This window comes from Rattus rattus, chromosome 1 (assembly GCF_011064425.1).
Source record: "Rattus rattus isolate New Zealand chromosome 1, Rrattus_CSIRO_v1, whole genome shotgun sequence".
In the NCBI taxonomy this organism is placed as follows: Eukaryota; Metazoa; Chordata; class Mammalia; order Rodentia; family Muridae; genus Rattus; species Rattus rattus.
The window spans coordinates 259,549,594-259,690,325 of record NC_046154.1 but is presented as its reverse complement, the minus strand read 5'-3'; the positions used below and the strand labels follow the sequence as shown (position 1 = coordinate 259,690,325).

General features: G+C 44.5%; 5 protein-coding genes across 7 annotated transcripts; 2 read left to right on the top strand and 3 right to left on the bottom strand.

Moving 5' to 3' along the window:
* Positions 1-10,237: 10,237 nt before the first annotated feature.
* On the bottom strand, positions 10,238-28,188 carry Gtsf1 (gametocyte specific factor 1). 2 transcript variants are annotated; one of them, XM_032890917.1, is made up of 9 exons: positions 28,169-28,188; positions 27,032-27,076; positions 24,354-24,454; positions 18,436-18,562; positions 17,704-17,787; positions 17,168-17,231; positions 14,678-14,772; positions 12,228-12,263; positions 10,238-10,338 (listed from the first exon to the last, which is right to left on the bottom strand). In XM_032890917.1, exons 2-8 carry the CDS (start codon positions 27,045-27,047, stop codon positions 12,247-12,249), a joined length of 504 nt encoding a protein of 167 aa, XP_032746808.1. In that variant the 5' UTR covers positions 27,048-27,076; positions 28,169-28,188; the 3' UTR covers positions 10,238-10,338; positions 12,228-12,246. The 2 variants fall into 2 exon arrangements, with proteins under 2 accessions (XP_032746808.1, XP_032746809.1); XM_032890918.1 differs by lacking the exon at positions 28,169-28,188 and having other exon boundaries at positions 27,032-27,193.
* Positions 28,189-36,854: 8,666 nt separating this feature from the next.
* LOC116890181 (gametocyte-specific factor 1-like) lies at positions 36,855-43,105 on the bottom strand. The gene is made up of 7 exons (XM_032890916.1): positions 42,993-43,105; positions 41,302-41,399; positions 40,972-41,092; positions 40,618-40,719; positions 38,788-38,854; positions 37,485-37,552; positions 36,855-37,004 (listed from the first exon to the last, which is right to left on the bottom strand). The coding sequence occupies exons 2-7, from the start codon at positions 41,392-41,394 to the stop codon at positions 36,991-36,993; spliced, it is 465 nt and encodes a 154-aa protein (XP_032746807.1). The 5' UTR covers positions 41,395-41,399; positions 42,993-43,105; the 3' UTR covers positions 36,855-36,990.
* A 5,441-nt stretch (positions 43,106-48,546) lies between these two features.
* Nckap1l (NCK associated protein 1 like) lies at positions 48,547-100,530 on the top strand. Its single transcript, XM_032884225.1, has 31 exons — positions 48,547-48,698; positions 49,702-49,812; positions 50,549-50,641; positions 62,934-62,990; positions 64,168-64,310; positions 65,152-65,242; positions 65,329-65,466; positions 67,135-67,183; positions 67,273-67,429; positions 73,938-73,994; positions 74,271-74,367; positions 75,472-75,581; positions 75,698-75,830; positions 76,168-76,249; positions 76,435-76,493; positions 76,673-76,818; positions 78,134-78,266; positions 78,530-78,649; positions 80,925-81,070; positions 81,367-81,498; positions 84,229-84,447; positions 85,775-85,905; positions 88,565-88,662; positions 88,773-88,866; positions 89,030-89,112; positions 89,346-89,426; positions 91,889-91,982; positions 92,823-92,939; positions 93,323-93,432; positions 95,022-95,111; positions 99,144-100,530. Exons 1-31 carry the CDS (start codon positions 48,597-48,599, stop codon positions 99,273-99,275), a joined length of 3,405 nt encoding a protein of 1,134 aa, XP_032740116.1. The 5' UTR covers positions 48,547-48,596; the 3' UTR covers positions 99,276-100,530.
* Positions 100,531-104,836: 4,306 nt separating this feature from the next.
* On the top strand, positions 104,837-131,945 carry Pde1b (phosphodiesterase 1B). The gene is made up of 16 exons (XM_032884191.1): positions 104,837-104,992; positions 105,081-105,203; positions 121,724-121,837; positions 123,235-123,417; positions 123,581-123,647; positions 123,968-124,084; positions 126,228-126,368; positions 126,705-126,805; positions 126,896-127,021; positions 127,136-127,237; positions 128,163-128,283; positions 128,509-128,590; positions 128,892-129,000; positions 129,536-129,666; positions 130,159-130,281; positions 130,709-131,945. Exons 2-15 carry the CDS (start codon positions 105,094-105,096, stop codon positions 130,260-130,262), a joined length of 1,608 nt encoding a protein of 535 aa, XP_032740082.1. The 5' UTR covers positions 104,837-104,992; positions 105,081-105,093; the 3' UTR covers positions 130,263-130,281; positions 130,709-131,945.
* Positions 131,946-132,174: 229 nt separating this feature from the next.
* Ppp1r1a (protein phosphatase 1 regulatory inhibitor subunit 1A) lies at positions 132,175-139,531 on the bottom strand. 2 transcript variants are annotated; one of them, XM_032884205.1, is made up of 7 exons: positions 139,318-139,531; positions 136,118-136,178; positions 135,266-135,303; positions 134,828-134,891; positions 134,120-134,275; positions 133,251-133,357; positions 132,175-132,853 (listed from the first exon to the last, which is right to left on the bottom strand). In XM_032884205.1, exons 1-7 carry the CDS (start codon positions 139,399-139,401, stop codon positions 132,848-132,850), a joined length of 516 nt encoding a protein of 171 aa, XP_032740096.1. In that variant the 5' UTR covers positions 139,402-139,531; the 3' UTR covers positions 132,175-132,847. The 2 variants fall into 2 exon arrangements, with proteins under 2 accessions (XP_032740096.1, XP_032740101.1); XM_032884210.1 differs by having other exon boundaries at positions 132,745-132,853; positions 135,266-135,300; positions 139,318-139,525.
* Positions 139,532-140,732: the final 1,201 nt, after the last annotated feature.

The following is a 140,732-nucleotide window of genomic DNA, read 5'->3' as shown; positions in this document are numbered from 1 at the left end:
AAACCAGTGATGGTTCTTTGAAGAATCACTACCCCACAACTCCTGGAACAGAGTAACAAGAGTCCCAGGTTGGGAATATCAGGGAACACGGAGGCTGCTCTGTGACTTAAAGTCTGATTCTGATTTGACATGTGAGAGGTTACTTCTTCCTCTGCCTCTCTCATCTGAAGGTCTCAGAGAATGATTTAAGGATAGGAAAATTTTATACAGTAATCAAAACCCTAGAATGGATACATAATTAACTTTTTATTTTTATTTATTTATTTTTTTTCTTTTCTTTTCGGAGCTGGGGACCAAACCCAAGGCCTTGCGCTTGCTAGGCAAGCGCTCTACCACTGAGCTAAATCCCCAACCCCCCCTTTTTTTTATATACTGTTATAAATTATTTTTCCCAGATAAATAAAGCCACCAAAATGTTAGTGGTAGGCAAACCTTAGAGCATTTACTTCTTATGTTTCTTCATAAAGGAGGTAACTGAGCACAGAAGGACTGCTGGCATTTCCAAGCTTCTGGTGTGTTTTCTGACACAGGGTTCACTAGGTAGCTCTGGCTGTTCTGGAACACGCCATGTACATCAGGCTGACTAGATGCCTCCTGCGTACTGGCTAAAGGTGTGCGTCATTGCATCCCATGACGGGGCTGCTCTTCAGTCTGTGTCACCTCGTCCGTCACTGTTTGCATAACACCCTTTCCTTTAATTCCAACTGCGTACTCAGTCCTCAGGCACTACAGCAGCACAATTTGTGTGGTTTTCTGAAGGATGGGAACAATGTAGGGGAGAATATGCTAGCAGCTGGTACTTATCCCTCTGGGCTTTGAGAGGATAGGGGAAGGGAGAGATGAAAGTTCAGGAAGAGACGAGAAGGGAGGAAAAGTAAGGAGGTGGGAAACAGGACCAGGGGAGATGAAAGGGAGACAAACCCATAGTTATTTTTAAATTCTTAAAAAATAATTCTAGTCAGGTGGTGGTGGTGCATGCCTTTAGTCCTAGCACTTAGTGGGCAGAGGCCAGCCTGGTCTACAGAGTAAATTCTAGGAGAAACTCTGTCTTGGAAAACAAAAAAAAAAAACAAAAAAAAATGTTTTTAGGGTATGGGTATTTGCATGCATACATGCCTGTGGAAGTCAAGGGAGGGCACTGGATCTCCTGGGACTGGAATTACAGTCATGGGCTATCACATGGATGCTTGGAGATAAATCTAGGTCCTTTAGAAGATCAGTCACTGCTCTTAACTGCTGAGTCACTGATCCAGCCCCAGATTCCATTCTCTCTCCTTCCTTCCTTCCTTCCTTCCTTCCTCCCTCCCTTGCCTTCCCCTCCCTCCCATCCATCCATCCATCCATCCATCCATCCATCCATCCATCCATCCATCCATCCATCCATCCATCCATCCATCCAAGACAGGTTGTCCTAGATCTTGCTATGTAGACCAGGCTAGCCTCAAAATCAAAAGATGTACTAGGCTCTGCCTCTGGAGTGCTGTATTAAAGGCATGCACTACCCTATTTGACACACTAGACTATTTAATCTTACAACAGAAAACACTGAAAACCTCATATATTTGAGAGTAAACTTGAGTGCCCAATACACTGAATACCAAGCTTTCTTTTACCTACCCTCATCAGATGACCAGCTCTCAGATGTCTGTCTGTCAGTAACTCTATTAAAAAACATGATCTCAAGAATACTGTGAGGTTTTAGCTATGTTGTCATTTCCTAAGCTTAGTAATGTTCAGGAACCACCAGAGGCTACCAGGCCCAATGACGGCTTAGTCTGGCGGTGTTCTGAGAGTTCCTAAGAGGCCTGCAGCTAGCTATTCAGATGACTTCATCAAACACCTTTATGCTTAACCTGTCGAGTGTGGTTTCTGTTTCCTTTTAAACTCTGACTGATTTGGGCATTTAGGTGAATTCTAGAGGTTGGAGAGATGGCTCAGCAGTTAGGAGCACCGACTGCTCTTCCAGAGGTCCTGAGTTCAATTCCCAGCAACCACATGGTGGCTTATAACCAGATCTTATGCCTTTTTATGGTGTGTATGAAGACAGCTACAGTGTATGCATATATATAAAAAAAAAAATCAAAAAAAAAAAAAAAAAAAAAAAAGAGGAAGTGAGTTCCACAAACTCAATGTTACTAAAGGAAGTCTGAGGAGCCAGATATGGTGTTGCGGACCTCTAATCCCAGCACTTGGGAAGCAGAGGCAGATGGAGCTCTGCGAGTTCCAGGCCAGCCAAGAGCTACATTTAAAAAAAAAAAAAAAAAAAAAGAACAGAGAAGAGCGTAAAGAATGAGGAGACAACATTTGAGTTGGAATTTGAAGACATTACACCAGGCTGAAAGCATCAGGAACAGAAAGCAAGGCTTGTGGATGGTGTGGTTATTAAGTTTTATTATTTTATGTCTAAGACAGTAATATCTGTACACATGCCTGGCTCCCTAGGACATGGTGAGCCTCCATGTGGGTGCTGGGAATCAAACTCAGGTCCTCTGTAACAAGTACTCCTAACCACTGAGCCAACTTCTCCAGCTCCCAACAATATGGTCACTAAAGAGCACTTCAGAGACAGTGAGTTGTCCCTGGCCAGACTATGACCAGGGTGGGGCAACTGTAAAATGCACTGGGGGTCAAGAGGACTGCTCTGGAGCTGAATTTTGTTTCTTCCACAGTAACCAAACAACAACTGTCAATCATGTAAACTCTGTGATCCTCATTTTTCTTATCTGAGAGTATTCAGATTGTGTGGAATTAAATGTGATGTAATAAATCTACTAAGTATATGGAATTTTGTGCAGTTTGCTACACATCAAATACTCAAAAAGCTTTTGCTGGTGGGCAAAGTAAAAATGAACAAAAAATTATTTTTTTTCAAGATAGGGTTTCTCTATTTAGGCTTGGCTGTCCTGAAACTCCCTCTGTGGACCAGGCTGGCCTTGAACTCAAGAGATCTGCCTGCCTCTGCCTCCCAAATGCCAGATTTAAAATTATGTGCCACCACCACCAGACTGGAATTAATTTATTTTTCTTCTACTATATGGGTCCTAGAGATCTAACTCTGGTTACTCTCCCCCCCCTTTTTTAAGATTTGTTTATTATGTATATGAGTGCTTGCCTGCATAATGTGTGTACACCATATACATACATATCGTGGCCTGAAGGAGGCATGGATATGTCAGTTTACACAATCTCAGTAGTCAGGCTGAGGCAGGAAGACTGCCCTTAAATTCCAAGACTACACAGTGAGACTATACGAAACAAAATACAATATAATACAGGTTACAATAGTAACCAGACAAATCAGAAATGAGTCTGAGATTAGAAATCACGTTTCAGTGGTGGTGTCAGGTGAATATCAGTATTTTCTATGCCAATCCTACCAGGAATAGATTAGAAGAGCCAGGGCCTCTCTTGACTTGGGGATTAGTGAGGCAGACAGTAGAGGTACAGGGGGAGGGGGTCAAGGGAATTAAGGAGTAACTGATAATGGAATTCAAGCAGACAGATATGGAAATGAGCTCAGAGGGAAACAGTTTGAGAAATTGAGTGCAGAATCAAAAATTAAGGAAGCTGGATGCAGTTAGTAACCAGAAATATGAAATTCTGATCACAACTTATTACTAAGAAACTGTTATAGTCTTAGCAAAGGTCAAATTTCAGAAGTTTTTCACCTAGGTGACATTTGCCTGCAGCAAATATTTAACATTTAAAAAACACATCTGTAGGGCTCAGTGGTTAAGAGCACTGACTGCTCTTCCAGAGGTCCTGAGTTCAATTCCAGTAACCACACGGTGGCTCATAACCATCTATCTGTAATGGGACCTGATGCCCTCTTCTGGTGTGTCTGAAGACAGTGTCAGTGTACTTCCATAAAACAAATAAATAAATCTTTAAAATAACTTTAAAAACCCCACATCTGTGTACTTAGTACATCCCCATGACACAATAAACACTGCAAAGGGCTGGGACAGCAGACTCAAGCTCTGGCCCTAAGAAAACATCCAAACCCTAAAACTCCGCACTGGAATTTATCACACAGATAGTGATAATAACCATTTGTGTTTGTCTTAATCCCATCATGCTGGGTCCTCAGAACCACTATCCAGACCTGTTTATCATTCTCTTTGCTTCTAAAAACACGTTTCACATTGCACACACTATTTCCACTAAAGTTACATACCAGCAACACATTTTTCAGAAGCCTTGGAAAGCTAAAACAACTCTTGCCACAAAAACCTCCCATCAATAAAAGGGCATCCCAACCTAACTTCTAACCTCCATCAAGGCTTTCCTTCCTTTTCAATGTACACCTCTGTTATGAAGATCTGGAGAGGAGCTATCCAAGAACAGCCTCCAATCCACGCCTGAGCAAACAGAACCACAACAGATGAACTATAAAAAGCATACTCTAAGTGACTATTTAGACAGAGTCTCAGCTGGTGTGGTGGGACGGGGGCTATTAATAGGGGGATGTTGGCAGAGATAGGCCAACTCTGTGAGTTCCAGACTAGTCTGGTCTACATAGCAAGTTCCCAGTCAGAAATACTTACCACGTAGCCAAGAAAGAACTTGAGCTTCTGACTCTCCTGACGGCTCTGACAAATGTTTTTCCTTACTAAAGACCACAATTTCAGGACGTTTTACTTGTGATAAAACATGAAAAACTGAGAGTAGAGAAGTACTGTGATTATGGGCACCACCATGAGTTGCTGAGAACTGAAGCCAGGGTTTAGTGCATAATGGGCAAGCTGAGCTACTTTTCACTTTAGAGCTATTTTACTTTTTTTTTTTCTTCTTTTTTTTGGAGCTGGGGACCGAACCCAGGGCCTTCCGCTTGCTAGGCAAGCGCTCTACCACTGAGCTAAATCCCCAACCCCAGAGCTATTTTACTTTAGAAGTACTTATTTCATAGCAAGTTCCAGGACAGCCAGGCTACATATGGAGATCCTGTCTCTGCCCCTTCCTTCAAATTAAAATTATCACCCGCCAAGTGCTGAGACTGTAATGTGGACCACACCCAGCTTAAAACAGCCTTTAAATAAGGAAAACACAAACAAGTTTGTTGACCAATCTGTATTTTCTACGGTTGTGGCTGAGAGTGATGTTCTTGCAATGTGAGAGTTGCTGTGTAAAAGGAAAACACTGTGTTCATATACAGTTTGCCTGATCTCAGTATGGGGCTGGGTGTGGTTATGCATACCAGTAAGGTCGGGATTCCAGAAGCTAGATAAAAAAGGTTCAAAAAAGTTCTAGGTCAGCTTGGGATATACAGTTTTTAGGCTAGTCTGGATCTATACTAAGGTACAGTTTAAAATCTGAACTGAAACAAATAGCATACAGGAGATGATGGTGGACATCTCCCACATCTGGGAGAGATTGACTCAGAAGTTGGAGAATTTGAGGCTTACACAGAAGGCCCAACTAAAGAAACAAAATCCCAAGCCAGCCAACTAGTCCTTCCCTCAATAACTAGTAAGCAAAGGAATAAGAAGTACATAGGGTGGGGGTCGCACGCAGTGGTAGACTGCTTGCCTAGCGTGCTGAAAGCCTGAGGTCTGATCCTTCTTATCCTTATACAGTTAAGCACTGCTACAATCACGATTTACTGTCTTATGAATGGGAGAAGTAGTGGATAGCAGTGGCGCATGCCTTTAGTCCCAGCACTCAGGAGGCAGAGGCAGGTGGATGGATCTCTGAGTTCGAGGCTGGCCTGGTCTAGAGCGAAGTTCAGGACAGCCAGGGCTACACAAAGATACTGTTTGGAAAAAAACAACAAAACAAAGCAATGGTAGAAGTAGCTGGTGACGCACTTGAGAGGCAAAGGCAGGAGGAAGACCATTAAATTCAAGGTCGTCCCTGGCTATCACTGAACTTGAGGCTAGCCTTAGACACTCGAGACCCTGCCTCTAAAACAAAACACATACGTAAAAGTAAAATGACCTCCCTTCAGCTTGTTTCTGATGAAGACGACAACTAAACGATCTAAGAATGCCAGTGTGGTAGAACTGCAGCTGCTTGTCTGCCTCTCCAGTGAGAAGATACTACAGCAGGGAATTATTTCAAGTGAAATTTAAATATTTTTCCTCTTCAGCTCAGGTATAGCTACCAGGGGAGCTGAGTATCTTTTATCACCCATACATGTTCATTCCTAGAGAGAACATTTGCAAATCACAATGGCACTTTTAGAATCCTTGAGAGAAAGTCAATTTTTGAGAAAAAAAAAAAAAAAAAAAAAAAAAAGCAAATGCTCTGACTGGAGCAGAGCACAAAAACCCTGCATAAGTTCAAAGTGCAAAACTCAGAGTCTAGCTCTTTAGGTAAGTTGCTAAAATATTCCTAACTTTTATAATTTTAAACAGCTATGAATTTTTAAAAGCAATTTATTTAAAAATGTTTTATGTGTATAGTTGTTCCACTTGCATGTCTGTCTGTGTACCGTGTGTATTTAGTGCCTAAGGCAGGTAGAAGAGGGCCTCTGATTTCCTGAGACTGCCATGTCGGTCTTTGAACCCAGGTCCTCTGCAAGAGCAGCTGGTGCTCTTAGCCTCCAAGCCATCTCATTAGCCCCACTTTAATTTAAAATCATAACACGTGTTTTTAGTGGAAAATGAGACAAATATTTAACTATTTACCTCTTTTCCATTCTTTGCATTAACCGCTGACAAGAATGTTCTGAGGCAACAAGGTCCCAGAGATACACTGACTCTCCAAGTTCTTGATAAGCAGTAAAGTTTAGAGCCAATTCTTTTTTTTTTAAAGATTTATTTATTATATGTAAGTACACTGTAGCTGTCTTAAGACCCACCAGAAGAAGACATCAGATCTTATTACAGATAGTTGTGAGCCACCATGTGGTTGCTGGGATTTGAACTCAGGACCTCTGGAAGAGCAGCCTGTGCTCTTTCACTGAGCCATCTCTCCAGCCCAAGCCAATTCTTTAAAATAGGTTTTGGGACCTCCAAACATTTCCGCCAAACAAAACCAGATATATGAGTTCTAGGCCCAATAAAAACTAAGTAGTCTGTTAAAGCTTGTGAACCAGACAGGAAGGTAGTTTTAATTAGTAGTTTGCTACAGAAAAGATCATCAGAAGCTACACCTGGAAAGTCTCACAAATATGACTTTGAAAACATGAACTGAAAAAGGAGAACACCAATGAACACACCAAACCATACAGGGAAAAAGCCCAGAAGCCTCAACCTTACATAAAGGATTGCAGCCAACTAATAAAGCCGAGTTGTCCTTCAGTGAGGAGCACACCGATTGGTTGTCTACTGCCAAACAATCAGCCCTGAAAACATGAAAGTAACATAAAAGGACCCTACTCAACATATATACAAATACATACATATATATATGCATGTAATAAAAGATGAAATGCCATACATATGAAGAAGAGGGTTTTTAACCCTCTCTTGAAAAACCAAAATAAGTGAAACAAAATTGCTATGCACATATCCCAAGGCAATGACAAGGGCCCTCACACATTTGTACTCAGTTCAAATCAAATGAGAGGAGTATATGGGAGAGTTTGGAGGGAGAACAGGGAAGGGAGAAACATAATTAAAATACAATCTCAAAAATGACAACAAAAAAGATAAAATGTAGACTATTGCTATCCTAAACCCAAACAATAAACCTATTTTGTGAGCTACCCAATTAACATATGTGAGTAAGGATTCGTCTACATCAAGTGCTATGCACACTTCAGAAGCCAAATGTTTTATAAATAAGTCCTAAGGAAGGAAGAAATGTTCTAAAACAGCAAACTCCAGGGCTGGTGAGACAGTTCTTGTAGTTCTTGCAGAAGACCTGAGTCCACTGGACCCCACCATCCATATTGGGTGGCTTATAACCACCTGCAACTCCACTTTCAGGGGATCCTATGTAGTTTTCTGGTCTCCTTGGGTATTTGCACACATGTGCAAATACATGTAGACACATAAGGATCAATACAAATCTAAAAAAAATAAAAATTTCCCTCTTGTTGAGGTAGGGTCAAATATATCATGTGATACATGTACTAAGTATTGAGATACTAGATCAAAAAACCAAACCAAACCAGTACACAGGGGCTAATGGTGGTATTTCTGCCAGCCATTATAATCTTATACCTGGGAGGGTTGACACAGAAATGGAGTTTGAGGCTTATACAGCAAGGCCCCAATCAAAAAGACAAAACACAAGTATACAGTGCTGGGAAACAAACTAGGGTTCAGGCATGCTAAGCAAGCGCTCCACCGTACAAGCCTTGCACCCAGCCCAGAGGGTTTTTTCATGAATGATGGATGGCATTACCTTATTTTAAAAAATTAGACAGAAAATTAGTTTCTCCCCTTTTTCTTTCCTTCCTTCCCTCCTGTTTTTGTTTTAGAACTCACTATGTAGCCCAGGTTGTCCTTAAACATGGGGACAATCTTCTTGCCTCAGCCTGCCAAGGCTGGTTACACAAGCCACCATACCTGGAACTAGTTTCTTTTGAGTTCCTTTGCTCAACTATATGGCAATTAAACTCATATCTATTATTTTCCAAAACTAGTTCAGAGTTCCTGGCTGAAGTGCAGCATACAGTTTTGTTTTGTCTTTACCAAAACAACCAATCAGAAGAGTTACTTATCTCCAGACTCTGGGGCACATAGGTGATTCCCATTTTCTCAATGCATTAACATCCTTTCCAGAATACATATTATAGTTATTCATTTAAGTTTACAGAGTGACAGGAAGAAATACTACTATGCTGATGCTGCTCCTAAAGCAATTTTCAGAGCTTGGAAATAAAGTAGAACACAACTTTGCTCATTAGGAGAGAAATATGCTTTGGGTAAAAGTCTTGGAAACATCAAGTCCACACACAGGAGCCACTCACCGTCCCTGTCCACCACCTGCACACAAGCCTACAAGAGTACTTGGAATTATTTGTCAGTGTGCTTCTTCCAAGTCCTTCTTTATGTATGGTTTTAAAACAAGCTAAATCTGTCCCGATACAACTAGAGCTGGCCTAGAAGGGCCAGGAATGCACTCAGTGGTACAGTTTAGCATGTGTGAATTCCTGGGTTCAATCTTCATCATGGGAACAAAAAACTAAACAAACTGCTACAAAGCCTGCTCCAGGGCCAGGCATGGTGGCTTCTGTTTGTAAACCAGCCTAGGCTAAGTAAGATGGGGCTGGGGAGCTGCCATGAGTTCCTGACAAGCATGGGCTAGAGAGTGAAACTGTCTTCTTTTTTGTTTTTTCAAGACAGAGCTTCTCTGTGTAGCTGTCCTAGAACTCTCTTTGTAGACCAGAGCAAGCCTTGAACAAAGCAGGCTTAAAAAAATCGGTCAAGTGGTGGTGGCACATGCCTTTAATTCCTGCATTTGGAGGCAGAGGCAGGCATATCTTCAGTTCAAGGTCAAGTTCTGATCTACAGAGTGAGTTCCAGGACAGCCAGAGTCACACAGAGAAACCCTCTCTTGAAAAACCAAAATAAGTGAAACAAAATTGCTATGCACACATCCCAAGGCAATGACAAGGGCCCCTCACACATCTGTGACAGGTGGGAAGCCTATGATTTCTTCAACTATCCATTTGAGCCTGCCTTTGTTCCTACAGAATCCACACCTAGCTTGATAGTACATTCTCTAGCTAGAACACAGGGAGAAAACAACAACAACAACAATAACAACAACAACAACACCCAAAAACACATAACCCCTGTTGGAAATATTCAAGCAGCAAGATGTCTTAATGAGAATGGTAAGTTTTGCTGTACATAAGCTACTGGCATCTCAGAGACAATGGATGAACAGTTGCATTGTTCAGGTAAAGCCCAGGTTTTTATTTTTTGTTTTTGTTTTTCTGAGACATGGTTTCTCTGTGCAGTGCTGGCTTTCCTGTAGACCAGCTGACCTTAACTCAAAGAGGCTATCCTGCCTCTGCCTCCCAAGTATTGGGATTAAAGGTATAAAAAGTCCAGTTTTTTAAATTCTTCAAAGAATTTGGTCCATGTATGCCAGAAACATGAACACATACTTACTTTTTAACCCAAGTTCTCTATCTACGTTAGCTGGACTCTGTGTGACATCTTCACATCACTGTTTTGTTAACTAGAATGGGCAGTCATTTTTTTTTTCTTAATTTGACGTTAGTAGGTTTTTAACCAAATTATCAAGTTGTCTTTTTCAGCAATATATAAAAGGTTCTGGCATCAAATAATTGAGGAGTAAAGTCTCAGCAGTTAAAAAAAAAAGTACTTGCCAGTTTGAAAGTCACAGACAGTTTACTGTTCTATAATTAGATAAAGAGAAAAAAGAAGAACCCTTGGTAGCAGGAATAAGCAAGAGTCTTCCACAGTCTGGCATCTGCAAGGAAATGAGAAAAAAGTTTTTACTTCCTTTCAGTGACAGAAGTACCAACTACATCTGACAACAGTTGACAGAACTGTAACCCCAGGAATTCACTGTTGTCAATGGCAGGACACTGAGGACCTGCTGACCCTATTTAGTACCTTTGTGTACATGAAAACTTGCTAAGTGAATTACAAACATTCTTCACAGTCATTAATGTACAGTGATTCTCTAGACAACTACTTAGAACAATTCTTGAATAAATTCTAATTAACTTAATGTTAGTATTTTTCTTCTCAAATGCTCTATTACTCATTAATTTATAAACACTGATGTTTATGTATCTGTGTGTATAAAGACTTTTAAATTAAATTAAAAATTAAATTCATTCAGGGCTGCAAAGATGGCTAAGTAGTTAAGAGCATTTGTTGCTTTTGTAGAGGACCCAGGTTTGATTCCCAACTCTCACAAGGTGGTTCACAACCATCTATAACTCCGTTACTGGGGAATCTGATGCCCTCTTCTGACCTCCACAGGCAACAAGCATGCATGTGTAACAGTGAAGTTAAAAAGCCAAATGTGTGGTACCACAGGCCTTTAATTCTAGCACTCAAGAGACAGAGACATGAGTTGGAGGTCAGCCTGGTTTAGTTCCAGGACAGCTAGGGTTACATAATCAAGAAACCTTGTCTCAAAAAGGGGGTGAGGGTGAGTGGGAGGAAGCAGTTGGTTTTTATCTTATAAGAAGCTTCTCCTAAGTTTTCAGTATACAGTTGCCTTTCTTATTTACTAAACAGCTATATACTGTATTGTCCATTAGATATTTTGTGCAATATACTAAGAGAACAATTCAGAGTTCACCGTATTTATCCAATCTGTTCAATGTATTCTTTCTGATACACCTCAGTGTACCTTTCTTCTGTGGTGAAATTTCATTTTCTTGTTTCCAGACACATTTAACAATTTAAAGTCAAAATCTACCAAGCTGATATTTCCTTTTATTATTTAACACTTTCTTATAAACTTTTTTTGAGACAGGGTCTCATAGCTCCGGCAGTCCTGGAACTCTGTAGACCAGGCTTTAAATTGAGAGATCCTCCTGCTTCTGACTCTCTTGAGTTCTAGGATTAAAGACTGAGACACCATTCCTGGCTAGGTGTTCCACTTAGCTTTTCCACATCTTATTACAAAATGGACTCTAGCACAGATTCATCTGCTTCAATGTGTAGACGGGGACTGGATAGCAACAGACCAATTACTCATTTGATAAATCTTCGCTGAAGGACTATTATCTGCAAGACAGCTGAAATAGAATCCTATCCCAGCCTTCCTAAAGTCTCTACCCATGAGCAGTAGGGCCGGGCAATCTTAGGCAAGGCAGCCAAGCTTAGCTCTACCACACATAGGGAAGACCTTCAGGTTTTATCTGGGAAAAGGAGATTTTTGTGAGGTTTTGCACAAAAAAATTACTAAATATCAATAGTGTAAGACTCTAAAGAAATCCCAAAAATTTAAATGCCCATTAAGAATATGTTTTTTTTAAAAAGATTAAACTGTACTCCACTGAGAAAGAGCTGCAGAGCAGTGAAGCACAGCTGTTTGATTAATCTCACTCCACTACAAAAGGCAGGACAGACCTAGAACACAACTGTGATGTTAAAGGAAAGCAGTGTGCACTGACACCAGGGAAAAGAGCTTAGCATGGTAACAGAATTCTAATTTAAGTAGTAAATGCTTATTTATTACTGTGTAAAGCCATTATAGAGGCTACATATATAAAAAGTACATGCGCACCCACAGCTTTAATTTGGTATCATAATCTGAAAGAAAATTGGACTCAAACTGCTTTATGTCCAGTTAAATCTTGCTACCTGAAGAGAAAGTGGAATGAAATAAATACTTACTTGAAAAAGATGTTCACAGTTACTGTGCATTTCCATCTATAAGAATAAACATTTCAAAATAAATATATCATGTTGACTGAAATTCATTCTACCCTCAGTGCTTACTAAACACAAATTACCTTTGTTTCTTTTGTCTCCAAGCCAGTGTTTCTCTGTGTGGCCCTGGCTGTTCTGGAACTCACTCTGTAGCCCAGGCTGGCTTCTAACTCAGAGACGCACCTGCCTCTGCCTCTCAAGTGCTATAAATCTATGCCACCACTGCCTGGCATAAATACAAATTACTCATTTCTAGAATATATGGAGTAGTAATCTTAAAGCAGAATTCAAAACTAGTGATGGGATTCCAGTGAGAATCACGGAAAAGAAAACAGTCTTCTACCTACTTTTTCTTTTTCTCAGTCACAGTCTCACAGGCTAAAATCCTGATTCTTTAGTCTCTACCTCTCAAGTGCTGGGAATTACAAGTATATGCTACTGTGGCTGGCTTATCAAGCCTTTTGATAAATTATTTAGTGATCTCACTTTTGGGAAATGCAAATATTTAAATAAATGTTTTATTATTTCTTTAAAGATTTTTTTTTTGTGTGTATGCAGTGCCCATGGAAGTCAGGGCACTTGGTCTCCTGGAACTGGAATTATGGGCAAGTGTGAGCTGCTTGATATAGGTGCTGGGAACCCAAACACCCTCGCCAGAGCAGCAGGTGCTCCTGACTGCTGAGCCGTCTCTCTAGCTTCTTTAAAGGGAATCCTTTCTACTCATTCAAAACCTAAACAGTAACAAAGACTGAAATCAAGGGAATTCAAGTGAATTTTGATTTGGGAATAATACCAGAAAGTCTGGCCTAAATAAAGAACATAAGATCTTAGGTATTTTGTTCTTTTTAAAAATCTTTTAAACAACTGTATGTGTACATATGTTGTATACGTATGTGTATGATGTAGGAGGAGCTTTCCCCCTCCTTCTACCATGTGTTCAAGGATCAAAGCAGATTGTCAGCTTTGCATGGTAAATGCTTGTACCTGACGAACCATCTCCTGGGCCCTACCCTGGGTCTTCTGAATGTAGCGATTTTTTTCCCCCCCCCCCCCCCTCCCTCCCCCCCTCCCTCCCTTTCCCTCCCTCCCTTCCCTTCCTTCCTTCCTTCCTTCCTTCTTTCTTTCCTTTCTGTATGTATGTGAGTATACTCTACTCTTTTCAGACATTTCAGAAGGGCATTGGATCCCATTACAAATGGTTGTGAGCCACCAATGGTTGCTGGGAATTGAACTCAGGACCTCTAGAAGAGCAGTTAAGTGTTTTTAACTGCTGAGGCATCTCTCCAGCCCATCTATCCCTTTTTTGATTCCAAAAATATGTGTGATGTGTATATACATATGGCACCACATGTGTGTCTGGTGTCTGTGGAGGCCAAAAGAAGTTGTTTGGCCCCTGGAACTGGAGTTACAGATAACTGTGAGCTGCTGTGTGGGTGCTGGGAACCAAACTTGGGTTCTCTGCAAGAGCATCAACTACCCTTTTTAAAAAAATTATTTATTTATTATATATAAGTACACTGTTGCTGTCTTCAGACACACCAGAAGAGGGCATTACACATTACAGATAGTTGTGAGCCACCATGTGGTTGCTGGGAATTGAACTCAGGACCTTTGGAAGAGCAGTCAGTGCTCTTAAACACCAAGCTATCTCTCCAGCCCACAGCAACTACTCTTAACCGAGCCTTTTCTCCGGCCCCAAAATGTGCATTTTTTTAAAAATCAGGGTAGAATGGTGTGAATTTCATACCTGTTTACTGGGTATAGGCTTAGATGTTTAGGGACGATACCTGAACTCCATTTCCTCTGCTGTTTCTTAGCACTTTCCTTCTTCCCTATCCACTGTCTTTAGGTTACTGAAATAGCATTTTTATTCCTGATCTTACCTTTTAAATTAATGCCTTGACAACAATAAGAGATGACTTCTTCTTAACCAAAATTAAAAGCTCCTCTAATGGTCTCTACATCTACTTAGTGCACCGACATTAGCGATTACTGCACTGCAGGAAAACACCTTTCTGGCTTTTGTGCTCTTGCACTTTATCTTTTAAAATACTCTTCTCATTGTTATTTATTTATATGCATGTGTGTGTTACTGTGGAGGTATGTATATATGAGAACAGGTGCCAGAGAAGTTGGATTACTTGTAAACAGAGTTTATGGGAGGTTGTGAGTCACTTGACATGGATGCTGGAAACCAAACCCAGATTCTCTAGAAGGGCAGCAGTTGCAAGTTATTCTTAATTTCCTGTTTGTAACCAGGCCTAGAAGTAGCATGAGGTAAGTGAGGTGCTTTGAACACAACATGTAGAGTCACACTTATTTTCTGCATCAGGCTTAGCAGACCTAAATAATCAAGTCAACTGCTTTTGTCACTATGAAAAGTATAAGAACACTTTGACCTCTGTTTTACTTACTGTTTTTCCATGGTAGAACATAGGGCAGAGACTTGGGAACTCGCATGCCTGAAGCAAGGTTACTCTTATGTTCCATAACTATGTTGTTTGCAGGACTGAAAGAAAAAGGAATAATTTGATGTCATCGTATCAGCATTCTTCAGGCACACGACAAGACAATCAAAATGTGTATTTGAGTGGAGGAAACAACAACTCATCTGAAATGTGAACATAGTTCTATCAAAACATTCTCGCAATCAGAATGATTACCATTTCTCGGGAGTGTTCCATATGTCTATTAAGATGGTACGATGGCACACGCCTTTAATCCCAACACGCTGGAGGCAAGGCAGGAAGATCTTTGAGTTTAAGGCCAGTCTGGTCTAACAGAGCCAGTTACAGAATAGTCAGGGCTATATAAAGAATCCATCTCAAAAAGCAAAGCAAAACAAAAATAACAAAAGATAGAGTTTTACATTTACATTTTTCAAAAAAAATTTAAAATTTTTTTATGTGTATTTGTACTTTACCTGCATGTATCTGTGTGAGGGTGTTGGATGTCATGGAACTGGAGTTACAGTCAGCTGTGAACTGCCATGTGGGTGCGGGGATTAGAATCTGGGTCCTCTAGAAGAGCAGGCAGTACTTTTAGCTGCTGAGCCATTTCTTCAGCCCCTTACATTTGAATTTTATAGAAATTGAGATTAACACCAATGGCATCAGTAGTATGACAAAAATCCCAGCCCTGCAAACAAGACAGGGTTTGTCTGTTCTTGGCTGGAACTCACTATATAGGCCAGGCTGCTGTCAAGCTCAAAGTGATTTGCCAGCCTTTGCCTCCTGAGTGTGAGTGTTGAGATTAAAGGTATGTGCCACCATACTTAGCCATAACCAATCTCTTCATAAATTATTGTTATGTGTATGGGTGTTTTGCCTACATGTAGGTCTATACACCATCTGTGTGCTTAGTGACTACAGAAGGCAGTGGAGATTGTTAGACTCTCATAGTGACATTTTTAAGAATTTCTGGAATTTTGGTTTCTTTAAAACACAGAAGTATTATAAGAATGCACTTTCATTTTAATCACAGGTGTGAGGTACAGGGCTGCTTCAGACTGTCCACAGCATCTGACTATGATTTGTTTCATGCTCTAGCAGAAGTGTGGTTTTGCTAGCTGAAGATACATTTCTGCATTTATGTGACGTTTGGAATTCTGGGAACTTTTCAGAGGGTATATAAATGTTAGAGCCTGGGCAGGTAGGGTTGGTGACTGCTGGTCATTTAGAGGGGTTGGTTTTGGTTTGTTAGAAGTCATGCTCAAAAAAGAAACAAAAGGAAAGAAATTAGATTCAGGGATCTCCCCCCTCCTGTCTCCCCTCTATTCTTTTCTCTTTCCTATCTAGTGATGGGGTGAAACTGGGACATAAAGGGTGGGAAACAAAGAGCCCACAAAGAAGCAAATACCAGCTACAGGTTCCCTTGGAGCTGGAGTTAGAAAGTTGGGAGCCAGTATGTGGGTTCTGAGAATTGAACCTGAGTACTCCAGAAAATTAACCACTGAGTTATCTTTCCAGCCCCTAAAATTTATCTCTTAAGAACTGAAGCAAGTTAAAGTTGCCACCAATAAAACTATTCTAAGTTTTTCTATGTTTTCTGACTCAAAATAGTATGCATTTAAATTTAGCTGACTTCAGTAACTAAGAAAAAAAGTTAAGCATTTTATGAGTGCTGGAGAGCTAGCTCAGCAGTTAAGAGCATGCACTGCTCTTCCAAAAGACCTGAGTTTGATTCCCAGGCCCTGCATGTGCACAGCCACCTGTAGTTCTGCCTCCATGGAATCTGACCCCTCTGGCCTCTGTGGCACCTCTACTCGTCCTCATTATCTCTATACACATAACTAAAAAATAAAAAATTAAGCATTTAAGGAAAAATAAAGTATAGCATTTTATTCCTTTATTCTGGAACCCTGAAATAGTCTCATTTGTATTTGAAATTTGGTCTTCTAAGGTTTGAGTGTGAGTACAACGAGAAATCTTACAGTTGTAAATGGAATAGAGAACATTAGTAGTAAAAAGAGATAATTTCTTTTGTTCTCATTAAGATGCTCTGGATTTCCAAACTCAAAGAACTTTCAAGATTTTAAAAAAGATTTACATGTGTATATGCATGTCCACAGAGCCTAGAAGAAGGTATGGATTCCATAGAGCTGGAGTGATAAGCAGTTGTGGGTGCTGGGAACCAAACTTAGTTGCTTTCAAGAGCAACAAGTGTCCTTAACTCCCGAAGTCATCCTGTCAGTCCATCCCCACTCCCCGGACAGGAGGTTTCTCTGTGTAGCTCTGGCTGTCTTGGAACTTGCTCTGTAGCTCAGGCTGAACTAGAACTTAAGAGAGAGATCTGATGCCTCTGCCCAGGGTACACACCACCACACGCAATTCTATTTTATTTATTTTTTTGTCACACACCTAGATTTGGGGAGGTAGTGATGAGAATAAGACCTTTTAATTTACCTGTTGTTGCCACAGAAACTGGCTGTGCCCCAGACAAAAGGGGTGCTAGTCTGTTCCCACAAGTCTGCCAAAGGAAGCAAAACGGTTTGTCACACTGTTAGATAAAACACCAATCTATGTGAGTTAAATTTGACAAATGAGAAACAATACAGCTAAGTTTTGAGGGGTGTAAGTAAAAATTGATTGAGTGCCCTGCTCAAGTGATACAGAACCAAGAACTTAACAACGAAGGATATAAATGCAAGAGCCATAAATAATAGTAAATGTGCCCAGGAACAATCAAGCACAGATGGTTCAACCCAATTTATGGGGAAAACAGATGTAAAGAAGTGCTTCTTCCAATCAAGGCGGAATAGGCTGCTCTAAGTGTCTGCGTAGTGATACAAATGTGCTCATTTGGGGGCCCAATAAAAATAAGGCGTTCTGAACAATATATATGTTCATAAAAAAAAAAAAAGAAAATCTTTTGTCTCAAGCAAATGATTTGAGATGTGAAGAAGAAGAAAAAAAAAAAGGAAACGGTAGAGGCATCTCACCTTTATCCCAGTCTTCATCACAAGGAGGGCACTGCCATGTGCTCTCAGCCAGAGTCTCTTGTCCAAGGTTCCTGGTTTGGTTGACTGCAAGACAACAGAGATTTGATATATAAAGGCAGGGCATGTGGTATCTGTTAGGTTATTCTGCTTAAGGGATTTAAGGGCTTTAAAGGCTGCAAGGTAGCCTATTGAATCTTTGTTTCTAAATATGGGTAGAGTGAAAGCTGACAGGAACAAGAAGCAGAAACAAAGACTGTTACCATATTTATGGCAGTAACAGGATTATTTATTTATTGCGACAGGGTCTTGTGTTCCTGGCTGGCTTCAGACTGAAAGATGACCTTGAACTCCAGAACCTTCTGCTTTCTAACTCTGAGTACCAGGATTATAAGTCAGCACCACCATGCCCATTTTTGTGGTACAGGAGCTGGAACCCAGGGCTTTATCTATGGGAGGCAAGTGCTCGACCCACTGAGCTCCATCTCCAGCCTCAAGGACTTTATTTTTAGGTGATTTATTATAATAGTAAATGAATCAGGCTGTTCAGAAGAGAAAGCAGTCTGACCTATATAGACGCTAACAACACACTGCTACAATGATATAATCATTTCAAAGGCAGAAAAGTATTCTTTTGAAATGGTAAAAGCCAGAAAGCAAGCCAATGGTGTAGTGTAACTCCAAACTGGCCAGCTGACCCTGGAATCCTGGGGCATTTCAGCTAGTCTGGCTTACCCACATCCTGCTCAATACAGCTCTTGTCATCACAGCTCGAGATGTGATGACTGATCTCAGCCCGGGGAACCTGGTGCCGAGCATTGAAGGGACAAGTAGCCAATTTGTTTGCGACATCAGGATGATTCTGTGGAATCAAAATTAAGAGAGCTATCAATTCTTTGGACTTCTTAAAATTCTTAAAATTCAAAGAAACTAGCTCAGCTTTTTTTCCCTATAAATGGCTCCCTGAAATCCCCTAACAAGTTTGTATCTCGGGTGTGGTGGGTACACTCCGACATGTAGATGCACTCATCGCAGAAAACTGAGAGGGAATTACCATTTACACAGACCACGTAGCTCCTATCTCAGTATCATCAAAATGCAAACCTTTTGGTTATGACTGCAGGGATAATAACGCACACACTGAGATTTTAGTGGCTCTTAAAGAACGAAACAGTTAGTTTTAACCATCTCTTCACTCTGCTTATCAGACAGCACAGCCTGCAGAGCTGGAGTTCCCTGGATGTCTTTGAAAGCTAACATTCAGGATCAACAGTAACAATGAGGGAGTCTGCACTGTAGCAGTGCTCTGCTATTGCAATTTGACAAGGCTGGGAAATGGCTGTCGTAAGGGAGCTGCAGAGACAAGCTAAGGATTTTTCATACCAATACAGAGACACTTAAAGCAATGATCCCCCAGAATGAGGAACCGAACAACCTTTTTGTTGTTGCTTTTTGCTTTTGGGTTTGTTTTGTTCTGTTTTGTTTTTTGAGACAGGGTTTCTCTGTGTAGCTCTGCGCTATCCTGGACCTCTGCTCTGTAGATCAGACTGGCTCTGAACTTGGGGACCTGTGTGCCTCTGCCCCCAAGTGCTGGGATCAAAGGTGTGCTATCACCACTGCCTGGTGAACAATTTCACTTAGGAAAAGCCCAAATGATATACATGTGTGGGCCAGTATCTTTAAAAAAGAAGATTTATTTATTTAATGTATAGATGCTCTATCTGCAAGTAGACTTGCATGCCAAAGAGGGCATCAGCATCAGATCCCATTACAGATGGTTGTGAGCCACCACGTGGTTGTTGGGAATTGAACTCAGGACCTATGGAAGAGCAGCCAGTGCTCTTAACAGCTGAGTCACCTCTCCAGCTCCATTTATTCATTTATTTATTTAGTTATACAGTATCTTGTTTTAAACCCAAACTAAGATTTATTATCACCAAAATGTCATGGCAAATGTACTAGCAATTAAGAGATTAAGAAAGGAGGGGAGTTGGGGATTTAGCTCAGTGGTAGAGCACTTGCCTAGCAAACGCAAGGCCCTGGGTTCGGTCCCCAGCTCCAGGGGAAGAAAAAAAAGAAAAAAAAAAAAAAGAAAGGAGGGCTTGGAGAGATGGCTCAGGAGTTAAGAGTAGAGTAGCAGTCAGACTGGAGGCCTGACAACTGCCTGTAACTCTAGCTCCAGGCAATCTGACAGTCTTCTTGTCTCTGTGGGTATTCATACACACAAATTAAAAAAAAAAAAAAAAAAAAAAAAAAGAGGGGCAAGGATGTGGCTCAGTGGGTAAAGGCACTGGCCACCATGTCTGACAACCTGAGTTTGCTATCTTTGATATCCAGGACCTACATGGTAGGTGGAGAGGGCTGATTCTCTTTCACACATACACTGTGGTCCACACATACTTGCAAACACATAAACATTAAGATGTTTTGTTATTGTTTTAAAGAGAAAAAGAACATAAAATTGGGTAGGTAGGGAGTTAGGGAGGACCTGAAAGGAAGTGGGGGAGGGAACATGATCAAAATATTTTATATTTTATATGAGAAAATTTTTTTCAATAAAAAAGGTTTTAAAGATGTTTTACAACTCAAAGTGTAAAACTAGTGTGAAACAGGCTGGAAAAACATAGGACTAAGGAACTTGCATGGATCTGGGGAGATGGCTCAGTGGTTAAGGCTGCTTGTTGAGTAATCCTGAGGACTTTAGTTTGAACTTCTGCACCCACTAAATAAGCTGGGTACATGGAAATGGTCATGCACACCTGTAATGCCAGCACTGGTAGACAGCAAAGACAGGCGATAGCTAGCTGGCTGCCAGCCTAGTTGCAAAAAACTTAAGCAGGGAGAGACTCAGTCTCAAAGGAACAAGATAGAGTGAAAGAACATGCTAACCCTTTTGTAGCCCTCTGTGCATACAAGTGCACACACTATATACACCATATTCACACAAAGGAAACTGAAGCAGGTATAGTGGCACGGACCTTTGATCCTAGCTCTTGGGAAGTGGAGGTAGGTAGATCTGCAGATAAAGGTCCTCCTTTGCTAGTGAGGTGAGGCCAACCTCGGCTGTAAGAAGCTTAAAATAGAGATGACTTAGAAGTTAAGAGCACTGCTGCTCTAACACAGGACCTGGATTCAGTCCCAGTGCCCACATGGTAGATTACAACCATATGTAACTTCAATTCCATATAGTTCCTCAGTTAGCTAGTTTTGTGTGTCAACTTGACACAAGCTGAAGTTATCACAGAGAAAGGAGCCTCAGTTGAAGAAATGCCTCCATGAGACCCAGCTGTAAGCATTTTCTCAACAGTGATCAAGGGGGAGGGCCCAGCCCATTGTGGGTGGTGGCATCCTGGGCTGGTGGTCTTAGGTTCTATAAGAGAGCAAGCTGAGCAAGCCAGGGGAAGTAAGCCAGTAAGTAACATCCCTCCAAGGTCTCTGTATCAACTCCTGCTTCCTGACCTGTGTGAGTTCCAGTCCTGACTTGCTTTGGTGATGAACAGCAATGTGGAAGTGTAAGCTGAATAAACCCTTTCCTCCCCAACCTGCTTCTTGGTCATGGTGTTTGTGCAGGAATAGAAACCCTAAGACAAATTGGTACTAGGAGTGGATCCTGTTACAAACTGACCATGTTTTGGGGAGGACTGTGGAAGGATTTTGGAACTTTGAGCTAGAAGAGTCATTGGGATGTTAAGAGCTCTGTGGGGTGTTCTGTAGGAGCTTGGAAGATAATGTTGAGAACAGTGCAGAAGATGGAGGCCTGGCTTGTGAAATTTCAGAGGGAAGATTAAAAAGATTAAAGACTCTATCAGGGCTGTTGCTAGTTTGATTGTGATGATTCTGTGGTTTTGGTCAGCTGGGGGCTGAAGAATCAGCTGTGATTAACAAGATACCAGAACTGCAAATCAAAACCTTTGCATTACTGAGACTATTGATGCTGGTCAGTTGGAGCTAAGAAATTGGTGTTAAGAAGAGACCAGCATCACTGAGGTGAAATCTTCTGGGAAGTGTTTTCTGAGAGCACAAAGAGGCTGTGTTCCAGAGATAGCCAAGGTTGTACCTTGTGTGGTGGCTGGACTTGGTAGTGTATAAGAGTCACCCAGGTGGTACTGGTTTTGAAGGCATGAAGAGCAGCTGAGGCTGGGCACTGTGAGAGGCCAGGGAAGGCTATTGGTGATGGTGCAGCCTCAGTTGCAATTGATGGCCCAGGACTGAAGTGGTCATGCAAAGGAGTTGAGGTTTGGCACCATGAAGAGAGCCTGTGAGAGGCTATTGGTGAAGCCTAGTTGTAGCAGATGACAGCAGTGTTTTGGAGATGCCAGTACCGTGAGATGAGCACCAAGAACAGCAGCAGCAGTGGAGTACAGCAGCTGGAGCCTAGAAGACAAGGTGTGTCTACAAAGGGCAGAGCTGGAGAAGTGACCCAAGCCCTTGGAGGAGCCTAGAAGATCGTGAGTGGATCCCAGATGTTGGACAGTTAAGAGTTTGATTTTGCTTTTGATTGTGACTGTGCCCTGTTATTTTTCCCTCTTGAAGGAAGAAAGTATTTTAGTGGAGCCCACAGTTAAGAGATGTTGAACTGTAAAAAGACTTTGAATTTTAAAAGAGATTGGATATTTTAAAGGGATTGAAATTTTACTATGTAAGAATTTGTAAAGGCTGTGGGACTCTTAAAAGTTATTTAGATCTTGGGGATAAATAAGAAAGTAAGGGTTGAAGCTTAATAGCGGTGTGTTTGTTTGTCAAGTTGACACAAGCTGGAATTATCACAGAGAAAGGAGCTTCAAATGAGAAAAATGCCTCCATGAGACCCGGATGTAAGCATTTTCTCCATTAGTGATCAAGAGGGGTGGACCCAGCACATTGTGGGTGGTGGCGTCCCTGGGCTGGAGGTCCTGGGTTCTATAAGAGAGCAAGCTGAGCAAGCCAGGGGAAGTAAGCCAGTAAGTAACATCCCTCCATGGTCTGCATCAGCTCCTGCTTCCTGACCTATTTAAGTTCCAGTCCTGACTTCCTTTGGTGATGAACAGCAATGTGGAAGTGTAAGCTGAATAAACCCTTTCCTCCCCAACTTGCTTCTTGGTCATGATGATTGTGCAGGAATAGAAACCCTGACTAAGACAGTTTCCTTCAGTTACAAAGTTTCCTCAGGCACCAGGTACACATCTGATGTATATGCAGGCAAAACACACATACATAAAATCCAAATATTAAAAAATCTTGTTTTAAAAAATCTTACACTTTAATTGCTGTGTATTGTTTTTGTGTATCTACACATGAGTACAGGTGCCTGTGGAAGGCCAGAGGAGGACACTGGGTTTGTATATTTGGAGTTATAGGCAGTTTTCAGTTGACCGACATGGGTTGCTGAAACTGAATCTGTGACCTCTGGAAGAGTAGCAAGTACTCTAACCACTGAGCCATCTCTATGGCCCTGACATCAGTAATCGAACAACCCTATGCAAGTGCTTTTTATTTAACAAAGGACCTGAGTAGGTTACATTAGCTAAGTCTATAAGGAAGTAACCAGAGAGAAATGCTATAGAGATAGCGCAGTGTTTACTGCTCTTGCAGAGGACCCAACTGCCTACTTGGCTCAGAACTGCCTATTAACTCCAGTTCCAAGAGATCTAACGCCCTCTTCTGGCGTTACACAGACATGCACACGTGGACAGAGTTCTTCACTGTGGGACACACTGTGACACACTACAGCTCCCATGAGGAAATGTTTTGAATGATTTGTTACTTGTGTGTTTTTTATTTGGTGGGGGTAGGATGTAAGAGCGAGGGACAGATGCAAGGGGTAGATGAGTGGGACAGGGATATATGATGTGAAACAAAGAATAAAGTTTAAAAAAGGTAAAAAAGGTGTTGAAATTTGGGGAGCTATTTTTAGAACAATATTTTCTTGGGCTAACAATTTTAAACAAAAAAATCAGAAGAAATGTAATAGAAGGACTGGAGAGATGGCCTAGTGCCACACGTGCTGCATCCTCAGAGGACCCAGATTTGTTGCACAGCACCCACATGGTAACTATCCTTTAACTCTTCCAGAAGATCCAATACCCTCTCTTCAGACCTCCACAGGCACTAGGCTCACACATAGCACACATATACTTAATTAAAATGCCCAAACACATACACTAAATCTAAAACTATTTTTAAAATAATGAACACATCAAATTTAATAGGGGGAGTTTCTCATTACTAGGAAAAATTAGTGATTTGTTTTTCTGAAAACCAGGCTAAATAAATTTGTGTCTAATTTTTTAATACCAATGTCAGATATAGATACCAAAAATTTAGTATTTAATTCAAACTATATATAATTCACATTTAATATCTTAAAACAATAGGTTCTACCCTTAGTACCACAAAAGCCATGTGTGATTGTACAGGTCTAGATACTCTAGAGACACTGTCTTCAAACAATGCTTTACTGGTCACTAGGAAGAAGAAAATAAAAGACTGAAATTTTATATACTTCAAAGAATAAAACACACATCTGTAAATACTGAAACTTAACAAAGGGAGACTTGCCAAACAATCTGGCATTAAATTAAAATATTTGTTAAATGATTTGTTGCTTACCAAGCTTGGCTCTTCAAAGAACTCAAGAGGAATTAAAAGGGCACATTATAAAAATAATACCCTACCTTTCTGCACTTGATAAGATGATAAGGAAACCTGCAGGCCCTGATCTGGTGGTTTTTATCATAGGGGCACTGTAATAACTTTTCAGGGTCCAGGGAGTCGACTGAAAAGAGAAAAATACATTAAGTATACAGTTTAATAGGACTGTGTAAAACTAGAGCACATTAGTGTTTTCAATAAATCCATAGTAAAAGAATAAGGCAGTCTAAGAAAAGTTAGATTGAAGTAAAGTGTGACTGTCCTGGTAGGGGCACACGCCTTTAATCCCAGCACTCAGGAAGCAGAGGCAGGAGGATCTCTGAGTTCCAGGCCAGCCTGGACTACAGAGAGTCCAGGACAGCCAGAACTATATAAAGAAACCCTACCTTGAAGAAACCAAACCAAACCAAAGCAAAAGTGTGATTAAATGATTAAAAGCGAAATGGAAGTATGAGACAATAAAACTATCACTGGCTCTTAAATACAGTATCAAGAATGGTGTACTGAGGTTTCATTCACAGTTAACTGAATAGTTTTCATTCTTACAAAAAAAATGACATTCACACTAACTTTTCTCTTTTCCATTTTTTTCTTAAGATTTATTTATTTTAAGTGAGTATACTGCTGCTCTCTTCAGAAGAGGGCATCAGATCCTGTTACAGATGGTTGTGAGCCGTCATGTGGTTGCTGGGAATTGAACTCAGAACCTCTGGAAGAGCAGTCAGTGCTCTTAACCACTGAGCCACCTCTCCAGCCCTCCCTTTTCTCTCTTAAAAGTAACAATTTGCATTCATTTCCATTCTTTAGATATTCCAACCAGTTTCCTAACTAGCACACTAAAGTTGGAATGGACTGCTGGATATAATCAGTGTGGCACACTGAACTTTTGAACACTCTCTTAGTCTAGCTGGCCGTAGGTCAAGTTGAAAGTAGTCAATCTCCTCGTTAGCATCCTTGTCTATTTCTTGTTAAGAAGTTGATAGGCATGGTGCTTCAACTGAGTGTTCTATGAAGTATTAATAACTAGAGTTCCCAATCTGTTCTCTGTTTTGCTCCTGTATGCTGTATTGGCCACTCTCGTTCCCTTGACAATGATCTTATTACTTTTGTCAGGTAGGTGATTTTACTTTTCATGTTTTGGAACATAGATGGGAAAAAGGTTTCTTAATCTAGTGACTACCAAACTGGCCAGCTAAAATAAAAATAAACTGCAAAGACAGAACCTCCTACAGCTAAGACAATTGTAGACACAGACTGCTTTGCCAAGAAACCCTGAACCTATACCATGCTATTCAAAGCTGCCCCAAGGCTATCCAAGCTGCCCAGGCTGTGCCCCAAATCTCAACAAGCCTGGTTAGGGAAAGGAAATTAAACAGTCCATTCTGAGAGCAAAAGGCACCTATAAACCACTCCTGCCACCCCAGAAAGGTAAGGATAAAAGCAAGACAAACAATTCACCTTTGTTAAGAAGCTTATAAACCAGGAGACTGCAATGAAAATCAGAAACCAGAGGGGAATTGAAACTGACAGTTTCACTGGAAGAGTGGTAAACATGGAATAAATTGCTAACCATGGTCATGATGCAAATCAGCCTGAAAGGTGATCTGAAGGACAGAACGAGTAGGGAGGCAAGGTCCCAGAGGACAGACATGCTTATTATGCCACTGAGCTCTTAGCCAGCAGTCTCTTATTTCTGAAGCTTCAGAACATCCAGGGAGCATTCACAGATGAAATTCTTATTAGTTTTCCTTCATTTAATCCATTTCATCACTAGCAAATGTCAGCAGTTGACAGAATGGAGGTACCCCACCATTCACACATATTACTGCCCATATAGAGCATGTCTCAAAGTTGATGAGAACTACCATAAATATTTTACTTCTTAGTCTGGCAATTTAGGTCAGCTCTAATTTACTGTTCTACATTGAAAAGAATCTGTCTGTCTATAAATGACCCATCTATTTAGTGCATCTATCTTCCATCTATTTACCAGTCATCCATCCATTCATCCATCTATTTTGGTCATTAATCCATCCACAGATCAAACCACCAATCAATCATCCATCCATCCATCCATCCATCCATCCATCCATCCATCCATCCATCGATTATCTATCTGGGTACTAAAATATGGGTCTCGAGAATGCTATACAAATGCTCTACCACTGAGTTACATCCTCAGGACTGTAAAAAATTTGTACTTATTATTGTGTGATGTGTGTGTGTAGCTCAGAGGACAACTTTACAGAGTCACTTTTCTCTCCTACTTTTACAAGAGTTCTAAAACTCAAACTAAGGCTGTCAGGCTTGTATGGTATAGACTATACCCTTCAGCTGTCTCACTGGGCTATTGGTTTGTCTTTTGATGGTCTTTCTGAGAAGCCCATGATGGCCTAGAAATTGTGATCCTCATGATTCAGCTTCTTTTGAGTTGGGATGACAGCTATGTATCATTACAGTTGGTTCTCATAAGTCTTTAATTAAATTTAAAGTGTTTCGGACCTTCTTTTCAGGGTAATGTGTCTGTAGACTTAAGTGCCCTACTTAAAATTTGAGCATCTGTATATCTAGATACCACATGGACCTTTCTTTCTCAGCATTTCACAGAGGAATATGAGTTTTTCACAACATACAGTCTAGCCAGGCATCAAACGATACATAAATGATGTATTATTTTCTAAAAGCAGCAAATAGTACATACTGTAAGTGTCTTCCATGCTGATGGCAAAGGAGTCCTGTTCAAGTGCTAGAGGGAAAAGCATGGTTCAGAGAATCAGAAATGAAATGCATCAAAAGTAGCCCTAAGATGTGGAGTCACTCCTGGAACTGAGGTTGCCCCAGGTTCAGTAAAATAAACCTTTCGCACACAACCTTCTCCCCAAACAGTTTCCTTTCTTTAAGGCATTCTTTACTTCTATGACTTAAGTATAGCATCGTTGCATAATTCACAATCTTGGAACGAACAGCTAGGTCAAATATGACAACTGTCATAAACTACATTCAGGTGACAACATAGCGATTTATTCTAAGTGATATTACAACACTTGACACTGTTCACATGCGATTAGGGTTTGACACTAACATTAGTAATGGGGGCAAGTCAAGGTCATAAAAACACCAGTATTTAAACTTCTGGATAAACTACTTTAAAGCTCATCTTTCCAGCTGGAAAGATGATCAAGTGGTTAAGAGCTCTGGGTGCTCTTAGAGACATCTGGGTTTCATTCCCAGCACCCACATGGCTTACAACTGCTTATAACTCATTTGGGGGTGGGGGGGTCCGGTCAGATGCCCTCTTGTGGCTTCTGTGGGCATTACAAGCTCATGGTGTACTTACATAAATGCACACAAACAAATGTAAAATAAAAAGTAAATCTCATTTAATGACCTTTCCTTTTCTTTTTTTGAGAGACAGGGTTTCTCTGTGTAGCCCTGGCTGACCTTGAACTCAAGAGATCCACCTACCTCTGACTTCTGAGTGCTGGGATTAAAGACATTTTCAACCATACCTGGCTTAGTAACTTTTCTTAATCATGATCAGAAAATGTCACACTGATGTTCTCCCTTTCTAGCCATGCTTCATTCTGTTCCTCTCATTTCCTATATAATGGCACGATAAATACTGTTTCAGTCAGTACTGATTATCTAAGTGCACTGACGAACACATGTGAATGTTAAAAAAATTAAGAGCTCATAGAGAACACCTAAGAACAAATATAACAAGCATGAAAAAAATTAAAAGTGAAAGTGTCTCAGAGCTTGAATTCTCTTTTACTGGAATCTTTACTGAACACCGATTTAATTCACTTCTTATGGGAAAATTAATTTTGTATATAACCTCTCTCACAGGAATCTTCTGAAAATTGGATGCACATACAGCTGTTGTCTCTAGGTAAGCTTTCCTTTGGCCTCTCACACAAATTCCACAACCCTTCCCCCCCATTCTATGACATAAGCAGCATTAGAACCTTTGTTAGGAAATACAGGTGATCAGCTAAACTCTAGTTTAGTACTTTGCTCCAGAGCCCGTTTATTAATGGCAATCATTGGGGAAACTATCTGAGAATTACTCTTCATGTTTGGGTTAAACTATCCTAACCCTTATAGAACTTCTACTACAGTTGTCATACATTGTTAAAAAAAAAAAAAAACCCAAACAAACCAAGAATTATTAAAAAAAAAAAGGTATAAAAAAAGAACGATGAGTAAGATATTCAGTGACTTAAAGAGAGCTGACCTATTCCTTTCTAGCAAACGGACTGATTCCAAGTAGGTCAAGGACACTGGAACTCAACACTATCATTCAGCAGCTGTCTCTTATCTTCCCCATCAAATTGTTAACAGGTGATTTGATTCCTTCCTCCCACTACTAGGCTGTCAGTTAATTGGACAAAGTGGGAATTTGAATCTACTGTTTAAACTCTGAAAAAGTTGCAGGTCTCAGTAAAGTAATTTTCTTCCCTTTACAAAAAAAAGCGCCCCCAATCCCTCACCCACCACCCCAGATTCAAGAAGATTCAAACAACAAGAACTAGGGGGAAGTTATCTAGAAAACAAGGCAGGAAAAGGTACCAGGCAGTCCGTCGAGCAGACGATGGCCGATGCAGCCGGTGTTCAGGGCTTAAGGCTGAGGAGTGAGGGAGGACACTACCTCGAAAGTATCTCATACACAAACTGCTTACAGGGGCTGACCCAAGCCAAGACCCTACCGCCTTGCCTCTTTCCTACCTCAGTCCAGAAGCTCTCCCCACCGCCGACTTCGCCTCACAGCCAGGCCCCGGCAACGCCCACTTCCGGCCTGATGCCAGGGCGGGGCCGCACTTCCTGTGATTGTGTCTTGCGCAGGCCCAGTGCAGCAAGGCCAACGCTTGCGCTGCCCTCTTTGGCTACCCGTCCTGCCACTAAGGCTACTTCTTGGGGGTCTCCGGTTTCTTTGCTTTTAGCTACCAACCTTCCTCTACTCCCTGGCCTAAGTGGTCCTACGTGGGTGGAGAACTTCCTTTGTTGACTTTTGAGCGGCCATCTTAGAAAAATCAGGGAAAGAATGGGACTGGTCAGTATAGGGTGCTGTTTATAAGGAAGCCTTGTTCGTAGGAGTTGTTGAGACAAATGTAATTTAGATTTTGAGAGCTCAAAAGAAGAATGATGGAGACAGGTACAACAGTTTAAGAAAAATCAAAAAGGGCAGGGATTTTGTGTCGGTGTAGTGCATCTAGGCTCCCAGTCGAAAAGGCAACGGTAGTCTCAGAATAGTTGGAGGATGATACAGTGTTGATGGGATTGAAGGGAGTTTTAGGCTAGAGAGGACAGATGGGTCAAAGAACTCAAAGCAGGAAACTCAAAACATTGTGAGCTTTATTTAGAAAACACCCCATTCCAAAACTGTTTACCCACCTTAATATAAATACTTGTCCCCAACCTACTTAGGAAAACAGGTACTAAATTGGACTGATGGTCAAATGGGAGCACAACATATGCCAGGAAGTGGTAGAGAAACTATAAATTGCTATAAGGAGGAAATTAATAGGGCCTGAGATAACCTGGGGAAGCACTAGGGGGAAAAGGATTTAAACTGTAAACTTTATACTCTAAATTTAGGCTATAAATTTTATAGCCTTTGAAAAGGTGTTGACACTGTGGGTAGATCTGGCGACACTATTTTAAAAACATTGAGTTGTAAAATACATTGATAGAAAATTTTGTACTGTCCAAAGGTAGCAGGCAGTCTAGAAGTTGGCTGACTGCTGAAATAGTGAGACTTTTGACCCACTAAAGTGGGTAAGAGCCTAAATACACAAAGGATCATCAGAATAGCAAAAACGAAGTATCTTAGGTAAATGGGATCTTGGGAGTGTGACATTTTATTTTTACGTGAATAATCCGTAAATAAATTACCAGCTTTGACCCTCTTCAGTCAGCAGGCTAAAAAGTGTACCCTTCATTGTTTTCAGTACAGAATAAGACCCTAAAAAGAGCTGTGGGATAGAGGCAACAAGCCTGTCATCTCAGCACTTGGGAGGCCGAGGTAAGAGGATTGCCATGGATCCCGGACCAGGACAAACTGGTCAATCAACTGACCAACCAAAACTCTAAAAAGAGTTTGTGGCTAGGAGATGGGCGTAAGACTTTCTTGTTGCAGGATAATAGTTCTTAGTCATATCTGCATATTAGAATCATCTGGGGGAGTGCTTAAGAGACACCATGAGGCTCAAGGCCCTGGGTTGGTCCCCAGCTCCGGAAAAAAAAAAAAAAAAAAAAAAAAAAAAAAGAGACACCATGAGGCCAGGTGATGACACAGCTTTTAATCCCAGCACTCAGGAGGCAGAGGTAGGTGATCTCTGAGTTCAAGGTCCGCCAGGTCTACAAAGAGAGTTCCAGGACATCCAGGGCTACATACACAGAGAAACCCTGTCTTAAAAAAAAACAAGGGGTTGGGGATTTAGCTCAGTGGTAGAGCGCAAGGCCCTGGGTTCGGTCCCCAGCTCCGAAAAAAAGAAAAATGAAAAAAAAAAACAAACAAACCAAACCAAACCAACCAACCAAACAAACAAAAACCCAGCCCTTCCTCACCCAAGACAGACCATGTAAATTCCCCTCCTTGACCAATTAATCACAAGAGAGCCAGGCCTAGTTATTTTTAAAGCTTACCCAGATGATTCTAATGTGCATCCAGACTAAGAACCACTGATTTAGGCACTCTTGAATTTACAAAAGCATTTCTTTTACCTGCATGGCCTGGATGATTCATTAGAGCAAGCTGTTGAGTGCTTTTTTTTTTTTTTTTTTTTTTCAGAGAAAAATTGCTTCATTGAAAACAGCATAACGCACTTCAGGAAAAGCTGGTTTCTTTATTTTTTCTTTTTTTCTTTCTGGCAACTTCACTTCAGATGGTTAGCAAGCAGCTTAAAACAATTCTTAGGAGATCCCGAATTTTGAACTTATCACAATATCATTCATGCAGAATTAGTGGGGTCAGAGTGGTTTGAACTTAACTACTTTTTTTTTTTTTTTGGCTTTAATTAACAGAACTCTGGTGCAATTTTTGTCACTGTTGCTATGACCCATAAGTATTTTTCATTTAGATATTTATATTAAAATTTTTGAGGAAGAAAGAGCTAAGGACTTGAGAGATTGGGGAGAGGGAGCTGGTCTAAAACCAGAACCCTTAATAGACCTCACTGTAGTCCCTGATGCCCTGTCAGGGTGGCAAGATGCTCAACTGGTGGAGCTGCTCCATTTAGCACCAGCAGAGAAGCCCACATTAACTTATAGACAAAAGCCAAAGCTGCCTTTCAGTGGTGATTTGGAAATAAAGATGTGCCACATGTCTGTTCCTTCTATTCTTAAATGCTTTGTTCACTTTCTTTCAAGTAAAAAAAAATCATGCTCTATCTGAGATCCCTGCTGAGTTTTCTTTTAGACTGTTTTTTTTTCTTGCCCAGGTTGATAATATTTGAAAATGGAAAAACAATAAGGCCAAGTAATTTACACAAGGTTCATTCAAGGAGCTAGCTATGGTTACTATCCAAAACTGAATCTGGTCCTTGTTGGTTCTGTGTATATACTATTACATATATATATATATATATATATATATATATATATATATAGTTATAAATAAAGCCAATGATCTAATGATGAAGAAAATCATGTTTCTTCAGGAACATTCAGATTTCAATAAATTAATGAAGTGGCTCAGTGGGTAAGTGACTTGCCACAGAGCCTGATGACCTAAGTTCAATCCCTGGGATAAACTCCTGGAAGTTGTCCTCTGATATCCACATGTGCACATGATATACATGTGAACACATCCAGATAATTAAGAGTAATAATATTAATAAACAGAACCTTTCAGTGTTTCAGAAATCCGAATATGCTTCTATCCAGCAGAAGACTAGGCATATTTTTTTTTGTTTCTGGCTTGAATTAATAATTATTGAGTCTTGTTCTCTCATCTGATTATGACATTTAAGTGTATAGTTAAACATAAAAAGTATTCCATAGATGCAGTTGCAAAATCTGTCGAAATTAGGGCATATGGGGCTGGGGGAGACAGTTTTGTAAGTAAGGTCAGCATGAAGACCTGAATTCATATCCTCACTACTCACGTAGAAAACTTATTTGGTGATAAATCTAAGCCAGGGTATACACACACACACACACACACACACACACACACACACACACACACATTTGTGTGTGTAACACAAGATTTGCTAAGCATTGATTTTAACTGTAACTGCCAAACTTTACAATAAGATCTTTAGAACTAATTGATAATCTAGCTGATTACTTGTAGGCTTCTACCAATATCTCCTTACTTCTCTCCACCAGGCTGGCCTTGAACTCACAGAGGTCTGCCTGACTCTGCCTCCCAAGTGCTGGGATTAAAAGTGTGCCTGGCTCCCCAAACAGTTCTCAGTGTCTCAGAGTATGTTTTATCTGATTTGAGAATGTGGGTGTGCTTTACTAGTGTTGCAATGTCTGTAAGAAATCATCTGCTTTGTAAATGAGTGTGAGGCAAGAAGAGACTACAATACTTGAAGCCATTTCTCTCCTTATTTTATATCGCAGCTGCTTGGGAAGCCTGCGTAGGAATCTGGATAGACAACAGGGAGATGATGTTGGACCAGTGGGTTATGTTTCAGAGCAATAAGACATGTGGAATGTACTCTTCCCCATTTATATTGTGAATGGAGAGCCACAAGCTGATAACCTGACTGCAGGCAAGAAACTTTGTAATTAGAAAGTCTTGTCATTATTCCATTGATATAACTTGACTTGGTAGGAGTTTTTGAAAAAAAAAAAGAAACCAGTCACCTAGAGTTTTGAAAGATCAATTGATTGTGATGGAAATATTTAGCCCAGAGTACTGAGCCTTTCTCCCTCTTTTATTTATTTTCACCTCTTGTCTATAAAGGCTCTTCACATTCAGCAGTTTTAACTATGGGCTCAGGATCAGGCCTGTCTTAAAATATCGCACAATTTAATGATAGTAAAGTAGAAACAAAGTTATATAGAGACACGTACTATTTGTTTTGAGAGCATATGGGAATAGCTAGAACATTGGGGGATTTGGGAAGTATTTGAAGTAATTATATGTATTTATTTTTGAATCAAATTTCTTTGTGTAGCCCTGGATTTCCTGGAACTTGTTGTGTAGACCAGGTTGGCTTAGAACTCAGATATCCAATAGCCTTTACTTCCTGAGTACTGGGATTAAAATTGTGTACCCCCATTCCCAACTTGAGGTATGTTAAAACTACCACTGGGCCGGAGAGATGGTTTAGTGGAGAAGAGCTCTTGTTCATGCAGAAAGGCTGGGTATGGTTTCCACATAGCAGCTTACAACAGTCTATAACTTCGTAACCTTCTGACTTCTGTAGTCAGTAGACATTCAAATGCAAGCAAAACACTCCTGCACATAAAATAAGTAAATATAAAAAGGAATTTAAAATTTATTTCTTTTTTCATCTCAGAATAAATACTCCTCACCTATGTAAGTTTGTCTGTGTTTTATTAAAGCTTGACAAAGTCTTATGTTAGAGTCTAACAAATAGTGCAGCAGTGGTGTCATGTGCCTTTAGTCCCAGTACGAGGGAGGTAGAGGCAGGCAGATCTCTAAGTTTGTAGCTCTGGCTGTTTAGGAACTCAGGACATAGATCAGGGCAACCTCGAATTTACATCTTTCTGCCTATTAGGGGATGATTCCATATAGGAAAATATAATAAAGGTCTAAGCTGATCATGATACTTGGCCATATTCTTAGGGAACATTCTTTTGTCTTTACAGGCTGTTTAAAAGTCAAAGTGTATTTTAAGAACTAGAATGTGGGGGTTGGGGATTTAGCTCAGTGGTAGAGCGCTTGCCTAGGAAGCGAAAGGCCCTGGGTTCAGTCCCAAGCTAAAAAAAAAAAACAAAAAAAAAAAAAAAAAAAAAAAAAAAAAAAAAACTAGAATGTGGGGCCAGGTATGGTGGAAGATTCTAGCACTTGAAAGGTGGACACAGAAAGATTAGGAATTGAAGTTCATTCTCAGTTATATAGTGAATTTGAGGCTAGCCTGAGCTACGTGAGATCCTGTGTAGCTGTCCTTTGCTGCTGTGTGGGTTCTTCTTTCTTCCACCCCTTTGACCCCCCCCAACACTACATAGGAGAAAAAAAAGGATAGCGGGGGGGGGGGAAGGAAAGAGATCCTTGAGTAAAGTCAGGGGTCAGAAAGGGGGCGATGTTATCATTAGATTACATCCTGCTGATTGGGGCATCAATTTCTTTGGGGGGGGTAAGTTTGATCTTCTCTGTCAGGATATGTAAATTTCTTCTTGTTTCTTCTTTGTGCATGACTACTTAACAAACCTTAACCAATAGCAACCAACAATCAACCAACAAACCACCACCAACAGATCCCACCCCCTGGGACCCTAGCATTTAGTTACCTCCTGAAAAGTCCCCAGAATTCAAAATGTCACATGAATGCTGCAAAACCTCTCTGCCACTGGCAGAATCACACCTCTCCTAGAGCATGAGGCCAACCAGAGTTAGCGGCGGCAGGTAATCCTAAGAAACCCCATATCCCACACCTGGGATTAAAACAAAAACATATTTTACAATATTCTGTTTTTCAAAGAAACCGAAACTCCAAAATTGTCACTGTAAACCTGTATGTGCATGTATCTGTGATCTATGCATGTATACGCAATCATGTATATATGCACATGTGTGTAGGGATGGGTATGTACATGTGTAGATGCAGGTGAAGGCTAGAGACTAATGTCAGGTATCTTTAGTGTTCTCTACTTATTTTAACTTTTAGGTCACATTTATTTTTATTTATTTATTTATTTATTGTATGTTTTTGTATGGGTGTGTGCATGCCACAATATGTGGATGGATGTTGGAGAAGCACTTTCAGGGTCAGGTCTCTACGTCCTAGAGATTGAATTTAGATAGTGAACCTTGGCAGCAAGCACCTTTACCCACTGAACCATCTTGTTGGCCCCTTTTACTTCAAAGCAGACATTTATTGATTGATTGTGTGTGTGTATGTGTGTGTGTTATGCTTCCTACAGTTTGCTCTTTCCTATGGAGGTTCCAGGGATGGAACTTAGGTTGTCAGGCTTGGTAGCAAGAGCCCTTGCCAGCTGAGCCACATCACCATATGCTTTGACGGTGTCTCTCACTGAACCTGGAGTTTACTGACTTGGCAAGGTTAGCTGGCTAGTGAGATCCAGGAATCCTGTCTCCAGTGCCGGGAGTACAGCTGTGTGCAGCCATGCCTGGCTTTCTTTGTGGGTGCCGCTGTTGCAAACTCAAACCCCAAACCACAACACACTGAAATAGGCAATGAAAATGAAAACGTTTAGGAAATGAAAGCAAACTGGGTACTGCCCAGAATGTTTGTAGTCCCAAGTCCTCACTTGGAAGTGAGGAGGCTCACTTCAGGAGTTCAAGATAAGCTTGGGTAACAAAACAAACAGGACAAAGTGGTAAGCACTTGTAACTCTAATTTTCAGGAAGCCAAGGAAAGAATTTTGAGTTTGCGGCTAGCTTGGATTATGTATTGAGAAACTCAAAAACAAATAAAAATGCTTATGTACATTTAAGAACATTGGTCTTTGTGTGATGTGTGTAGTAGAAACAAAGTTCAGTTTCCTTTTGTTTCTGCCATAATTAGAGATAAAAAGATTATTAGAAAAGACTAGTAAGTTTGTGTAGGGATGAACCCCAAAAAGGCAGTAAATGTTTGGCTATGAGAATATTTTTATAACAGTAAGTCTAACAAGATAACTGTAACACACTAACTCAACAAACTAGAGAAACAAAACTAAAGCCCCCACTCCTTAGTGTCATTATTTTAAAAGGTAAATTCAATGAAGAGATACAGCTTAAAAGAGGTTGATGCTGTCTGCCAACCGGGACTACAGTGGGATCCTATCTCAGTAGAAAGTATGCATCATTTGGTATGTTTTACATATACAGTGCTAGGTTGGTTATGTGGGAAACACACAATTCTGACCTCTCTTGAGATTGGTGGAGTGGTAGAAGGGTGAAAATTGTCTATTTAAATACCATGTTTGAAATCACTAAAAGAGACAGGAAAGGTTTTAGTGTGGCAAAAGAGTTGAATTTCAAAACGCTCGAATGGGTATTTGAAGGCTGAAGGGTGAAGGATGACATTTAAAAAGGAACATAGTGAAAAAAGCAAGGTGTAATCAGACGGGAGCAAACTGAACCGACAGAGTTAGGAAAGTAGGTCTAGGGTTACGTTCCCAACTCAGTTTGTCATAAAAACTATATCGTTTAAAAGCTGGGAAGATTCGTATAGCAGATTGAAGAAGGGTGATTGGAAGATCACACAGTAAGCGACAGTAAGTGTCTATGGGGAATAATCTATGGAATAATTTCACAGCACACAGAATGATTAACTCCCTTTCTAATATTAGGAATAGGCAAATAAGCTTTGTAGCCTTCGGGTAACGCACAAGGATTTGAAAACAAGTAGGAATAAGAAATCAAGTAAGTTTGTCCAAGGAAAATATTCTTTATTTAAATAAAAACATGTTAAGATGACAATGTTAAAAGTTATTTAAAAAGTTAAGATTTCCCTAAGGTTTAAAATGACTTCTGTTCGTCTGCCCGCACTTTAATTGGCAATGTCTCCATCAGTTTTTCTGACCTGCGGGGAGAAAGAAAAAGAGGGAAGTAGTGTCGTTTTCACAGCCTGAGGCATGCCAGCAGCATTTAAAAACAGCCTTTCCCTCAGTCTGACCAGAAGTTCCTAGGACTTTCCCTGTGGGTCAAGGAGGAGCAGAATAATTTTTTCCCCCAGGGCACTGAACCAGAATCATTTGCATATGAGGTAAGGGTGTTATTACTGAGCTGAATCCCCAGACCAAAGTTATTATTATTGTTATTATTATTATTGTTATTTTGACTCGGGATCTTATTCTGTATCCCTGACTGTACTGGAACTCACTATGTAGATCAGGCTGGACTTGAACTCAGAGATCTGCCTGCCTCTGCCTTCTGAGTTTGGGGATTAAAGGTGTGCACTACCACACTCCATAGCTTTAGAAAAAGGGCTTGTCTAAAAATCTTTTCAAGGTTAGAACACAATGTTAATAGTTTGATGTTAACCCAAAAAAGGTTACTTTACCTCTTCCCCAAGACTTGGAGCTGTTAGGATGCTTATCAGACATAGCCTCTTGTAGGTCTCTTGAGTCACTGTAGAGAGAACCACAAAAAAGTTAATAGGGAATCAGTTGATATACCCAGTTCTAGGCAGTCAGGGTTACATTATCCAACATAATCCATATTACTTTAGTAATTAACCTTAGTAGGGTTATAGTAGGAAATCATTTGCTGGCTGTCTTTTGTTTTATATAGTTCCTCTATGCCTTCCATTCTCATGTGATAGGTGACTCCATCAGTGGCCCCTGTGTGTACTCTCCCAGCTTGTTTGGCTAGGGATCCTGAGCTGTTTGTATAGAGATGGTCTCCTTAAGTCTGAGAAGTTGGTCTTTTGTTCTTTACAGAATTATGACTGCTGTATATACAAGGTCTTGATGGAATACAGCCCCAAGTGAACTGTTGAGAAGGAAATTACCCAGAGCCATACACATTGCTTGTGTGTGTGTGTGTGTGTGTGTGTGTGTGTGTGTGTGTGCCTGTATGCTAGAGGTCAGTGTTGTATGTGTCTTCAATTGTTTTCCACTTTTTAAGAGAGAGAGAGAGTGTGTGTGTGTAGGTCAGTGGACAATTTGGGAGTAGTTCAATCTACCATCTGGGTCTGGGGATGAACTTAGGGTGCCAGCCTTGGCAACAAGCACCTTTTAACCCTCTGGAACATCTCACCAGACTTCCACATTATGATGTTACAATGATGGTGATGATGTTGACGACAACAATGATGGTGGTGGTGGTGGTGGTGGTATGAGGTTTCCTACTGAACCTGGAGCTTGCTGATTTGGTTAGACTACTTGGCCAAGTTCTGGGGAACCTCCTTTCTCAGTCCCTGCTTTCTCAGTGCTATGATTATAGGTGCACACCACCATATCTTACTGTTTCTTATTTTTTTTTTTGACCTGGGATCTGAATTCAGGTCCTCATGTTTGTACAGCAAGCATTTACCAGCTGAGCTACACCACCTGATCACAAACCTTTAAGTTAGTGACTGAAGCGTATACATTTTGAGCCTATGGCCTAAAGGCCATCTTCCCTTTAAAAGTCTAACTTTAGGACTGGTGAGGTGGCTGAATGAGCAAAAGTACAAGTGCCAAGCTTTACAACCTGAGTTTGAAACCCGGAATCCACAGAGACACTGGTGACAGCAGGTTGTCCTCTGACCTGCCCACATATGCCTTGGCCACTCTAAACAAGCAAGCAGGCAAGCAAGCAAACATTTAAAAAGTCAAACTTGTTGACTTGAACGATGGTGATGAGCATATAGTTTATCTTACCTTTCACAAACCAGCGTTTTTGGAGCAAAAGTCTCAAGAACAAATGAAGGAAAATGATTCATGTGATCTAAAAAGTAGAGAGCAAGGAAGAAGAAAAACAATTCCTGAGCATTTTCAGGAATTTGTCACAGAGAAGGCTAGCTGTTGCTGGGAAGGGGTTTCTCTGCCAGGAACCACACATGTCCACCCCCTTACATTTAGGGATGAACATACAACTGTTTAACTAGGGGAATATGAATGCAAGCAAATGCATCTTTTCAAATCAGGTACCTTTCCAGTCTCCTTTTGTGTCACCGTCGGAAGCTAAATGTGGAAGGTTGACAGCCACAAGCTGAGACAAGCTTGTATCCTCATTCAATCAGTTATTACTGACTGAATCTGTCTTAGGGTCTTTAATACTATGACAATGAACAAAGCACCTTGGGGAGGAGAGGGTTTATTTCACTTACAGTTCTAGGTAACAGTTGACTAGTGAGGGAAGTCAGGACAGGATCCTGGAGACAGGAACTAAGGAGGGGGCTTGCTGGCTTGCTCAGCCTGCTTCATAGGACACAACCACCAATCCAGGGGTGGAACGGCCACAACGGGCTGGAGCCTCCAACATCAATCATTCATCAAGAACATGACCTCCAAGTTCACCTACACTCTGGTCTTGTGGAGGCATTTTCTCAGTTGAGGTTCTCTCTCAGATTACTCTAGCTTATGTCAAGTTGACACAGAGCTAGTCAGCACAATACTCTTACTGACATTTTAAATTATAACATTAACATAATTTAGAGCTTATATTATGGGGAGAAGTCGTGTTCTAACACGTATATTTAATTATTTTTATTGTTTTGCAGCGCTGGAGTTAGGACCTAGGACCCTGTGCATGCTCGGCAAGGGCTATGCCTCTGGCCACGGCCCTTTCCTATATTCAATATTGATTATAAGGCAGACTTTTATAGATGAGCATTTTAAAGATGTGTTTCAGAAGTAACTTCCTTAATAGCCGGACTTAATTCAGACTGAAAGCTGGTGAGGTCTTTTGTTTTTTTTCAATTAATTGATTTATTTTTGAGACAGGGTTTCCTCTATGTGGTCCTGGTTGTCTTGGAGCTTTCTGTATAGACCAAGGTGGCCTTGAACTCACAGAGATCCTCCTGCCTCTGCTTCTTGAGTGCTGAGATTATAGGTAAGTCACCATGCCTGGCAAGATGGTTTTATATGTGAATTCAGATTTTAGCTAGATTACTTTTTTTTTAAAAAAAGGAATAGCTATTGAATACACTTTTGTTTAAGGAATAATTGATTCTTGAGTAATTGGAAAAGGGGAGAGGGGCTGGGCAGTAACAAAAATACCCCTGCAGCACAAGGCTGTGGGGTACATGGAGGTGCCAGTGGGGGTGTCTCCAGTAGGGGGATGTACTCGTTTGTTTACAGCCAGTTTTTGGTAGTTTCCTAGCGTGTAACTTGCACTGTGTAAATAAGGCACTTCAGATCTGCCAGTGTACGACACTAGGACCTTAGTGTGAGCTGCTGAGTCTGAATTTTCAGTTGCACAGTCTTTACCACACAAATCAGGGTGAGTTGGCCACTTTGGCTGGTCAAGGTTCCTTCCTGGTCAAGGGCTGTGACAATGGCGTGCTGGCCTATAGCTCAGTTAGACTATGTTTTTAACTGGGCCATCCCTCTAGAGGCAGGTGACATCCTTAGACCTAGTGATTTGTAGGGGATGGTTTTTGAGAGCAGAGTGTAAGTACTTATTACTTAGGCTGTGCTTACTATTATCTGCTGGTTCTAAAGCACACACATCTGCTCACAGTTCTGTTTCGTTTCACCCTTGCTTACCCACGTTCCAGACATCAGGGTCAGTAAACTGACTCCCAGCGCTGCAGAGGTTTTCATTTTCTTCAAAGCTTGGCTGAGTAATCTTTTGAAGATTAAGTGGCTCTGAAACAAAATGGAAAGGTCCTTAGTAGAATATAAAAATCCAACTTTTGGGGGTTGGGGATTTGGCTCAGTGGTAGAGCGCTTGCCTAGGAAGCGCAAGGTCCTGGGTTCGGTCCCCAACCCCGGGGGGGAAAAAAAATCCAACTTTTATCTGCTCCATTTGGCTAAGGCTTCGAAAGCACCCCGAGATGTGGGGATGTTGGAAGCCATATAATTTGGTCTTAGCTACCTGTTCTCAAGTGAGGAGCTTACCATCATCGACTGCAGTCCTGTTGATACAGTTGGCCTCGTGTTCCTTCAGCCTTTTGATTGGGACCACATGACAGGCATTGTATTTGCAGTTAGCCATCTTTTTCGCTATCTTTGGATTTTTCTAGAAGGAATAATTCTTGTTAGGTTTCGCCTGTGTTCCATCCTCCACTCATTTCTGAAAACCTCTGAAGCGATATTGTATCTCAACTTTAAGAACAGTTAGTTTCTAACTGTGATCAGAAGCAAAGAGCAAAACCAAAGAACTATCGTTTTATACTCTGAAAAAATTTCCCTCTCTTGTAATTTACAGTTATTGTTGGGGAAACTTACCTTTTTGCATGATGCCAGATGGTACTGTAACCTGCTGGCAGGTATCCTGTGGTTTGGATCATAAGGACAGAGCTCTATAGATTCCAACTCCATTAGTCCTAAAAGGCAGGAATCATAGGTTAGAAAAGGAAAGATTACCACTTAAGATCAGTCTTGACATAGGCCTATTTTCTATTCTTAAAGGCAATGTGGTATTAGGGCTGGAGAGAGATGGCCCAGCAATTAAGATTGGTTTCTGCTCAATCTTGACACCTGGTGTTCAGAAGATCCCAGCACATACATTGGATGACTGACAGATGCCAGTAACATCCACTCCTAGGGATCCCACACCTTCTTCTTACCATCTAGGGACATCCACACTCAAGTGTGTGAGCGCACACATACATACATACATACACACACACACACACACACACACACACACACACACACCCACCCCACTCACAATAGCTTAGCTGGTTAGACCATAGGGGAAAGTCCCTGTTCTTTGTTTTAGGAATTTAACATTATACATACTCGTTCGTTGCTTTAAATAGAGTGCTTTCTTCTCAAATAGACTATTACACAGGCAAGAATTCCTGGAAAAATCACAGACCTGGATATGAGTAAATTCTACATTTGTGTACTAGAGAAAGCAAGACTCTGGAAGCTGCCTCCGTTAGGGTCCATCATTCTCCATTTCTAATTTTTCTAAAACTGAGCTACTAATTGTCAGATAAGTCCGCATAACCGCTGAGAAGAATCAGAAGAACCACAATATAGTGTCTGAGTCTAGGCTACTTATATCTACCTAAGAATACTAGCCTGAAATCTCTAAACTTGCGGATATCAACATATGAAGACTCCTAAAAGTGAGCTGAGAATAAACCATCTCCAAGTTGCTTGCATTTAACTGCCAATAGGAAGCACACTCTCCCCCATGGCTAGCTGTCTTTAGCTATCCAAGCAGACATTCATTTCAAGGACTTCCAAGTTTCCAAGCAACAGCTATAGCTGAGATTTCTGCAAAGCAGTGATGTATAGTTTGGAGGTGGTAGTGCGTGTCAGAAAAGATCAAGTACAGGTGGCACAAGTGATAGGCTTAGAAAAGTGCCCTAGAACAGCCCATTTCAACTTGGCTGTGCACCATTCCTAAGGCATAGACAGAGGGCATGGAGTGAGACTATTAAATGTCAGGTTTCCCCAGGGCATTTTGGTGATTAAATCTAGGGATTTAGACGGAGGTAGTTTTTGGGAACACAAGACAGGGCAGTTCTTTATGCTTTCACTGCATATTAATGAATATATTAGAATCATGGATACTTACAATGCATTGAATTGACTTTCTGGAAAAACTAAAGCTTGTAAAACCTACTGTTATAAATGATTATTTTTAGATTCAAAAACAATAATGGAAAAGGTGTTTTAATATTCGTATATAGTTTTCAGAAAATCTGTTATTTCAGCCAATGGCCTAGGAAAGCATGGATTTTTGGCTACACCTATAAGTCTGATTTTAATAAGCCAAGTAAATAAACCAAATAAAAAAGATTGTTGGAGGATACAGTGACAATAAGTGATATTGGTTTGTTCATTAATCAACAACTACTTTTTTCATGGAGGGAGGCCATGACTCACTAGAGGCCATTTGATCTACTATGTTAGAATCCCTTCATCATACTAAAACCTAGCATAAGGATGGTGAGATTTACCTTATTGTCGAAGCACTGTGTCAACACAGAAGTTTAAGAAGACACAGAGCACAGCACCCTCCAGTTAACAAAGGGAATCAGCTTGCTGTCCAAGCTTTCTGTTCAGTCTCTCTCCTGTCACCATGGGTGCCACCTTTCTCAGAAGTTTGGAAAGTTTTGATGTCATAGTAAAGTCTCAGAGAACTGATTCTCATTCTGGCTGCATGTGGGAATCACCAGGAAGTTTTAAAGTGACAGATCCTTTAGTTCTACTCCAGAACTATTGGGTCAGAATCTTTGGGATGCAGGCTGGCTGAGTATGCCTTTAAGAGTTTCTCCGGAGATTCTGGTTGGTAGTTACCAGGTTACTAAGTTACCACCACCATTACTAGGCTTTGCTCTTGGGTAATTAAATGTTTTTTAGAATGGTTCTTCAAGTTCACAGAAGGAACTACAGCACAGTCTTCTCAGTAAATCCCTAAAGGCAACCGATTGCCACAAAAAGCCCCACCTTTCAGTCTGCTCCTTTTCTTTATGGGGAACCAAATACAGAATTCCATAGAGAGTGATAGGATGAGCTCACTACATATTCAAAAATAAAAAGTTTAGTTTATTTTTGGTATACCATATCCAATATACCAGGCCCTGAGCTAAATAATAATAACTCATTTAACCACTTCCATAGCTGTATAAGGAATTATCATTTAATAGATGAGGAAAACCAACTCATTGAGGGCAGCTTAAAAGGCTTGCACATATCTTAGCAGCCTTATTAATATTGTTGAGGTAACACATGTAGAACACTGAGAGATCTGAAATGTAGCAAGCAGCTAGGTTACCACTTTACATAAATTAATCAATGTAATGCAGCTGTCCTGTGAGATACAAATTACTTTCAACACAGTACCATTTAAACTGGATCAGCTGGTTAACTGGTAGAGTTGAGATCAAATTCAAGCTACCTGGGTCCAGAACCTGGGCTCTTAGACTTTAATAGTTTGATTCTGACTGGTATCAAAGTGTAGGTTTCCCCCATACCAGCGGTAGCTGGTGTTGCCAGGCTCCAGCAATATTTCACTGAAGGCGGGGAGGGAATATAACATGAAATGGGGCTCCTTTCTCCCACCACCACCCAGGATTTTGGGCTCATGTGAAAACTCTGATGTGGAAAAAATGGGATTAATAGACAGTAGAGAAAAGGCTGTGGGAAGATGCAAAGACATCTCTGACTTAGCACTTCCCTGGGATCTTTACTTTCTGCCTTGAAGGAAAGTTGAAAGTTTATTTAGGTAGAGGGCTCAGGCTTGGTTGGAATATAAGATTTATCTTTTTTTTTTTCTTTTTTTCCGGAGCTGGGGACCGAACCCAGGGTCTTGCGCTTGCTAGGCAAGCGCTCTACCACTGAGCCAAATCCCCAACAAGATTTATCTTAATGCTAAAATTTATTCCAACATCTAAGGTTCAAAAATCATTAATGTTCTCTTGAGGAAATTCTATCTGGTTCTCCCTACCAGCCCCATTCTCCCAGAAATAAGACTCAGACTCAAAATAGATTTACAGATACCTTGGCCATATATCTAGACTCTTTTCTAACTAGATCATAACTAAAATAACCCATTAATTTTAACCGATAATCTGCCATGTAGCTGGTTACCTGTGCTCAGGAACTATGCGGGCGTCCGTCTTCTCGTATCTTCTTGGTTGGATCTTCCCACACCTGGCTCTATCCCAAAATTTTATCTCCTCTCAGATGTCCCACCTTCCATTTCCTGCCTAAGCCATAGGCTAGTCTTTTTGATTGACAGGTGATACATCCATACAATACATAAGCTATTCTCCCTACATTTTCTTGCTGATTAATCTGACTCTTCATCATGGGGCTTATTTTTTTTTTTTGTCAATTTGCTCTTAGTAATTCAGTAAGTTATTAGTATTATATCTTTGATTTTTCAAAACAGGTTCCCATGAGCTTCTGATTCTTCTGCTTTTACCGCCTGAATACTGGTATTGAAAGGACAACATAAACCCCATTTGTCTCCATTTAAGGACCAGGTCTGACTTTGAAAAAAGGCTGTAAGGCACCAGCTCCAGGAACAGACCATAAGTCCTAGAAACTAGTCCATAAGAAATCAGCTCTAGGAACAGACTTTAAAGTCCAGAGTAAGATCATAAAACTCCCTCCCAAAGAACAGCCTGGGGATAACCACAAAAATGGGGAAATATCTTATCTCAGAATGAGCCATCTGTGCTGGGCGGTCCTATCTCATTCTACGAGTAATCATTCATGACATAAGAGTGCAGACCACTGAGCACCTGTGACCCCCTAGCACCCATCAGTGAAATTTTAGATTACCTAACCCTTCTAGAGTTTCCCTCAGTTCCTTAAAAGCAGACCTGCGAGCCTTCTCTGGGGTTGCCATTTTGGAGAATGGTTGACCCCCCACATGGTGGATGTTTCTGCAAAGTAAACACTCTTTGTCTTTTTTTTGTTGTTGTTGTTCTTTTTTTTCCCCGGAGCTGGGGACTGAACCCAGGGCTTTGCGCTTCCTAGGCAACTCTTTGTCTTTTGAAGTGGAAACCTATAGTTTCTTTGGAAAGTTAGTTACTTCAAATGATGCTTTGCTGGAGCACACAGGTGAAAGGGCGTCTTGCTAAAGCAGACACAGGAAAAAATGTTTTCCTGAGGCAGACACAAGTGAAAGGATGTTTTGAGATAGCAAACACGTGAAAGGACCTGTGATGAAGGAATATAAATATCACCCCACAGCACTGAGCATTGGTTTGGTTTGCTCCGTCTCCGTAGTTTTCACTAACAACCGGCATGTATTGGTTCACCTTACATAGCATTGTTGAGCTCAACTTGCGATAAGGACACTGTTGAGAGAAACTCGCCCATAACTGCCCCTGAAGTGCCTGTAAGCAGCTTTCCACTTCTGTGGCCTCACTTCAGGCTGGTTGGCGACACCGGCGGCTTCTTCAGGATTGAACTACAGCTGCTGGTTCATGCCTGGTGTCTGCCTGCCTAGGACTGGTCTGCAGCTGCTGAGTTGTATTTTGTGTTTGCTATGGGACTGAATTGCTGCCCAAGAAGATGAAGTTTACCACCAAAAAGCTATTGCCGAACAAGTCCACTTCCCCCATATTCTAATAACTTTTCTCTTCCACCATCTCTGCTGGGTGGTAGGCTAAAGGAAAGGTTGAAGTAGGCTGCAAAAAATTATGCCTGCAGTCTTTGCATACTATCTGAGTTTGAGGGTCCTCCTTCACAGTGTGCACCACCATGCCTGGTTTTATGTGGTGCTGGGGATCAAGTCTAGGACTTCATACATGTTGGTCCAGCATTCTGTCAACCAAGCCATAGCCCTAGCCCTCAATAAGTTATTATGATCAGTATATTTGCTGAGTGGTTGCTGTATTCAAGAGGGGTGGTTGTAGATGGGTATTTCTCAGATGTGTTCCCTGGGACATTTGCACCAAGACCTCCTTGGATACCTAGAAATTCAGGTACTACTATAGGTTATCAACCCATATCTTGGAGAGTAGGAACTGACCTTAATTCGTTGTGTAATAGCTTCCTCTGAGATTTTTTTTCTTTCTTTTTTTTTTTTTTTTTTACATTCCGCCCTGTAGGGAAGCTCTTTAACCAGGAAGATAAACAACTGAAAAGAGCTTTGGGAAGTCCCCGAAACTGACTAGATTCACTAGGCCCCTCTCTTCCAGAATAAGCAATAAAAACTGAGCGTGCTTCTCAGAAGAGAGTGCCGAGTTGCCAAGAAAGACTCTGATACTACTGTCTGGAAGAAGCAGAAACTGGCTGAATTGCCTGGAAGATGTTTAGACCACCTGAAGCACCTGGAAAGAACACTCTCCAACCAGTTGCGCTGCCCGCAGGCTGTGCAGTATTCTCCAGATTCCCATCTTCATCAGCTGTCATCCATGCTTGGACGGACTTTGGTGAAGCAGCTGTCCTTGAGTCATTTCTTGTATTTTTATAAGTAACCCCTCATTCATACTCCTGTAAATAACCCTAATAAAGCTCATTGTTCATTGGACTTTGGTGGAATCTGTACCTTGGTAGGTCGTGGGTTCCCTATATTGAAGAAGAGTAGACATGTGTTAACAACACTGTTTTGTTGTTTGCTTTTTTTTTTTTTTTTAGCATCTTTTTTACCATTGTTAAATAGGATTATTTTTAGACTTGAGGGCACATTGGAGTCACCTAGAGAACTTGTTGTAGGACAGTGTGTGTGTTGGGGCTGGAGAGATGGCTCAGGGTTGAGTACTTGATGCTCTTCTTGAGAACCTAAGCTAGGTTCCAGCACCACCCACCTTAACTCCAGGGTATCTGTTACTGTTTTCTGGTGCTCCCTTGTCCCATGTTTGAGTGTACACACACACACACACACACACACACACACACACACACACACACACACACACACCTCCCTTAAAAACAACAAACAAAACTAAAGCATGCCTGCTCTGCCTTGAGATTTTGGGTAGGGGATTGGAGAGATGGCTCAATGGTTAAGAGCTCTGGTCACTCTTCCAGAGGTCCTGAGTTCAATTCCAAGCAACCACATGGTGGCTCACAACCATCTATAATTTATCTATAATTCTGACATGCAGGTATACATGCAGATAGAGCACTCAGACAGATTTTGTGTTCAGAAGGTCTAGAGTGAAGTCAAAGAATTTGCACGTCTAGTAAGTTTCTTTTTAAAACATTTTGTTTTATTGTTGTAGTATCTAACAAGTTTCCAAGTACTAGTGCTTCTGTTGGGTCATGCTCACAGATCGATACGTTCAATACTACTAAGGATATCAATATTAGATATCATACCTGTCATTAGGAAGTAGAAATGATATGGATGGGGGAGAGAGAAGGCATATGCTTAAAAATGTAACAAGGAAGGTAATCCCAGCATTCTGGAGGTAAAAGTAGGAGATCAGAGGTTCAAGTTTATCCCCAACTACATAAGGAGATCAAGTATAGCCTGGGGTTTACAAGACTCTTTTTCAACCCTCACAACCGTGTGTGTGTGTGTGTGTGTGTGTGTGTGTGTAATAAATATACACATATATACACATAAATATGTTTACATTTTATGTTTATACATAAAATAGAGTGAATATGTCACTGAATGGGATAGTTAGAAAGAGATGAGGGTTCTAAAGGATGCTGGGGCCCAAGGGTCAGTAGAGAATAACAGATATTCTTGATTGGTATATAAAGGAAAGTGTAGAGGTCGGGGGCGGGGCTGGTAGTAGATATTCGTTTGTTGTGTGCTTTGTCTGGGACATTTGGGGAGGGGGAAGGCCAGAACGGTTGGTGCTGCATTGTGAGGAGGCTTGAAAGCCTGCTCCTTTCCTCGGCTTCCGCCCACTTCTTACCAAAGTACTGTACAACCAGAAAGAGGAAGTCTCCTCTGCTGAGGGTGCAAGAGGAAGCACAAGAGGGCTCTGAAGGCCTGTGAGCCCTCAGCCAATAACAGAAGCAACCGGAAGCCTGGTGCACCAACCAGGCTGGGCCCTTCTACACAGAGGGTGTTGTCAGCCAGGCTGAGAATATTTGGGGCAATTGGGTCTTGCTATCCGGATGGTCTTTTTTTCTCGGTGGCCATCATGTCTTTGACCTCTGCTTACCAGCATAAGTTAGCAGAAAAGCTCACGATCCTGAATGACCGGGGTCAAGGAGTTCTCATTCGCATGTACAACATCAAGAAGGTAAGCAAGAAGGTCATTCTAGCGAGTGAGTCATGGCAGGAGCCTGGAGGCCTACGGGCCCAATAGTCAAGCCCCGTCTTTTCTCCATTGCTTGAGGTGGCTTTCAGCGACTTTGACGGTATAGTTCTCAGTGTTGGGAGATAGTGGGAGGCTTCCTTTTAAGGCTTGTCCTTCTAGGTATGATTCTTGCCTTTTCTAGAACATTGTCTCTCCCCTATGACTGAGGGTGGGGTGGAAATAAGAATGTGTCGTGAATGATTTGATTAAGGGTTGGGAGTCTAGAATTTTGGGTTTATTTATTGCCAATTCCTCTAGTTTTTGAGCTTTCAAGTTGTGTTTCTGGCAAAAACCCTGTGTGTGTGTGTGTGTGTGTGTGTGTGTGTGTGTGTGTGTGTGATTATTTCCTTAAAAGGGGGAAAATTTAAGGAAGTGGTGTTTTCTAAGTTACTTTGGGGCTGTGAATGCTGTGTGTGTGTGTTCAGGAGAGTTAACTATGAAAGTGGGCAAAGGTAATGCCAAGAGTGAGCCAGGGACTGGGCAAATCTGTAGGAAGCAGGATAAAGGTGGGTAATCGTGAGACTTTCCAGGAAGAAAAAGAAGGGACTCAAGGAGGGGACTTTCGTGTGTTTTGTAGTAAAGCCCCAGGGATATGGTTTCTGTCATGTCGTTTGTAAAGTCTCCTGGGACCTGAGCTTTATATAAAGTCCAGCTTGTGATCAGCCACTTTTCTCACTATTTCCGGTTTCAGAGGAGGGGTGGGGAAGCAGCTTCCTCTCTGTGTCAGAGCCAAGCCTCTGTTAAGACAAGATGCCAGGTGGTTAGCTCTTAGGAATGCTGGTTCACAGTCTGGAATGAACTTGTTTCTCACCTACCCTCGTGCTTTTATAATAAAATCTCAGACTGCCATTTCCAAGAGAGATAGTGGGAGTGAATGATGCAGCCAAACGCATGTATTTAAATGGAGAAATAGTACAGTGGTTTAATTTTATCTTTGTCTGTGTAGACCTGTTCAGATCCAAAATCCAAGCCACCTTTCTTACTGGAAAAGTCCATGGAATCATGTCTCAAGTACATCAACAAGAAGTTTCCCAACATAGATGTCCGAAACAGCACGGTGAGAACTGGGACTCATCTCCCTCGCCCCCCTTTCTGTAACATTATTCTTCCATGGCAGATTATTGTAGACTCTTCATTCTGTCTTGTCTTTAAGTGTAGCCATCTCTAGTTTCCAAGGCTCAGACTCCGGGCTTCAGGTACTGAGGATTATAAGCTCTAATGGGAGTCTCCCATGGTGAGCTGGGGCACAGTCTTGCCAGCCAGGTTCATGAAGACACTGGTACTCATAGAGAAGCACACCTTTCACTGTAGCTCTTGATCTACACCGTGTTTCTTTACTGCTGGATGCTTTGTATCCACTGGGCATATCCTGTACTTTTGTATGTAACATAGTACTCCTGTACTGTGTTATCCTTAGATTTCTCTTATTCTACTCATAGTATCTTTATACTCTGCTTCTTTTCCTATTGATTTATATAGCAAATGTCTTTACTGAAATGAAACTGAAAACCTCCTTTCAGCCAGCCTTCAGCTTGTAGTCAGAATCACATGTGGCCATCCCATCCAGATAGACAATTTAGAGACTTGAGAATTCTGGTGAGCTATTGATCCCTTCCCAACATGTTCAACCCTTAAAGAATGACTGGGTATTTAAATTTTCAATTCTAATGATTGGCTAGAGAGATGGCTCAGTGGTTAAGAATGATAGCGTATTACTCCTAGTTTTTAGTTACTTGGATCAAATTGCTTTTTTTTTTTAAAAACATATCTTGTTTGATTTGTGTTTCTTTCAGCAACATTTAGGACCAGTGCATCGTGAAAAAGCTGAGATAATTAGATTTCTCACTAACTACTACCAGTCATTTGTGGATGTCATGGAATTTCGGGTGAGTCCTCTATAGCCAGTGTTAACATGGGCTTCAGAAGTTGACCCTTTTTAGTAGGTGTTCATTTATGTTGCTTATTGTGGGTTCTTGAAAGAAAAGGAGAAAAGCACTAGTATTCAATAATGTGTAAGTTGTATTGTTAATGAACTATATATGAAATACCCTATTTACCATATTACTTCAAGAAATATGTAAGGTGGACACGATCAGGGGCATAAATCTACAGTCTCAGCACCTAGGAGGTAGAGGCAAGGGAATCAGAAGTTCAAAGTCAGCTTCAGCTACATCTTGAGTTCTAGGTTAGCCTGGGTTACACAGAGTCCTGTTTCAAAAACAATAAATGAAACAAAATATAAACTTATATCAAGTAGTATCAATATAGCCACACTAAGCATTTAGAATATTATACATCACATACCCAAATTAAATATATTTGGTGATGGATTATGGCTGGGTTCAGTTTACTGAGTCATAGTCTTCTCAATTTCTTTTTAAAAAGTGTATTTATGTATGTGTGCTGTGTGTGCACTTGCAGGCATGTGAAGATTGTAGGATAACTTTTGGAGGTTGGTTCTCTCCATGCAGGTCCTGTTATTTCTGCAGCTCTGCTTTGTAAGCCAAGCTAGCTGGCTCATGAACGTTCCATGGGGTCTGCTATCTCTGCCTTCCATCTTGCCGTTGGAGTTCTGGGATTACAGATGTGTGCCACTACATCTGTGGGTTCAGGGGATAGAGCTTGGACCATCAGACTTGTGAGGCTAATGCGTTTACCCACAGGTGTAAATGGTGTGTATGGTACGTGTGCTCGTGAGCGTGAATGTGTAGGATGATGTCATGCAGCAAGGCAGGTCCAGGATAAGGCGAAGCCTATCATTTGGTGGGGTGGGGAGTCTAGGAGAGAGAGGAGGGGAGAGAGAGAGAGAGAGAGGGAGGGAGAGAGAGAGAGAGAGAGAGAGAGAGAGAGAGAGAGAGAGAGAGAGAGAGAGGGGGGGGGGAGGGAGGAGAAAGGGAGGAGGAGGAGGGAGAGGAGGAGGAAGAGGAGGAAGAAGAAGAGGAGGAGGGGGAGGAGGAGGAGGAGGAGGAGGAGCAGCAGCAGCAGCAGCAGCAGCAGCAGCAGCAGCAGCAGCGGGAGAATCAAGATGGAGATGGGGAAGGATGTCCCAGATCCAGGTGGTCTTGAATTGCTAAGGTAGCTGGGATGGATTTCTGTAGGCAAATTTATCTTATCTAGGTGGGCGGTTTATATCCTTATCAATTGGTTGTAAGTTTATTGTGTGGATGTATTGTGGATTGAGAATTTAACATGTAAATCTGTTTGTTGGGTTACTGTTTGTTGAGTCTTGATTTTACTGGATGGGTGGAACCAGAGAGTTCGAGGCTATACTAATCTGAGATGAACTAGTGAGAGGCAGGGTATTTGTGGGAACCGGTTCTACCACTTTAAAAAAAATTTTTTTTTCCATAACATGAGTGTGTATGAGTCACGGCATGTGCATGGAGGTCAGAGAACAAACTTCAGACTCGGTTTTCTGTTTCCACCTTGTTGAACTGTTTCCCTGGTCTCCTTTTCAGTTTTCATTGTAGTGTACATGCCATAACATTTACTATCTTAACCATTTTAAGTATATGGTTCAGTGATATTAAATGAATTCATGATGTAGCCCTGTCTTTTCATGTTGTAAAATTGACCTTTTCTACCCTTTAAACAACAATTTCTCATTTTTCTTGTCCCTGTGACCTTGATGACAACCATTCTATTTCCAATTTTATGATTTTTAAGTATGCTGTTTTGTGCAAGTGGTACCTTTTGTATTTTTGTGATTGGCCTGTAGGATATGCTAAGGTTCATCCATGTGTTCGAACATTGGAGAATTTCCTCCTTTTGAGACTGAACAATATTCCATTCTGTGGTTATACTCCATTTTGCTTCCCTATTTTTCCGTCAGTGAATACTTGGGTTGTCTCCATGTTTTAGCCGTTGTGACTAATGCAATGATTTGGGTGTTCAACTGCCTTTCAGACCTTGACTTTAATTCTTTTTTTATATATGCATAAGTGGAACTGTTAGACTATGGGTAATTCTTTTTTAAAAAATGATTTATTATTGTCATGTGTGTATGGTGTGTGTGAATGTGAATGTGCATGTGTCACGTCTTGTGCATAGAGTCAGAGGACAACTTCAGGAGTTGGTTACTATCCTGTCTTTTTATTCTTCTTTTTTTCTGTAGTGGTGGTACCATTGAATTGACTACAAATAGTACACAAGGGATACAATCTATCAATATTTTGATATTCTGACTAATAACTGTTGTTTCTGTTTTTCGGATAGTGAGTATCGAACTTAAGGTCTCATAAATACCATGCAAAGCTCTACCACTCAGCTATACTTTTGCCTTATTGTTATTTTAATTTATGTTGTGTTAATTGGAATCTTTTATTTTTTTATTGAACATTTATATATCATTTTGGAGAAATATCTCCTTCAACTTTTTTGTACATTTCAAACCAGTTTTGTTTATTTGTTTATTTTGTTGTTGTTGTTGAGTGTTAGGAGGTTTCTACCCCCCCTTTGCAGTAGTATTTCCTCCCATATTTTATTATAAATATAGTAAAAATTTCCAAATGTAAATATGGCCTGGTGGTACACACCCTTAATCCCTTGAGAGGCAGGGGTAGAGGCAGAGGCAGACAGGTCTCTGAGTTTGAGGCCAGCCTGGTCTACATAGTGGGGAACCCATGTGAACTGCGCATTCACACCACAGAAAGTAAAATAGCACTGGTTGCTCATCTCTGGTTTGAAAATTTGAACTCTGGAATACTCTAAAATCTGAAACTTCTCGAGGTTTGATGTGACTGCTGCAAGTCTGACCTATGTGACCAGTTACAGTCAAAGTACAAAACAACCAAAAAAACTGCATAAAATTATCTTTAGGCCATGCACTAGTTACTTTTCTGTTGCATGAGAAGACACCATGACTGTGAGGGGGGGGATGTTGTATAGAAGATACTCTTCTAGAGGGAGAATTCTCTAGAACAAAGGAGGTGTGGCATTGCCGGGAGAAGCAGGAAATCATGTCTTTAATGATAGTCTCATTTAAACCCACACACACTATGTACACGAGATGTTTATGAAACATACATGAATCTTGTGTTTAGATTTGGTTTCCATCCCCCAAGATATTTTATATATACATGTAAACATTTTGAAATTTGACCTATCTCAGGCATGAGACACTTGAGGTCCTAAGCATTTTGGTTCAGGGATTGTCAACTTGCATAATAAGTGCTGTTTTTTTCCCCCCATACTCCTAATTGTCAATACTTGGCCATATTGCTTGTCACTCACTTTCCCTCCAAACCATTTTTCTTATTTGCAGACATCATGACATTTCTTTCCCAAAATATTTTAGTATGCATCTGTTAAGGACAGGAATATTTTCTTATGCAATCCTAGTATAATTATAGTACTGAAGAAATGTAGTATCCTATGATATTATTGGCTAATACAGAGCCCACATTTGCATTTTTGTTATAGTAATTCTTGCCCTTGTGTTTCATGACCTGACCTTTTGAAGATTCCAGGAAAGTTGTTCAAAATATGTCTCAGTTTGGATTTGTCTTGTTCAAAGCTTTTGGTAGCTATAATGCATAAGTGATATTTTATTTGGATTTTTTTTTTATTAACTTGAGTATTTCTTATGTACATTTCGAGTGTTATTCCCTTTCCCGTTTCCAGGCAAACATCCCCTTCCCTCCCCCCTTCCTTATGGGTGTTCCCCTCCCCACCCTCCCCATTGCCGCCCTCCCCGACAGTCTAGTTCACTGGGGTTCAGTCTTAGCAGGACCCAGGGCTTCCCTTCCACTGGTGCTCTTACTAGGATATTCATTGCTACCCTACGAGGTCAGAGTCCAGGGTCAGTCCATGTATAGTCTTTAGGTAGTGGCTTAGTCCCTGGAAGCTCTGGTTGCTTGGCATTGTTGTACATATGGGGTCTCAAGCCCCTTCAAGCTCTTCAGTTCATTCTCTGATTCCTCCAACAGGGGTCCCGTTCTCAGTTCAGTGGTTTGCTGCTGGCATTCGCCTCTGTATTTGCTGTATTCTGGCTGTGTCTCTCAGGATCGATCTACATCCGGCTCCTGTCGGTCTGCACTTCTTTGCTTCATCCATCTTGTCTAATTGGGTGGCTCTATGTGTATGGGCCACATGTGGGGCAGGCTCTGAATGGGTGTTCCTTCAGTCTCTGTTTTAATCTTTGCCTCTCTCTTCCCTGCCAAGGGTATTCTTGTTCCCCTTTTAAAGAAGGAGTGAAGCCTTCACATTTTGATCATCCGTCTTGAGTTTCATTTGTTCTAGGCAACTAGGGTAATTCAAGCATTTGGGCTAATAGCCACTTATCAGTGAGTGCATACCATGTATGTCTTTCTGTGATTGGGTTAGCTCACTCAGGATGATATTTTCCAGTTCAACCATTTGCCTCTGAATTTCATAAACTCGTTGTTTTTGATAGCTGAGTAATATTCCATTGTGTAGATGTACCACATTTTCTGTATCCATTCCTCTGTTGAAGGGCATCTGGGTTCTTTCCAGCTTCTGGCTATTATAAATAAGGCTGCGATGAACATAGTGGAGCACGTGTCTTTTTTATATGTTGGGGCATCTTTTGGGTATATGCCCAAGAGAGGTATAGCTGGAGAGGAACCTCCAGACTGATTTCCAGAATGGTTGTACCAGTCTGCAACCCCACCAACAATGGAGGAGTGTTCCTCTTTCTCCGCATCCTCGCCAGCATTTGCTGTCACCTGAGTTTTTGATCTTAGCCATTCTCACTGGTGTGAGGTGAAATCTCAGGGTTGTTTTGATTTACATTTCCTGATGACTAAAGATGTTGAACATTTCTTTAGGTGTTTCTCAGCCATTCGGCATTCCTCAGCTGTGAATTCTTTGTTTAGCTCTGAACCCCATTTTTTAATAGGGTTATTTGTCTCCCTCGGTCTAACTTTTTGAGTTCTTTGTATATTTTGGATATAAGGCCTCTATCTGTTGTAGGATTGGTAAAGATCTTTTCCCAATCTGTTGGTTGCCCGTTTTTGTCCTGACCACAGTGTCCTTTGCCTTACAGAAGCTTTGTAGTTTTATGAGATCCCATTTCCGATTCTTGATCTTAGAGCATAAGCCATTGGTGTTTTGTTCAGGAAATTTTTCCAGTGCCCATGTGTTCCAGATGCTTCCCTAGTTTTTCTTCTATTAGTTTGAGTGTGTCTGGTTTGATGTGGAGGTCCTTGATCCACTTGGACTTAAGCTTTGTACAGGGTGATAAGCATGGATCGATCTGCATTCTTCTACATGTTGACCTCCAGTTGAACCAGCACCATTTGCTGAAAATGCTATCTTTTTTCCATTGGATGGTTTGGGCTCCTTTGTCAAAAATCAAGTGACCATAGGTGTGTGGGTTCATTTCTGGGTCTTCAATTCTATTCCATTGGTCTATCTGTCTGTCTCTGTACCAATACCATGCAGTTTTTATCACTATTGCTCTGTAATACTGCTTGAGATCAGGGATAGCGATTCCCCCTGAAGTCCTTTTTATTGTTGAGGATAGTTTTAGCTATCCTGGGTTTTTTGTTATTCCAGATGAATTTGCAAATTGTTCTGTCTAACTCTTTGAAGAATTGGATTGGTATTTTGATGGGGATTGCATTGAATCTGTAGATCGCTTTTGGTAAAATGGCCATTTTTACTATATTAATCCTGCCAATCCATGAGCATGGGAGATCTTTCCATCTTCTGAGGTCTTCTTCAATTTCTTTCTTCAGAGTCTTGAAGTTCTTGTTGTACAAATCTTTTACTTGCTTGGTTAAAAGTCACACCGAGGTACTTTATATTATTTGGGTCTATTATGAAGGGTGTCGTTTCCTAATTTCTTTCTAAACTTGTTTCTCTTTTGTGTAGAGGAAGGCTACTGATTTATTTGAGTTAATTTTATACCCAACCACTTTGCTGAAGTTGTTTATCAGCTTTAGTAGTTCTCTGGTGGAACTTTTGGGATCACTTAAATATACTATCATATCATCTGCAAATAGTGATATTTTGACTTCTTCTTTTTCGATCTGTATCCCCTTGACCTCCTTTTGTTGTCTGATTGCTCTGGCTAGAACTTCAAGAACTATATTGAATAAGTAGGGAGAGAGTGGGCAGCCTTGTCTAGTCCCTGATTTTAGTGGGATTGCTTCAAGTTTCTCTCCATTTAGTTTAATGTTAGCCACTGGTTTGCTCTATACGGCTTTTACTATGTTTAGGTATGGGCCTTGGATTCCTATTCTTTCCAGGACTTTTATCATGAAGGGGTGTTGAATTTTGTCAAATGCTTTCTCAGCATCTAATGAAATGATCATGTGGTTTTGTTCTTTCAGTTTGTTTATATAATGGATCACGTTGCTGGTTTTCCGTATATTAAACCATCCCTGCATGCCTGGGATGAAGCCTACTTGATCATGGTGGATGATTGTTTTGATGTGCTCTTGGATTCGGTTTGCCAGAATTTTGTTGAGTATTTTTGCGTAGATGTTCATAAGGGAAATTGGTCTGAAGTTCTCTTTCTTTGTTGGGTCTTTGTGTGGTTTAGGTATAAGAGTAATTGTGGCTTCATAGAAGGAGTTCGGTAGTGCTCCATCTGTTTCAATTTTGTGGAATAGTTTGAATAATATTGGTACGAGGTCTTCTATGAAGGTCTGATAGAATTCTGCACTAAACCGGTCTGGACCTGGGCTCTTTTTGGTTGGGAGACCTTTAATGACTGCTTCTATTTCCTTAGGAGTTATGGGGTTGTTTAACTGGTTTATCTGTTCCTGATTTAACTTCGGTACCTGGTATCTGTCTAGGAAATTGTCCATTTCCTGTAGATTTTCAAGTTTTGTTGAGTATAGGCTTTTATAGTAAGATCTGATGATTTTTTGAATTTCCTCTGAATCTGTAGTTATGTCTCCCTTTTCATTTCTGATTTTGTTAATTTGGACACACTCTCTGTGTCCTCTCGTTAATCTGGCTAAGGGTTTATCTATCTTGTTGATTTTCTCAAAGAACCAACTTTTGGTTCTGTTGATTCTTTCTATGGTCCTTTTTGTTTCTACTTGGTTGATTTCAGCTCTGAGTTTGATTATTTCCTGCCTTCTACTCCTCCTGGGTGTATTTGCTTCTTTTTGTTCTAGAGCTTTTTAGGTGTGCTGTCAAGCTGCTGACATATGCTCTTTCCTGTTTCTTTCTGCAGGCACTCAGTGCTATGAGTTTTCCTCTTAGCACAGCTTTCATTGTGTCCCATAAGTTTGGGTATGTTGTACCTTCATTTTCATTAAATTCTAAAAAGTTTTTTAATTTCTTTCTTTATTTCTTCCTTGACCAGGTTATCATTGAGTAGAGCATTGTTCAATTTCCACGTATGTGGGCATTCTTCCCTTATTGTTATTGAAGACCAGCTTTAGGCGTGGTGGTCCGATACTTACGCATGGGATTATTTCTATCTTTCTGTACCTGTTGAGGCCCGTTTTTTGACCAATTATATGGTCAATTTTGGAGAAAGTACCATGAGGAGCTGAGAAGAAGGTATATCCTTTTGCATTAGGGTAGAACGTTCTATAAATATCCGTTAAGTCCATTTGGCTCATGACTTCTCTTAGTCTGTCTACGTCTCTGTTTAATTTCTGTTTCCATGATCTGTCCATTGATGAGGTGGGGTGTTGAAGTCTCCTACTATTATTGTGTGAGGTGCAATGTGTGTTTTGAGCTTTAGTAAGGTTTCTTTTACGTATGTAGGTGCCCTTGTATTTGGGGCACATAGATATTTAGGATTGAGAGTTCATCTTGGTGGATTTTTCCTTTGATAAATATAAAGTGTCCTTCCTTATCTTTTTTGATGACTTTTAGTTGAAAATTGACTTTATTTGATATTAGAATGGCTACTCCAGCTTGCTTCTTCTGACCATTTGCCTGGAAAGTTGTTTTCCAGCCTTTCACTCTGAGGTAGTGTCTGTCTTTGTCTCTGAGGTGTGTTTCCTGTAGGCAGCAGAATGCAGGGTCCTCGTTGCGTATCCAGTTTGTTAATCTATGTCTTTTTATTGGGGAGTTGAGGCCATTGATGTTGAGAGATATTAAGGAATAGTGATTATTGCTTCCTGTTATATTCATACTTGGATGTGTTATGTTTGTGTGCTTTTCTTCTCTTTGTTTTGTTGCCAAGGCGATTAGTTTCTTGCCTCTTCTTGGGTATAGCTTGCCTCCTTATGTTGGGCTTTACCATTTATTATCCTTTGTAGTGCTGGATTTGTAGAAAGATATTTATGTAAATTTGGTTTTGTCATGGAATATCTTGGTTTCTCCATCTATATTAATTGAGTTTTGCAGGATACAGTAGCCTGGGCTGGCATTTGTGTTCTCTTAGGGTCTGTATGACATCAGTCCAGGATCTTCTGGCCTTCATAGTTTCTGGCGAAAAGTCTGGTGTGATTCTGATAGGTCTGCCTTTATATGTTACTTGACCTTTTTCCCTTACTGCTTTTAATATTCTTTCTTTATTTTGTGCGTTTGGTGTTTTGACTATTATGTGATGGGGAGGTGTTTCTTTTCTGGTCCAATCTATTTGGAGTTCTGTAGGCTTCTTGTATGCCTATGGGTATCTCTTTTTTTAGGTTAGGGAAGTTTTCTTCTATGATTTTGTTGAAGATATGTACTGGTCCTTTGAGCTGGGAGTCTTCACTCTCTTCTATACCTATTATCCTTAGGTTTGATCTTCTCATTGAGTCCTGGATTTCCTGTATGTTTTGGACCAGTAGCTTTTTCAGCTTTACATTATCTTTGACAGTTGAGTCAATGATTTCTATGGAATCTTCTGCTCCTGAGATTCTCTCTTCCATCTCTTGTATTCTGTTGGTAAAGCTTGTATCTACAGCTCCTTGTCTCTTCTTTTGGTTTTCTATATCCAGGGTTGTTTCCATGTGTTCTTTCTTGATTGCTTCTATTTCCATTTTTAATTCCTTCCACTGTTTGATTGTGTTTTCCTGGAATTCTTTCAGGGATTTTTGTGTCTCCTCTCTATGGGCTTCTACTTGTTTATTTATGTTTTCCTGGAATTCTTTCAGGCATTTTTGCGATTCCTCTCTGTAGGCTTCTACTTGTTCTCTAAGGTAGTTCATCATGTCTTTCTTGAAGTTCTCCAGCATCATGGTCAAATATGATTTTGAATCTAGATCTTGCTTTTCTGGTGTGTTTGGATATTCCATGTTTGTTTTGATGGGAGAATTGGGCTCCGATGGTGCCATGTAGTCTTGGTTTCTGTTGCTTGGGTTCCTGCGCTTGCCTCTTGCCATCAAATTATCTCTAGTGTTACTTTGTTCTGCTATTTCTGACAGTGGCTAAACTGTCCTATAGGCCTGTGTGTCAGGAGTGCTGTAGACCTGTTTTTCCTCTCTTTCAGTCAGTTATGGGGACAGAGTGTTCTGCTTTGGGCCTGTAGTTTTCCTTTCTACAGGTTTTCAGCTGTTCTTGTGGACCTGTGCGTTGAGTTCACCAGGCAGGTCACTTGCAGCAGATAAGTTAGTCTTACCTGTGGTCCCGAGGCTCAAGTTTGCTCGCGGGGTTCTGCCCACGGGCTCTCCGCGGTGGCAGCAACCAGGAAGATCTGCGCCGCCTCTTCCGGGGGCCTCCGTGCACCAGGGTTCCAGATGGCCTCCGGTGTTTTCCTCTGGAATCAGTAATGTGTGCAGAGAGCAGTCTCTTCTGGTTTCGCAGGCGTGTCTGCCTCTCTGAAGGTTTAGCTCTCCCTCCCACGGGATTTGGGTGCAGAGAACTGTTTATCCGGTCTGTTTCCTTCAGGTTCCGGCGGTGTCTCAGGCAGGGCTCCTGCTGCTCCTGGGCCCTCCCCCACAGGAACCCAGAGGCCTTGTACAGTTTCCTCTTGGGTCAGGGATGTGGGCAGGGGTGGGCAGTGTTGGTGGTCTCTTCCGCTCTGCAGCCTCAGGGTGCCCACCTGACCAGGCGGTGAGTATCTCTCCCACGGGTTCTGGGAGCAGAGAGCTGCTGCGGGCCGGGATCATGGTGTGGGACTTCCGGTAAACACAGGGCGTGCCTGGTCCTAGAGGATTCTGCCTCTGTTGTCCTGATTCCACCAGGCAAGTCACTTGCAGCAGATAAGTTAGTCTTATCTGTGGTCCCAAGGCTCAAGTTCGCTCGCGGGGTTCTGCCCACGGGCTCTCCGCGGTGGCAGCAACCAGGAAGATCTGCGCCGCCTCTTCCGGGGGCCTCCGTGCACCCATTTTATTTGGATTTTAAGGCATAACCATTTCCTGCTCTTTGGAAGTTAAGGAAACATTAAACACCATTTTATACAGCATTTCTAAGATGCAAATTGATAATGCCTTTCATAACTGAGAAAATAATGGACTAATTATGCTTCTGGAACTTGTCTTAAGGAAACAGAAGTGCAATGATACACGTGCAAGAATCTACTTTGTTGCGTTGCTTATAATAGTGTCAGTGTGATAATTGATAATAGTGTTGGTGTGATAATTGATAATAGTGTCGGTGTGACAATTGATGTAGCCAATAAAAATAGAGATTCAGTTAAAAGCTCACAATGAGTAAACAAATATTATGCAGTTGTTAAATATGATAACTTGTATTTGCACTAGTTGTCATGCAAAAACATTCTTTACATATTGTTTAATGATAAGAGAAAATTACAATACATCTTAAGATGTAATTGGTCTTTAAAATGTATATTTACGTAGATAAATAGGCACATACAGAAGATTGGAATTTCCGAACGGTAGCATTATGAGTGTTTAAAAACACTGGAGACAGAAAGGGCTAGAGAGATGGATCAGTGGTTAAGAGCACTTGTTGCTCTTTCAAAGGACCTGGGTTTGGCTTCCAGTATCTTTAACTTTAGTTTCAGGGATCCAACACCCTTTCTAATCTTCACAGGCACCTGCACACACATGGTGCAATACATATACTCACACACACACATATACACATAATTTTTTTTAAATTGGGGCAGGAAAGATGGATTTGTGGGTAAATTTCTTATCATAAAAGTGTGAGGATATGAGTTCAGATCCCTGGAACCCAAGTAAAGCCTGTATATACATACCATAGTGTATCTTTGATCCTGGTGCTCCTATGGTGAGTTGGAGACAGAGACAGGGCAATGCCTAGAAGCTTGGTGTATACCACAGCAAACAAGAGGTGGTCTCAGCCAGGTGTGGTGGTTTATGCCTTTAATCTTAGCACAGATAGATATCTAAGTTTGAGACCAGCCTGATGTACGTATTGAGTTCCAGGTTAGTAGAGGCTGTGTGGTGAGATTTTTGACTCAAAAACAGCAACAACAAAACAAAACCCCACAACAAACAAACAAACAAACATAAATACAAAAAGCCAAGAGGCAGTCCCAAACAAGGCGGAAGTTGAGGACCAACAATAAAACAGTCAGTTCTGATCCTGCACCAGGAGGTGCCCGGCAACTGTTAAACTGGAGTGTAAAACGATGTCTGTTTTCTAAAGATTGGGTAAACGGAGTCTGATTGGCGTGTAATGTTTTCTTTTGAGATTCATTTATATTGTGTCATGCAATAGTGACTTACTACTTATTTTTGCTGAGGACCATTCTACAGTGTGGATACGATAGAATTATTTATTTCCTGGTTGATGTGCTGCTTCTGGGTTTGAGCCAGTTTGTGTAAACTGCTATTAAAGGTCAAGTACAAATCTTTGTAGGGATGTTTTTCATTTCACTGGATCATGTGGTACGAATACCTTTCATGTTTTTGAGATTTTTTCCAATTTTTAAAATAATTGGTGTACATTATGCATACGTCTGGGATACAGTGTGATCGTTTGATAAATGTACACAGTGTATTATAATCAAATTAGGATAATTAGCATTTATAGGTTCTAAACACTATCATGTCTTGGCATGGAGAACTTTCAAAACCTTAGAAAAGTGTGTCAATTTTATTTTTTTTAAATGCCAAACTCTAAAAAGTTGTTTTACATCATCTTCATCTGCCAGGAACTCTAAGGCAGACCTTATGTAGGTGAGCATCAGTGCCTTGTGCCTGTGACCTGTGGCACCTGCAGGGGCCACTGATGTTTGTGAGAAGGAATGTCTTCCTCTTTTGAACAATGCCCTTCCTTAAGGTGGATCCCCAGGGCCCCTGGGGAAGAAGTTACTTCATTCCCCAGCTTGGTAGCACACATCACTTTCTTCTTACTCATTTTCTTCCTCACTTCTATCCTCAGGATCATGTATATGAACTTCTCAACACCATCGATGCCTGCCAGTGTCATTTTGATATCGTAAGAACCTTTGTAATGTTTTTCTATTGTAGAAGAAAGTTAAGGAAAAGGCCGGGTGTAAACTGAGACAAGGTAGGGTGGGGCAGAGTTGGACGAATGACTGTTTCATTTGTTCCTGCTCAGGCCTATAGTTCTCTTATTTTTAATAAAATATGTACTTATTTATTGTGTGTATGTGGGTGGGATGGTGAGTGTATTCATGTGTTTTAGTACATGTGTGAAAGTTAGAGGACAACTTGGAGTCAGTTCTCTCTTTTTCTACCATGTGGGTTCCAGAGGTCAGACTTAGGAAGTTAGGCTTAGCAACAAGTGCTTCTTACCCACCTCGGTACTGTAATTATTTTTAAAAGATGTGCTAAGGTTAAATGCTGTTAGATAGCATGAAGATAATCAATGTGATTGAATAACACAAAATTACACAGCAGTATTTTTATTTCATATCCTTTAATCCTCCAGGAGTACCTTATTCCCTAGTTTCTTTGTATCATTTTGTTTATTTTTGGTTCTGGGCTTTGAAACTAGGGCCTCCTGTATTCTAGGTAAGAGCCTACTACTGACCTCGATTCCTAGTTGTATGTGTGTGTGTGTGTGTGTGTGTGTGTGTGTGTGTGTGTGTGTGTGTGTGTGTGTTAAAGCAATGAGTTTACTGAGGTTGGTTACTTACAGGGGGCAAGGGTAGGGGGTAATTTACAGGAGCCAACCCCACCCTGGCATGGGTAACAGCTCCTGAAACCTAGTTGTGTTTTTTTTTTTTTCCAGAGCTGGGGACCTAACCCAGGGCCTTGCTGTCCCTGGAACTTGCTCTGTAGAACCAGACTAGTCTCTATCACAGAAATCCACTTGCCTCTGCCTTCCAAGTGCTGGATTTAAGGATGCGTGATACCATGCCTGGCTACACTTTTTTATTTTTGTGACAGGGTATCAATAAGTTGTCCATGTTGGCCTTGAACTTGTAATTCTCCTGCCTCAGTCCCCTGAAGAGCTGTGATTAGTGCCAGTGTACCAGGCTCTTCTGTATCTTGAGCTCATATTTCGCTCCTGACCTTTTTTCAATTTTCTTCTGAAAACTTCTACTGTTGGTTCCCACTATTTAGAACTGTAACAGTTGGAGAGGCTGGGAGTGGCCCAGGTTGATTGGCCACCTCGATCTTGGGATTCCTATCTGTTTTCCTTGTAGAATCTCAACTTCGACTTCACTCGAAGCTACCTGGACTTGATTGTGACTTACACCTCAGTCATTTTACTCCTGTCACGGATCGAGGACCGCAGGCTACTCATCGGCATGTACAACTGTGCCCATGAGATGCTCCATGGGCACGGGTGAGTTGGGAGAAGGTTAAGAACCTCACCTGTGTTGCAAGGAGTATCTAGAGACAAAGGAACTCGATTTCTCATATGAGAAAATAAGATGCGTTTTCACCTACAGTTGACTATTGATCTCTGCCAGGGGATTAGCCACTCCGTATTATCTTTGACCTATTTATAATCCTGGACCGGCTCCCGCTTTGCTTTTCAGGTTATTATTAAACGGCAAAAACAATTTTTATTTTTTTATTTTTTTTAGTATTTAGGACTAATGCCAGCAAGGTTAAGCCACTAGAGGTAAAGCAATGTAAGATAATACACATTAAGGACAATTAGATAAAGGGTAAGGATAAATAGAAATAGATGTCGGATTATATTTAACTCTGTCCTTCATTCATTAATGCAACGTGAGTATCTAAAGGGTGAAGAGTGAAGACTGGGAAGACAAGAGTGAGGCAGAGCACGGTGTCCATGTTTGATGGGTATTCTCAACCACGTCTGCACGGGTGTCTTGGCCCAAACTTTAACAGATAAGCTCTGGGATTGCCAGAGATTTAGATGCAGGCGTATTTGATATAGATTAGCAATGTAAATGTATAAAGTAACTAGTACGCATCCAGCCCTGTCTGGGGAGCCTACAAGGAAGAAACTATCACGGACCTGTCTAAAAGGATGTTACATTTCTAACCATAGCTAGCAATGCCTACCACTGGCACCAGCCTTTGTAATTCACAGGTTAACATATCTGTCTTTGGAGGGGGTAGGGGATGCCAGCCTGTGTACACATATGCATTATCCTCGACGTAACCCACGTGTAGAACGACTCATAATGCCTCCCTCTTCTGCTCTTCTCCAGCGACCCCAGTTTTCCTCGCCTGGGCCAGATGGTACTAGAATATGACCATCCTCTGAAGAAGCTGACAGAAGAATTTGGACCTCACACAAAGGCGAGCTCCGCGAGAGAGGAGAGCCGTCCAGGCAGAAGCATTCATATTCATCTCTGACATTAGGATTTTGTTGCCTTTCCCCACAGGCTGTGAGTGGAGCCCTGCTCTCTCTGTACTTCCTCTTTGTTCGGAGGAACCAGGGAGCTGAGCAGTGGCGCAGTGCCCAGCTCCTAAGCCTCATCAGCAGCCCCCCGGCCATGATTAACCCTGCTAACTCAGACACAGTGAGTTCCCCTTTCCTTCTGTTAGGAGAGGTTTTCTCTGCCAAGGCCCTCTCTCTGGAAGGTGCTTCTTTTGGGAAACATCAGCCCCCAGGTTGTTTTAGATTCTTCTCTGCCTAAGGCCTGCCTCTCGGTTAAGCGACTGACTGGACCAGGGTTAGTACATACCTGAATTAACAAAGGGATGAAAATAAGTCAGTAGGGCGTGGTAGGATGTACGCTATGACCTTATCACTTGGAAGACCGAGGCAAGAGGACTGTCGTGTGTCCGCAGCCAGTCCTGCTTACATAGCAAGTATGAGGCCAGTCAAGGGTATAGTAAGACTTTGACTCAAAACCCAAACAAGAAAATAAATGGAGGGTTGGGGATTTAGCTCAGTGGTAGAGCGCTTGCCTAGGAAGCGCAAGGTCCTGGATTCGGTCCCCAGCTCCGAAAAAAGAACCAAAAAAAAAAAAAAATGGAGTCATTAGGCATATGTAGGAATTTACATCAGTTAACTAATAAATGTTGCTATTCAGACACGACGGGATTGACACGTCCCATCAAAAATTTTTTAGTCCTAAAATGAGGATATGCCATGGAAATGCAACCGATGGCAGAACATGGTAGTTCATTCCTGTGACCAGCACTTGGCAGTCAGAAGTGGGAGAATTGCCACGCTTTTGAGGCTAGCCAGGACTCTATAGCAAGAACATGTCTCAAAAGACCAAAAACAATGAAAGTATGTGTGGGGGGGGAAGAGGTGAGGGGTGGGAATGATTGCTATGCAGTTGTGAGGACCTGAGTTCAGATTCCTAGCAATTGTGTAACATCTGGATACAGGATCATGTGTCTGTAATCAGCACCAGAGAGCAAAGAAGACAGGCATAGCTTTGGAGCTAAACCAATCAGCCATGAGCTCTGGGTTCAGTGAGAGACTGTCTCAGAAATAAAAACTGGAGAGGAATACAGGTGATGTCCAGCTCTGGTCTCTACATGAGTATGCACAGACATGTACACACATGGATGTGTACACACGTGAACATGTATACACACGAACGTGAACACACACAGATTTACAACTTAAGGTGAGAGGTCATCAGTTAGTTCTAAATAAATGTTCACACTTCGACTGTGATTAAAGAACACAATGGGGGAAGAAACGATGAGATTTGAGGTTGAAACTTTTTGAAAGCATCTTAGCATTGATGATATATTACGTTATACACGATTTGTTCCTTCTTCTAGCCCAACCTTGTTCTTTTCCTCAACTATGTCTGTTGCCCCTCAGTCCCCTTCCAGTGCCTCATTTCTTTCATGGTAGCTTTTCAAGCTGTTGTCTCATCAAAGTGTCTTAATCCAGTCTGGTAAAAAGAAATGTTATTTTTGTTTGTTTTTAGTGCTGGGGATTTTACCCTGAGCCTTGTGCATGCTAGGTGTGAGCTCTCCCGTCTTTTATTTAAATTTTTATTATGCTTTTATTTATTTTGTATTGAATGTGGGTGGAGCAAAAGTACAGGAACCAGAGGACAACTTTCAGGGGTCAGTTCTGTCCCTTCACCATGTGGGTTCTGGGTATTAGGCTCAGGCTGGAAGCAGGTTCCTTTGCCTGTTGAGTCATCTCGCTGGCTCTGTCCTTTCTATAGAAGCCCTAAGCAGCCACTTGACCCTCTCTGCTTGTCTTCTTATAGATGGCCTGTGAGTATCTGTCTGTGGAAGTGATGGAGCGATGGATCATAAGTAAGTTGTAGGAGCAGCTGGGGAAGGTCACGGCAGCATTCCCAGGAGTGGCTGCCTAAAAGCCTTCTCTTCTTCTTGCCCACCTGCAGTTGGGTTTCTTCTTTGCCACGGGTGCCTCAACTCCAACAGCCAGTGCCAGAAGCTGTGGAAGCTGTGTCTGGAGGGCTCCCTGTACATCACCCTCATCCGGGAAGATGTGCTGCAGGTGCACAAGGTCACCGAGGACCTGTTCAGCAGTTTGAAAGGGTGAGCTGATCTTTTGGGAGTTATAGTTCAACAATATCCCCTTTCTCAAAGCATCAGTGGTAGGGATTAATTCTAACTTTGAAATATTTATCAGGCACCTACTCTTTGTTAGTGGCTCACTTAATTTTAGGGAAAGAGAGATTACTAAGTTATTGTGAGGCCAGACTGTCTAGTTTTAATTCAAGCTGAGCCACTTACTAGCTGTGCGACCCCGGGAGGTTACTTAACTTCTCCATGGCATTGGATCAATTTCATTATCTGTAAAATATGAATAAAGTAGGTAGTATCCCCCTTCTGATGTGATGGTATACCCCTATATTCCCAGAACTCAGGGAGGTGGAGGCAGGAGGACCAGGAGTTCCAGGCCAGTCTGGGCTTAAGAAGACCCTATCTCAAAACCAAACTAACTAACTAACTAACTAAATATAGTAATAAATAAAAAAATAAAAATTAAGCAGGCACAAAGGAAACACCAAACCACAATGAAAATGTATGAAAATGTATCTCTATGACCTCATAGTGTTCTGAGGAGTTCATGCAAAGTATGTGGGAAAAGATCTGGTACATTGTATCATGCACATGATTTTTTTAAAAAAAATGTATCAAACTGAGTTTGATGGTGCACACCAGTAATCCCAGCACTCAGCATAGCATCTAAGCAGGAAGATCAATGTGGACTACACAGTGAAACCTTATTAAAATAAAAAGTGGCAGATGCTGAATTACTTAGAAAACTGTAACCTTTTCTTTTCTGTTTTAACTGTGCTTTCCCTAACATTCTGGGCTTCTTTACTCTTTCCCTGAAGTTTACTCTCATTCCCTTTTGCTTTGAGGTTGCTTGTCTACCATCTGTCTGATTTCTGCTCTAATTCAAATGGCTCTTCCTCTTCCTCTTCCTCTCATTGTCTTCCTCCCTGTAGCTTCTGAGAATTACCACTTGCCTGTCTTGGTTCTTGAGCTTAAAAAGAAAAGTTTGCAAATTTTTGGGAAACAGGCAAACTGTTGTGATCGAGTAGGGGGTTGAAACACAAAGTGTTGAGTACTCGGGAAGGGCATTAAAGGTGCTGGCACTGGCTCTTCTGTTATAAAAAGAGTGGGAGATAGGCAGACATGAGTTAAACAGTTGTAGCAAAAAACCTCAGCTTTCTTCTCTCTCCCTCTACACTCCCCCTTCTCTCTCATTTTTGAAGACAGAGGATTTTTTTTTTGGTTTTGTTTTGTTTTGTTTTGTTTTGTTTTGTTTTGTAGCATTGGATGTCCTGGAATTCACTGTGTAGACCAGGCTAACCTCAAACTCATGCTTCTTGAATGCTGAGGTTAAAAGGTGTTTGCCACCACTCCTACCTTAAAGTTCATAGCTTTCGAGGCAAAAGAACATATGCTCAGAGGTTCAAGCTGGACAGCTTGGGTTGCATGGATGGGGCTGTGAAAGCTGGTTTGGGAGCAGTGAATTGGGATATTATAAGCTCTGCCTTAGAGTTTGAATTTGTGCTCAAGAGGATCAGGAGCCATTGGATGAATTCAAACGAGGCAGTTGAAAGGATCAGATTTGCATTTTAGAGAAGATTACTGCTCCAGGGGAAAAAGATTAGATGGGCAAAGCTAGAGGCAGGGATTAATTTAGTAAATTAGGAAAAATTGAGGATGTCAGGATCTCTGGAATGGCATCTGGTATTCCTTAGGGTAGAGACACGAGAGCTACAGTAAGTGTCGGGAAAGACTGTGACTTAATTTTTTATTTTTAGACTTTATTTTTATTTTGTGTGTATGAATGTTTTGTTTGCATATGTGCCTGTGTACCATGTGTTTGCAGTGCCCATGGAGGCCAGAAGAGAGTGTTGGATCCTCTAGAACTGGAGTTGGAGATGGTCATGAGCCTCCATGTGGGGGGCTAGAACCCCAAACCAGATCCTGTGCAAGAGCAGCAAGTGCGCTCAACTGCAGAGTCTTGTGGATTTAGTTTAGAACAGACTGAACTGGAAATGTCTGTAGGACATACAGTCTAGGTATGTCAGGCCTCCTGCTGTGTGACCCAGTAACTAGACGTGCTATCTGAATGAGATGACGACTGTCAACATACTAATCAAAGCCCTGAGAATATGTGTGATTGTCCAAGAAGAAGAGCGGGGACAACCTTTTGAGACCATTCATAGTTAAGGGCTAGTCAAAGGCAGGAAAACCCACGATGGACATTGAGGAGAAAAGTCAAGCCAGTGGGAGAAAGCATGGTAAGAAGGAAGGACTCGTTACCCTATGCTAGACAGTGCGACGAGAATGGACAAAATGAGGGTTGGAGAAGTTCACTGGCTTTGGCTACAGAGGTCACCTATGTGTCCTGTGAGAGGTGAAGTTGAAAGCTGATTTCAGCGGGTTTAGGTGTAAATGGGAGATGGTCACTGTGAAGGGAGAGTGAGTTCCGAGAGGAGGAAGGTATGGAATTGAGGGAGAGGTCAGATTACCTAAGTTTATTTTTGGTGGCAAATACAGCAGCTAGAAATATGAAAGAAATGAAGCCTCACCTCCCAGAGTGGTTTGACATGACGTGTGTTCCCCAGGTGTGTGTGTGTGTGTGTGTGTGTGTGTGTGTGTGTGCGTGTATGCACGCACCTGAATATATACAGAAGTATGCACGTGTTATCAACCTTATGCAAGAAGTTATAGAAAAGTATTGGCTCTGCATTCTTCATTATATCCTCAGATCACATTTATTTATTACTATATTTTAGATACCTTTAAATATCAGGTTTTAGAAACACTTTCTCTTCTTTATTGTTCGTTTGAGACATGTGTGGCTTTGTAGCTCAGGCTAGCCTCAAACTTGTTTCAATCCTCCCATCTTGGTCTCTGAATGCTAGAACTCAGGCATGAACCATGACACCTGGCTGAGACTAACAGTTGAGGGGTTGGAAAGGTGGCCCAGTGGTTAAGAGCCACTCTTCCACAGGACCTGGGTTTGATTCTCAGAACCTATTTGGTAGCTCAAAACCATCTGTAACTCCGGTGGTCTCTGGCTCTTCTTCTGGTCTCTTTGGCTACCACACAAACATTCAGAATACAGATGTGTGTGTAGGCAGAACACCCCAAAACATAAAATTAAGTAAAAGCAATTGAACAAAATCTCATTGTGTTTATAACATTATTTACCACCCTATACACGTGTGTGTGCGCGCGCGCGCTCACACACACACACACACACACACACACACTCACACACACTTTTTGAGGTAGGGGCTCACTGTGAATCTCTGGTGGGCCTGAAACTCCTTATGTAGAACAGTCTGGTATTGAACTCACAGAAATCTGCCGAGCTTTGCCTCCTAAGTCCTGGGTTTAAAGACATGTGCCATCCAGGGCATGGATTTTCTATAAATTTTTTAAATTACATATAGTTTTGTGTATATGTACATATTATGTATTGCATATGATGTATATGTATATGATGTATGTGTGCCTATACTGTATACGTGTGGATATTTGTGAGGGTATATGAATATGATATGTGTATGCGTATGTGATGTATGCCTGTGTGCATATGATGTGTGTGCATATGATATATGTGTATACATGTGTACATGCATGTGTGTGTGTGTGTGTGTGTGTGTGTGTGTGTGTGTGTGTGTGTGTGTGTGTAGGGGCTTGCAAAATGGAGGTCAGAAGACAACTTAGTAGAGTCTGCTTTCTCCTGCTACCTGTGTTCCAGAATGGATCAGAGATCATCAAGCTTGAACAGTGGACAATTGAGCTGTTTTCATTTGAAAAGATCATTTTAAACACTTTTTTTGAGTTGGGGTCTTTCTATGTAGTCCTGTCTGTTCTGGAACCTGCTGTATAGACTAGACTTGCCTCAAACGCAGGGAGATTCCCTCCCGAGTTAAACAAATGCTTTAGAGAATATTTATTGACTTTTTTTGGTGAACACATTCAAATGTTTCTGTAGGGTAAGTTCTCAGATGTAAAGGGTGACACACTTCAAATTTTCTTTCTCTCCTCTGACCCCCAAGCTAGGGATCAGACCCAGGGCTTTGTACGTGCTAGGCTGTAGCACCTCTGAGATCTATCCCCAACCTGCATATCTCCCCAGCCTATATTTTAATAATAGATTTTTACCTAATTCTGCCCCCTTGATTGTCTTATTCACAATATATCACGAGGTAAAACTATGGCTTAGAGGCAGAACACTTGCTAGTATGTGCAAGACCCTGGGGCGTAGTCCTCTGCACTGAAAAGAAACAAAACAACACCCTCCTCTAAAACAAAAGAAACAAAACAGAGTTCAGTAAGGAGAATACTGGTTCCTCAACAGCTGAGTAGTATCACTTCTTTAAAAGATCGCCCAGGACTGATGAGATGGCTCAGCAGGTGAAGGCACTTGTCACCAGGCCTCGCAACCTGAGTTCCATCCTTGGACACTACAGGGCGCAAGGAGAAAACCTCCTCTTACACATTGTCCTCTGACCTCTACGTGTGAAACACACGCGCACTCCAACCCCACAAATAAATATGTAGATAATCTTTTAAAGAAAATTGCTAAGAAGAAAAAGAAACATTTAAAAGAACAAAGAAACAAGAACATAGTAAGAACTCATTTCCAGAGTTGAGAGAATTACACCTTTAATAGCAGTCACAGGAAATAGAAGCGTATATGTATGAAGTTTTCTAGTGTTATGAGAAGCTGTTCTGTTCCTATCACTAAAGACAGCAGCCAAAATGCATAATTTATAGGTCAAGAAGTTCTTTGACACAAATGATGTGATTTGATCTTTATGATAACTTAGGTATACATTATTTATATATATTACACATATATAATACATTGTGTGTATGTGTGTGTATGTATGTATGTATGTATGAATTTATGTATGAATGAATGTATGTATGAATGAATGTATGTATGTATGAATGTATGTATGAATTTATGTATGTATGAATGTATGTATGAATGAATGTATGTATGTATGAATGAATGCATGTATGTATGTATGAATGTATGAATGAATGTATGTATGTATGAATGTATGTATGCATGAATGTATGTATGTATGAATGAATGCATGTATGTATGAATGCATGTATGTATGTATGAATGTATGTATGTATGAGTGAATGTATGTATGCATGAATGTATGATGTATGAATGTATGTATGAATTTATGTATGTATGAATATATGTATGTATGAATGTATGTATGTATGAATGTATGTATGAATGTATGTATGTATGTATGTATGTATGTATGTATGTATGTAAATGAGAAGACAGGAGGCTCAGTCTCAATGTCCCTCAGTTAATGAGAGGTGTGAATATGAAATAATTCTAGCAATTTTTTTTTTACTCTTAATCTTGTGTCTGTCTCCTGTACTGGATGGAAGTTGAAATAATTATCCATTAGCAGTGTTATAGAGTTGAATCCTGATTTAATTAAGATAGTTCTCACTTCCAAATGTCTTTAATTCTTATGCTAAATTCAGTAAAGGAGAGGCTTGGAGAAGGGAAATGAGAGGTGACAGAATCTTTCTAGTGCTGTGGCAGCAGCTGACAGGATGAATGAAGACAGTAGGAGCAGGAGCAGAGGCCACTTAGTGTGGGATTCTGGGGGCAGGTCTCTATTAGGAAAAAGATAGGCTCAAGCGCTGCGGATGAACCACAGTAATAAAAAAGGTTATTTAATTTGGTGATTCAAGAGTTCACATTGACCTCAGAGGAATGGATTGTGCAGCGTTGAAGGCCTTATGAGACTGGAAGGGTCAGTGAGAGGTGAGGAGGGAAAAGGAGTACATCTTTGGAGGAACTGCTGGTGTGGGAGAATGGTGGAGTTCTGGGTCAAGTGAGGATCCCCAGAAGTCTGAATTGTTTGTTGAGAGAGGCGAATAAGGCAGCAGAGAGGGAGGGATTAAAAAGTGACAGATAACTGGTAAGCTAACCGTCAGGAAGAGTGCGTGGGTAGGAGGAAATGGGACCTGTAGTAAGCAGGGGTGGGAGTGGGGAGGTGGTGGTTTGTGACTTCCTTCTCCATCCCAGTCAAATCTGGAAGAGTAGGTTGACTGGAAAGTAGCCAGTGTGAGAAAGGACCTGACCTTCATCACCAGAGCCCAAGTGACCACTGCAAGTCATTTCCTTCCACAGTGGTGTACTGTTTCCTTTCCTTTGTCTCTTCTCTTTTCCTCCTTTTTTCATTTTCTCCTCTTTTTCCTCTCCTAAGTCCCTTAACCCTCCTTGTCTTTTGACAGATTCTCTGTATGTCTCCCTGGTTGGCCTTAAACTCTCCATCCCCCTGCTCTGCCTCCTGAGTGCTGTGAGGACAGGCGTGCATCATCACATCCTGGCTTGGCTTCTGTCCTGATTGTCTTTTTAGAACGAAGTAAACGTAGAGCAGGATGGCCTCTAAGCCTCGGGATGGCCTTGTTTGCATAGTGTGGGAAGAATTGGTGAAAACCCTGCTAGCTAGGGTGTGTGTACTTACTAACAGATGGCATGACACCCTCCTGTGCTTGGCCTATCAATCCTCAGGTACAGTAAGCGAGTGGCAGACATCAAGGAGAGCAAGGAACATGCCATTACAAACAGGTAAAGGTGGGATGTGGTCCTGGAGGGGCTGGGATAGGAATCTCCCCAGACTTTTCACTTCGGCACTCTGCATTTCTACACAGACCTGTGGGCTCATCCCAGGGACTTCCTGCAGCCCCACAGATGTTTGTATTCTCTCTCTGAGTCTGAGTTTAGCACTGAGCCTTCCTCCTGACTGACACTCCTCCCCAAGTGCCTCTCTCTTCTGCTCTACTTCTGGGAAACTTGGGAGGGAGGGAAAGACAATATTTTCTACTTTACACTTGCCTTCCTCAGTGGCCAGTTTCACTGTCAACGGCGGCAGTTCCTGCGGACAGCTGTGAAGGAGTTGGAGACTGTGTTAAATGATGAGCCAGGCCTGCTGGGTCCTAAGGCAAGAGAAATGTTGGGGGAGGGATGATGACCAATGAGTATGTGTGTGGTGACCTAGCTCTTAGGAGACACTGCATTTCAAAACCCCTCCGTGCATATGTGAGAGTCATTTCAGAGCAGCTCAATGACAGCCTTCCCTTTTCTGAACAAAATTCACAGTTCTTCCCTGTCAGTCATCACCTGATTCAGGCCGTCCTCTCTAATTTACCTGCATATGTGTGCGCTCATGCACGTTAGCATATATGAGTCTGGAGTCTAGAGGGTAATCTCAGGTCCCGTTCTTCCAAGGCTTTTCACCTTGTTCTGTTGAGACAGTCTTTCACTGGCCTGAGGCTCAAGTATTAGGCAAGGCTGACTGATCAGTGAGTTCAGGAATCTGAAAGTCTTTGCCTTCTCAGCGTTGGAATTACAAGTGCATGCCTCTGTGCGTGGCTTCTTTTTTAACATGGGTTTTGGTGACTGAACTCAGGTCCTTAGGCTTCCACGTCAAGCACTTTACCGAAGGGACCATCTCTCGTGCCCCATTTTTTGAGTCTCTTGTGATCAATGTGGATGTGTGTGTGTGTGCCGATTCCATGACTCTCCAAGTACCCAAATGTTTCACGTTTTTCCCTTGGCAACATTGTAGCGTGCCATCTAACAGCTATTTGCATACTTGGCCTATCTTCTATTTGAGTGCAAACTAATTGATGGCAGAGCTTGCTTTCTGTTTTAAGCTATATAAATACCCATTAAGAATTTCTAAAATTTAATTTCGTGAGGAGGGAGGGGTATGGACTGTGAGCCAGGGCCAACATGTGTGTGTCTGTGTCACATGGTTCAGCTCTCTGTGTGCCTGCATGCTTGTTTCCAGATGCCATTGGAGTGGCTACACAATTATATCCGCATACAGATTATTTCAATAGCTTTTATTTTCTGCGCTTAACCCCTCCCGTCCCCGCCCTTTTTCCCCGTTCTGAGCATTGAACCTAGAGCTTTGTACCGAGAGGTGAGCACTTTACCAGCTAAACTATGTCCCCATGCTAATTTTTTTTTTAAAAAAATTGTTTTGTAAGTAGGAAATCTTTTTAAGTAGAAAATTCTAATAGGCTTTGTCCTCTCTTAGGCCCTTTTTGCTTTCATGGCCCTGTCTTTCATTCGTGATGAGGTCACTTGGCTGGTTCGACATACAGAAAATGTCACCAAGACTAAGACACCCGAAGACTATGCTGACTCGTTAGTATTTACTTAACCTTGTCCCTAGACTGGGGGGAGGGGGTAAGGAGGTGTCACATGATCTGCCTTGAATGGCTGTGTGTCTCCCCTCACAGTCCTTGTCCTCATCTTTACAGGAGCATCGCAGAGCTTCTCTTCCTGTTGGAGGAGATCAGGGCTCTGGTCCGAAGACACATCAAAGTGATCCAGCAGTACCATCTCCAGTATCTGGCTAGATTTGATGTCCTGGTGCTTAGTGACATCATTCAGGTATGTTCCACGGAGGACATCTTGGAGATCTCAGCATGATTTCCTTCTGGAGCCACTGTGGGTGAATGTCTGTAGTTTAGGTGTCAGGAAGCTGCTGTACGATGCGGATGAACGATCTCAGCAGATTTCTTCCCCCTAGGCAAGAGGAAAGAAAAAGGAGGAGAGATGACGTGCCTCGTGGCGGGGATCCTAGGCAGCGCTGTCTGTTCCTTGCTGGGTTTTTATGTTCTGGGCAGGCAGCAGCTCCTTCCACCTTCCACGCTGCCTGAGTCTGTGGTTGTGTTTTCCACCCTGCGGACCTGCGAGCACTGACTGTGATCTTCTACTTTTCTTTCAGAACCTGACTGTGTGTCCCGAGGAGGAGTCTGTCATTATGTCCTCCTTTGTTAGTACGTTGTCCTCTCTGAATCTTAAGCAAGGTAAGTGGTAGGAGGTGGAGGCAGCAGAACTCTTACGAGGCTGACACAGGTTTCCTGGAACACCGGTCTGTCAACCAGATAAGAGAACTCAGAAGAGGCTGCCATCTTGTGCGGCCAGGTGCTGGGCGCCGTTTTTATCATTTTCTTTTACACGTGCTTCTGTTCTTTTTTTTTTTTTTAAATAGTTGATAATGAAGAGAAATTTGACTTTTCTGGATTAAGGCTGGACTGGTTTCGCTTACAGGTAAGGCTCTTGTCTGGCGGTGGCCCCCATTCTCAGATTCTCCATCTTCCCCGAGTCTCTCCCCCATTTTTAATTTCTTAAGCACTGCTTCAGAGAATAAATAGTCCTTGACAAAGCACAGCGCACCCCAAGGCACGGCTTCATCTCATTTTCCTGTTTCCTCCCAACTCCAACCACAGGCATATACCAGTGTGGCAAAGGCACCTTTGCACCTGCATGAGAACCCTGACCTGGCCAAGGTCATGAACCTCATCATCTTTCACTCCCAGATGTTGGACTCAGTAGAGAAAGTGCTGGTGGAGACCTCTGACCTTTCTACTTTCTGGTGTGTCCTGTTTCTGATTTCAGCATCGATCCCCTCCACCTCTCTCAGGGTTTCTGAGACAGGGTTTCTCTGTGTAGCTTTTGTGGAACTCACTCTGGTTGGCTCATAGGGATCTGTCTGCTTCTGCCTCCTGAGTGCTGGGATTAAAGGCATGTGCCCATGTTTTCTTGTGAACGTCTTTAGTTTTAGTTGTTGTTGTTATTTTAAATTCTTAGGACACCATAATTTGTCTACTTTCATTTATGGGTATGGATGTATGTCTCTGTGTGTGTGTATGTCACCTGTGTGTGTGTGTGTGTACCCACAGAGGACAAAGGAAAAGTGCTGGAGTTATACACCTGATATGAGTACTGGGAACTGAACCTGGGTCCTCTCAAAGAGTAGTAAATGCTCTTGACTACCAAGCTATGACATTTAGATTTAAAAGACAGGAAACCAGGTCTGATGACACATATTTATAATCCCAGCACTTGGAAAGTAAAGATAGTAGGACCAGGAATTCTAGGTCATTCGTGGCTAAGGTTTAATCCTTAATGAGTTGAAGGAAAGAATGGGCCTTACTATCCTAAAACCCAAAGAAATGTGAGTTCTTGAGATCCTGCAGTCAGAGGAGTTGCCATGAGTTTTAGGCTAGCCTAGGCTATCTAGTGAGTCTGGAGCTGTGAAATGAGACCCTGTCTCAAAAACCCAAAATAAAATAAGGGAAACATGAATGCTGTGAAAATTTAGTGTTGGGAAAGTAAGAAATAATTGAGAGGGCTGGAGAATAGGGCTGTGGAGAATGAATACTTATCTGTCTTCAACAGATGACATTTGGCAATCAATAATTAGTTGATCACTGTAATGTATAACTCTAGTCCTTAAAGGATACATACAAACAAACAAACAAACACCACCTCCTAAAAACAAAACAAGAAAAAACAATACACAGTGTCATGTCTGCTTTTTGCAGTCTACAGAAATGGAGAACTGTAACTCGCATAAACACACATTAACATAATATTTATGAAGGAAAGGCAAGTCTCATGCAATTCATCTAAGTTTTCTGGAGCTCTAGCGTCATATTTTGAGGGAATGTGAATTTGGAACTAGTGAATTAGAGAGGATGGCCTGAATCAGGCGATGACTGACAGGGAAGAACTGAAAGGGAAGGCTGTCATTGCGATGCTCTGAAAGCTGTTGCAAGACTCTGGAAAGGTTAAGGTTCTTTGGTTTCTTTCTACCTCTAGGGCAGAAAGGAGGAGGGCGTGGCAAATAGAAAGAAGAAAGGGTCTGGTTACAAACCCTGGTTTCCAATCTTCTTCTTTCTCCACAGCTTTCATCTCCGTACCTTTGAGAAGATGTTTGCTACGACCCTGGAGGAACCAACCATGCTTCGCTACACCATCGCCTTCCCCCTGATTTGTGCTCATTTTGTCCACTGCATTCATGAAATGTGCCCAGAGGAGGTTGATACCCCAACTTTCAAGCTCTAACGTATCTCTAGTCCTGTCTCTTCTTTATTTCTCAAATTATAGTTCGGGGGTTGGTTTTGAACCTGGGAAGGGAACAGGAATAAGTCCCAAACATCTCAGTTTGATATAGAATATATCCTATCCTTCCGGTTTGTTCCTTTTTCCTTAGAGGAGTATGGCTCAGGCAAGGAGCCAGAGCAGTGTGGGAGGGGGATATGTCCTTTGTATGATGCGTTTCTTCCCCGTCCTCTCCACAGTACCCTCACCTGAAGAACCATGGTCTTCACCACTGCAACTCCTTCCTGGAAGAGCTGGCCAAGCAGACCAGCAACTGTGTGCTTGAGATATGTGCTGAACAGCGGAACCTGAACGAACAGGTGTTTCCCTCATCCCGGTTCAGTCGTCTTTCTCACCTTTCCTCAGGCCACTCTTGTTTCTCTCTCTTGGGTCAGGTTCTCCATTTCTTGAGAAGGGCCAGGGCTTTTGTGAACTTTGGTTTATGACGGGTTCCTCTATCAGTATAGTCCCTCCAAATCTCTTGGGACTAGAATTACAAAGCACAACCCTTTGACATTGTGACCCGAGGTAGTCGTCTACAAAGTTCATGCTGGAGAACTCCACAACTGAGTTACAAAATGGCCTGCACATGAGCGCACGCACACACATCTTAATGTTTTTATCCTTGGTTGCTGTGGTAGGTTGGGTACACACAGTAGATAGAAATACCAGAAAACACTTTTACTTGAGCAGTTAAACTCCATTAAAGTCTGTGCTCCATTTGGAGAGTTTTTGGGAGATGAACTTTCGTCATCCTTGCACGGTGCTCACGTGCTTGGGACAGTGGTCCCAGATCTCTATCTTGACTAATCTCTCTATTCATCAGCATCCCCAGTCTACGACCAACTGGACATTTTCAAGCACCCTAGTGCTGATCTCCAGGGTTACTTTCTTGTCTTCTGTTTTTTTGTCTTCCTTCCTTGACTGACTCAGAGCACCTGGTCATGATTAGATCAGCCTACATTTCAGAAAATCAGGAATAAGAAGTTAGTTTTGCTCTTGTCTCTAGAACCTTGAATTTCCCAGACTACCCACCCTTCCTGTGTTTGAGTCAGAATAGAGGGAACCTATGTAGGAGAGGAAATAAGGTGTGTGTGTGTGTGTGTGTGTGTGTGTGTCTGTCTCTGTGTATATGTGTATGTGTGTATGTGTGCCTGTGTGTGTGTATGTATCTGTATATGTGTGTATGTGAATATGTGCATATGTATGTCTGTGTCTATATGTGTGTCTCTGTCTGTATGTGTATGTGCATATATGTGTATGTATGTGTGTGTGTCTTAACATGTGAAATATGTCTAAGTGTGTGAGTACAGATAAACAGTGTATCACTTAGCTTTTGAATTTTCTTATGTGTCAAGTAAGGATAAAAACACTTTTTTTTTACAGAGTTGTAATAAGGATTAAATGAAATAGAGTACACAAAAATATTTGCTATATAGATCAGTCAGTAAATGTTAGCATTTGTATTTGGTGAAGCTTAATGGACACTAATATCTTAGGCCAATAGTTTGGAGTGAAGGTCAAGAAGGAAGGCACACGATCCCTGTCTTTGGGAATGTCCCAGTGTAGGTAAGGGAAATACAAATACGTGATTTAAAGACTGTAAGTAATTGATGCACAGAAGATACACAAGTGAGGACACTTACAGCTGTATTAATCATTCTCTATGAATATCTACTTCATGCATGGTAAACAGGTTTACTCAGTGCTGTGTCAGGAGTGACTAAGCCTTGTGTGAATAACTATTTGCACACAGAACTGTTGTAAGCAAGTGAGTGTTGACCCTTCAGAGTTACCATTTCGAGTAAATAATTATTGAGGCCATTTACCAATAAGGTTATATTTCTGGGTATTGATTTTTTTAATCAACCACAAATACTTTTGTATTAATGTATCTTTGTCTACCAAGGTAGATTTTATTTTATTATTTGAGTCAACTGAGTTTGGATTCAGGAATAGGGAGTGTGATTACAAAATGAATTTTCTTGTGTGGCCGTTATCTGTTCTCAAAGTAGTTCTAAAGTGATTCCCTAAGGCAATTTGAGTATCAAGTGATGGCTTGTATTTTTGGTAGAGCTACACAGAGAAAGGAGAGATGCAGGATGATGTTTGAGCCAACAACAAAAAAATAAACAAGTACAGATATTTAAGGAAGAGAAGAAACAAGGAAAGAGTATTGAACACATGTGGACTTTGAGAATTTGGAGGGCCATGGTAGTATAAAGAAGGGTTATAGCTGGTGAGATGATAGGTTTATCTGGCAAAAAGTATTGTTTCCCCACTTTAGAACCTTACACAAGGTAAGTTGAGTTTTGGCTTTGACGGTTTCCCTTTAGATTTGTCTGTTAGGAGAGCCCTCAGATGTGGGTGGGGGAGCAGTGCTTTTATCCTTAAAGGACACCGGCATCTCAGGGCTTGAGGCTGTTCATGGGGAGGTCTTTATGAACACTGGAAGAGGTGAGCACATTCCAAAATAGTTTCCATTAGAGAAAGAGAAGCTAGGTGGGTGGGGTAGGAGCAGATGAGGATGGAGGGGTCTTTTCTCAGCTGTTAGCAATGACCCTTGCTTCTCTCTCCACTGTGTCTGTTCCAAAGCTTCTACCCAAACACTGTGCCACCACCATCAGCAAAGCCAAGAACAGGAAGTCCATGAAGCAGAGGCAAGCTCCCAGGAAAGGAGAGCCTGAGAGGGACAAGCCAGGAGCAGAGAGCCACCGAAAGAACCGCAGCCTTGTCACGAAGTGAGAATCTGGCTCCCGGGGGCCAAATGGTGCTGTATTAAAGGAGGGAGAAAAAGGAAAGAAGGAAAGTGATGGGGGTCGGGGGAGTAGAGGAGGTGGTGTGAACTGACAGATACAAAAAAAGCACCTAGATGAATTTCCTACTTTGCTTTTGAAGAACGTCAGTGTGTACCATTCCAGGCTGAGTGTCCCTCAAGAGTGCAGGGATCCAAACAACATGGTCTGGCATTTCCTTCCCAGATGCCAATAGACTGTACCAGACCAGCACCATAATCAAATTCCTTTTTTCCTTTCAGCATGGACAAGCTACATTTAAACTTGACTGAGTTGGCACTGGCAATGAATCATGTGCACAGTTTCTCCGTGTTTGAACACACCATCTTCCCGTCAGAGTATCTCAGCAGCCACCTGGAGTCCAGGCTCAACAGGTAGCAAGCACTCTCTGGTCCATGTTTGTATTCTGTGTCGGTCTTCGGTGTGGGTCTGTTAGATCCATCCTGGTAGTCATGTCACAGGCTAGGGGCTCTGATACAGTCTGGTTCTGAGCACCCCTGTAGGAAAGAAAAAAGAGAGCCTTGCTTCTGTAGATTTTGATGAGCAGCTGGTCTATCCCCCTTGTTTGGTAGAGTGAACAGAGAGGCCAGCACTTGGGAGAGAGAGGCCGGAATGACAGGAGCTTAAGGTCATCCTTGGCTACCCTGAGAATTCTGGGCCAGCCTGACTACACAAGGCCCAAACAGGGGAGACGAGAGCAGAGTCGTTGCATCCTGCAGCTGTGTGCCCATGTCCTGGCCATTAGCCACAACAATGGAGCAGATTATCTAACGTATCCGAGTCAGTTTCCTTCCTATTAAGACCAGGATAATGATATTTACCTTGTAGAGCATTGAGAACAACCTGAGATCAAGGGTTTGTAGACAAATACAGATTACTATGAGTGCAAAGTTCCTGCCATATAGTAAGCCTTAGTTAAATAAATTCCCTTCCTGTACTTTGCCCCTCATTCCATTGTTTTCTGAAGAAGGAAGCATTATGTCTGAGGCACTGCAGGTAGGGCATCGAGAGGAGTGATTTATGACGAATTCATTACCCGTTTGTGTTTTGCCTCGGAATATGAGCAATCAATTTAGCAAGTATTTATCAAACACCTACTGTGTGTCAGGACTGTTCTAGAGGCTGTTGATAAAGTAGCATACAAAACATACCCCTGCCCCTTGAAGTTTGCCTTGTAGTAGGGGAGAGAGACTAACGAAATGAGAGTAGCATACGTGTCAGGTTAGTTATAAATGCAAAACAGCGAGAGAAAGCAGGGGAGGGAGATGCCATAGGAAGTGTATGTATGGTAAGGAGTTGACACAGTTTTTGATAGTGGGTTCATGATGTCTGCCTTGAAAAAAAAATGACATTTGAATGAACCCCTGAAGGAACTATAAAGCCAGGTCTGGTATGTGACTGTCTGGGAGCAATCATTGTAGCCAGAGGAACCAGTATTTCCCAAGCTGAGATGGAGACATTGCTCTGTTCAAGGGACAAGGAGGCAGAGTGGCGGTAGAAAGAGAACCCAAGTGAGGTGGGTGGGATATGAGGTTTTAGCAGAGCAACTGTGCGTGTGAGCAGGATACTGCAGGACTGGGCCATGTTAGACATGCAGCCTTTGCTGGTCTGGAGCAAAGCTGTAATAAGATTTGTGTCCACAGTTTGCTCTGGCTTTATCAGCATGAACGAGAACAGAAGCAGGGAAGACCAGTTACAAGTTGTGTTTTGACTGTGAGAGATGCGGATTTATTTTCCCATTAGGGTTTTGCCAGGGTGAGGTAAAATTAGCTTGTTTTTGTTCTGTACACATTAGCTCTGGGGGAGGAAGTGCTTCGGTTGCACACACGATGTCAAGGAGATGGTGGTGTGATAATTGCCTGTGCACACCTCCAGCAGCTGTGGTGTTTTCCAGGCCCTGGAGCAGTAAGGGTGTGATCATTAGTTTCCTGGAATCTCTGATTCTCGCTTCATTCGGTCATTGTTCCAAAAGCTCCAGGGTCTGTCCTAGAGGTTTTAGCTTTAAAAAAATTTTTTTAATAGAAATTTTATTTCATTTTTTTATGTATGTGGGTGTTTTGCTTGCACGTGTATCTGTGCATTGCACACCTGTTCGGTGTCTTTGGATACCAGAAGAGGATGTTGAGTTCTCTGGAACTGGGGTTACAAATGGCTGTTAGCTTCTACCCTACCCCATTTTGAGACAGAGCTTTCCTAAGTAGTATGAAGCCCAGGATAGACTTGAGATCACAGTACTCCTGCTTTATTGCTCTGAATGCTGGCCCCACAGCTGTGTGCCACCACAGCTGGCTGAAAGTTCTAATATTGATTAGGCCTGCTTCTCACCTTTCCCTTCTATGTTATTTTCCTGTAAGCGGTACCCAAGGTTCAAAACACTTCCCGTTCGTCTGTGGGAATGGGGCTTCCTGAAGCCCCGCCATAAACATTTTGCCCAAATGGCAACCAAACAAAGACTTCCAAATATCTTCCAGCTTAGGAAGAATTTGAGGGACTCATGCATAGTAAGGTGCAAATGAGGGACATTGCTTGAAGAGTATGTTCTACCCTGACTGTTTACCTTTTTTTCTTTTTCTTTTAATGAAGAAAAAGCTGTAAGTCAAAGGACTGGCCGTAACGGGAAATCCTAGCCCCAAGGAAGGAACATACTGTGCACTTGACTGTATGCAGCAGACATTTATTCTGTCTTCTCTGAGGGCGTAGGCTACAATATTCTCTCTGGTCTAGCATTTATGACAACCTGGGACTGCACTGTGTCTCCAACGGTTTCTAAGCATGGTTTTCCATTCTTGGCAGAAGTTGGGACTGTTTCTTTTCTTAGAGTTAGATGGCACTTGGGAGCTCAGGTCTTTTACCAGCTGATCTCATTTCTCCAGAGAGAGAAATCAAAGGTCTATGGACACAAGTCCAAGCTGCCACTAGCCAGCTGTGTGATCTTCCAAGCAATTTATTTACTCCGTTTTGTTATCCACAAAATGGGGATAATAGTGCCCACCTTAGTGGGTCGATGTGGGGTTTAAATGAGATAATATGTGTAGCACCAGGAATGTAGGGTTGTTTTTGTGGTTGTTAATATATTTGTAATTATTAAGGCTTTTGTTACTTAGAGCCATCGTGTCTTTGGCTGGCTACAATGCCACAACCCAGGAGATCCTTAGGCCTTCCGAGCTTTTGGCAGGAGTCAAGGCGTACATCAGTTTCATCCAGTCATTGGCACAGTTTTTGGGCACAGATGCTTCTAGAATTGTTCGCAATGCCCTCCTGCAGCAGACGCAGCCGCTGGACTCATGTGGCGAGCAGACAGTCACCACTCTCTACACAAACTGGTCAGTATTCTTTCTTCCCCTTGTCTCACCTCTACTAGTTCTTTTTCCTTGCATAGTAGGTCCTCATGACCAAGCATTCGAACCAGCAACATCTCTTAGAACCTGCAAAGGAGGTTTGTTTTTGCTTGTGAATGACAGCAATATGAAAGACAGAACTGGATCCCCCTTCTGTTCTAGCTTTTACATCATTCCCTATATATCAACCCTGCAGCTCTTTTGACCTTGTTCCTCTTAATGTCTAACCCTTAACTTTCCTTTTCTGGATTCTTACTGTTTCTGTTGAAAAGGATTCTGCTATTTCTTTCTGACATTATTATTTTTGCTTTAGCCTCTCCTTCTCCTACACACTGTCTCCTCATTCTCAGCCAAGGCTGTGACAGGTCCAGTAGATTGTTCTGAACAGGGAAAGGGGCCCTCTTGGAAAGCACTGTTTTCTTTGACATTTTTAAAGAGCCAAGAGGTAGATTTCTCCCTCCCCAAGCCACTGGGTGGCGCTTTAAATCTATTATCAGCTTACTGGGATACTGGGCTGGGCCGCCTGGTGAAGTGTACTTCACCAGCTAGGCTAGGGCTTTGATTATAGTAGTAAGATTGCCTCTCTCACAGAGACCTTTTAGTACCCACTGAATACTGCTGCACTAAGTTATTTTTTAATGTAAGTTTTCAATTTTAAAATTTGACAACTACTTTTAGTTAATGAGAAATAAAGCTGATTGGAAGCTGAGTTGGGCCCGCTGGTTTGTTAGCCCATGGTGCTGTGGAATACAAACTCAGAACTGGCGTCTGGGTGAGGGCTGCAGTACGTAGGCATCTGCCTGCAGACACTGTTGGAGTCAGTTTCTTTGACTTCTCCAGAAGTTAGGAGGGGAGATTTGAAGACTGGGTGACAGGTACTCCTGTAAGCCAGAGGTTTGATTTGAGACCGGATTCCGGGATCCTGGGTCTTTAGTCCACCCTTTTTACGGAGAGGATATAGCGTAACGTCTTTCAGAGGAGCCCCAGTATGAGCCTGTTTTACCTGACAGAGAGGGTAAGAGCAAGGGAAATACAGTTGTTGAAAGAGAGCAGGGCTGAAGGCTGGCAGTTCATGGTGCCACATTTAAGGCATGGTGGCACACCGATGGATTAGAGGCCGCGTGGAATCACATCTGTTTCTGATCCAACGGCTTTAGGGTGTTAAATAGATTGCTATGTTGCCTCCTTTCAGTCTTTCTTCTTCACTCCAGCCCCTAGCAGGGTTTCCCCCTGACTCGATCATGGTGGTGACAGAAATGACTGGACGCTAACCTATGCTTCCCTGACCCCCACCTCCCCTCCTGCCCTACAGGTACCTAGAAAGTCTACTCAGACAGGCGAGCAGTGGAACCATCGTCCTCTCTCCAGCCATGCAGGCCTTCATCAGCCTTCCCCGAGATGGGGAGCAGAACTTCAGTGCTGAGGAGTTCTCAGACATCTCTGGTGAGCTCAGGGTCCTGGTCTTCTCACCACAGAGCGGAACTTGGTTCTTCAACAGTACCTTGGTCTAAATCCTCCTGCCTTCCCAGAGGCCCATTCGGTGCTCCTCCTGGTGTCTCTGTTGGACTCTGCTCAACTTTAGGGACACATAAAAAGGAATTCTAAAGCAAGGCCCATGATTGAGAAGTAACTTGGGGGATGAAGGTGAAGAGAGAAAGGGAGAGAGGTTTAGGAGTTAGGCAGGCTCACTAGCCACTGAAGGGATTTATTCTTTTAAGGTGGTAACAGATTTAAAGTTTGAGAAGGACATTCTTATGTGGGGGGCATATTAAGTGGTGATCTGATGTTCTGGAACCTTCTTCCTTGATGATTTCTTAATGAGATGATGAAAGACATCAGTTTTAAGTCCAAGTTTTAAGTCTTATACCTAGAGTTCAAGTCATACAACAGTCTCGAGGCAACTCCTCTTGTTATCCCCATTTTCCAGATGAACACACTGAGACACTGAGAAGTTGGGAGATGCTGAGGTCACACATCTGTAAATGGTGGGACTTCAATTCAGACAGTCAAGTGTGTGTGTGTGTGTGTGTGTGTGTGTGTGTGTGTGTGTATGTGTAGATATTGGAGGTATGGTGAATTGGAAAGCCATTCCCTTTTGAAAGAGGGCTTGAAGTCATGTAATTCCTTCCTAATACTTGTGGTACCAACTGAGAATTCGTGAAGAATCCTATTTCACCCCTTTTTCTCTCACCTCCGTGTAAATGATGAATTGTGCATGGGACCTAGGATAGGCAGAGGTGTACCATGACCCAGACTTCTTCATTCTCCTTTTCTGGAGGTGGCAAGGAAGCCAAAGTACACGTTTCTGTTTTCCATCTCTTCCTCCTTACTGTCCCCTGCGTTCTACTGTAAACAGACTATACTTTGCCTGCTGTAGGTTTTAGATGCCCCCTTTCATCTGCCCTACCCACAAGCCGTAGGCAGCCTCTAAAACCTGCTTTAGGTCTTGCTGACAACTGACAAGCAGCGGGAGGCAGCACACATTCACCCTTCTGCCACCCCCACCCCAATTTGTCTGGGTTGCCATGGTGATGGGGCAATGTTACTTCAAAAATAGATAGATAGGAAGAAAAGGATGCCATGGGGTTACTAACTGGGGGTAGAGACGGCTGGAGTAGAGGGTTTTGCAGATCCACCCAATAGACCAGCCAGCTGCCTCTTCATTAGTTTCAGAGAAGACAGTTTTGACCCTTTCTCCCTCAGGCAGCCGTGTTAGCTTTCTAAGGTGGCTAGTTAATTGTAAAATCCTTTTACAGTTCTCGGCTTAGTCCTGTGGTTGTAGACTGGTGACTCTATAAACGTCTAGTATTTGCGTTGGACCAGGCATCACAATAGCTGCAGTGACCAGGGCTATTTCTTCTGTAGTTAATGGAGGGGGATGGCATCAACTGGTTCTTCCTCCAAAGACTGCAGCCAGGAGCTCTTGTTTCCCTTCCTTTCTGAATTCCGATTAACGGTGTTGAACGTGTCTTCCTTACGCTGCTCTCCTGTTCCTTCTGGTCTCTTATGCTTTCCCTTCCTGGAGTGGCCTGTAAAGATCACAGCTAGAGCCTCTTAAGCATCTGAGCTCACCACTAAGATTTCCACCCTGTGGCTCCCCCAGGCAAGTTTGATTTAACTCAGAAAGGGCAAAAGCAGGCTGGGTGAGCGTGATAAGGCCTTAGGGGCAAGCCTAGATTTGGAAGAATAAATAATTTAAAGCAAAAAGAACTGAGACTCTGGGGAATGTGTGCTGATTATGAAAAAAGAAAAGGCAGCTCATGGGGAAACTGGGCCAGTGAGATATTAAATGCCAGAAGTCTGAGGGATGAGACCCCAGATGCACAAGCATTGTCTCTGCAGGGCTGGGGGCTTTGTCCTGGGTTTCTGGACATACTCAGACGTGATTAACTTACCTTGGTCAAGCACCTAATCTTATCACCTGTAAAGCCATGGTGGGGTGCCTCTGCATCACACCACCCACATAGGGCTTTTGGTAACTACCACGTACCATACCCCTTTTTCATCTCCACCAAGTCTCCTCCAGTGTTTCTCATTGCAGGTTTTTTATGCTCCCATCAACTCTGCTCATGATTTCTTTTCACGTTACAGAGGCTCTGAGAGGTTTAGTGACTTCTTTGAGGCCTTCTTTAAAGCAAGTTTAGCTAGGACAATAGCAAAACCCAGAAAAAAGGACTGGGAAGTGCAGATTCATATAAGAAGGGAATGGGGGCCTGGAAAGATGGCTCAGCAGTTAAGAGCACCGGCTACTCCTCTGGAATACTGGAGCTTGAGTTCGAATACCCACAACAGTCTAGAACTCTGGATTCATGGGATCTGATGGCCTCTTCTGGCCTCTGTGGGAATTTCATGCCCATGGTGCACATACATTCAGGCACACAGACACATAAGTTTTGTTTTTTTAAAAAAGAGGAAAATAGCTATGCTCATGTGAGGTGAGTCATGCTATCGGTACCAGTGGGAAGTGTGGAAATTGTCCCAGAGGCCTGCCACCTGCATGCAGGACTAGAGATTTTTCTCCTTCAGTTGCTCATATTCTTTCCTTCCTAGACAGTATTTTAAATATTCAAAGACTTGTGTCCCCCATGAAATTCTATTCCAGAGATGCGAGCCTTGGCTGAAATTCTTGGCCCCTATGGCATGAAGTTCCTGAGTGAAAACCTGATGTGGCACGTGACTTCTCAGATTGTGGAACTGAAGGTGTGGCAGGGACCTGGGAAAAGGTCTTGCCTTGGCAGCGGTGGGAGCTGGAAGGTAGAGTGTTGCTGTTTTCTTTCCCTGCTGTATGCCTCTGTTTTCTTCAACTTCAGAAACTGGTGGTGGAAAACATGGATATCCTGGTTCAGATCAGATCCAACTTCACCAAGCCAGAATTGATGGCATCTCTGCTGCCCCAGCTGACAGGTAGACACCTTCCTACAGGAGCTATGAAGGAGACATTGTGAATGTCGGGGGCTTTGAGGAACGGGGGGCAGGGGAGGGTTGGAGGGTTAGGCTGGGCCTGGAAAAGCAAAAATCATCATCAGTTTCCCTTGTTCTCTTTTCTCACAACCCACGTTCTATTCAGGGGCTGAAAATGTGCTAAAACGAATGACCATCATTGGGGTGATTCTCAGTTTTAGGGCCATGGCCCAAGAGGGACTTCAGGAGGTGAGTGGGAAAGGTTATTGCAAAACCCTAAGCCTCTCTGCAGATAGGGTTTACGGGAATCACTGAGAGTATGGATGGGGAGGTGGCTGAGCTTGGCAGAGGTCATTCAGATCCAGGAGCTTAGAGAACTTTGGAGCTTGGGGGATGGGGATTGGAATCCTGGCTTCTTAAGTTGAGGCCCCCTTCCTGTCAGTTTTGATCTGATTTTGGATTCACTTCTTTTCTTTCTCTAGGTTTTTTCTGCCCACTGCCCCTTTCTCATGGGCCCCATTGAGTGCCTGAAGGAGTTTGTCACCCCAGACACAGACATTAAGGTAGGAGTGCAATTTAGGATTCAGTTACACGACTTACTGAAGACAAAGGTTGTTTGTAGTATCTTGTAAGGAGCTCTGAAGAATTCTATAGGAACAAGAGTTGGGATTTGAATGGTGAAGCAGGTTGAGCAGGCCTTGAGAGGGAGAATGGGGAGGGAGAATGAAAGGGAGGGAGAGGAGGAAAGGGGAGGGAAGGGAGAGGGGGAGGGAGAGGGGGGGGGGAGAGGGGGAGGGGGGGGGGGAGAGGAGAGAGGAAGGGAGGCAGAGGGAGAGGGAGAGGGGGAGGGAGAGGGAGGGGAGGGGAGAGGGGAGGGAGGGAGGGGAGAGGGGGAGGGGAGGGAGAGGGGAGGGAGGGGGAGGGGGAAGGAGAGGGAGACGGAGACGGACGGAGGAGAGGGAGACGGAGAGGAGAGGAGAGAGAGAGAGAGAGAGAGAGAGAGAGAGAGAGAGAGAGAGAGAGAGAGAACTGTCCATTCCCTCCACCCAGGGTTCTGATTTGATGCACAGTTCTGGTTTCCAGCAGTGGCTGATGACCAGTCTGAGTGCTCCATCCTGTCAGGAGTTTGTCCAGCTCACATCATCTGGACAGTTCTGGTTTTTAGGCTCAGCTTGCTTGAGAGTGTAGGCAGACAGATAGAGAAAGGGGATGAGCTGGAGGAAAGTCTCTATTGTCTCAGAGGTGGAGTAGAGGAAGAGAAAATGAAGCTTGTCAACCGTCCCTTCCTTCCTTCCTTCAGTACCACACTTCATTCACTATGGCCCTGGTCTGCTTGGCCTGTGACCACAGGCAGGCGGGGTCTAAGGGATTCAAATAAAGGGCTGAGCAGAAGGTGGCTTCTGTATGGGTACTATTTACAAAGTGTGTTGCTGTAAAATGTGTGGGGCATTGGTGAAAAAGATGTGCTTTAAAAAAACAAAAAACATAAACAGAAAACAGAAAAACAGACCTTCAAAAGGGGTCTAAGTGCTTGGGACGGGAGTCGTGACTTGAGTTACATCTTGAGAACTCAGTTCTGAGTACAGCAAACGAGAGATCCAGGTGTCAGTCAGTCTTTACTGTGCCTCGGGTATATGTTCAGCCCTAGGTGAAACACTAGGAAGATGGAGAAAAGGGCAAAGATCTGGTTACAGTAAAGGGAGAAGAAGGAAGGCATAATTCAGTTAGTCACTAAGGAGGATGCTTTACACATATAGTCCAATAGAAGTATCACTGCTCCATTTCTTTTTTTTCCATTTCCAAACAAAAATAAATTTTTGGGAATTTATTTCATATATACAGAATAATGTAGACATTATATATGAGTACCTCAATGAAATTTTTTGCATAATATGTAACTAATATCTAACTTTAATGTGTATTTTCTAATAAGATATAATGGTGTTTTTTTTCTTTTATTGCATATTTTCTTTATTTACATTTCAAATGTTATCCCCTTTCCCGGTTTCCCCTCTGGCAACCCCCATCCCATCTCCCCTCCCCCACCGTCCCATTCTACGGATGAGAATTCTGAGGCTCAAAGAGGTTAAAACCTTTAGACACAGTGACTAAGTGGTGGTGGTGAGATTTGAGCCAGGATTATTTCACTTCCAAAATGCCTTCTCCCTTTACTATGCCACAGGATATTTAAAATGTAGACTCTGTTTAGGAAGAAGCCACATGTTTTGCTTCCCCTCTGAAAAGACAGCTAATACCAGGTGCTGCATATGGTCTGTGCTTGGTCAGTAAAACAAGAAAGGAAGGAGAGATGAGTTTGGACTGAATCAGGGAGGCCTACAAAACTTAAATTAAGCTCAAGGGGTGCACATGACTTAGATGCAAACAGAGAAGAGGGAACAACATTAGAGACTGAAAGGATCTGGACCAAAGCATGAAAGAAAGGAAGTGGTAATTTGGGACAAGTGAATGAGTTACCTTGGCTACATTGATTAAATGAAGCATTTAGGAAAATAAGGTTTTCCTTGAATGCTAAGCAGTGCCTGTGTATTCACGTGCATTTATGCATGTGGGTGCATGTGCATGTGTGTCCTCAACTTTTCTCCACCTTATCTTGTGAGATAGAATCTTTCATTGAACTGGTAGCTCATTGATATGGTTAGGCTAACTGACCAATGAACTCCACAGCCTGTCTCTCCATTCTGGACCCAGAGCTAGGGTTATAAATGGATACTACCATGCACAATTTTTTTATGTGGGTGCTGGGATCCAGGTCCTTATGCTCGTGCAATAAACATTTTGTTGACAGCCATATCCACAGCTCCATAAAGCACTTTTGCCCTTTGCAGGGTGCCGAAAGCTATGAGACCATCTAGAAAAACATCTAGAAGACTATCTATCTAGAAAAATAACAGTAAACCACAAGTTAAAACACCACGACCTAGGTTTCCTGACTGCCGGTAGTTTCTGCCAAGCATCCCTCCTATGCTAGAACTTCTCCCCAGGATTTTGTTTTGTTCTCTATCAGGTCACCCTGAGTGTCTTTGAGCTGGCGTGTGCTGCAGGGGTGAGCTGTGACATTGACCCGGCCTTGGTGGCTGCCATTGCCAATCTGAAAGCTGGTAAGACGGAAAACGGGCCAGGAAGGGCTTGTGCCCCACTTTGGGCAGGTGGAATGTCAAATTAAAGAAGGCTTTGTTTGGGGTTGTCAATTTAGATGATATAAGATTGGATGGAGGACAAAGTAAAGTCCCTAACCTTCAGAAGATGCTCACAGTGGTAATTTAGGTTTTGTTGATCGAGCTGAAGAAAGTAGCTCAGAGCGAGAGTCTCTTGTTCAGCAAGTGCTTGGGGACCTTAGGGTGTGGTTGGGGAAATAAGATTCATGCAAATGAGTCAATAAGAGAACAGCTTTAGAGAGCAGATGATCTCACACTAAATTGTGTGGAATTGGCGTCCAAGTTCCCCACAGCGACCCTGTGCACCTGGAGTTTACAACCAGAGTAGATTCTGTATAGACTTTGTCCTTTCCCAGGCCTACTCTTACGCTCATTACACATTTCTGAGATTGGCCCACTTATTGTTATATATAACTCAAAGAGACCCGAACCTAGGGATTGGTATTAAGCTCTTCAAACTTGCCACATTCATCCATTTTCTTCTCTCTTGATCAGTGAGAATTTTTTTCCTCTCTCCTTTCTGCCTCTCCATCCCTTGAAGAAGCTGACAGGTATTCTAGGATGGATGTCAGCAGAACTCTTGATGGGAGTTTTGCTCTGCCATGAGCATGGGCAGGGCTCTAGGATTTGGGCCTCACTGTAATTGGTTACTTCTCCTGTCTTCTTTAGTCACTTCTAACTAAATCATGTTAGAGATATTTTTGTATGTGACTATGCTTCTGTGAAGTAGGACCCTGTAGGAGATAATTCCAGTTTGCCGACCTTACTTTTCTTTTCCCCCAGATAACTCATCCCCTGAAGAAGAGTACAAGGTGGCATGCCTACTTTTGATTTTCCTTGCTGTTTCCCTCCCACTCCTTGCCACTGACCCATCTTCCTTCTTCAGCATTGAGAAAGATGGTGAGTAAAATGTAGATTTGAAGCATCAGTGCTGTTCAGATTTCTGCTGGAGAGGGAGGTAGAATAAAGCAAAGTTACCTGGAACATACAGACTTCTGTAAAGGTGCAAATTTCTGTTTCAATGAGCACTCGAGAATGTGTGCATAAAATTCCATTCCAAAAAAATTGCCAAAGGAATGTACTTCTTCTAGTCCCCGAATGACAGCTAGCTATTTTGATGTCAGTTAGGGTGGTCCAGCTTGTGTGGGGGTGCACAGACACAGAGACAGGAACAGAGAGACAGAGACAAAGACAGAGACACAAAGAAAGAGAGAGATGGAGATTTTTCAGTTAGGACCAGCCTTGTCATTCTCTTTGTCTCTCCTCCCTTCATGTTTTCCTAGGCTACAACAACAACATCCACTGTTTGACCAAAGCCATCATCCAGGTGTCTGCTGCCCTTTTCACTCTGTACAACAAGAACATTGAAACACACCTCAAGGAGTTTCTGGTGGTGAGTGGAAGTGGTTTGACTTCGTCTTCTGTAGTCTAAGTTTCCATGTCATTCTTTCAGGAAGAGTGGAGGATTTTAACTTTCCTGACAGCTGGGACTTCAGCTTCTGCCAAGATACTTGGGGAGATGATTGGACAAAGAGAAAATCCAAGTTTGGCCACTATGAGTCCTCCGGCAAAATTTCGAGGCCTCGGCTTTCTCATTTATAAACTAAAGAGATTAAACTGATTTGTGATTCGTCATGTTGGTGCACATTGGAATATACTAAGGAATTTGTTAAGATAGACTCCTGATCTCTACCCCAGACCTCCTGAATTAGAACACAGAGCGAGGCCCAGCCTCGTGTTTCCAATTTGGTTTCCAGGAGATCAGAGATACATTGAAGTCATAGCCATGCCGAGTTTCATACTCTCTAAGGGCCCTTCCTACTCTGTCCTGCCATTTACCAGTTTTCAGGCGTGGTTTTAAATCTGGAAACATTAGTTTTCTCAGCAAGTGGTTTTGGTCTTAGGATCTAACTTTGAGAACACACGGCCTGGGTTTCCAAGGCCTGGAGTTTACAACCAGAGTAGATTCTGTACAGATTTTGTCTGAAACGAGTAGAAAATGTTTTTAGTCAAAGTTTGCCTCCCTGTAAGTATCACCATTGATATTAGTTTTGCCCCCAGAAAAACATAGAATAAATAACTTCCTCCCATAGTCGAAAGAGGCCCTAGAGTTTTCTGCTCTGGATCCCTTTGGAGGATTTTTGTCTATATATTCTGCCTCATGGTCATTACCCTCACCCTGAGCATTCTCAGCAATGGAGAGTTAATACTTATGGTCTTATCTTTCTCCTTTCAGAAGGAAACAGCAGATGACGTTATTTTTTTTTTCAGGAATTATACCCTTATTCTGAAAAGTACATGCCAGGTACATTAAGTTGGTCAGAGCGTCTCTGTTTAAGCTGGGAAAGCCAACTAGACAGAATGAGCTCTAACCATCTTAAAAGTAAAGCGGACTCTCACAAGGTCTCCAAGGAAAGAGATTCCCAATCCCATTTCTTTGTTCCCTTGTACCTTGTTTGGTTGCTAAGTTCAGGTAACCTGCATCTGGGCTATGTTACTCATGCTTCTACCTATTTCCTTGACCTGTTGGAGGCCTGGCAGTGAGTGGAGAGATGATAGGAGGATAATACTAAGACCACTGTTTGAATTAGAGGTTCATCCTTGGCGTCCAGGTATTGTCAGCTATAAACAGTCTGAGGACAGGTGTCTGGAGGCTGCTAAGGAAAAGAGGTTAATCTCTTGGTGCACAGCATGACCAGCCTTTGTTCTAGGTTCTCCCTGCCCCTTGTGCCCTCTTTCCTGGCATTTGATAAGCTCCTTCTGTCTGCACTGGCAGGCTAAGCCATTGGGATTTATTTTGGTTTGCAGGCAATGTGTGTCTCTCAAACCTAGGGAACCGATACTTTCCCACCTTGAGCTTTCAGGAACAGCCTAGCATGTCTTAAGGCTCCTCCTTGATCTTTTCTTAAGTTCCTGTAGCCTCAGGCTGTTCTGTTCTGACCTCCATAAAAACCTGTTTCTTTATAAATGCTTCCTCTGCAGGTGGCCTCTGTCAGCCTCTTGCAGCTGGGCCAGGAGACTGACAAGCTCAAAACCAGAAATCGTGAATCCATTTCTCTGCTCATGCGCTTGGTATGTATCTTGTTTAAGATGGTCTGGGAATGGAGAGGAAGGGCCAGCAGGAGATTCCTTTTTAAGGTCTTTGGGTCCCTGCCATATTCTCAACCAAAACATTAACTAAGAATTTAAGCCCACCTGGTTCCTCTGGATTTGTGTTCATGTTTTGGTGAGCATTCTAGACTTGTCCTTTGATCCCAGAGCAGAACATTCAAGGGCTTCTAGGCACAATGGGATGTCTCTTGCCCCTAGCTCCTGAGTCCCTTGTCTTGCAGTGCTCCTGAGTTTGACCTGGAGGAGGTCAACAATGCCCTTTTTGGGTGGCTGTTCAGTATGCTTTTGGTTTTCTCCGACAGCTTCCTACCAGTATATTTCTTGTCTCCAAGGATACTATGAACAGAGAGGGCTTAAAGGGGTTTAGGTATGGGGCTCACAAGAAGGAATTAATTTTGGTTATAAGGCAGGGATTTGGTAAGGTCATGAATCAGGCAGTTCACGCTCATTCCCTTGCTTTTCAAGCTTCATGCTTGCCTCTAATTTGGTGGAAAGTTCCTGGAGCTCTGACTCAGTTGACTTTTTAAAGTGCTTCCCTTATGACCTTGTTTCCCTCTTCAACATATTTACTCACTGTTTTTATCTCACAGTCTGATCCTCCAGGTTGGGCAGGTAGGGCTGCTGGCTCTGTCCAGAGGCCCTGTCCTTACCCTCTTCTCGTCCACCCCCAACACATACCTTACTCTTCTCTGGCCTTGTGGGAGAGGATGTGCCCCGACTCATAGGACACACTCAGGACGTGTGTGGTATTAAGTGTTCCAGCCCACCCTACTGGTGTGGACAGTGGCTGTACCCCTGCTACCCAAGGATGTATGGCTGCAGCTGAGCTGTTAGGTAGCGAAGTCTGAGTGTGTACAAAACTTCTCAAAGGGGGTGGAAAAGAGAAGGGGTGCTTGACTAAAACCGAGTTACTCTTTTGTTTTGTTAGGATATAGAACTCTGATAAGTCTAAGAGTTAAAACTATTTTACACTCATTTGTGTGTGTATGTGTCGGTGCTGTGGTGCATGTGTGCTCTGAGGGCACCCTGCAGAAGTCCATTCTCTCCTTCTACCCTGTGGGCCCTAAGAGATCAAACTCAGGTCTTCAGGCTTGGTAGCAAGTGTCTTCACCAGCTGAGCTAGCTCTCTGGCCCTAGTCTAAGCATTCTTTTTCTTTTTTTTTTTTTAATGTAGTTTTTATTTTACATGCATTGGTGTTTTGCCTGTATGTATGTCTGTGTGAGGTGTCAGATCTTGGAGTTTCAGACAGTTGTGAGCTGCCTTGTGGGTGCTGAGAATTGAACTCAGGTTCTCTGAAAGAAAATTCAGTGCCCTTAACTGCAGAGCCATTTCTCTAGCATTCTCAGACTTAGACTTTAATGAATATACAAAGATATATTTTGAAAGTATGACAAAATAGATTTATTTATTTATGTATTGGTCCTCATATGTCCCAAGCTGGTCTTGAACTTGATAGATAACCATGGATGACCTTGACTTTCTGGTTCTCCTGCCTTTACCTCTAGCATGCTATCATTACAGGCATGTATCACCATACCCAGTTTATTTTTTAATTTAATTTAATGTGATATTTGAGCTTAGAAATAGAGGCATAAGCATTCCTGGGATCTGCCTCCTCAGGCTCCCTTCTTTAAAGACCTTGAGTGGTATCTATGTCTCAGCCAGAAAAAGGCCTATGAGGGAGAATGAACTTGAAGTGTGTAGGGTGTGTGAGGGCTCCAGGAAGGAGAATGCCAGAAATGCAATAGGCAAGCACTGCATTTGCATTTGGAGCTTGCTCTGTCTGTCTGTCCTCCTCTTTCCTTCCTTCCTTCCTTCCTTCCTTCCTTCCTTCCTTCCTTCCTTCCTTCCTGTCTCTGTTTCTGGGACAGTTTTACTCTGTTGCTCAGTCTGACCTCCAGCTCAAAATGTCCCTGCCTGAATCTCTGAATGCTGGGGATTGCAGATGTATGTCTTCATGCCCAGCAAAAACTTAGCACTTTATCCATGATGGCACGGTTAGAATTAAGAGATCTTTGAGGAAGTGCATTGTAGACATTAAGTGCTCAATAAATGGAGCACTCTGTGCTTGCTGCTCTGGAAGGTGGGAGGTGACTGTGTTTCGAATTGCCTTTTAGCCCCACCTCCTGTGCCATGATCTCCACATCCAAGCCTGTCCTAAAAGATGGGGAGGTTCCTGCCCCTGGCAGCCCTGGCAGGAGCAGAGCCAGGACCAGGCACATTTTGCTGAGGTGATGATTGAGGGAGTAGCTGCTGCAAAGCAATTTAAATGCAAATGTTTCCACAGAGAAAGTGGAGATGATTACAGGGAAGGCACTGTGTTCTGAGTTAAAAGGCTATTTGTGTAATCCCACAATCTGGCCAGCACTTCCCTCCCTGGGGTCTTCCTGTTCTCACTGTCCAACCTGAGCATGGCCCACCCCAGGGTTGACAGCCTGTTCCTGGCATGGGTTCCCACTCTCAGAATCAAGAACTTAGATGTCAGAGCCACACCAGATCCTGGCCATTATCTGAGACTTAAAGGTCAATAGTGGAGAAATGGACAAGCAGAATGAGATTCAGGATATATAGGTTGACTTGAGACTAGAACCCACGTCTCTGAGCCTTCTGTCTAGGTCTGTCCTCAGTGCAACAGAGAACAGGAAGCCATGGACCAGTGACTCTTTTCTGAAGCTGTCACCCATTTTTCTGCACCTGATTGCATCTGTTGCCTGAGGGTTGGAAATCTCAGTAAGCAAGGAACTCCCTTTGGACTTTGGCTCGGGACTTCAGAGTTTATATTTGTTAGTTATTTTTAATCTTAATTTTTTTATTTTAATTAAATTAATTAATTAATTAACAAGGCAAGGTTTGCTCTTCAGCCTTGGGTTGCCTGAGATTCAATATGTGACCTAGGCTGGCCTCAATCTCATGATACTCCTTCTGCCTCAGCCTTGAGTTGGGGTGGCAGGCATGAGTCACCACATCTGACTGGGGCTGCGGTTTTGACGGAGGATTTTCTTTCCTCCAGGCTATGTTGCTGCTCTTTTGAGGCCATTGTGTGCCTTGTGTGTGAATGTGTTAGCAAAATCGTACTGATGTAAAACTTGAAGCGTCTTTGGAGAGAGATAGAAACATGGGACACCAGACATGGTAGATTCTCTTTCCTTAGTGGATCCTGAAATAACAGACATTTTGGGAGGGCCCACTGTGTGGATGGCCAGAGGATGTGGGACTGTTCTCTGGAGCATGGGTTTAGGCTCATGATTTCTTGTGGGAACAGGTTCTGAGGAAATACATCCTGCTTTCCCCACCCAGATGGAAACGCAGCTCAATCCTAGGCTGTGTTGCTGATTTGACATCTCTGACCATTCTCACACCCTTACTATCACCCTTAGTCTTACCCAGGCATCCGATCTATCTTCTGTTTAGCCATGGGGACTGCTGGGATTGCCACAGCATAAAAGCTTCTAATTAAACTAATTAATCATGCCTGGTCCTTTATGTAGCATCCTTATGGCTCCCCAGGTGCTGTGCTGGAAGAGGGAGGAACCCATGGCCCAGTATAAGAGGACCCGTGTGGTTTTACCCCCACCCCCTGCCTTCCCGCCCTCCCGCCCCCTGCCTGCAGTGGTAATTGTCTCCCTGGCTGTAAAGCTTTGATATGAGTGAGCACTGCCCTCCATCTTTACTCAGTGCTTATGCTGCCCACATGTGATTTAGTCTCCAGAACAGGAGAGACTCTAGGAAAACGGTTTGTTCGTTTTCCTTTTTTCCTTGCCTTCTGTTTCTGTGCCCTTCACATTATCCCCGATGGAGGGGATGGGCTTGAAGTGGAGCTCAGGAGGACACTCTTCCTTGGGAAGCCAGGTCGAGAGCCAGAGTAGGGGAGGAGTGAGTCAGATCTGCTCACTTTGAACTCTCAGAGCTACAGAGGGCCTAGGACCTGTATGATGAAAGCTGTTATCACAGATGCCTTCTGGGGGTCCTCACCTCTTGACTGTATGTTTCAGGTGGTGGAGGAGTCACCCTTCTTGACCCTGGACATGCTGGAGTCCTGTTTCCCTTACGTTCTACTACGCAATGCCTATCGGGAGGTTTCCCGGGCCTTCTACCTGAACCGTCTGCCAGCCAGTTCCCACTGAAGGGCCTTCTGGAGCTGCCAAGAGCCACACTGCAGTGAAAGTTGTGGCCGTTTCTTCAAAAGGGGAGAAGAGTGGGAGGGTGCCCAGGGAGAGACAGGTCAGGCCCCACAGCTGAAAGGGATAAGGAGGACTATCTAGGGCTGAGGAGTCATGGAGAAGTGGGACAGGCTGGGGCCATGGAGGACAATGTATAGATAAAGGGGTGTGGAACTACATGTATGAATTTTTAACCATGAAAAAAAAAACAGTGACCTATAAGCATATTGTGTATCTTCTGGTGACTCCAGCTTAAGCTCTGACAGGCATGGTTCTCTCCGACCTTCATCACTATTCTAGGATAATGTTGGCGGGCAGAGATGATCAATCATCATATTAAACCATAATGAGCTTATAATCCTCCCGCTGGAGCTGCTATTGTCTCCTGCACATTCATTAGGACGATTATCTCCTCTCTTCCTTTTCCAAATGTGTTCAGCAAACGTCCAGCCTGCTCCCACTGCAGCAGAGCAGCACAGGCACCCATTTCTCTTCGAAGGGCTCTTGGTCCTTCTCACCTTGACTCCATTCCCCAATGGTATTCCTCCTCCAGAGGTATCGTGTCCAGCTTACCCTCCTACCCACTGTGGGTAAAAAGTATATCTCCCTTGCTCTCACCGTGCCTGCTTTTCCTTGTGTGTCTCCACAGCCCAGACCGGAGAGGGGTAATGCAGATCACCTGGCAGCCAAGTGAAACTGACTCATGTGGGTTTTCCCTCCTACATCATTAGGGGGGTATTCTACCTCCTAATGGGTGGGACTAACTTAACCCCTAATCCCCTTGTCAGTCTCAGTACAGCTGTTGCTCCAGGCAGGGACTTCTCTTGTAGATCTTAAATTTCACGTACCTTATTAGGTCGGAGGGCCCAAGAGTAGGGATCCTTGAGGGAGTACAAGCTGTTTCAACTTAGCCCTTTTCTGTACTAATTAGAATTTCAAGTGTCATAGAGCCCGGGGCATTTAAGATAGCGCTAACTGGGTTTAGTAACTCTGTGGCAGAGAGCAGTTAACCCCATCCTTCATTCACACAGTCATCGCCAGGGAGGGCTGGAGTAACAGATCATACGTGTCACAGGTCCAGAATAGTTGGAATGGGAAAATGTAATTAGCGAGTTGATTAATTAGGGTCGTGCCCATGCTTCCATTATGAAAAGGAAGCAATTGTTGTTGGCTTTCAGCAAAACCATCCAGCTTTCATTAAACCAATTTGATAGCTGTTTTGGGATTGTGTGATTGTTTGCTTTTTATTTCTTCAGACCTGGGGTTAGTCAGTATTTCCTTTACTTGACACATATAATCAACAGACACTTTTGTTAGTAAAAACTGTTTGCTCTTTAGGACAGACGCAACAGAGACTGTATCTCCACGCTTCAGCTAATTGTCCTTCCTTCCTATGAAGAGGGCTTCATGTGTAAAGGGGTGGCTCAATGTCAGAACAACTGACGAGGAGAGAAAGACTCAGGGGTATCTAATCAATGGCACCTCTTCTCTTTTCTCTTGATTCAGGATCTTGCTATGTAGTTCAGGCTAGCCTTGAATTTACAACCCTCCTGCATCAGCTTCCCAAGTGGTAGGATTCTAAGCATAGACCATTACACCCTGCTGATCCTACACTCTTGTATCTCTTTTTGGTTCTTCTTCTTGAGGTTGTTCATGTACATGGAGAATCATTTACAAAGAACCTCCCATTGGACAGCTAGAGAGGTAGGTGACAGAGGTAGGGATAATGGCCTTTTGTTAATTAAAAAAAATCATGATCTACATGTACTTGTAAGAAATAATACAGAAAGACCCTGTTGTCTACTCTTGCACAATTTCACTCAATGGTAACAACTCATAATACTCCAGTTCGTGGTCACAACCAGGATAATGGGGCATTAATATGATTCACTGATCTCATTTAGGTGTTCCAGTGGTTCTCTGTGTATGTATATGTAGCACTGTTGTGTGCAGACTTGTGTATCTGTGACAGTCAAGACACAGAATAACTAAATTACCACACAGATTTTATAATCACCCCCATTTCCCTCCTGCAACCCACCCACATCAACAGATTTGTTTTCTACTGCTAAAATTTTGCAATTTGACATAATCTCTTTTCACAGACGTGTAATTATGCCCACACATTTATCTACCACCTATGCTTTTTCAAATCATTTTTCTATACGTACAGCAATTTTGCAAACTAGGCAAGGAAGGCTTCCATATTGCAGGTGAGGAAGCATTCGGTGACAATAAATGACTTAATGAATCAGGCCATGTATTGAGCTAAACTGGAACCCAGGTCTGATGCTTAGTCCTGGACTTTCTGTCTGGCAGGGTGCCTCTGTATAGAATTCAGAAAACCGTAGAAGGAGCAAAAGGAAAGGCTAGGATCCTGCTACCTTTACCAGCAGGAATGAAAGGTGAATGACCAGAAGTGAAGGGATGCAGGAAAAAACAGGAGGCGTCAGCGTTTCAGGTACTTGCTTCCTCAATGAGGAGGATCTCTGACTTCTTACTGCCTACGACACAATCAACCATGGACTGTTTTTGCTCTGAGATCCCTCAATTTGTTTAACTTAGACCCCCAAAGAACTGAGGAGTGATGCTGACCCCAATTGCTCTGACTTGCAGAGAGAGTTGGTTCTAGCCTTGGTATTTTCATTAGTGTAGTGTTTTCATTAAGTCCCCATTAGCTTCCTTGCAGGAGTAAAGATGGAATTATTCTCCTTGCCAGGCCTGGGGGGAGATGCTTGCTGAGGTGCTGTCTTTGGTTTGGGCAGCAGGGTTGCTGCCTCTTCTACTATGCTGTTCTATCCAGGAAGCAGGCAAAGAGGTGCATCCTGAGGTCTAGACAAGGAAAGTAGGGGGTTCCCTCTGACATTTTTCAAGAAGGAAACAAATGTGGCCTGAGCACTAGATCCTGAAGCAAGGGTGGTCCCAGCGAAGGACCAACTTTCCTAATCTAAGACCCTGCTACCTGGACCAGTTCTTCCTTCACAAAGTTCGACTTTGTAAGGAGGCTGGCACATGGCTGAAATGTGCTCACGTTGTTGAGGGAAGAATGTTCTCCCAGCCCTCCTCCCCACAAGGCCTCTTGCCTCTCCCAAGTACCTGTCATCAGAGGAGGTAAAGATGAGTCCCCCCCTCAGCCCCCACACCTCAGTGAATTGTCAAGTGTTCTCCCTCCCACCTGAATAGGAAGCGAGAGCTGCAGGCCAGGTTGCAGATTGGGGAAGTCAGAAGTTAACTTGAGCTGAGTTTGCAGCATGGTGGAGACTGAAGAGCAGGCTTTTCTCTTGTCACTTTGGAGAGAGAGGATTGTGGGGCTGTCCCTTTAAATAGCATTCCTGTAGGAGGCAGATCACATCCATCCGTCACCTGCTGCCAAAGCATCACTTTTGGTCTTTATCAAACTCTGAGCTTGTTGGAAGGGATTGTGGGGCAAGGTGTGTGAGGAGGCAGACTTTCCGAGGGGTAAGGGCAGGGAAGTTCAGCAGAAGCTGAACAGGAAGGAGGGCGATGAGGCTGGGGAGAAAGAGCAGAGGAAAGGTATGGGAAGGGAGGGGAGTTGGAAAAGACAGAGAGAGAAGAATAGCTGTTTTTGACTCCTCAAATGGGACAAAGCACAATCATATTCTGGTCTCTTTAGAAGTTCATAAAGCTGAAATGTGATTGCCCTTCAACTAGAGGGGGGAGGGTGAAGTCGAATACCAGAACATGTGACTAAAGAAAGTGAAAGCCAACGAGTGGAAAAGGCCCCGACTTACAGGCTATCTCTGTGGGACTGTCGTTATTTCTTCTGGGCACACTTTTCTTGTTAAACAGAAAGGGAGGTGGATAGATTGTATAAATGACCTCTTTCTTAAAAGGGTCAGGAGTTGGGAGCCTAGGAGGGCTGGGCATGCCATTGTGTTGATGAGAAACGTTGAAAGCACACCCTGGAACCCTTCTTGCCTTTTGACTCTAGTTGAACAGCCTGACTATATCGCGAAACTCCTAGTTCTAATGAAATTTTTGAGTTAGAGCATTTTAACTTAATCCTAACTCACAATTAATTCTTGTGTAGTTTCCAGCCAATCCCTTCTTCAGTTGGTAGGGGAGCTGGCTCACAAATTTTGTAAACTACATTGTGCAAGAGTGATAGGGTCTCAGATGCTGAGGTCTCTGGTCTGTGACTGCTTCCCTGGAGAGGAGGGAACAGTGCTGTTTGTTGGAGTTAGATTGACAGAAGTTGAGGCCCCAGGATTCTTGTCACTCTATCTTCAACTCTGTTGTAGCCTCCTGCCTCTGTGCTTCCTGGTGGCTGCTTCTCCTTGCAGTTTTTTCACAATGGGAGTCTAGCACTTCCCCTCTGTTCCTTTCTCCTCCTTTGCCTGAGAAAAGAGGAGCCTCCCCTCCATAGTTTAGAATATATGTCTCCTCCCCATTCACCCCTCCTTTCAAACCCCAGAGAAAATTCACATTCTGGAGCCCTGGATTAGTGGCTTGTTAGAAAACCAACAGTCAGTGAACCTGTTTCTATTTGCAGATTGTATGAGAGTCTCTACATTGCCAAAGTAGGTGTACATTTAGAGAACAGAGAAACAGAAGCGGTTCCCGTAGTGGGACGGAGCTGGATGAAAGGTTTTATCCTGTCACACAGTCTTGAGTTCAAATTCCACCCTTTTGTTTCATAAACGTTTATTCAGCAGAGAGGCTGTCCTACACTGGGCCTTTAGCCCTTACATTTCTTTCTCTGAAGGCAGAATAAAATGAAGTGAGCCGGAACGGCTGCAGGCCTGCAGGCCAGGCCAGCTATCAGGCTTGCTTTCCTGGCTGTGTGCAGTTACTGGGTAGTTAAGGCAGGCATGGGGGCTGCTTGCTCTGCAAAGCTTTAAAAAATTCCCTCCGGGAGAGTGGCAGGAGGCACTGTGAGGCGGGAGACAGAGGCAGCCGACAGAGGCAGGTCCGGAAGACCCGGTTGTGGGGGCATCGCTCAGAGCCACCAGAACTTTTCCTTTCAAAGACAGGAGCTCGGCGTGTGGGGGTTGGCCTGGCTAGGTTCTGAGGCTTGTGGCTTCACTCCACCCACGGCCTGGTACTCCAGGGAGAAAGAAGGACCACCGAGGATATGCGGGCGACTAGCCACGCGTGAAATATTGGGACCACATGCGCACATTCACAGAAACTCTGAACACACCCAGGGGGAACCACCCCACCATCCACACGAAGTCCTGTGGGCCGCCCGCGCTCGCTGTCAACACGCACTACCCCCTCCCCGCCCCCCGCGCGCAAGGGCACACGCAGCAGCCACTCGTGCCGGGCGCCTGTGCGCGCGCTCGCCCTTGGGCGCTCCTGAGTGTGTGCACCCCCTAGGCTCCCCTGCGCTCCTAGGGGAGGGGGAGGAGTGGCTGCACTGCGCGGTAGACCGGCGGGCGGGCGGGTCGAGGAGCGGGGAGGGGAGCGGAGGGAGGGGGCCCTGGCCGGCGGAGGAGGAGGGAGGCGAGGAGGCGGCTGTGGCAGCGCTCGGCGGCGGTGGCGGAGGTAGCGGCGGCGGCGGCGGCGGCGGCGGCGGCGGCGGCGGCGGCGCGGAGAACTGGAAGCTGGAGCCCAGAGCTCGGCCGAGTAGCGTGAGAGAAGCAGCCGCAGGAACTGCAGCCCTGCTAGCTTGGGCCGATCCCAGACACACCGGCCTGGCTACTCCACGCCAGCCGCAGGTGGGAAGGGTCTAGGATGAGGGGCGAGGGTCTCTGGATAAGGGGGCAAAGCTGAGCAGAGCGGCTGTCTTCTCCTTCTGTTCCCTAGACGGTGGCTGAGCATGGAGCTGTCCCCCCGCAGTCCTCCAGAGATGCTGGAGTCGGATTGCCCGTCACCCCTGGAGCTGAAGTCAGCCCCCAGCAAGAAGATGTGGATTAAGCTACGGTCTCTGTGAGTCTCTGGCGGGGGGAATGTGGAGAGGGGGGAGCCTGAACTCTCTTTCTGCGTGTATGTGGTGCTGCAATTGGAGCCAGGCAGGTAGATTCTTTGGGGCACACATGTTGGCAGGTGCGAGGAAACATGGCCCTGACATCCTTGTCCAGGTCACATGTGTGGGGCATCTGCAGAACAAGCCTGTTGGATAGAGCCGGTTTAGGAGTTGCAAAGCTTGTGCTTGTGTTTGTGGCCCTTTGGGTGACAGGCTGACACACGCAGCCGCGGGAAGAAGCAGCACACTGTATGTATGTGCGCTGTGACAGGGCTGCAGACAGGCAGCATTCAGGAGGTGCCAGGCTGACTCACACATATCCATGTGCAGGGTTGTGCAGATGTGAGACCCATCACATGCCGTGTGCACGAGCGTTCATGGGTCACAGAGGTGTGAAGAGTGCTTGCACACCGACGCAGATCTAGTGCAAAAAGATACTTGTGCCAACCTGTGGGTTCTATGTATTTTCTTTGGGATTGGTAGTTTTTCCTCCTTCATTCCACAGGGAGCAGGATGAGGGTGCCCTGCACTTAAGAAGATCATCTGCTTTGGTGTCTGGAAATTGCATATTCAATGGTCTGGAGGAGTGGGTGGAACCCTCACCTGGGAGCTAGGGGAGGGGATAATAGTGAAGAAGATTGATTGATTGACAGGAAAAACATAATTGGCTTAATCAAAGCCTTTTTATTTATATAGGATCTCTCAGGATCGCCAAGCACATGTAAGCTTCATTCCTTATTGTGAGACTCCAGTGCATGGAGATGAATAAAAGAGGAGAGGATGGACTCAGGTGTACGGTGAAGCATTCTGAGGGAGAAAAGGAAGTTTTCTTCCTGCCCCTCAAAGCAGAACAGGATTGGATCATGCACCATGTTTATCTCCCAGGCAGTTGCCATTGGGTAATCTCTACAGTCTGTTGATTCTTAATCAGAGGAGACGATCTCCCTAAGAGATTCCCTGCAGCTCTAGGAAAGGGGATGGATAGGAGACAAGGTGGTAACCATCCCCAAAACCTGTTCTCCAGTCCCCTCAGCAGCAAGCTCAGAGCCTTTTCTTTCTGGGTTCTGACAAAGGGAGGAATGGAGGTAGGAAGTGGACAGATGCCCACGTCTGTCTTGCTCTTTAAATATTTTACCAACGGTGACAAGCTGATGACTTTGTATCAGGCAGGTGAGTCTGATTTATGTTTTTGCTGCTTACAGAGGCCTTAGGGAGAAGGAGGCACAGTGGGCAACAAGGCTTGGAATCCAAACGTGCTCCTTTGTCCCCTGCCTTTGCTGCCTCTGGCCAATGCAATTTGCTGGATTCTGTGAAGCGCAGCTTTGGAATGAGTTCTAGGATGAAGAAATGGAAAACCGGATTGAATTGATTTTCGTTGAGTGGGTCTTGATAGAAAAGGGTGCTCTGCCAATGGTAACTAAGCTGGGGGGGGAGAGTGTCAGGTGAGGAAGTGGCTGAGAAGAAAGATGAGAAGTCAGGGGCGTCAGACAGAATCCCAGCGCCTCATGACAGCACTAATGGGTGATCGTACATTCCTTGGCTCTTATTCTAGTAGCAGGGCCATGTAGTAGAATGGGTTTCCCCATCTTCATCACCTTCCACACTTTTCTAGCCAAACAAAAATAAGAAATCTTTCCTGAAAATTAATGGCTGTTTCTCTCTTTGATGTGAGAAAAGAGAACCCCAGAAGTGGTGCCGAACTCTGGAGAGAGAAAGCAATGGAGGTTTCCATAGTGCCTTGGTTGAGAAGGCATTACATGGTGGGCAAGGATCAGTGACCTCACTGGTTAGATAACGTTGGTCTATCTCACTTCAGCAAGCTGGTCCTAAGGAATACCAGCTAGCTGATTATTCATCCCTGGGAGTGAATTTTCAGTCTCATTTTCTCAAGGAGGAGAAAGATTTAAAGGTAGAGCCCAGCTAGGCTGATGGCTTTTTGGATTTGCTTTGTTTGACGATTGAGAAGGCTTTGACAACCCATAGAAGGATTTCTGGCTTTTTTTCTTTCTTTCTAGGTGGGAGGAGTTTCCCAGCCCTCTAGTCATTGTTTCTAAAGAGGTGAGAAAGGAGGAATTCCCTAAAATGGAAATGGAGCCTTCCTTCTCTCTCATGGATGAGGGTAAACGAGGTTACTTAGTCTGGGAACAGGGAGGTAGACATGACTGTCTCAGGTCTGGGCACTGAAGGGAAATGGAGACAGATGGGATTTCTACACATCTGAATCTTTCTGTTTGTATCTTGGTTCCCAAACACAACACATCCTACCCCCAACCCCCTTTAAATGTCTAATCTAGGAATACAGACTCTTGGGGTGCTTTTGCCTCTGGACACAAAACCTCTACTAATCCAATTGTTCAGGGTAGTTTCTTGTTGAAAAGAACATCCAGGAATCCCATTCCTCATACTAGGACTCTGTTGAGGGTCAACTAAGAAAGAATCTGGGGGTATATGAGTTAGGGAAGTCTCCAACAGTGGGATTTTACTTCTGGCTAGAAGGAAAAATTTTCTAACTCAGGAGATTCATCAAATAAGGCTGAGAAATGCAGTCTGAAAATGAGGGGCTGGTCATGTGGATCTCAACATCTCCAGCTGAGTAAGAATAATTCGACCTGGCTGTCCACCCTTATCTAAGACCGGAGGGCATTGGGGACTGTGGGGAAAGATACTAGAACTAGATGCAGAATGAATTTTCAGGGTCTGTTCTGAATCAAGAAAAACCCTGATTGGTTTTCTGCCTTTGCTCATTCATCCATCCATCCATCCATCCATCCATCCATCCATCCATCCATCCATCTATTCAAGAACAGTGTGTCTGCTCAGGGCAGGTAGAATACTAGCTATTGGGCTTTTACTGCTGGGTGAAGTGTCTGTCCTCGTGGAGAGTTGGGGAGGCACACCTTTTCTCATCTCGCTATACTTATAAGAGGTAAAATTCTGCCACTCAGTGTTTCTGCCCAAGTCTTTCTTTTGGGGGTCATGCACAAATGAAAACACAGATGTGAGTTCTGTCTCCCAGGGCATACAAGCATCACTCTCACCTCTGCCCTAGTTTCAGAATTTTACATTTTACAGATAAAAATTCCTTCTGTGTGTGTGCGACGGTGTGGGCACAATCTTCTTTTCTTGTCTTTCCCCTGCTTCATTCTCAGGACCCTGGAGGTTCAAGGTCATAGCAGCTGAGTCTAGAACAAGGACGTGTTTGAAGTGATTTTTGCTTATCTTTGTTTCATCTGAGTCTCAGGTGGCACCTTGAAAAACAGAGGCTCTCAAGAAATACTATTATAAGGGAATGAAGAGAGAAATGAATTAGTTATGTGTGTGTGAAGTCATGGAATCCAGTTCTGTCTCTGACTCTGGGGTGCGTGTTTACCTCCACACAGGAGGGAGGGGCGAGCAGGAAATGGAGGTAGAAGAAAGGGAGATGGTGTGGTTGCTGGTTTTTCGGGGGTGGGACCTCAGATCGGAGCCAGGAGCTGAATGAGTTAAGGGGATATAAAGGCTGTGTTTCGTGTATACAAGAGACTGAAATTGTGAGAGTGAGACATGTATATCTATAAGTCTGGTGGAGGGTGACGCATGCTGGAAGCACAGCTCCATGATGATGTCTCTTTTTTTTTTTTATGGCTAGGAATGGTGTGGTGTTTGGCAGTTAATATTCTGGGAAGGTTTGCTCTTACCTGAATGCCTCGTGTGGTTTTAGGCAACAATGTGATGACGTATAAGTGTATGTGAACGAGCGTGTTGGTAATGGGATATGATGTATATGTGATCTTTTGTTGTATTTGTGACACATTCAAGTATTTTGGCAATTCCGAGGGAGATCCAGAGGACAGCAGGAGGAAGCTGAGGAATCCAGATTCTCATTGATTGATTCTGCCACTGGTTCTCATGTTGTATTTGCCCCATCCAGTGGATCTTATGTGGCTCTTACTGGTATTGCAAATCTTGCTGTCATTCACCCATTCTCTGCAAATGGCTGCAGAGCTGCTGTGAAGATTGCAGGATGAACTGTGGCTCCTTCCACCTCTGGAGAAAAAGGAGCACCAGGCCTCTTAGACCTCAGAGGGAGGTTTTTGTTTTTGTTTTTGTTTTTCTGTCTTCCCTGAACAAGCCCTCTCTCCCTTATTTTTAGTTGTCACCCAGGGAATCTCTCCTCCTTGGTCTTTATACCCCTTTCTCACCAGACATTTCTCATCTCTACTTCCTTCACAGTGCTGTGTGAATGAGGACTGAGTGGCATCTGGGATGTAGAGGGAGGGGGAATTCTGCAGTAAGATGGGGAGAGGCCCAGAGACAGGCCAACTTAAGTTCAGATAAGAGAAAGAGCTTCCCACGTGTCTGGTCAGAACAGGTATGTGGAAGTTGGAGAGGGAAAATATCAGGAGATGAGTTTAGGCTCAAATTCCTGTGCTATGTGACTGTGAACTCTCAGTCTCTGGTTTCTGATATTATCCACATGGAGGTGACTTTAAATGATAAAATCCTGAGATCTTTCAGCATGGGGGAGCTTGCTTTGTGAAGGAATGAATGGGGGACTGGTGACTGGATGGAAGAAAAAGATGAAGATTCAGGAGGCAGGAACGTGAATTACCAAGTTAACTGGGGCACGATTCGGTAGAGTCTTGCTGATGATTCCATGGGAGGGGTGAGGGCATGCGTCTGAGCTCAGTGAATGAGAGGCTAATGCGGCTGGAAGGAGGATACACTGAAGGGTGTGGGCTCCTGTGAAAGGAGAACAGGAGTCTTTGTTACCTCGTCCTGATTGCTGAACTGGACAAAGGTGGAGCAATCGTAGTTCAGAGCAAAGGTCAGCACGGGAAGCAACCTCTCCCCCGCTTACATTCATCCTAAATACTTGACTTGCAGTAATATCATCGGGTTGATCACATCCCTCCCCTACCTAGACCTGTGGAGAATGGGGGAGGGAGGTTTGCTCTCACTCCTGGGTCAGCTTTCTTCCTTCGTTCTCATCTTTGCTCCAGGGGATTCTTCTCCCCTAGTTTTTATAGTCTCCCTCTTCTACCCCATGTCTTTTTATCTCTAATCTTGTATTTCATCTACCTTTTATTTTGTGAGGACTCTATAAGTCCTTTAGAACCCCAATACCATTATGCTTGCCCAAGAGCCCGGGAAGCAGTCTGGGGAGGCCAGGTGGTTCTACATGAGGTTGCACTTGTCAATTTTTGCTGAGAAGAAGGTTAAGAGGTTGGCTATGCAATAGGCCTGGAAGGCCAGGTAGAATCAGTTAGAGAAAAGCCCGGACCTCTTTAGATCTTTGCCCTTTAATTCCCTCTCAGACTAGAATGGAGGAAAAGAAAACCTTGAAATCAGGTGTGGTAGTGCATACCCACAGTCTAAGCACTTGGGAGAACTTAAGGCCAATTTGGGGTACATGAGGTTCTGTCTCTAAAATCAAAAGACCAACTAGCTAGCAGCCAGCCAGCCAACCAGTCAGTCAGTCAGCCAGTCAGCCAGTCAGTCAGCCAACCAGCCAGCCAGTCAGCCAGTCAGTCAGTCAGCCAGTCAGCCAGCCAGTCTGTACCAAACCCTGACAAGAGGTTTTGCCTGTCTTTGAGTCAGCAAAGGAATGGTCAAGGGAGTCTCTAAGGCCTCTGTCCTCTCCCTTCTTTCTCTTTGACTCTTTCCACACCATCTTCCTCCTTCCTCTCCTTGCCACCATCTTTCTTGGATTTCCCTTCTTTCCTATACTATTTTTTTCTTCCTTTTCTGTATCCCACTTGCCTTCTCTGCCCCTTTTGTCTTCCCTTACCCTCTCATGCTTTCAGCCTCCTACTCATCCTCATTCCTGGCTGGGAGCCAGGGAAACTCTGGGGAGGCGTCCATCATCTAGGTGTTGCTGTGGTGACAGTGGGGTAAGCTGGCTGCAAGACACCCTTTGGGGCCTTCTTCAGAGTCCAGCCTCAACTCCTGCTTTCTGCAGGGCCTCTCTTTTGCTTGATCAGCGACCTCATCCTTTCAGCTCCTCCAGGGAAGAAGCCAAGTAATTGCCTTTAAATCTCAAGGGGCTGTTTTTCTCAGGTATGGAAGTTGAGTAGCTATTTTCCAAGTCTCTTCAGGACAGCTTCAGAGAAAGAGGCATAAAATGAGGGCAGCAGGTGGGGTAGAGGTGAGACACTGGGAAGGTTGGAAGTTGTTAGATAGAATGATTGTCTCCTAAGGAGGGAAGACAGCTGGTCCACGAGAGCTGGGAGAAAGTTCTGAGAGGAGTTGAGATGGGATGGATAGGGGGAAGAGGTCCTGTGTTGTGGTAAGAAGAAAAGTGGTTGTTAAGCTTTCATTGCAGGCCTTCCCTAGTGGTGTTTGTTAGCCACCCTCCCTCTGTCGTTGCAGTAGATTCTGCAACCCCCCACCAGCTCATGCTCTAACTGTGGTTCTTATTCCTGGTTGGGAAGAAAACATCAGGTTAAGTTCTGCTTCAGCATGTGGGACTTTAGCAATCCCAAGATGGGGCACTGACGGAGTTTTTCCAGAGAGGAAGGCCAAGAAGTATCCAGAGATGCTGGGAGAAGAGTCCAGAATATTTAGGGTTGCTTTTGGCTGAGCTGGGTTCTCAGGTCAGTTGAATGCGCAACTGCAATGAGAAGTCAGATTTTCAAATAATTACAGTGACTGCAGTGAGCCCTGAGGCTGCCTGCTGGTATTGGCATTGTTTAGTCTGGGGAAGGAGTGGGGCTTCTGGGTCTGGGGCCTGGGGAACCTTTCACAGATGGCATGAGGTTTGCCCTTCCTCTACACTCTCAGTTTCCCACTCCCCCCCCTTTTTTTTTATATCAGTCATCCAACCCTGGCATCTCCTCCCTAGTTCTGTTCTCTATGTCCACCTTGTTTGGAAACTCCCTTCAGCCCGGGCTGAGTGAGCAACACTTGCCAAGTTTCAGAGCTTGGAGCATCTGCACCAAGCTGGAGCTTTAGGAATTCCAACCTGGAAGATGTATAACATGTCCTCTGCCTGCCTTTGAAATGTCAACAAAGTTGGCTGTTGTTTTGATTGCTGCAGAATGGATTGAGGGTAGATATGTAGGAGAACTTTTTGGGAAATTCACAGAGGTTAGAAAAAACAAAAAGGAAGCTGCCGTCTTCCTTTAAGATCTGGTAAATGCTGAATTGGGGGAAACAGTAAATTAGTCAGAAAGGAAGAACTCTAGAACCTGGGAATCAAGGCCAAGACACCCTGCTCTCTATTGCCTGCAATGCCAGGCCAGGGATTCAAAAGCTACATGGGTTCCTGAGGAAGCAACTGATGCCTAGAGCTAGTTGATAGGACGGGGAAAGTCCCGGGACCAATTTTCAGTCCTGCTGACCCAGCTTTTTGCTGCTCCACACACCTGCAGTCATTCTTGCTAAACTTCCAGCTCTTACCCATTTTTAGATTGCTTTAAGCATCTGGTCAGTCCCCTAGAAGCAGAACATCTGCTGGAGACATCTGTTGGGATATGGTCTAGAGGACTAGTAGGGTTGTTTGTGGAGGTAGTCAGTAAGCAGAACCCCACAGTGCAAGGAGAGGGGTCAGTGAGCATGAGAGCTGGAGAAGCGTTCTTTCGGATGACACCTGGGCACCTCCTCTCTCTTTCTTCACCTTGAGTTATTGCCAAACTTTCCCAAAGGCACTGGGACACCTAGGTTCATATTAGTCTAACCCAAGGCTGGAACTGCTTAACTCGTTTCTTTCTACAGCATAGTCTATGCTGTGCTGGGCTGTTGCTAGGAACAACTGTTAGAAATGGCTTCTAGTTAGGAGATTGGGGAATTGGCAAGGTAGAAGCAGACCTCATCATTCTGGCCTCAGCATTTTTCTGGCCATTTCTGTAACACCTCCCAAATGTCTTTCTTTCCCTGTTTGCCTTCCAGGACCTTCTACACTTTTATATCATCTCCACTTGCTCTTTTAGGCTCTGTCTACCTCAGCAACAGTACCGTCTACCAGGAGGGGCAAGTATTGACAGTACATCTTCTCCACCCCCTTCTCTGTCCAGTGCCTAGAGATCTCCTGTGGCTGCCATGACTACTATATCAACCCGAGGGTTGCCGTCTTCCAGAATGGCACATGAATTCTGCCACTAGGGGGGCTATTTTTATCTCTGGAGCCACCCCCGCCACTCTGCCCAGCCAGCTGCCAGAACTAGGGCTGCTCAGACAGCAATGGGAACCAGGGATCGAGGGGAAGGTGTGGCAAAGTTCTGGTTGCTCTTGGATTCTGCAGCCCCATGCTCTGCATGGTCCCTGCCCCTGCTTCTGCTGCATTGTGGACTACAGAGGAGAGAGAAAAGCCCTAAACACTCAGAGAGACTAGAGGTTTTCCATGCATAGCTCAGGTTCCATTTGAGGACTGCATAAGAAAATTGGGTCCTGAGCACTAGTGGGCATCTGGGACTTTGTTTATGGAAGTTTCTCGATGAATATTTGAAAGCTAACTAAAGGATTGGACTAACGCAATAATCTTCTGCACAGATTTACCACTGTATAGTTCCCAAAGTGCTCTCATAACTATCTCATCAGGTCCTTGCTAGACGTCTGGGAAGTGTGTGTTATTTACCAGATTTACATGGAGACTAGAAGTTAAAGAGATTTTTCCATGGTCCTACACAGTCAGCAAAATCAAGGCAAATTCTCCTGAGTTTTGATCAGGTCATTTTAAGATGAGACTTAGCTGACATCCTGGTTTATTTGTTTCCAGTTCCTGAGATTTTTGGAGCCTTGAAATTAGGTAGATAATCTCTTCCCCAGCACTACCCTGTCCCTACTCCTCTCCTTTTATCTGACCAGAACCAACTTTGTCCTCTATGTCAATAATTAGGACTTGTTACATGGGGGAGAAAGCTAGGTGTGGGCAGGACAAGGAGGCCCTGTGCTTGGGCTTTTTCTACCTCTAAATTCAAGGGGTAATGAAAATACAAGTGGGCATTGTAAGAGGGGAGGAAGAGACCATAAAGGAGGGGAGTGGAAGAGAGCAATGGAATGCGGGGGACATGAAAACAAATGGGGAAGGAATTTGGAGGGGAAGAGGGCATAGCAAGAAGGGTCAGGAAGGGTGGGAGAGAGCAGTGGAGGAGAGAGGCAAAAAAGAACAGAGCATAAAGCCAGCAGGAAGCATAAACAGGTAGCACATGTTTAATCCCAGCACTTGGAAGGCAAAGGAGTTTGTGAGTTTGAGGCCAGCCATCATGAGTTCCAGGGCTATAGAGAGAGAGACCCTGTCACAAACAAACAATCAAACAACAGCAGCAGCAGCGAAAGAAAACCTCAACAGCATTAACGACAACAATAACAACAACAACAAACCCAAACCAGCCAAACCAAACAGAAACAAGGCAGAGAGGCACCCGCATTTGGAAGTGCCATAGTGAAACCTGTAACTTTTTATATTAATGTAAACATTAATAAAATATATGAAAGCATAGGGGACATTGACACTGGACTTCCTGTGGGGTCTTCCTATCTCTGTCCGTCCTCATAGCTAGATGACTTAGCTCAGTTAGCGGTAAGTGTATGGATTCACGATTCAGTTCAGGGTGTGGATGAATGTATGAATCCTCCCATCCCAGGAAAGGGATGATACTTGTCTCTAAATCCCTCCTTACTAAGAACTGTCTATAATCATAGGCTAGAATAGGTGACACAGCATACAGTATGGGGCGAGCAGTCATTTGTCCAGATATCTTTGCTGCTGTTGAGCAAGAGAGCAGAAGGTGACAAGATAGCCTCTTCAAGGACTTCCAGTTTAAATTAATGTCTACCTCTCAGTGGGAAAAGTTGAGATTCGCCGAGCAGGGCTGCAGGCAGGAGAGCAAGCACAGCTTGGAGGATGCTACTGTTTGGGGCTGAGTGCAGCTGGCTGTCACCTGCTCCTCTCTCACCCATCCTTCGCAGTCGGGCCCGGGAAAACAAGCCAAATGGCTTGGCCTGAGACTCTGATGCTGGGGCTAATCCTTTCTTTCTGAGAGCACTAAGCAGCTGGTGACCATGGTTGGGAGAGTGACAGCAGTAGGACACAGGGAGTGGTCAGACCACTTGCCTCCCCCTTCTTAGCCACCAGTCCTCTAGAGAGCAACTCTGCCATTCGTCTGCCGTCCACTTCCACTTGCCCCACCGCTTAGAGCCGCTGAGAAACAGCAGGTCGCTAAACTTCGTTTGTTTATACTCCTTTAAGGCCTTGGCACAGTGGCAATTTTTTTTTTTTATTTCTCTGCTTGAGTGGTAGGGAAGGAGGGAAAATACCCCGTCATAAAACCCAAACTCCTGTCCCCGTCCCCCTACCCGTGTGTCCCCTCCCCCCACCGTGTCCCCGCCCCCCCTCACTAGTCCCTGTGAGCCCTTTCTTTCACTCTTCGCCTATTGAACGACCCTAGATTTGAGGATACTTTTTGCTTCAACCCTCCTACCTCCTCCTTAGCTCCGCCCCAGCGCCAGGGGACCAATCATAGCCCCAATGAGCTTGTATCGGTGATGTCATCTTGCAGCCAATCGGGAAGCTGTTGGGGCTGTGTGCATAGTCCACTTGGGATGAAGAGGCCAGGCTCTTTCCTGCCTGGTGTCAGGAGGGGAAAGAGGAATCTTGGTCCTCAAGGTCTCCTGGGAGCCTTATTTACCCCCTCCATGGATGGTCAGTCATCTCTCCTCCACTTCTGAGCAGTATTAACCTCGCTCTGGTTAAATTACGGTTGTCCCCCAGTTTCCGTATGTAAGATGAGAAGATCAGGGCTAGGAGTAATTTGGCCAGCCTCGTGTTTTGTTTTTGTTTTTGTTTTGTTTTTGTTTTTGTCTTTGTTTTTTGTTGTTGTTGTTGTTGTTGTTGTTGTTGTTTTCTGCCAGTCCCTGCCCACTCCCTCCATTCTCTTTGTTCAAACAAGTTCCCACGTGACTTTTCACTCACGATGGAGTGGGATGCACTTCTCTCTGCCTGTGAGCCTTCTCTGGCTTCTAACCTCTGCAAGCCCCTTCCCAAGTGCAAGTAATTTTGTGGGGCCCTCCTGCCTTGAGCATTCTCTCAGGTGCACTAAGGATCCTGGACGGTTCTAGAAGAAGCCCGAATTTGCAGGAGCTGGATCGCTGCTTAGCCTCTCTGGTTTCTGGCTGGGTCCCTTCCACTCCTACCATAGACTTCTCTGTGACAAATTCAGGATGGTTCCCTGTCCCTGCCTCCGGACATTGCTTGCTAATCCCTTTTTCCCAAAGAGGAGCCCCACCTCCTTAGAGCAAGGGGCTGGCCTGTGCTATTTCTGGCCTTTCTGGGACTCTTCTGACAGCAGATTCTTGTTTTCAGTCTGATTCAGACGTGAAACTTTTCCCGAGGCCTCTCACCCAGTTCCTGTGGGCTAGGTCTCTGTCTCATCACCCCTCTAGCCAGGCCCTTTCCGTTCCCTGTTCACAAAGTGCTCTCTGGTCAGTTTCTCAGTTCTGCTGGGACCTGGAAGAGGAAGTCCCGGGTTCAAGAGGGAGTTGTTCCCCAGTAGGGGCCCCTGTGCCCTGGGGTCAGTCTTTTGATACTTTGAAGTAGGGAACTTTGACTTCCATGGCAAACCCTGTTCCTGTCCAGAGGAGCCACCTCCAGGGCCCCATCCTCAGGTAGGTTCCAGGGAGAGGAGAGGAGAAAGGGGCAGGAGAGGGGAGTAAAAGACAGAAGATGGGAAAGAAGAGGGGCCAGGAGGAGAGGGGAGGCCAGGAAGGAAGGCTAGGAGGAGGGGCACAGGAGTGAGAACAGGTTGCTTATAAACTCACATATTTCTATTTCTCTGTTATTTATCATGTCTCCTATTTCCATATCTCTTTGCTATTTCTACTTGACTATGACAGGTATTTTCAGAGGGTTCCTCTCTGTTCTTCCTGACCCCTAGCATCCTTAAGATCTTTTATGCCTGTACCTCCAGCCCCCAGCCCTCATGTCTCTTCTCTCTCTCCTCACTCTGTAGGCCAGGTTGACCTTGAACTCATGGCATTCTTCCTGTTTCTGCTTCCCAAGTGCTGAGGTTACAGGTATGAATGCCAAGACCTTTTTTTTTTTTTTTGCCCCCAGTACTGGAGGGGGAGCACAGGGCCTTGTGCATGTTAGGTAAGGGCTTCACCACTGAGCTTCTATGCCCCAACCCTTTGTTTATCATTTTTTTTTCTCTTCTGGGTTGAGGCAGTCTTTTTCTAAGCCCCCGTCTACAGAGATCTTTGTGGCAGTCTTGGTACTGGAAGTAGTGGCAGACGGCTTTGGAAATCCCCAGATGGCCAGTCACATTGTGATCTGTAGAAATGAGCTGGTAGGGGCTGCAGTCTTCTCTGTGTTAGGGTTATCATTTTCAGAGTCTTTCTTCCCACTAGAGTTAGGGGACACGGGCCTGCCAGGGTCAAGATCAGAGGGAACTAAAAGTGAAGGAGGAAGAAAGTGACGGTGAAATGGGTATGGCTGGGAGTGGAAGGAATTCTGGGAAACTTCAGTTTTCCTGGAGGTTTGATAAGGGCTGGACAGTGTTGAACCTCTTGTTCTCAAGGAAAGAGGCTTTTCGTGGGTCAGGTTCTCTGAGGTCTGAACAGAGGACTGGACTAGAAGTGTTTGTTGTCGATGAAGAAAAGGACTTTCTGTAGCAAGTAAGGCATAGCAGGGGCTTCTCTCTGAAGGACTTTGAGATAAAAGAGGCCTTGCTGCCTAACTTATGGTGTGTGTGTGTGTGTGTGTGTGTGTGTGTGTGTGTGTGCACGCGCGTGCGTGTTTATTTGACTTTAGGAGGGTGCAGTTCAGCACCTGGATCCTCTCAGCTGCCCGAGTCCAGCTCCTTTTCTTGAATTCCTTGTTTATCAAATTTACTCTTTAATCTTTCTACCCCTCCCTGCCTTTCTGGTGTCTGGATCATGTTTTGTTCAGACTTCCACAGAAGCTCCTGGGTGAGATCTAGCAGCCAAAGAAGGTGGAACTTGAATGGGCTGTTTAAAGTCAACCTACAGCTTCGTTCCTGTCCCAGAGCTCACCATTAGTCTTTCAGAAACCTGGCTGGGTACTGTCATTTTGTAAGCTTTGGCAGATGGCCTTTCACCTGATTAGTCTTCCCAAATCTCCTCTAGTTGGTGAACTCGCTCTGAGTCTGGAGACCAAGGTAAACCAAGCACTGTTTGTACCACATTGATAATTGCCATGCCCTGTAGTTCACTGACAGGTCCAGAGAACAGAGCTGGTACTGGCTGAGGCTGTGGTGCAATGTCCTTTGTCTCTCAACATGCTAATTACACTGTCAGACTTGAGCCGTCCTGGTACCACCAATGTGTAGGGTCCTAGGTAGGTCCCCTTAACTTTAGTGTGAGCTGTGGGCCTTGCCAGCCTGAGACTGACAAGTCCTGTGATGTTGGGCTAAAGGCACTTCCTGATTTCCTAAGATAGGTGTGAAATTCAAATGAGGTTTTAAACTGTAGAGTCACTAGTCACTAGCATTTTCTGTCATCTCTATTTAAACTGGATTTCTTCTCTTGAGCTGGGATTGAATAGGCAAGTGCTTGCTGGATTTAAAGGACTGCGGTTGGGGCAGAATGGGAGCCAGTGACAAGGAAATGGTAAATGGCTCAGGGAGTAAAGAGTTTCTGGAGCAAACCTGATGACCTGAGTTCAATCCTCATCACTCTTGTGATGGTCAAAGGAGAGAATAGAGCACACAAATTGCTCTCTGCCTTACACACACACACACACACACACACACACACACACACACACACACACATAATAAAACTTAAAAATGCATGCCTTCCTTTGGTCTAGCAAATAAATATGCAGTGAGGTTTAGAATTTACTAATTTAGAATTATGATCCAAGGTGATGCTGGTATCTGCTGTCTCCAGACCACATCTATCTATCTATCTATCTATCTATCTATCTATCTATCTATCTATCTATCTATCATCTATCTACCTATCTATTATCTATCTATGTATCTATTTATGTATCTATCTATCTATCTATGTATCTATCTACTATCCATCTATGTATCTATCTATCTACTATCTATCTATGTATCTATCTATCTATGTATCTTGTATCTATGTATCTATCTATCTATGTATCTATGTATCTATGTATCTATCTATCTATGTATCTATCTATCTACTATCTATCTATGTATCTATCTATTATATATCTATCTAGGAGTGGGTGTTGAGACAGGGTTTCTCTGTGTAGCCCTGGCTGTCCTGGAACTCACTTTGTATACCAGGTTGGCCTTGAACTCAGAGATCTATCTGATTCTGCCTCCTGAGTGCAGGAGGTTCAGGAAGTACTACCTCTGCCTGGCTTAGACCACTTTAAAAATATTTTACTTTTATGTGTATGTGTGTATGATTTTATGCATGGCACGTGTATACCAAATGTGTGTGGGTGCCTGTGGAGGTCAACTGAGGGTGTTAAGACCTCTGGAGCTGGAGGAACAGGGGTCTAGGAACTAAACTCAGGTCCTCTGTAGGGGTAGCCAAGCATTCATCCACTGAACCATCTCTCCAGCCTTCCTGGCTGCATTTTGTTTTTACTTTATCTCCAGGTCACATTTTTAAATACATACCGATTAAGAATTACTGACCTGTCCAAGGCTGTACCTCAGGAAATGAGCTTTGAACCTGGAATTTCAGCCTCTAAGACTGTACAGTGTGGTAAACCAAGTCAAGGAATTGGGTCTAGGCATCGGAAATGTGGTTTGCAATCCTTTCCCCACCTTTCTCCCTCATTGGTCCATTGTGAGGATAAAATGAGATAGAATAAGAGAAAATGTTTTCCAAACGTAGAGCTAGCAGCATTGTTAGCAGTTATGCAAATTAATGCAAATGAGAAGCTGTGGGTGTGGCTGTTCACTTGGGAGCCAGCCCTTGTGTTTCCTTAGGTTGGTTGGAAAAGGTAGTGGTGGGCACTGAATGCTGGGGACAGGGTTTTTGGTTGAAAGCGGGTTGAGTGAATAGCAGATGAGGGTAAGGGTTGGAATTTGAGGAGAACTGAACCACAGGCAGTAGAAAAGGCCTTTCTTTCTGTTTTGTGTGTGTGCCAATTCCAAAGCCCCCCAGTTACAAATACTAAGTAGAGAGGGAGGCCCTGTCTGGGCCCAGAGAGTGCACCTTTTTGTTCTGCGATTTTCTGGCAGCTCCTGGCTGGTGGCCCTTTCTTGTTTATTTGGCTGGGAAAGCCTTCCAAGATCTAGTCCCTTTTCTGTTTCTCTTTCCCTTGTGTAGCAGGAGTGGACTGAGCTTCTGAGCTTTCCTAAACCTACCCTCCTTGTCAGACAACTGTTTCTGCACAGAACCAGCGTGGGTAATGAGGTGGGCAAGACAGAAGGCACAGGGCTCCTCCTTCCAGCTCCCCACACCCAGACTGGCCCCTTTCCCTTCTGCCCTATTTACTCTCAGACATGTGGGCTAGGACCGCTGGGCTCTGAGGTGAGACTTGGAGGGTGATTCTTCCTGGGGCTAGCTGTTTTGAGCCCCTGTTCCAAAGCTGCCTAGACCCCAGGTTTCTATAGTTGATTCTGTTCAGGAATGCCATTGTTCTCCCTCCCCACTTCCCCGGCATCCCTGGGAATTGATGCTAATTTCAGCCTCTGGTCCCTGACTCATTCTCTTCTCCTCCCTGACTCACAGGGTGACCTTGGATTGCTGAAACCCCTTTCAGTGGGAAATTGTCCTAGCTACCGTCTTACCCAACCTGGATGGGAGAGCCTGTGTGTAGAGTAGAGGGGTGGATATTGGGAGGGTGGCGAGTTGCTTTCTTCAAAATCACCATCTAGAGCCAAAGTGCCGTTTGCAACTCTGAGCTGCTTTTGCTAGATTTCCAAGAACCTCTCAGTTAATTAGTGACCCCCGGAATTCAAAGCCGAAAAGTGTGAAGGGACTGTCCCCTCGGGGAAGGCATCAGATGAGTGAGAGCCTGGCTTCACCCCACCATTTTGCAAGGGTAAAACTTTGACTGGGTCAGAGATGGGGCCTGAGGCTATCTGTGGCATGAGTCTGGACAGCCAGGGGTTAACTTGCTTTGTCCTGGTTGATGGATTCTGGAATCATAATCCATTAGCTCTGCCTGCGTGGAGTGAGGCCAGGCAAAAGCATTCAGATTGGTCTTTGTTCTTTGCCTTTGCCACCCTTGCCAGAATTGAGGGGCTGTGGATGTGTTTCCCCCTCCCTGTCTTGACCAAGATAATGGAAGGATCCTGGGGACTGTTTTGATTGGTGTTGATCCCAAAGCCATCTCTCCTAGGGAAGTATTGAGACTGTGAAACAAATCATCTTCAGAAACATCCCTCCTGGGGCCGCTACCTGCTGAGGCTAAAACTGGGGAGGGTATATTAACTTATAGGTAGAAGCCACAGCCCGGCGTGAAAAACACTGACTGCTGCTGTTATTAATGTTAGAACTATTAACATCTCAGAAGACTGAAGGTGTTTCTGCAAAGTGCACCCTAGCGGGGGAACCCCCTGAATGGGCTATGGTGTCTAAGCGGGACATCTGTACTTGTACCCTGCAGGCTGCGCTACATGGTGAAGCAGTTGGAGAATGGGGAGGTTAACATCGAGGAACTGAAGAAAAACCTGGAATACACAGCTTCCCTGCTGGAAGCTGTCTACATTGATGAGACAAGGTGAGAGAGGCATAAGGACGGAGAAGGAAGATGTCAGATAGGCAGAGCTCCAGAGAGTGAGGGGGCCAGAGCTGGAATGAGGCAGAGCTGTGTGACAGGGACAGACAAAGGATGGGCAGAGATAAAGAGGCAGATAGAGCTGGAAAGAGCTGGGGTGGAACTCAGCAGTGGCGTGTTTGTTTCACATTCCTGACACCCTGGCCTGATCCCCAGCACTGGGAAAGACAGAGGTAAAAACAGCGATGGCTTCAGGTAGGCGAGGGACCCTAGAGCCATCTAGTTCTAACCTCGCCCATATGGAATACCTGTGTTGGCCAGGAGGGGTGACTCTGGTTCTATTCGGCTAATGAGTACTTGTAGTACACAAGGATGAATTGAAATGTGTCTGTAAATTATATGCTAGCTCTTAAAGATAGAAAAAAGAACATAAAATATGTCATTCACTTATTATATGCTTAGTTTTTTCTTGAATAATATTTTAGACAGATTAGCGTAAATAAAATTTGTCATCAAACATTCTGCTGGTTTAAAACATTCTTTTTCTTCTATTTTAAAAAGACTTATTTATGTTAATTTTACTCGTATAAGTGAAGGCCTGCATGGATGTATGGACACCACATGCATGCCTGGTACCAGCATAGTGGCCAGAGAGGGTGTGGGATCTTCTGGAACTGGAGTCACAGGCAGTTTACAACTGCCTGATGTGGGTTCTGGGAACTGAACCCTGGTCCTTTGCAAAAGTAGCAAGTGTTCCTAACCACAGAGCCATCTCTTAAGCCCCTTAGCAGTTTCTTCTTACCATTTTAATGTAGCTACTAGGATAGTTTAAATTTCTTTGTTGTTGTTTTTGTTTGTTTGAGGCATGGCTTCATGTCACCCAGGTTGGCCTTGAACTCGCTATGTGGCTAATGCTTGCCTTGAACCCCTGGCCCTTCCACCACCACCACACCTAGGAAAAATTTAAACTTCATATGTGGACCTTGAAATTTCTTTCTTTTTTTTTTTTTCCATCTTTATTAACTTGAGTATTTCTTATTTACATTTCGATTGTTATTCCCCTTCCTGGTTCCCGGGCCAACATCCCCTAGCCCCTCCCCCTCCTCTTCGCTATGGGTGTTCCCCTCCCCATCCTCCCCCCGAAATTTATTTCTGATGGACTATGCTACCCTGAGCATCCCTGGGAGGTGGTGGTTCGTCTTTTGCTAAGTAATGTCCATAGTGGTCTCGCTGCCTACGACAACTACAGTGAGTTGTTTCACTGTTAGAGACGTGGCATACGAAGATAGACACAGAGAGCTGTAGTAAACGAAAGGAAAGGTTGAGGAGGGTGGCCGGGGAGAGTCGCTAAGTGGGCTGGGTGCAGGGTCCGGAGCTGTGACTTTCCTCCTGGTCCTCAGGCAAATCTTGGACACTGAAGATGAGCTTCGGGAACTTCGGTCAGATGCTGTGCCTTCAGAGGTGCGGGACTGGCTGGCCTCCACCTTCACCCAGCAGACCCGAGCCAAAGGTCGCAGGGCAGAAGAGAAACCCAAGTTCCGAAGCATTGTGCACGCTGTGCAGGCTGGGATCTTCGTGGAGCGGTGAGGTTTGCCCATTCTCAGCCTGCCCGGCCTCTATTGTTCCCTCTGTCCCATCCAGCCTGATCTTTCATGACCCTACCTACCCTGAGACTTATTCCCGCAGCCCCAGTTGCCAAATTTCTCCTCCCTGGGCTGTCCCTGATTTCTCCATGTTCTTTCTCAGGATGTTCCGGAGAACGTATACCGCTGTGGGTCCCACGTATTCTACTGCAGTCCACAACTGTCTCAAGGTGACCCCCTGGGTTTTGGGGAAAGAGCAGAAGGTTGGGGGTTGAAATAACCATTGGGACTAACAGATATTCTGTTCGTGGTGTGATTTTTTTTTTAAACTACTATTTCTATGTTCTACTGAACAATTTTTGCTTACCCAAGAGGCAAACCCTTGTCTTCTTGTCTTTCTGGTACTGAGACACCTGGGTTGAAAAAGACCCACGTAACCACTTTGCTTTCTTGCCTCACTGGGAAGTACACCTAGAAGTCCGACTGATCTTGCCATCTCGAGGGAGATTTGGAGGGGAGCTTTCCTGCCTAGTCCATTGCTTTTCCACAGAACCTGGACGTCTGGTGCTTCGATGTCTTCTCCTTGAACCGGGCGGCTGATGACCACGCTCTGAGGACCATTGTTTTTGAGTTGCTGACTCGGCATAGCCTCATCAGCCGCTTCAAGGTTTGGCAGCATTCTACCTCTACTCCAGGCAGGACTCCCCACTCCGTTCTGTACTGTTCTAAAAGATTCCCAACGAGTAGACTTCCTCACTCTCTCCCAGCGTCAGGGATGACACCCTGCCCATCCCATTCCTGCCTCTCCTGAAACTGCTGTAATCTAACTTCTCCCTTCGCTCACTGCTTCCTGAGGTACCAGCCTGCAAGTAGTTAGCTTGGGACACTGTTCCTTTTCCTTCCTGGCCTGTCCCCTTCCCCCACCTCCCCCCCATGGACTCTGGAGGTCTAGAGCCCAGTGTTGCCATCCTTTGGGATTAGAGTCTCTCCATTTGTTCTCCCAGGGTGGGGGCTGGGGGGAATGGAGGGGCCAGAATGCAAACCTGACTACTCTGTCTCCAGCTCTGGTCTGTGCTGGGGATTGTCTGGAGTGGACTAGCTCTGGGCAGACCTGGGAAGGGTTGTGTTCTTGACAGAGAGGAAGACAATCTGGATAGAAGTCTCCTCCGGGTCTTTTGTCCGGTGGGAACAGCACTGGGAGGGAATTGGACCAGGGACAAACATTTTGGAACTCACCTCTGGAAGAGGAGTGTGAAGGGTTGACAAGTGGCTCCAGGCATGGGGTGGCACCTGGGGTGGAGTAGATGTTGAAGGTGAAGTAGCAGATTTTTGGAGGATGTGGGCTAAGTAGTCAAGGTGGGGGTGTCCTCCCAGTGGTCCTCTCTTACTTCACTGGGGACATTGCCTATGCAGGCTATCCCTGACCTTTGACTCTTCCTCTTCTGACTGAGCTGCTCAGCTGGGTTTTCCTCTGGGGCTTCATGAGGCCTGGCCCCTCCCGAACGTTCCTTGTCCATTCCAGCTCTGTCTCCTCAGGCTAAGAATTGCAGGCTCCCTTTCCTAGCTCCAGTTTCCATATGTAGTTCTCAGATGCACTTCGGACACCAACTTCTTCCGGACTCCCTCCTTACGTGGAAGGGTTAGGTCTGGGGGGCCCTAGGGGTAGGTATGGTGGGTTGGCTGGCTTTAGCTATCCTGCCTGACTGCTTCATAGCTGTTAAGAGATAGGGGTGTCTACTGCATCCTGGTCAGGCTTCCTTCCCAAGCTCCATGGTCTCTTCCCTTCCTGTTCCCTCCCTATTCTTCCCTTCCCTCTAGGGACACCATGGCAACGCAAAAGCAAGGGCAGTTGTCATGGAAACAGTCCTTTAAAATTCCCTGAATTTGGGGCACAGCCCTCCAGGGGTAAGGGTGGGGGATGCTTGGGTCTGACTAGTGGCGTGTCTTCTGTGTCCATTGTCACTCTGAAGCTCTTTTACAGAAGCCTCCCTAAGTCCTGGGACCTGCATCCCTTCCTGGTCTCAGGGAAAGATTAGCCTTGCCTTATAGGAGCCTTGAGCCTCTGGAAGGAGGCAGAGATATCCCAAGGGCATATCTAGTCAGGGACTGAGTTGAGAGTGGATGGTTAGAGCCCTGGCTCTTGGGATATGTGCACTTGTGTGTAAATGCTGTGGGCCTAGTGAGCTGCCCATTGGCGTATGTGGGGTGGAGGTGGTCAGGGAGGGATTTTCAGAGGAACAGGTGCTCCATATCTGTTATGAGGCTCATCTTAATCTTCCTTTGTTTCTGAGCCCTGCTCCATGGTATTAGATTTGTAGGTGGTGCAGGTGGTTGGTAGATAGGAGGGAGGCTTTCTTTTCTTTCCTTAGAAATCTCCATGGAAATAATAATTATAGATACTCTTCAGAGAGTGCTTACTAAATGCCTTGTATTTTTTTCCCTCATTAAATCCCAGGTTGCTAGTAGTGTCTTTATTTTGCAATTAGGAAGGTACAGGAAAACATGTGGATTATCCAAGGTCACACAGGCTGCAGGTGGCAGAGCCTGAATCTGAACTAGCAGTTGGACTAGCAGAGCCCGTGCTAGTCCTTTGGGCCACTCCCAGTTCTTTTTGGGGAGGGCGTGTGGGTGAAGTGAGGTGGGGATCTCCCTGTATAGCCCACTCTGGCCTGGAACTTGCAAACCTTTTGCCTCAGCCAGCTGCTGGGATTACAGGTGAGCACCATCACACCTTACTGCCTTGTAAAGAATGCTGGGATTGCCTGTGTTATCACTCCTGTGGATCTGTGATGTCACCATTCCTCCTGCAGATTCCCACAGTGTTTCTGATGAGTTTTCTGGAGGCCTTAGAGACAGGCTACGGGAAATATAAGAACCCTTACCACAACCAGATCCATGCCGCTGACGTGACCCAGACTGTCCATTGCTTCCTGCTCCGCACAGGCATGGTGGTAGGTGCCTGGCTATGCTTTTGCTGTTCAGGGCCTGCGGATCTGGAACTAGGAGGCCTTGGCTGCTCTTTCAGTGCTCTTTTCCTCATCTCACTTCCTGGAATCCCAGCACCTTTTGAGACAAGCTGCATTCACTTCCTCCAGAGAATTGCTAGGTGTACCACACTTCCGGGGCAATGCTGGGGACACACGACGGGGTGTGGTGGGTTTATGACTGGTGGGGACATTCTGAGGGTTGAAACACATGGCTGGCTTTGATGATGGGTGGGGTGAGGAAGGTGTCTGGAAGTGATTGGCAGATGCTGGCCCTGCTTCATTCTCTTCCTCTTCCCCTAGCACTGCCTGTCAGAGATTGAGGTCTTGGCCATCATCTTCGCGGCAGCCATCCATGACTATGAGCACACAGGCACAACCAACAGCTTCCACATCCAGACCAAGTGAGCAATGGGGCGTGGCAGGAGCAGGAGGGGCCAAAGCTGCCAGAGGAGCCCTTTGTAGGGGGCTAGGCATGACATACAGCTTCGCAGGTCAGAATGCGCCATCCTGTACAATGACCGATCGGTGCTGGAGAATCACCACATCAGCTCTGTTTTCCGAATGATGCAGGATGATGAGATGAACATTTTTATCAATCTCACCAAGGATGAATTCGTGTGAGCACGGGCCAGCATGCGGCACCCCTGAAACCCTTACCCCGGCCTTCTTTCCCCCTTATCTTTGAGTCCTACCCCTTGCTCAAAGGGCTGGTCTCTTCTCTGTCTGCTTAGAGAGCTGCGGGCCCTGGTCATTGAGATGGTGTTAGCCACAGACATGTCCTGCCATTTCCAGCAAGTGAAGACTATGAAGACAGCCCTGCAGCAGCTTGAAAGGTAGCACATGGAGGGTTGTGGGCCAGGGCCAGGCCAGAGAAAGGGCCTTGTGAATCAGGGTATAATGAACAGTGGTGTGCCTGGGGTTTTACCTGAGTTCAGAGACTCTCCTGGCTTCAGGCACTCATCTGAGTGTGCACGGGTGTGTGTGGTGTTTGTGAATGTGGCCTTGGATTTGTGTCTAAAAGGCCTGGTGGAGGGTGTTGGCCAGGAGCCTGGATGGGGCATTTATTGTAATTGCAGGACAGGATTACGCTGGAATGTTGGGAAATACAATCAATCTTTTTGGACATGTCCTTGTCTGAAATGGTAACAGTGAAGCACCTCTGTCCACACTAGCTTCAGTTCTAAAAGGCCACTGGGAGAGTGTGTGAGAGGTTAAAAAAGAACGAAAACGAAGACAGAGCAAATGTTATAATTCTATCTAATGCTGTTTAGAAGTGGGCGGGAATGGATAAGTATGTGTAAGCAAGAATGGCTTGGTGCCCTGGAGGTGTGTGATGACCTGTGTGTATGGAGTCTGAATAGAGGCTATGGGGTCACCATGGGACATTTTTGGGGGTGGCTAACAGCAATGATTATCATTTTGAATAACATTACTAGGTACACATTATGTGTCAGACACATTGGAATACTTCACTTGTGGCTTGAAGAAAATGAATTATGACACTTTCTGTAACTTGCTTAGTGTCTTACAACTAATGGGTGGTAGATAGGAGAGGGAGTCAAATTTATGTCCATTGAGTCTAAGAGCTTCGGTTCTGATAGATTATTAAGAGTTATGTGAAAGAGAGGTGTGTGTGTGTGTGTGTGTGTGTGTGTGTGTGTGTGTGTGTGTGTATGTGACTGTGTGACTGGAATTTGGGGAGTGGCCAAAGTTTCCTTTTCCTAGAAGGTCAGTTTCTTTCTCCTTAACCCTAACCAGGATTGACAAATCCAAGGCCCTGTCTCTTCTGCTCCATGCTGCTGACATCAGCCACCCAACCAAGCAGTGGTCAGTCCACAGCCGCTGGACCAAGGCCCTAATGGAAGAGTTCTTCCGCCAGGTAACCCTGTCAGTGGACCCTTCCTACCTCCTGCTCTGCAAGCTTCCCACCTACCTACCTTTCACTCTTGAATGGATCCCAAGCCTGTGGGGTCAAGAAGTTTCTATCAGTCCAGCTGGATCCTGGGTTTCCCTCTGCACCCTCATTTTCAGATCATAGGGGCAGCATCCTTTCTCCCATTGCCCTAGCCCTCTCAACCCTGAAGCATCCATCCTCTTTTCCCAGGGTGACAAGGAGGCAGAGCTGGGCCTGCCCTTCTCCCCACTCTGTGACCGCACCTCCACATTGGTGGCCCAGTCCCAGATAGGTGAGTCTGAGGGGAAGAGGAAGGGAGCCGTCTGGGCTTGGCCAGGCTTGTTCCAAGCCTCCAAGTCCCCAGTCTGTTCTTCTTGCTGAGGCAAGGATGAAGGGCTGGATGGAGCACTCTTGACAAAGGAGGAGGATCTCTCTGGGATTTCCTCTCCAAGCTGTCCTCAATGGGAAGGCTCTTTCCTCAAGTCAGTTCTCTAGGCTTTGTTACTTGCAACTGAGGCTCATGGCAGCGCCCGCTCTCGCCTCTGCCTAGCTCTCCAAGTAGGACATCTTCGCTGATTGAGCACTTCCCGCAGGTTTCATTGACTTCATTGTGGAGCCCACCTTCTCTGTGCTGACTGATGTGGCAGAAAAGAGTGTCCAGCCCTTGACAGATGATGATTCCAAGTCTAAAAGTCAGCCCAGGTGACTGTGGCTGGGGTAACCATGTGGCCTGGCTCACTGAATGGCAGAGAGGATAGCTTTATGAGAAGAGACACAGGCTAGAAGGAGCTGGGAGGGAGGTGGGCTGCCCCTCTGCTTGTCACAAAAAGGATGGGACTAGAAGGGTGTGACTTACACCTAGGTTTCCAAAATTAGTTTTCTCTTTAAGGGTCTACGCTGTCTCTCAGATAATATTGTTTTTGTTTTTCTTCTACCCAGAGAAAAAGTGCGGAGGAGGAGTGCAGTTGTGGGATGAGAGACAAGGATTTAGGGTATCTAGAAGAGGAAAAGGAGAACTCTGATCCCCTAGCCTCCTACTGATCTTTTACCTCTACGTTGAGGGTTAAGAAGTAGGTTCTGGGGGTTGGGGATTTAGCTCAGTGGTAGAGCGCTTGCCTAGCAAGCGCAAGGCCCTGGGTTCGGTCCCCAGCTCCGGAAAAAAAAAAAAAAAGTAGGTTCTGAGGAGGGCTGGGTCTTATATCTGGAATTGGGTGTGTGTATGGGATCTTGTTCCTAGCTTCCAGTGGCGCCAGCCTTCTTTAGATGTGGACGTAGGAGACCCCAACCCTGATGTGGTCAGTTTCCGCTCCACCTGGACCAAGTACATTCAAGAGAACAAACAGAAGTGGAAGGAACGGGCAGCGAGTGGTGGGTGCCGTTATGTGTGCATGCGTGTGAACATTCTAGGCCGGCCGGCAGAGCGGCAGCAGCCCCCTGTTTTTTAAGTCCCAGGAAACTCCTTGGTTCCTGGAGTTGGGAATGGGACCAGTCAGGCTAAAATTAGGAAGGCACAGGAAAGACTGACCGTTTGAATGATTCAGGCTGTTCTAGAATGAGAGCTGAAGAGATGATAGGAACAGCCTATTATTCTAAGCCCTGGGACTTTGTGCACACAACGTTTGGACCCCTTGTATTCTGTGGCTGTCTCCAAATGGTGCCCCTGGAGATCCGGGTAACTTGGTGGTGCTGGCCACAATGTTAGCAGGGGATGTGAGTGTTTTATGTGGGAGGAGTACAGGTGGCTCAGTTTTGAGGCAGGTGGTAGATGAGGGTCAGTTCTCTTAATTTCTTCACATACATCTTTGGTTCTAGAGAAACTACTTCTTGGTTTAATATCAGATTTCTTGGAACCCTCCGTAGGCATCACCAACCAGATGTCCATTGATGAACTGTCCCCCTGTGAGGAAGAAGCCCCATCCTCCCCTGCAGAAGATGAGCACAACCAGAATGGGAATCTGGATTAGGGAACTGGGAGCTGGCCAGGTGAGCTGGGAGGCAGGAGGTTAGCCAAGCCAATCTGGCTTCAGGTGGCTCATCTCTGGGCTCCACTCAGCAGGCAGTGACTAAGCCAGGGTGTGGGTGGGAGGCAAGGGGCTCCTGCCACCTTCTTCGGTCCCACAGTTCTTTCTTGAATGAAGAAAGGACAGGACAACACAGGCAGGGCAACACATGCACCAGCCTTTGTGAGATTAGGAAACAGGCACCAGTCTGGGCACAAGGCTCAGTGAGGGAAGGTGAACGAATGTGACTTCTACTTCAGCCTAGCTCATACCAATGGCTGCCATGCTTTTGAAGAGCCGTAGCACCCAACTGGAGATCAAGGGAGGACTGGGTGGGATTTGGAGAAGGAAGGTCAGGTTAGAGATGAAATTCTAGAACAGAACTCTGAAGTGTCTCCTTCTTTCTCTAGGTCCTCACTGAGTCCAAAGTCTTCGATGTCATTAGCACTATCCATCAGGACTGGTTCCCCCATCTGCTCCAAGGGAGTGTGTTGGTTGTGGTAGAGACAGCCCACCTGAGAGCCAAATGTTGGAGCAGGTGGGGTGTGGGAAGGGCCCCTCTCCACCCACAGGCCCCTAGTGGTCATTGTGCCCATCCCTTGCCTCTGGACTCCCTCTTTGGCCAGGTGGCCACTTGGGAGGAGTAAACCCCCTGCAGGCTTCCTACAGTCTGGAGGGGAGGGTCAGAGATGCCAGCCCCCTGGGCCCTCCCCATCCTTCTTGCCTCCAAGTTTCTAAGCAATACATTTTGGGGGTTCCCTCAGTCCCCCACCCCAGATCTTAGCTGGCAGGTCTGGGTTTTCTTTCTCTTCCCCAAGAAAGGGCCAGAAATAGGATAGGAAGCTGGCAGTTTTCAAAGCCCTGCATGGGAGGGCAGGTGTCCCTTCAGGTTCCTTCCTAGGATGGTGTGGGGGATGTCCTCTTGACCCCATACCTGCACTTCTTCAGTCCAGTCCCTTGCAAATTCTCTTCCTCCTGTGCCCAGACAGTGGCTGGGAGAGGAGAGGAGCCATTGGGATTCTGTCTGAGGGAAATCTTTCCCGGAGTCCTCAAGAACTTGGGGATGGTCTGGGCTTGGTGGGCTTGTAACAAAAAGGGTTTTGGCCCTTTGCTTCCTTCCTGTCCCCGGGAACTCATCCGACCAATGTCTGTAAATGCTCCGAGGTCTTCCTTCAGGATGTATCTTATGAGCAAAGGAAGGAGAGAGCAGCTAGCCCCAGTGCAATCAGGGTAAAGTATTACCCAGTAATCCATGTTGTCACAGAGCAGGTCCTTCCTGACTCCCTTCTCCCAGAACTGGCCCACTAAGAGAGTCCTCTCCCCTGGGCCCCTGGTGGGTGGAAGGCAGATGGGGAGGGGCTCAGGGCTGTTGCAACTTGGAGCACCCAGAGCAGAGTGCAGCCAGGTAAAGCCTCTTCCTGTCCTCAGGCTCCTTGTCCCACCTCACCCCAGATAAGGCCAAGTCCAGGTGACTGCCTTCTCCTCTCTTGTAAATACATGCATTTGTACAGTGGGCCCTGTTCTTGTGAAGTCCATCTCCATGGTCATTAGACCTGCCACTCTGAATCGCATGTGACTCCCCCATGCTCTTGGTCTCCCAGGCCCCTGCTATAGCCAGAGATCAATAAAGAAGGGAGACTGGCTGGATGTGTGTGGTGTTCATTAGGTAGAAGCTCTCTCACGTGTCATTTATAGTTATCTTCCTAAGCTAGACAGAACTCTGCCATGGTATTCTCCATGAGTGTTGAAGCGGGGATTCAAGTAAAGCCTATCTGGGGGTGGGGGTGGGGTGATACGGCACACAGCCCTTCACTGCCCAGGCTATGCTCTTCTCAGCTGTGTGGTACTGCTGAAGAAAAGGGGACGAAAGAGTCTGCCTTCTCCCTCCATCTCTTTAATTCTTTGGGAAAATCAGAATCAGCAGCAGAAGCCTGGCTAGAATCAGAGACCACTTCTCCATTTGTGCATGGTGTTAGTCTTGCCCTGACCTTAGTAGGTAGGACAATGGAAGAGGGGTTTCTAGTCACTGGGTTTTCTGACAATCTTTGTTGTCAGGTTAGAATAAGGAACCAGTGGCCACACAATTGGAACCAGACGATTCCAAATACTCCCTTTCTCAGGGGTTTCAGGACAAGATGCACTTCCCACTTATGTCCAGCAGATGGTGCTATAGCAAGCCCTCGCTGGTCTGGGTATCTGCCTTAGAGTGGCAGTCTCCCAAGTAGGCGGCCCCGCTACGTGGGCGGAGCTTTCCACAGTAAGAAAGGAAAGCCTTGAAGTGATCTCCTGCTTCCACACTCCTCTTTTTCTTTATGCTAGTAGAGGCTAGGCTTTTGTCAGTTTCCTATTTCCTTGCTTAGTTGGTCCCGAGGGTGGGGGCTGTGGGGTGCAGACAAGAGCCGAGGGAGGAAGGAATCCCCAGGCTGGAAAGAAGAAAAGCACCAAGGACCTAACACCAAATTTATCACGTTTAAAAACAAGAGATTAAGAAACATCCAGTGTCCATGAACTTCCACACTGCACTGGCGATCCCCGGATGTCACCTTCTGTCAGACCTGTTTCGGGGGAGGAAAGGGGAGGTGACTGAAGGGTCATAGGCTCATCCTTCTGGTCAGCCCAGCTTCTGAGGGAGTCCTGCTATGGATCTCAGTCTAAGCCCCTTCTCTTCTAGGCCCACAGTACTTTGGTTCCAACTGCCGTTTATTAAAAAATAAAATTAGTTCTATGTTCTATTTCCATCACCTGTTCCAGAAGGTCTACACAACAAAGTCTCCATTGGATCCTTCCTGCAGTCACTTAATCCCTCCTCTCTGTCAGAGGGCGTCTCTTAGCACAAAGGCTAACTTATTAGTGACCAAATAAAGCTGCTCCTTTGTCTACTCTCTTGTTTCCAAATACTAGCCCTACAGCCCGCTCTCCTGAAGGCCCCAAAGCCCAGCCCAAGGGCCTTACCAAGCTGGCTCCCTGGGAATCCAGTGGTAGCATGTGGGCTGAAGGGTCCTCTGTGCTGGGCTCCACACCACACTGCTCCTGAGTCTTGGGTTTGGATTCTGCAGGCTCTAGGGAGGGAAAGTGGGTGGTGGAAGGAGAGCTGGCCCTTATAAAGGTGTGCAGCTGCTAAGACGGGGCCCAGGACCCATTGTGAGCAGATCTACCTTGCCGTCTGGGGTTTCTCTGATCACAGTTACTATGACAGCTTCGCTATTTTTTTTTTCTGTAATCAGAGATTGAAAAGTAAAAATAAAACAAAACAGACCCCCAAACCCTAAAACGTGAAAAAATAAATAAAAAAAATTAGAGTTTAAACTGAAGTGATGCTGAGCTTGACAAGGACTGTTACCTATCCCAGTTAGAGATCACTCACTGGACTGTAGGAAAAGAGTGTGCTTAACTACAGGATGCTCGGCTGGGCGTGTTATGTAACACAGTGTGTGTACTGTATCACTTTCACACGATTGGAAATTCTGGAATGCATCTGGGAGCAGGGAATGTGGTTGTGGGTTAACACCACCAGCACTACATTCCTTGTACGGTGGCGTAGCCCTGACTCCGATACAGGGTCAAGTGCTGATCTAAGTCTGGTGGGGTTTTGTTCCTTTTCCAGCCAGGACAGGATCTCTGGGGTCTAAGGTGGTAGCTTACAAAAAGACAAAGGGAGTCAAATACATGATGTGTGGAATGTATCCTTGTCCTTGACTGGGCTTTTGGCTATTATTCCATCCCTCCCAGGCTGTGACTCTTCCCGGTACCCCAGTGGGTGAGGCTGTCTTCCTGCAAGGCTGGGGAAGTGCATTCTGGTGCCCTCCCAGGGTTGTACATACTTTGTGCTGTCCCCGAGGTATCTGGCCTTGACGCTGAGCCTGTGTCTGGGATCCCAGGTGGGCAGGACTCCTGGTTCCCTGTGCTCTCAGTGGCTCCCTCAGGTTCTTCCCCTTGTTTCTGTTGCCCTAGGTGATGTTCAACCATCGTCTGGAGCTCTAGGGGCATAGAGAAAGAAAACATTGGATATAACTTCCTAAAAATCTCCCGTGGGAGGCCTCCTAAATTCAATAGTCCCACCATTGGGTCCGTGCGTGTTGCTGGGTGCTTTAACTTCCCGTGAACTGGGCTCTAAAAGGGAGGAACCTTTGCTGGGCAATAAGGGGAGGTGAAAGCAGGAGCATAATGTCTTTTCAAAGGCAAATAGAGGGGAAGAGCCTTTCAGTGCAGAAGACACTGCTAATGTACTAGGACCTGTGGTCTCCCCAGGGGCAGGAGAGAAGCCTCAATTTGGACTCAGGGAGTATAGTACCTTGCATGTGCTGTGATGATCAGGTTACATGTACCATTTATCTGTCATAGTGAGGAGGTGGCATTCTGGCTTGGTCCAGGGACCAGCTTTATCAAGGCCACAGGAGCCTCCTACACATAGCAATAGCCCCACTCAAATAAAGGCAGACCCAGTAACCTCCCAAGGACTCCCTGCAAAGGGTTACTAGATCTACTCTCCAGTTTTTGCCAGAGGAGAAATTGGGAGGGGGATGACAAACCTTTCATGGTGGGTGTAGTCCTTGTCATCTTCTTCCGTTGCCGTGGAGACATTGACAGTGTGGACTGTGAAGGACACAGAGCCTGGATGGGTGCCAGCTCTTCCTACCCTTCTCCTCTGCTTTGGCATGATTTTGGATTAGAGATTAGGGCAGGTGGGTTTTAGGAGTAAGAGAAAATCCTTGTTTCTTAGCTGTTTCCGCCAGGCTGAGAGACAGTGTATGCTGACAGGGGTGGGGGGTGCACACACCTTTTCAGGGTACACAGAAGAGGACAGCAGAGGCCTTACTGGTGAGGAACGAGGCTTTTGCCTGGGTTCTGGGGTGCTGACTCAGCGTCTGTATATGCCAAGTGCTGCTCTTTTACTGAACTACACCTCAGATCTGGAGAATGAGGGTTTGGCTTTTGAGGCCTGGGGTGAAGGGTAGAGGCCAGCTCACCTTGAGAAGTGGGTTGGGGATCCGGTCTTCATCTACTTCTGGGGGAAATAGTGGGAAAACAGTGGTAAGAGCAGGAAACCCGGAGGTTTCCTAAAGACCTGAGTTCTTAAGAAGAAGGTACACAGCAGTCACCTCTGTCCTGAACTGTCCCTGTCCTCTCTGGATCCCCCTGTACTGTGGCTTGGCTTTGTCAAAACAGGCTGGACCCTGTGACCAGCCTAAGCCTGCACCCTGGCCTCAGGCCTTGGAGTCTGAAAGCAAATCTGTGGTCCTGCGTTTTTTCCTCGTCCGCAGCATCTGGGTCTCTTTTCCCTTTCAGTCATTTTTCACCCCCAGGTCTGAGCTGAGCTTTCACAGGAGCAGGGCCAGGGTCCATAGGTGTGCATCATTTATGAAAGGAGAGCTGGAGACTTTGGCATCCCCGATTTCAGACTATACCTACCAAGCTCTTCTGACATCCTCTAGGACCTTGTTGTGTCCCCAGACCCTGGTGGGGACTCTGGTGACCAGAATTCCAGCTGCTCCCCGAGCTGTTTCTAACCTCACCCTCTGGGGACCTGACGCTAGATGACAGAGACAGTCTCTCCCCCTCACAGCTGTCACTACATTTGGAGTGGGGATAACGGCATCTCAGTTGCTGGAGAAACCTACAAGGCTGTTGTCACAGCAACCTGCACTAAATTGACCATCCTAATTCCTGGATGTTAGGAATGTGGCTATCTGTCCCCTCCCCTCCTAGCACAACTCCATTTTCCTAAAAGCAAAAATAAACCTTGCTGAGCCAGCATGGGGATCTCTACTACTGAGGTCTGCCCTTTGTCTCGAGCACCCGTCCCCTCCTACAGGGGTTACCTGGGGATGACTGGTCGCTGGTCAGCACAAGTGTGGCAGGGGTGGGGCGGCGCCTCCGAATCTGGGTTAGGGGAGGAAGAATAAGAGGTCAAGTTCACTAGGAATACCTACCCGGCTGACTCTGCATATCCCTTAAAACATGTCTGGTTACTCTGGAACACTGTTGGCCCATTCTCTTCTTCTGGGGTGAGCTGCTCTTGGGGACCCCCTGGGTGTCTACACAGTCCCTTCCTTTGTACTGTCTCTTCACCCTATCCTTGTCCTCCCTGGCTCTCCTTTCAGAAACGCTGTCCACTCTGTGCATTGATTTCTGGCCTTTGTCCTTCTGTCCATCCTGGATCAATGGTCAGAAATAACATGAGAGGTCAGAGGGTTTTCCCAGTCCACCCCTGAAGCAGACATTAACCCTTTGTGGGCTCCTACCTGTCTGCAGAAGGCCTCCCTCAGGCTCACCCACCGTGAAGGAAGCATACCATTCCCCTCGGCCACCACAGTCCCTCAATACTCTAACATTACAGTAGCCTTGGATACAATGGATTTTTAATTGGTCAGGGAATAGGGGAAGTGGTCCCAATGGTGAACAAGACCCGAGGAGGGGTCCTGGGTAGACGACTGGCCAGCCCCAGGGGAAGTGAACATATAAAGCTGATTGGTGGCTAGAGTTCCAACTGAACCCTCCTTCTGCCACTGGTTTTCCCTCTTGTCCTGCTGTCTATTAAGCTGATGGTTGCTGAATTCTACAGACTCTTGGGATGTGTAGATTTTCCTTTCTGGGGAAGGTTTGGAAGAGAGTGGTACCACAGGAGTGGCTCTCTCAGGGCTGTGGGTAGGCAAAGCTAGCAGTCCTGAGGAAGCAGGGTCCAGCGAGGACCCAACTGATCAGATTTAGATATTTGTCTCTTGGCATCATCACCCTTGGCAGTGGTGGCTGGAGGTGATGAGATATCTAGAAAGTGGGAATGGTAGGAGAGACTGAGCCAGAGAGGGGGCTCTTTCCAAAGAAGGAAACAGCACGTGTGGAATGAATGACTTCTTGCTTCAGGGCAAACCAGTGGCATCTGCTTTTAGTGACATTTCAAGGTCCCAGCAGAGCTGGACCTGTGTGTGTGTGTGTGTGTGTGTGTGTGTGTGTGTGTGTGTGTGTGTGTGTGTGTGTATTAAATGTGCTTTGTCTCTGGTTGTTCCTGGTACAAGATGCTTCATGTATGTGGGAGTGGGACCACCCCTTTGCCGGGGTTTGACCCCTTACTTTCTTTCTGTTTGGGTGGGGGGTGGGGTGGTCACTGGAGAGGAGTGGAAGTGACTAAGCCTGTGGAAGGGGGATTAGTGACTTGATATAATACCTGTATTGGGAAACCAAGGAGCCCATGACCAAAGGTCAGCAGGGCTCTGAGGTTGGACAGACCCTTACTTACCTTACTTAACAGACCCCCCACCCCCCACCCCAGACAGGGGCTTGAAGCACTCTGAGTCTTTGAGGATTGTGGTGTTAGGAGGCAGGAGGCAGGAGGCAGGAGGCAGGAGGCAGGAGGCAGGAGGCAGGAGGCAGGAGGCAGGAGGCAGACTCCCTGGATCCCAAGAGAGATGACTCTTCTCTGCCCCTACCTCACCTAGCTCTCAAGGACATATGAAGGTTGTGGTGGAGGGCAGCCCCCACACTCTGCTGTACACTTAGCTCCCCACTCTTTCTTCACCTTCCCACTCCCACCCCATGGAAGTTGGGGTAGGAGCTCCTGCTATGCTTGGTAACAGCAGGAAGGACTGGGGCAAACTTTCAGACCCAGGAGACAGATTTCTGAAGACTAGAAAAGAGCAGACAGAGTCCCAGCTTTTTCCCTCTCTTTGGCTCCCTAACACGACCATGTGCCCCATGTGCTCCCTTGTCCCCAGCTCTGTGAAACAGCTGGCCTGCCCTCCTCCATCCCCCTTCAACACCAAATGGAGGCAGGTGTCAGGTCCAGTCCCTCAGTCTCCATTCCTGGGCCCGCTTTCCTGGTTCAAAAGTCATCTTAGCCAATCTGCTGTCTCTGGTCATAGGTATATTTCTTGACCCTATAGAAACACTCCTTATTCTCCTCATCTCAGGTGTGTGAGGTTTCAACACACCCTCTCCAGTCCCTAGGTCCCCAGGTAGGGAGAGGAGAAGCCAGGGTACCTGGCCCTCCCTGGATCTGAGAAGCAGAAGTTTCAAAGAGCACACCTGCTTGGTCCCTTTTCATCCACACCCAATTCTACAAAAAAGCTCTACCAATGTGGAAACCTCTCTTTCTCCTGCCCATGCCCAGAGGTCTGAAAATTTCAGACAGAGAGCTTGACAGTGAGTGACTGGGGGCCGGAGTCCTGGGGAGCTGGATGCTCTTGGGGACCGATGGTCCCCACATTCGAGGGAATGCAAAAGAAGACGGGCTGCAGATAGTAAGTAGCCCCTTCCATACGCTCACTGACGCTGACACACACTGCTCACTCACACACTGCCGCCTCTGCCAGGCTGCTCCGAGCTAAAAATAGGCCAGGCCAGGAGGCTGGGCCAGGGCCCTGCACTCCCACCCGGTGAGCCAAGCTTTCTTGGTGGCTTGCTTTCTGGCTGAGCTTGGACCCCAGGCCCAGACGCTACAGTTCGTCCCGCTACGTCCCGCATCTCACCCCCACTCCCTACTCCATAGGGCAGAGTTATACCCAGGTCCCACGTGCTCCGACTTACAGAAGGGAACACCAGCTTGCAGACCCCCGCCCTCGCTCCAAAGCGCCTCCATAGCTGTCCTCATCTCTTTCGGTGCCACACTCATAGCCCAGGTGCGGATGACTCGGAGGTAAGGAGAGCTGTCTCTTCTGCCCACTTTCCGCCCCCCGCCCTGAGCACCCTTCAGGCGGTACCCTTCAGCCCAGCGATGCCACCTAGCAGGGAAACTCTGGGGGTTGACTGGGTGTGAGGGGATGTAAGGTCGCCAGAGGCGGAGGAAGGGTCGTGTCCCCACGGCTGGGCAGCGAGTGAACCACGCTCTTGGGGACACCAGGCACAGGGACCCGTACTGGTGACGAGGCGTGGCTCCACTGTTGGGGGAGGGTATGGAGACCCCCATAAACTGGGCGAGTACGTTCCCGAAGAGGTGCAGTGCCACGCTGGGGCGAGGCAGGAATTCAGATCCCACGGCCAGGTCCCCAGTCCTTCGCCGAGTCCCGCTGCCCCGCCCTGCCTGTACCTGCTCGGCTGCCTCCGGGTCCAGGTGAGGCTCCAGCAGCGGAACCGTAAACTGGATCTTCCGTGGACTGTTGTCGGGCTCCATGGCGCCCGGTCCGGCGGCGGCGGACCTCGGGCTGGGGCGGGCGCGCTCCCTTTTCGCTGCGCTCCGGCCCCGGCCCCAGCCCGGCGCTCGGCTCCCAGCTCCTGGCTCGGCGCGCCCCGCTCCGCTTGGGGACTGTGTTGCTGCGGATTGGCTCGTCACTGTCCCTCCCGGCCCCCTCCTCCCCCAGTCCCGAGCCTTAACCCTGTGGTGGCTGCGCTGGCAGCTGCGCGGGTCGCCGCCCCTCAAGCTAAGGAGCCAGACCCGGGTGGGGTCGCTGTCCTAGACCACTCGAGGGCGGGCATCCAGGTATCCTAGAATTCTGGACAGGGGGTGGGTGGGTGTGGAACTTCTTCAAGCTGGGGCAGGTTTCAGGGTCTGGAAAAAAGGAAGGGCACAGCTTGAGAGTAGATAATGTTTATCATCTAAAGGATATTTCACAAACAAAAAATTGAAAGGAAATTTAGGTAAGCAGCAGGAGGGATTTAAGTTAGACTAAAAGGGAACTTCCCCTTGAGACCAAATCATAGAGTGGGTGTGAAAACTTTGAGGGCAGGTGCGAGCTTTGGCTACTGTCCAGGGAACACTCTGGACAGAGAGAGAAAAGAGGGGGAAGGCCCCAGGGAGTCTCTAGAGTAAGATTCTCTGGAGTGTGAGTGGACCAAGGGCTTGGGGAGGGAGGGCCATTTAGGGTAAAGAAGAATCCATGGAGGTGAAAGCCAACCCTGCTTGTGAAATAGATTTCACTTTCTGCTTGCTACATTTGGGGCTGCAAAGTAGGTGAAAGGCCTGCAAGGGGGTTACAGGGATGGGGAGGGGGAGTGGAGAAGAACACCCCACTAGGGGCAGCCTGTTTACACATGGCCGGTGTCCACTTTCACTGTTGGCAGGACAATGAAAATGCTCTGCCTGGAAGTTAGACTACTAGAAGAACTTACTGGGTTGGTATGGGATCAACATACCACTCAGTACTAACCAGTGAGGACGACAGGATATTCATAGGAACTGAAGTGCCCTGTACTACTAGGGTTAGGGTCACTGGACAGGGAGAGGTGGGTGCTGGGCACTGGGGAGAGGGTTCCTGATGGATTTAGGAGGCACAGTGGGACTGAGATCGAGAAGGAGAAAGTCTGCAGTGCTGGAGGAGGTGTATGGCAGGGCTAGGAGATCAGTTTCTTTGTAGTCTTAAACTGAACAGAAGGCAGGGTCCACACAGGTTTAGGCCTGGCCCCAGGGTAATCGGCCTTGGTCATCCCCTACTCTAGGGGCAGCTTTAAACCTTAGTTTGGGATTCCCCGTCCTGCTTTCCCGGCCCCTTCCCCTCTTCTCTCCAA

What these genes read in the sequence shown, in the direction of transcription:
- LOC116890181 (XM_032890916.1), bottom strand. Translation starts at nt 41,394, where the DNA reads ATGGAGTTGGAATCTATAGAGCTCTGTCCTTATGATCCAAACCACAGG. An exon ending in ATCTGGCATCATGCAAAAAG is followed by an intron (nt 41,093 to 41,301) that starts GTAAGTTTCCCC and finishes TATTCCTTCTAG; the next exon opens with AAAAATCCAAAGATAGCGAA. An exon ending in AAAACGCTGGTTTGTGAAAG is followed by an intron (nt 37,553 to 38,787) that starts GTAAGATAAACT and finishes TTCTCTCTACAG; the next exon opens with TGACTCAAGAGACCTACAAG.
- Pde1b (XM_032884191.1), top strand. Translation starts at nt 105,094, where the DNA reads ATGGAGCTGTCCCCCCGCAGTCCTCCAGAGATGCTGGAGTCGGATTGC. An exon ending in GCCCTGCAGCAGCTTGAAAG is followed by an intron (nt 127,238 to 128,162) that starts GTAGCACATGGA and finishes AACCCTAACCAG; the next exon opens with GATTGACAAATCCAAGGCCC. An exon ending in AAGTCTAAAAGTCAGCCCAG is followed by an intron (nt 129,001 to 129,535) that starts GTGACTGTGGCT and finishes TCTTGTTCCTAG; the next exon opens with CTTCCAGTGGCGCCAGCCTT.
- Gtsf1 (XM_032890918.1), bottom strand. Translation starts at nt 27,092, where the DNA reads ATGCTTTTCCCTCTAGCACTTGAACAGGACTCCTTTGCCATCAGCATG. An exon ending in CAGCATGGAAGACACTTACA is followed by an intron (nt 24,455 to 27,031) that starts GTATGTACTATT and finishes TTCTCTTTTCAG; the next exon opens with TCGACTCCCTGGACCCTGAA. An exon ending in AGTTTCTGTGGCAACAACAG is followed by an intron (nt 14,773 to 17,167) that starts GTAAATTAAAAG and finishes TTTTTCTTTCAG; the next exon opens with TCCTGCAAACAACATAGTTA.
- Ppp1r1a (XM_032884205.1), bottom strand. Translation starts at nt 139,401, where the DNA reads ATGGAGCCCGACAACAGTCCACGGAAGATCCAGTTTACGGTTCCGCTG. An exon ending in TCCCCAACCCACTTCTCAAG is followed by an intron (nt 134,892 to 135,265) that starts GTGAGCTGGCCT and finishes TGTCCTTCACAG; the next exon opens with TCCACACTGTCAATGTCTCC. An exon ending in TACCTCGGGGACAGCACAAA is followed by an intron (nt 133,358 to 134,119) that starts GTATGTACAACC and finishes TTCCCTCCCTAG; the next exon opens with AGCCTGCAGAATCCAAACCC.
- Nckap1l (XM_032884225.1), top strand. Translation starts at nt 48,597, where the DNA reads ATGTCTTTGACCTCTGCTTACCAGCATAAGTTAGCAGAAAAGCTCACG. An exon ending in GATGGAGCGATGGATCATAA is followed by an intron (nt 67,184 to 67,272) that starts GTAAGTTGTAGG and finishes GCCCACCTGCAG; the next exon opens with TTGGGTTTCTTCTTTGCCAC. An exon ending in CCCAAGAGGGACTTCAGGAG is followed by an intron (nt 89,113 to 89,345) that starts GTGAGTGGGAAA and finishes TTCTTTCTCTAG; the next exon opens with GTTTTTTCTGCCCACTGCCC.